The 144,179-nt window shown below is 43.9% G+C and overlaps 4 protein-coding genes and 1 pseudogene across 4 annotated transcripts; 2 read left to right on the forward strand and 3 right to left on the reverse strand.

The window, feature by feature from the left end:
- The first annotated feature begins 5,371 nt into the window (after positions 1–5,371).
- C7H1orf210 (chromosome 7 C1orf210 homolog) lies at positions 5,372–5,833 on the forward strand. The gene is made up of 2 exons (XM_076860294.1): positions 5,372–5,390; positions 5,511–5,833. The coding sequence occupies exons 1-2, from the start codon at positions 5,372–5,374 to the stop codon at positions 5,831–5,833; spliced, it is 342 nt and encodes a 113-aa protein (XP_076716409.1).
- Positions 5,834–14,966: 9,133 nt separating this feature from the next.
- Tmem125 (transmembrane protein 125) lies at positions 14,967–15,623 on the reverse strand. The gene has a single exon (XM_076860754.2). It carries the CDS (start codon positions 15,621–15,623, stop codon positions 14,967–14,969), a length of 657 nt encoding a protein of 218 aa, XP_076716869.1.
- Positions 15,624–25,457: 9,834 nt separating this feature from the next.
- Positions 25,458–95,317, reverse strand: Cfap57 (cilia and flagella associated protein 57). Its single transcript, XM_076862863.2, has 22 exons — positions 95,161–95,317; positions 89,607–89,923; positions 87,194–87,480; positions 85,081–85,288; positions 82,012–82,164; positions 75,802–75,941; positions 74,895–75,060; positions 74,011–74,124; positions 68,408–68,620; positions 66,662–66,835; positions 63,335–63,496; positions 58,833–58,988; positions 57,630–57,723; positions 56,612–56,802; positions 55,872–56,045; positions 54,719–54,877; positions 52,860–53,003; positions 47,503–47,619; positions 46,064–46,198; positions 45,833–45,976; positions 38,023–38,155; positions 25,458–25,666 (listed from the first exon to the last, which is right to left on the reverse strand). Exons 1-22 carry the CDS (start codon positions 95,315–95,317, stop codon positions 25,458–25,460), a joined length of 3,747 nt encoding a protein of 1,248 aa, XP_076718978.1.
- On the reverse strand, positions 34,786–35,319 carry LOC143403444 (translationally-controlled tumor protein-like; annotated as a pseudogene).
- A 379-nt stretch (positions 95,318–95,696) lies between the features above and the next one.
- Positions 95,697–102,532, forward strand: Ebna1bp2 (EBNA1 binding protein 2). Its single transcript, XM_076862873.1, has 9 exons — positions 95,697–95,941; positions 96,024–96,107; positions 96,330–96,499; positions 97,141–97,264; positions 98,292–98,381; positions 99,906–99,981; positions 100,231–100,324; positions 102,011–102,173; positions 102,312–102,532. The coding sequence occupies exons 1-9, from the start codon at positions 95,876–95,878 to the stop codon at positions 102,360–102,362; spliced, it is 918 nt and encodes a 305-aa protein (XP_076718988.1). The 5' UTR covers positions 95,697–95,875; the 3' UTR covers positions 102,363–102,532.
- The last annotated feature ends 41,647 nt before the right edge of the window (positions 102,533–144,179 follow it).

A 144,179-nucleotide genomic window follows, 5' to 3' on the forward strand; every position in this document is an offset into this window, starting at 1 on the left:
TTCTCTCTGCCCGGAATGCTCTTTCTCCAGACTTTGGTGTAGTTGCTATCTTACTCTTATCTAGATCCCGGTTCAAAGGTTCCCTCTTAAATGAGTCCCCTCTTTAGATGATCTTAAGTGAGATCATCTAAAGTAGCAATCTCTTCTCATGTTCACATGAAGCTATTTTCTTCATAACACTCACCACCATCTGAAATAGTCTTATTTGTTTCTTTAATTGTGTACTGTCCATCTTCTCCATTAGAATAAAAGCTTTACAATGACACTAACTCTAATCCTAGTAGCTTGCTCAGAGCGGACCACATGGTTGCCAGGGCTGTCATGGAAGCTGCTCACTGCATCAGAGCTCCTGGCTGAAGAGCCAGCAGAAGTTGATATCCAGCCTTCTCTCTGTTCTCCAGGTTACGGGGGCATCCAGCAGATTGCCTTCTGCTGTTTTACAATGTGAGCAGGATGGACAGGATGTGGATCTCTCATGGGCATTCAAGAAATTTTCTTTCACTTATGGATTGACAGGTGGATGTGTGGACCTTTTGCTTATTTTCTTCTTCTCCAGGACTTCAGGCCAATTGCCTTCTCACAGCCTCATTTTCTGCACCTGTTAAAGGGATAATTAACATCTATCTCATAGCCTGGTTATGAGGATCGATGAGACAGTCCATTAAATAGTCACAATGTGATTGCATCGATGTGTCATATCCAGAATGGGCAAATCCATAGAGACTGACAGCAGATTAGTAGTTGCTAGAAGCTGGAGGAGGGGGAAGGGGATGCTTTTGGTGTGAAGAGAGTGCTTTAGAGATAGAGCTATGGTTGCCCAGTGCCACCAACATACTGCTATAAATGTTATGTTTTACAAAGTGTGAATTTTATAGTATGTGAATTAGGGCATGTTATATCTCTTTTTTGAACAATGCAATGGCAGGGGCATGCAGGTGTTCTGTGGATATCTGTTGAATCCTATGATTTCTTTTTTTCCAGTACTGAACCCAGGGTCACTTTATTACTGGAGCTACACTCCCAGACCTTTTTATTTTTCATTTTGAGACAGGGTCTTGCTGGTTCCCCAGGCTTGTCTTGAACTTGAGACCCTCCTTTCTCAGCCTCCAGAGTTGTAAGGATTATATGTGGGTGCCACCAGGCCCTTCTGAATCCTATGATTTCTTTGTTTCAAAAATAAAGTAAACCCCCACCTTTCTTGGCGCCTCTTGCCCCATTTGGGTTAATATTGACTTTCCTCTCATTCATTTCATAAGTATTTATTGTTGCCATTTTGGAGTTGGTGATATGATGAGAATTAAGATAGACACAGACCCCACATCCAAAGATCGCAGGCTTGTGGGAGAAAGTAAAAAGAAAATCACCACACTAGGTGGTTGGTGGTCAGGGTTGTAAGGAGAAGGGCTGAGGTCTGCTGGCATGGGGCATGGCATGGGGCACGGAGGAGGGTCACCCAGACAAGGGAATGTCTGGGAAGTCTTCTAGATAAATGAGGCTTGGTAGCTGGAACCAGCAAGGTAAGGAGGCCTGCTCAGGATAATTTAGCAGTTAGAAGATGCAGATGTTGGGGAGGGGTCGGAGGTGCCATTGGAGTAGGGAGGGGCCCAGGAAAAGAGCAGAACACACAAATCCAGGGAGGGGAAGGTGGGAAGGCATTGCAGGTGTAAGCCAGATCAGGGAGAAGATGGAAGGGGCTCCTGGCAGTGAGTTGAGACTCCATCCGGAGACATTCCAGGCCTCTGCTCTCCAGCACGGTTGTCCCTGTTGAACATGACTCACAAGACTGTGAGATCTTGGTGAGGAAAGGTGAGCCATTACCAGGCTTGCCAGAATGGACTTGTCTTGGGACAAGCTGATGCAGCCCCCACCAGCAAGGACCAGTAGTGGTTGGGAAAATGCCAGAGTACTTTATTATGAAAATCTAAGGAAGGCAGCCTGGTTGTTCACACCAGACCCATACTGGCTAAGATGAGAGGGCTGGGATCACACCCCATGGCCAGACAAGGCTTCGGGACAGGGAGGCTGTCATGATGGAGAAGCAACCTGTAAGTAGGATACGGCGGCACTCAAGGGTTTAACAGAGCTCAAGAAGGTAAAAACACACTTTGGTTCTTGTGGCCTGTAGCTCATTTCTGATCTAATTTCCCCATCTGGCCTCCCTTTCATCCCCAGCCCTGTGTAGTTAAAGTGAGGGCATCTCAGAGTTTTTTTCTTAACGCGGCCTTTGCAACCATCCTCCGCAGTCCTTGCTCCAGCTGTGTCCTGCTCCTGTCTGACCCAGTGGATCCTGGCCCATTGTGCCTGAGCCCAGGTAATCCATCTTCCCCAAGAGCCTGCCCCATCCCAGGCCCTGTGCTGGGTGTTGGGAACCTAGGGACTCCCCAGAGACTGCCTCCCACCCTGGGAGAGCTCCCATGCCAATCGGGAAGCAGCACAAAGAGAAGTACAAGCTGGTGGGAGAAATGCTGTGATACAGAGGGTGCTCCGGGCACGCCACAGGCGGCCTTACTAGGCTCAAGGGCTCAGGGAAGGTGACTCCTGAACTGGATCTTGAAGGACAAGGAGGCACCAGGCCCAGGGATGAGGTGCAAGGCAAGAAGGAGCACCCCTGGAGAGGCCCAGAATTGGTTGGTGGGGTCACAGGGAACCTTGAGATCCAGATGAAGGCCCAAGTCGGGTAAACACACACACACACACACACACACACACACACACACACACTTGCAGGAAATTTTAGAGTGTCTGGTCCATCTCGCTTTGCCTGGAAAGGTCACTCTCCCCCTCGCACTGCAGTTCCCGCCCACCTCCTTCTCAGACCTGCAAAGCTCCCTTCAATTCTGGACTTTGTACCCATCACAGGAAATTTACTTGTTTATCAGGGCCACGAGTCTGAGTAGCTGCCTGCTGAGGTCTGCTTCTATTAGGGCCTTCTGGACCCTCCTCCGGATTCCAGCTGTACACCCACCTCCCAATATTGGGGATGAGGGTGAGCCTGCCCCCCTGAAAACTTGGGAAGATGTAGGATGAGTCTACCCTGCGGGAGGCACTGCTAACCGCCCTGCTCTGCCCTGGCCTCCCCTACCCTCCCCTTCCTTCTCCTGCTGCTTCCGCCCCACCCACCGCCTCCCCAGGTGAGTCAAGTGGTAACTCTGTCCCGCCCACCTGTCCAAGTTCTGCCGGCCTAGCCGGAAGCCACCTCCACGGACTGTGCCCAGTTCCTGAAGGTGGGAGCAGGGCGGGGGGACATTGGGGGGCATGGGCGAGGGTGCACAGACTCTCTGTAGATTCCCAGGGGCTCCTGAGAGCAACAAGGAAACTACAGATCAGGGTGGGGGTGTGTCTGTGCAGATCAGAGGGGTGTGTGATTATCTGACCTGAGGGGGCAGGGCGTGTGTGTGTGTGTGTGTGTGTGTGTGTGTGTGTGTGTGTCTGTGTCTGTCTGTCTGTTCGTCCGTCCGTCCTTGGGAAGGATTCATAGAAACAGGCAGAGAGGAGAGGAATTGGAGTAAAATCTTAGGAAAGTCAAATTGAATTCAAATCATTTCACTATAACAAACTCTTATCTGGGGGGACTTAGTGCCTGGGGAGAGATACGCAGCAGGCAGCCAAGAAATGCTTGCTAATGAATGAATGAACTGTGTACCTCGCCTTTCTGATGCATCCTTCCCCCCTCCCCCATAAGTTCACTCTCTCTTTCCTTCCCTGCCCCCAGCCCCTATTCCCCATTCATTTCATTAACTTGCTGAGCCGCCAAAGGCCAGCTCTGCCCGCATGCACCTTGACGCTGATCAGCCAGCCAAGTCCTTGTTCCCAGAGAGCTGCTTGGCTGGAAATAGCCGGTTCTAACTTGTGACTGCCTGAGCAGGACTTTACTGGGGCCACTTTGGGGGAATCCTTGGAAAACCTCAGGGGCAGGATGTTCTGATTTGGCCTTGAGGGATGGAGATTCAAAAAACTGTGGAGAGGGTGGCTAGAGGTAGAGGGTGGGTGGGTGAGTGAGTAGGGGTGGGTGTGTGTCTGAGTGTGGATAGGGACCTGTGGCAAAGAGGTAGGAGAGTTTGTTTGCCCTGAGGGCCCCACGCTGGATTGATTGTGAGGCCTGGGAATAGGTGCTGGCCATCAGCCGGCAGCCCTAAGAGGCTTGGAAAGCTTTTGAAGGGCTTTTAAGTAGGTGATAGGGTCAGTGTTGGCTCTGTGGAGTGGACTAGAGGCAGGGAAAGATCATTTAGGAGGTCGTGGCGGAAAGATCATGGCAAAGGTGCAAGGAAAAGGTGGCTTGGGTACAGCAGTGGCTGTCAGGGGAGGGCAGGAACAGGTCACCCGAGACATTTAGAGGAAGAACTGATGGGGCTTGATGGCAGTTTGGATGTGAGGGGTGAGGGTGTCACTAGGTTATCTGTATTAAAGAATAGGACAGAATACTTCCCTACACCAAGTGCTTCCTTATAGGTACTTCCCTAGCCTGGCTACTCTGTCCAGGGACTCCTCTGATTCAGGTGCTCCACCTGCAGATGCTGCCCAGCCCAGGTACTTCCTGGGCTGTCTCTCCCCAGGTACTTCCCAACTTTGGAGTTCTTCCTCGAGCTCTGCTGCAGGTCCAGGTGTGCCTCCCCACATGCCTTTGATTCAGGTGCTCCTCCAGCTATTCCCCTCACCTGGGTGCTCCTCTGGCAGGTTCCCTGCCCAGGTGGCCCTCATCTGTAATCTTTCCTGACTCAGGAGGTCCTTGCTGGAGTAGTCTCTGGCATAATCCTCCTTCTGGGGGCAGTGTGGGCCTTCTGTGGGTGGAGATGAGTACCAGGGTTTGCCGGAAAGCTTGAGGGCAGAGATGTGGCAGCAGTGGTTCGGGGAGCAGAGGTTCAGGGCTGCCCTGGCTGTGTCTGGAGCCCCTAACCTGGGTAGGGTAAGGGGGCATTGGCCTTTTCATGTGGTCTGCCTTGTGTCCAGGTAGCTCCAAACAACTGCTCTTGTCCAACCTTTGGGAGCCATGAACAGCTTCTGCCTCCATGTTCCATCCTTAGCCAAACAGCATAGCAGACTGGGCTGTGGTGTCAGAGATCTGGGTTCAAATTCTAGGACTTTGATTGAGTTAGTTTTTGGACCTCGGCATCCTCTTCTGTAAGATGGAGATGATGTTCATACCCTTAGGAACGTACAGCCAGTTTCTGCATACTCGGCTTGTTTCTTCTGTGGACAGTGATGTGGTGAGTTGTCCAGGCCCCAGCATTTGTGCCATGCCCTAACACGACTGTGTGACCTGGAATATATGCTCTCTGTCTATCCTTGACACCCACACCTCTTTGTATTTTCCAGGACAGAGGCATAGGCCTCTGGCAGAGGTTGAGGCTCACTGATGTCATCAGGCCCTTCCATGAATGGGACAAACCAAAGTGAGTGACAGTGCACGGTGGATGAGGAGAGGGTGGGTTCTCTTAGCTGCTGAGATTGGGGGAGGACCCTGCCCACCCTCCTTTCAGTTTCCCACCCATAATGCTTCTCTTTCTCTGCAGCCCATGTGGAGCCCTCGAAGCTCCCCGCAGTAATATCCACGACCCCTGGACTGGGCACTGGGGGCCGGGCGTGGCCTGTGCTGGTAGGGGTTGTTCTGGGGGCTGTGGTCTTCTCTGTGCTCCTTGCACTTGCTGCCAAATTCCATGTCTGCCGCCGCTACTATGCCAGCTACCGACACCGCCCACTGCCCAGAACAGGAAATGGGAACCGCCCAGAGGTGGGTGAAGATGATGATGATGATGGTTTCATTGAGGACAATTACATTCAGCCTGGGGCCGGTGAGCTGGAGACGGAGGGGAGCAGGGACCGCTTCTCCCTCTGAGCCCTGATCTTTGGATCCTCTCTTCCCTCCATGCCTGGCAGTTTTAAGGACAGCCGATGCTAAATAGGAGCCTCAAGCCTCAGGGACAGAGGGGACAATGACTTACATGTTGACCAAGAGTAGCGCAATTCTCTCCTTCCTGACACTAGCCACCAAGTGACAATGACCTTCTCTTGCTCAATAACTCTAAATGACTCCCTGCTGTACCTGGAAAAAACCTAACAACCCTATGAGTATGGAGAAAGGGCCCTCTGTGACCGGCCTCCGTGGACCTCTTGTTTCCTCTTTTGCCTTCCCCTATTTTACTCCCTTCTTAATTAGATGAAATTTTTGCTCAGTTTGTTCCTCAGCCTGGGCTGCCATACCCTTCTCTAAGTCCCCTCTGATAGTGCTGAAAATTCTAGCCCACAGGCCCTCTGTGGCCTGCTTGCCTACCTGCCAGCATTTCGGATGTGCCCAGATGGTGCATTTGAGCAGGTGAAATCAGTGCCAAGTTTCCTAATGAATATATTTCTTATCAATAAAGTGGGTGATCTGGTTGTAATATATTGTTTTTCACAGGAATTAATAAATCTATTTTCATTTTGGATAAACATAAAAAGTCATCATTCATTTATATTTTACCTGAAAGATACATATCATTCACAGCTGGAAGACACTGCTTCGAGGTCCCCTGCACCAGGATACCCTCCATGAGCACCTCCCTCAATCACACCCTGAGAATTTCTCCATGTTGCCCCGGCCATGTTTTATTTTAATCTCTATGACAACTGATATCACCCTTCACCATGCCTTTCCCCACAGCTAGACTGTGAGTTCTCTGTCTGCAGGTTGTATCTTATTCTCTAGTCTTGTTACTGGAGTCCTAGGCCAGAGACCTAGCTGGGGAGGTCTCAACAAATCAGATCCTGCCACGTACCCCAAAAACCAAATAGAAAGGTAATGGTGAAAAGCAGGAACGTCATCTTAATCAATATAGCCATATTGGGAAGGCAAAGTGAGAACAAGCATCTCAGCTCTGTCTTTGAGGGTCTGACAATGATTTTGAAGTTTTACAAGAAGACAAATGAGGGTAAGGCTTGGACATTTTCATGGCTGGAGGGTTTGCACAGCTGGCAAAGCAGTGATCTTGGTCAGGTGTGGTCTGTTCCATCATATGTCAGGATTAGTCAATTAGAAAAGTTATTACTGCCTGGGGAGGGGGTGGTTTCCTCTATCATAAGATGTTTATCGATAAGATCTGTTGTTTCTGGAATCTAAGGTGCCTCAGAGCAAAGGAGACAGAAGTAAAATGGAGGCAGAGATGCCAAGTTTTTAATCCTGTTTTTAATTAACCATTGGACATTTGCAGGCAAAAGTGAAGCCTCTCAAGTCCTTGTTTCAGTTTTAGATTCTCTCATGACATGGATGCTAACTAGATACCACGGGTTCTGAATCCTTGGATCCAACCAACCATAGGTTGAAACTATTTGGGAAAAAATTGTAGAAATATCCAAAAAGTAAAATGTGGATTTGCCATTTAACAAGTATTATGATGAGTCCATGGGGATGAGCTGATGTGCAGGCATTGTATTAGGTACTGTAGGTAGTCTAGGGATGATTTAAATTATGAAGTAGGATGTGCATAGGTTATATGCAAACATGATGCTGTTTTTTTTAAAATTTTTTTAATATTTATTTTTTAGTCTCGGCGTACACAACATCTTTGTTTGTATGTGGTGCTGAGGATCGAACCCGGGCCGCACGCATGCCAGGCGAGCGCGCTACCGCTTGAGCCACATCCCCAGCCCTGATGCTGTTTTATTTAAAGGACTTGAGCATTTGTGGATTTTGGTGTCTGCTGGAACCAACCCCTTGTAATACTAGATTCCGAGGGAGAGTTGTATTGTTGAATTACTATGGGCTGAGGAGTGAATGGATGAAAGGTGAGGAAGTAGACAGATGTGGAAGATTTTACCAAGAATCTTGGCAAAAGAGGAGAAGGAGAGGGTCATGATTTTGGAGGGGAAATTTAAGAGCAAGGAAGGCAGTTTTAAGATGGGAGAGATCTGAGTTAAGCTTCTCTAATTGCAAACAATAGAAAGGAGTTTGGAGAAGAATTCTGGCTGTTGTGTGGAATCAAAGGGTCAGCTGATAGGAAAAAGGAAAAGAAAGGTGGGGGCGAATCTCATGAAAATCAAAGGGAGATCAGTAGAGGAAAGGGAGGGGTAAACTGCCGGGGTGTGATATTGGCCAAATTATATTGTTATATTGTGCGAAAGTATGAATATATAATAAAAAATAAAAATGTACATCATTATGTACAACAATAATGTGCCAATATAGAATGTGGGAAAGTAAATAAATGGAGAGATAAACAATGTTCATGGAAGATAGTAAGAAAATAAAAGAATGACTTGAATATAGGTGGTCTTAGTGGTTGGAACTCAGGCATTGTAATCTGTACTCGTCACTTAGGGGCATTGATGGGACTCTCTCTGCTTAGGACTTTCAAATTCTTGAATCCAAATTTCAAGTTCTTGAGCAAGAGAACCTGGCCATTTGGGTCAAGTATTCACTGCTGGGCCAATTTGCTATGACTAGGAAGCAGGGTCCTATAGCATTCACATGATTTGAGTGGTCCACGTCTTTTTTTCCAGATCATTCCCAGACAAGGGGCAGTTCTCACAAGCCAGGTGGCCACCTTTCCATGTGTCCACCAGGATGCAGTGTCAGTATTTGAGGGAAAGAAGAAAAATGTTGGTGTGTTTTACACAGGGAGGGGCTTGAGACAGGCAGAAGGTTAAGGAGGACTTGAGTCTAGTGTCCGGGGGTGCCCGTGGCAGCCATGAAGCTTGTGAGGATTCGTTAGAGCTTTGGAAGCTGAGATGCAAAGCTCACAGTTCAGCCTGAGAGCAACTGAGGCTCACCTGTGACTTCGTGTGTATGTGTGTGTGTGTGTGTGTGTGTTATATAATCATGATAGAAAAGTCATCTTGTTGTGCAGAGACAGAAATTCAAAGACCAGCTAAGGTGTGGCTAGGGGAACACAGAGACTCCAGAGACGAGGAGGCAGAGTTGACGGAACTTGTTGATTTGGGATATGGGGAACAGAAGGTATCAATACAGTTGCCCTGTTTTCTGGCTCAGTAACTGGGTGCAATGAAGAAGAGTAGGTTGGGGGATTGGTGGTTGGTTCAATGTCGAATGCAGGATTTCCAGGGGGAGATGCCAGGGACAACTGGGCTCATGGGGAGAAAAGTCCAGTCTCTGGACATGGGTTTGTGGATAATCAGCACTGTGGTCATTGAAAGCAGGAACAGTTGAGATGGCCAGGGAGGGCCAGAGTACGAGGAGGTTCTGGAATAGAGTGGGGACCTTATCTCAGGGATTGTCAGCAGAGGAAGGCCTGGAAGGGAAGGCTAGAAGGAAGCAGCAAGCTCATGCAGCCCACCTAGCAATTGCTGCTGAGTCCAGAGGTTTGACCCTCAAAGGCTTGGGAGAAGTAGAGGCTGCTACAGCCTGAGACTCACAGGGAAGGTCCCGAACAGTTGGCCTAAGAGACGGAGGGCTCCTTGCCTCTGAGGGAGGTGTTGCTGCAAATGCAGTTGAGCCTGTCCCATGCATTTGAGTTTCTTTGATTCCCACCACAGAGGAGCTGCCCTACATGCAGTTCTGTAACAGAATAACTCTGCTGTTCCTATTTTCACATACTTTTTGACATCTGGGTCAGTACCTCTAGGGGTCCAGGAGAAGGTAAGATCTCTATTCCAGATTAGCAGTTGCTTTTCCTGAGCCCCAAACCTACAAGGTTCCACTAGCCAGGATTCCTCTTAGAACCTGCCAAACTGGGCTGAACAGGATCCTGGAGTTACAGGAATCTTGAATCCTGTTTATCTAGGCCTCAATGGATTCCTTGGAAGACTCTGTTCCCATTGCTTTTCACATGCCTGGCCCCAGGCACAGAGGGTGCTTGAACTGGATCTGCAGGCTCAGAGGGCCAGAGCTGCTAGAACTGTTGGGAGGCTTGGCACTCACCAGGGCCTCTCTGACTGGTCTGGCATCAGATCCTGGTCCTCACCTGCCTGTGTCCCTAGCCCTGTACATTGTCTTTCACTCCTCAGCACCTGCCGCTACCTGTTAGGCCCCGGGAACCTCAGCATGACTTTGGAGGACAACCCAGCTTCCTGGCTGCTTCCAAAGGCAAGACCACACATCCTTTATCTTGTGTGGTGGTCAAAGACAGTGGGGGTAGGGGAAAGAGGAAGGTGTCACAAAGCCACAGCCACGAAGTGTAAGAAACTCCAGCTGCATTCTAGCTCAGTAGCAAAGTGATTTGGGAGCACAGGTTGCCTGGATTCAAATCCCAGATCTGCCATTTACATGCTGTTTGATCTTGGCAAATTACTCAAACCCTGAGTTCCCTAACTTCATCTCAGTAAAGTGGGGATCATAAGTATTTGCTTCACATGGCTGTTAGCTGGACTAAAAGAATTCTAAACATAAAGTAGAACAAGTGCTCTAGCTATATCCTGACCCGTACCCCCAGGGCACTGACTCCTCACAAAGGTAGCCAGCCTTAATCCCAAGAGTGGGGAGTTTGCCACTCTCCTCATTCACTTCCTGCTGGAGACTTGAATTTTTCTGTTTCCCAGGATAGGAAAGATCTGTTCAGAACAACAAAGGATTTAGATTAAAACCTCCGACACTGTAAAAATAATATTAACACGAAGAACAATGACCATATTGATGTTGTACCTGTACTTATCTTATAATAGCTCTGCTGGGCAGGCAACCTTGCTTTCTAGACTGAATGTTGAAGCTAAATCATTTTCACATGCCTGGCCCCCAGGCTTTCACCACCTTACCCAACTCATCAGCATCTTCTTTTCACCCAGTGCCAGCTTAAATTTTGAGGTTTGTTATGCCACTGTCTCTTGCCTGTATCCCCAACTTACCTGTCCATCAGCATTGCATACTCTTGGTGACACTCTCACCTGGGGTCAGCTGCTCCCTGTGCCTGCAACTTGGCCTCTGGTGATGCCTGGTCCCCAGCCTCATGAAGGCTCTCAAAACTTCCACAAATCTTGCTGTTTTCTTGGTCAGATCCTTCCCCTTTCTCCATAGCAGTTCTTTAACACTGCTTTCGCCTTGCAGTGAATAGCTATTGGTCAAGGCCTCTCTCGATTTTCTGTTTTCAAAATCCATATCCTTTCTTCTTTCCTATTAAAATGGAGCTGCAAGTCCAATTCTCCATCTTGTGGCTCCACCCACCTTCCCCTGCTCAGAGACTTTGTTCTAAGACTGACTTCCCTACCATGTATCTTCACCCTTTTTATCAACATTTAACTCATCGTATCTCTCCCATCTCAAAAAAGCTTTACTAGCTAGTCACAAAGACTTGTCAGTCCCACCTTCTGAACATCCATTGAATCTGTTCTCCTTGAACTCTATCCCAGCAGCTACTCCCCAGTCTAAGCCCCACTACCACCCACCTGCATTAATTCCCTAACTGGTTTCCTTGCCTCCATTTTGGCCCCTTCCCATTAATTTTCTACACTGTGGGCAGAGTGATCATACACAATTCTAACTGGGCCATTTCTCTGCCTGACACTCTCCACTGGTTTCCTCTTGTCTCTGAAAACTAGCCCGCCTGCTAAGGGGATTCTGAAGCCCTGGGACTGGCCCATAGCACTCTCTGGCCCCACCCCTTGCCTCTTCCAGCATGGCCAACCCTCCCTGGTGCCTCCAAGGAGCCAAGGTCCTCTGGCCTCTAGGCCCTTCTTCTTGCTATTCCTTCTTTCTAGGATTCTCTCCTCAACCTCTATTGCTTGGTCAGTTGCTTCTCCTCCCTCAGGGCCAGCAGAGACAGTACTTCTCTGGGCTGTTTGGCCATTTCTTCTTTTCTTCCCAAGGCCAAGCCCCAGTGCCATACAGCAGCCAGCACAGTCTAAATCCTATCCTGGCCACACTACTCCCTGATTACAATCCCTTTATGCTTCTCCGTGCCCTGAGGACAAAGTTCAAATACCTCTATTGGCCTGACAAAGCCATTCCTCTGACCAGCAGGAGTAGGAGAGGAGGGCTCCCATCACATACTCTCCTATTCCGATGGATTGGGAGGCGGAGTCGCCTGTGAAGAACTTTGGGGGCCACAGAATCTTAACCAAAGGACAAGGGAGGTGCAGACAGCAAGTGGGGGTGGGGTGTGTAGGGGGGCCCCCGCTCGCAAGCGAGCAGAGAGGCTATTAGACAGCTGGTGGCAGAGTGGACTGGGCAGGAGTTCAGCTAAGTGATTCGAACCCTGCAGCTGAAGGGTTCAGCTGCAGGGGTGGTGGCAGGCCTGTGTTATTGATCAAGGGACCTTGGTACAGTTTTCACCATCTTTTGTCTGGTGTTAAGTTTGGATGGAGAGGTGCTGACTTCCACTATCCCGTGGAGTAGGCCCTCTGGGGGCACAGGCCAGAGTCTCCATCTGGTGTCCTTTCAGAGAAACCTGACATTGGCCTTGCTGATGCTCAGTCAGATATTTAAACTGTGTGGCCCCGCCCTCTCCCCATTTTCTAAGCCTCTTTGTTTCTCCTTTCCTTTCCTTTCCTTTCCCTTTCTTTCTTTCTTTCTCTCTCTCTCTCTTTCTTTTCTTCTCATTTTTTGGAACTGGAGGTCGAACCTAGGGCTTTGTGAATGCAAGGCAGAGGCTTTGCCACAGAGCTATATCCCAGTCCTCCTTTAGTTTCTTAAAAGGAATATTGGGAGGGTCTAACTTTTCTCAGATGAAAGGAAAAGGTACTTTTCCTCGTATTATGGGACAGGAGCATTCTGTGGTCCTCCCACAGTCCAGGAATTGGCATAGGGGTAGATCCCTCTTGAGAAGTTAGGAAGAGTGAGGAAGGATTCAAGGTCAAGTGCCCGGTGACCTAACTTCCCTATCCTTCCCAGCTAAAGGTGGGTCTCCCTGCCCCTTGCATACACATTGTCATCTGCCCAAGCCACAGTCCTTCATCCATCCCACAAAGCCACTACCATGTGTCAGGCCCATGCTGGGAACTAGGGATACACAGGTGAGCGAGACCCAGGAGGAGCTCATCACCTAGTTGAGGTGACAAGTACACAAAGAAAGAATTGCAGCTACTGTCCGCATTTGAGGGTCTTCAAGCCAGGGTCTTGAAGAACAAGAAGACAAAGAAAATAGAACATATAAAGACCTGGACAAGTGGATTCATTTTGTGGAAATAGTTTGATGTGGCTGGTTTTGGGGGGTCTTTGAGGGGAGAATGAGATCAAATGATGTTAGGAAGGGTGTGAGAGGTGGGGAGCCACGGAAAGATTTTAAGGTAGGTTCCCATCTTAGTTTCAGGATGATCACTCTGACTTAAGTGTATACAGGAGCATGTGGCAGGGGGAGGTGGATTTAAGAGGCAAAAAGAGAAGAGGTTGGGAACACGCAGTAAGGAGGCAGTTGTTCAATTCGGGCAAAGACAAAGGGAGTTCCTGCTAGGTAGGGTACAGATGTGGATTAGCAGGCAAATGTCTATGAGGGGACTCAGAGCAGTGGGTGATTCATTGACGGAGGGAGGAGACTGTGAAGGTACCAGCATTTAAGCACCACTCTGAGATCTCTGACCTGAATGCTAGGTGACTGGTGGCACTTCCAGGTGAGACCGAGCAGCTCCTTCAAGGCAGCATGACGAGGTATTCCTGGACATCCCTGGCTTTTCCTCTGGGCTGCCCGTGTTGCCCCACCCCTGTAGCCCTCTTCTCCTCGACCATCAGCCCTGAGTTTTTCCAGAACTCAGGCCTGCGCTTGCTTGCGGAAAGCAATTTTCTCGCATGAGCGCTTCTAGTGTAATGTTTCTTAGGAGACAATTCTCTTTCCCTGACTCTCTGGCCCCTTCCATCTGCACCCTGCACAGCAGGATGTGAAGCAGCAGTAAGCCGCCCCGCTATGGGCTGATTCCAGTGGAGCTGTCTTGCTACCACTTGTCAGCACACCTCAGAAGGGCAGGTTCCTTCCAGGGCAGGAAGTGACTCTTAGCACCCCAGAATTCCAAACCCCTCTCCTATGCCCAGGAACCCACAAGCAGGCCAGCTGGTGTAGTGACTAAATGGATGCAGGCTGTTCTGGTTTCCAAGGTGGGGTAGGGAGATTCAGCCTCCCAGTCACCCTCAGGGAGTCAGCTGAAGGGAGACAGTGTAAAGGAGGTGCAGTCTCCAGAGAAACCAGCTGAGAACACCCCAAGGCTTCCGGCCTCCCCTTGAATCAGCAAGTGAACAAACGTGAAGGACTCTTCAGGTTCTCCACCCTTTTTCTGGAACCACAAACTCATTATCTTCCCAAACCTGAACGGCCATTCAACACTCTTCCCCTCCTTCCCCTTATTACCTGAGAGGAGAAATCCCAGGCCAGGCCCAGGCCACCTTCAAGGCTCCCTTTATGAACTGACATGGCAGGGAAGAGCTAGCCTTGGGAGGAGTGGTGTGTGCCCTAGGGAGAAGGAGGATCTCCCAGGTGAGATGGTGAGGTGAAGATGACAATGAAAACAGCAGCCACCACTTTATTGCACATCTCTCCCGAGCCCAGTCCTTCCATTCATGACAACATTTAATTCTCACAAACAGTGACAACCTGACCTCTAGAAAAGGCCAGAGAGACTAAGTTGCTTGCTGAATCTCCCAGCTATCAGGTGCCTGGGGTGGGGGTTGGAAGGATTTCAATCCAGGCTTGTCTCATTCTGGAGCCCCTGTTCCTTCTGCTTTGCCACCAGTCATTCTTCTTGATGAGTGGTCACTGGTGCAGTCTCTGGGGTGGACAACAGTCACCCTGTGGAAACCCTTGACGGGTATTGCCGGGCAAGGCTAGAGTTGAGGGGTGTTGGAAATAGGGATCCCAGATGTTTCTCTCTCTATAGAACTCAGACCCAAATAGGTAGAGTGACAGTCATCGGACACAAACATGCAGTTCCAAGGAGGCACACGCTAACCTATGATGTGGAATGTGAGTACATGTGGGCTCCTATTCGCATATCACACACCCAGTGAAGGGCTGATGTGGCCCTGAGACATACACACATTCACACACAAGCACACACATGCACGTCCTGGCACAGTTTTGGAGACGCTGAGACAGGTCCTGGGAAGGAGGGTTCTGGCTCTATCAGATGAGACTGGCGATGCTGGAGGTGGTCTCATGACGCTGGCCAGAAGACAACTGTCCTGAGATGCTGAAGATGCTGCTATTGCCACCGTGGCCACTATGGGTTGAGGGGGCAGCAGCACGGGTAGCAGGGCAGTGTCCACTCACGCCCACCTGATATAACAGCAAGCCCAGCAGCAAGAGCGAGCCCAAGGCAGCCAGGGCAATCCCCACAGACAGCATGGCGGCCAGTGGCCGAGCAGGAGCCGGGGCGGCAGCCAGTCCAGCCAGGGTTAGGCCGGTGACCAGCAGCACTAGACCACTGAGCAGCACCACCAGGGCATCGGCCCCTCCACCGCTGCGCAGCAGGGCCACGTGGTGGGCCTGGCGTATACAGTTCATGTCCTGCACAGCTGAGCTCATCAGCTGCTTCACCAGAACCAGCAGGGCCAGTAGGCAGAGCACAGTGCCTGTTGCTAGGCGCCACTCACCAGAGCGGCTGCTGGTGGAGGATAGCAGGGCCACGCCACCTGCCCCGCAGCCTGCCACAAGGCCCACAGCGACGCTGAAGCACAGCAAGGAGCGTCTTGGCTGCTGGGACCACCACAGTTCCACCTGCTCTGCCAGCATGTCAGGGGGCAGCCCCCGGTCCAAAGGGGCTTGAGCTTGTTCAGACATGGCTTAGTCAGGCAGGTCAGGGCAGAAGGTCAGCGTCAGGGATCAGAGGGTACAGATCATGGCCTGGTGCCCCTACCACCTGCTTGGCAGTCGCAGGCCCAGAGTCTTGTTCCTCTCTCAGCCCAGGCTATGGTCATCATTACCTGCAGGGGCAGGATCTCAAAGTTACCTCCCATCCACCCAGCTCTCATGGTCTCACCTGGGAGCCTTGGGGACGATCCCTGAGTATCCTCCCCTGTGTCCTCTGGAATCCCCTTTGGGAAAGCCCCCTCCCCAGCACTGCCCCTTGGGGAAGCCTCTACAGTGACCCCAGGAGAGTTCCCCCTCCTCCCAGGATACCCCCACACCCTTCCAGGAAATCCCCTTGCCCAGCCCCTGACCTCTCTGGCTCTGGCTCTCTCAGTCGCCTGTCCCATCCTGGCTGGCCGAGGGAGCTGGTGCCACAGTGGACGATGGGACGAACAGCTAGAGATAAAGCCTCATTCAGGATCCAGACTCACATGGCCTCAGCTGTCACCGCTGGTTCCTGGGGGGGGAGTTGTGGGAGGGGGGCTGATGACTTAACTCTTCTGGAACCAGCGGCCTGACTCTGTAACTTCTCTCTTAGAGATGAGTCTCCTCCTTCTCTGTGGGTCAGAATCTGGCCCCTAATACTCTCCTTCCAGGCCCATCTCATCTCACGGCCTGACTGGCAGGAAAAGACTTTGGTTCCCAAATTTCCATCTCCAACCAGGATCTTCCTCCCAAGTCAACAGTCATCGTGATGTTCCACTGTCATCTCTGATGCAACAGGTCCCAACCCAAACTGGTCATCTTACCCCAAACCTGCTTCTCTTCTGTGTTCCCAACTTCAGGATTGCATCACACCTCTCAGCCAGGGGGGCTGGACTCCCTCTGTCACACCCAGTCCACCAGTCAGGTTGCCTATCTATTCTGTTCCTACAGTAGCCCCCGCTGTGCCTGCCTCTTCAGCCCTGACCCCCAATGAGCTTTCTGCTGCCCCACTCCTCCACTTTCACCCACACCCCACCCATGTCATCCTCCTCCATGGTTTCTTTAAAGTGCTGAGGAAAAAGAAAGGCTCTGGACTTGAACCCCAGTCCAGCCCTCCTCACCATGGAAACATGGGGAGGGACCTAACAGTGGTTACTCATTTAACCTGTCCTCTAGAGGACAGCCAGCATGACTCACACAGGGCAAAAATAAAGCAGGTGCAGTCCCTGCCCTCAAGGAGCCCAGTTTGCCACAAACATCAGAAATAAGCAGGTCCTGTTGGCATGCTAGGCGTTGGGTATGCTTGGTCAGACAGGGCCCTCTGCACCCAGGAGAGGAGATGGGGAGAGTCAGGGGGACCCAGGAGCTCAGCTCTTAGAGCTTCAGTCTCCTTATCTAAAAAGCAAGGACAGTGACATTTGTCTTAAGGGATGGAAGGGAGTCATTTGACATCTTCCTTTCAGAATTCCAATGGGGCCTGGAGTCTGCATAGAGGCTGAAGCATGCTTTTTGGATAAGTGAACCCGATGTTACCCCTGATTCCAGATAGGACGGAGCATAGGTCCTGGATCGTTCCAGATAATGATAACATGACTGTGCAGGGGTACACCCTGAGGAAGTATGCATGCTCCACGACCCCTCCGCTGGGGCTACCAGGCACGGGGAAGTGGGCGGGGCAGATACTAATGCCCCCAAGGGAGGTGGGGGAGGGGCCGTGGGCGGGGCATGGACTCTGTCCCAGCATTCCCTGGGGTTGTGACTCGCTGGTCTGAAAGTACAGGCACAGGTGTATGGGGTCAGCGGGCGCCAGGCTGGGGGTGGGGTGGAGAATCTCAGGGCGAGAGCTAGTGGGAGAAGGTGGGGGCGGAGCGGGTGGGGAGGCTGTGGGGCACTCACGAGAAACCTGGACGTGCTGGATCCGATTTGAGCAGGCAGGGCCGGGCAGGTGGGGCGCTCTAGCTCCGTTTCCGGGGAGGCACTTCACCTGCCTAACCTGCACTCAGGTGAGCCTGGAGGGAGGGGGGATTAACAGGTGTTGTTTACAGGGCAGGGCCTAAGCCGATTGGCTGACGTGGCAGCGCTCCTTCGGCTGGGCAGAGGCATTCCTGGGAAGGGAGGGGATCTTGTCGGGTGCTGTTGGGGCTCCGAACACAATTCGCTGCGGGAGGAATGTTGTCTTTCTGCCCCAGAGCCTGGGCCGCAACCCAACCCCCACTTCAGATTTACCTCGGAACCTACCTCCAACTCCAGCTGCACTTGCAAACCCTACCTAGAACCCCCCACCCCCAGCCGCAGCTCCTTTTCTACACCCAACTGCTCATCTGGCCTGAAACTAACTCCTAATTTCAACCCAGATTCTGAACTTAGATCCGAGACCCCAACCCTACCCTCAGCCCCAACCTTGACTCCTGTTCCTGAGTCTAGCTCCCTAAAACTCAACTCCAACCTCAAATCCCAGAACCAGGATCCCCTAACCCAGCCCAGGACCTCCGTCCCTTGACCCTCCCAGGCTGGACCCCCACAAACCCTTTGCTTATTCTCCTCTAGACTCAAATGCCAGGCAGAAGCAGGCCTGCTGCACCCAGTCTTTCCTGCTGGGGAGGCCTAGAGGAGGAGTAAAAGCCTTTCAAGTGGGAAAGGGAGATCCCAGAATAAACATTTGACAATAAATGCCATACCGCCTTCCAGTCAGGATGAGTGTCAGTCAGTTCTGCAGGCTCTGCCCTCCACCCTGCCCTTTGCATTTTGAACTCAGAGTTCCTTCCACCTGGAATATTTACCACTCTCCAGGCTCAGTCTGGTTTACTCAGATTCTTTAGCTGAGATGTCACCTCCTCCAAGGAGCCCTCCCCAACCTAAGGCTGGCTTAGGTGCATATATGGCCTCTGTGCTTCCCCACAACTCTCTTACTGCAGTGGGCCTAATGCTCTTTATTTACTTTCCTCTTAACCCCCCCACCACTAGATATGTGGCCCCTAGGGAGTACAGGGATGGTGCCTGTCTTGCTAACCGTTGTGCCCTAGTAGCCAGCGCTCAGCCTGCACATGGGAAGCAGTCAATATTTGTTGAATGATTGAATAAATAAAGTGTGAACTGACCAGTGTAGAGTTTTTGAGCAGGGAGCATGTGAGAGGAAACTGGAAGGACAAGTTTGGCTCAGGCTTGGTTTGGGACCAGGTCTTTAATGCCAAGGGAGGCATTTGGCCTGGGCAGGGTGCCCATGGAGGGTCTGGAGGGTGACAGGGAGTTGATATTCTTTTTCTCCTTCTTTGAGTTAAATACAGGGGTACTCTATCACTGAACTATACCTCCAGCCCTTTTTATTTTTTGAGACAGGATCTCACTAAGTTGGTAAGGCTGGCCTCAAACTTGTGATCCTCTTGCCTCAGTCTCTCAAGTCAGGAGGATGACAGGCATGTGCCACCACACCTGGCAGGGTTCTGCTTCTAATCAGCTAATCTGGCACCATACACACCGTGCTCTGGAGTGGCAAATGGGCGACTGGTTGGGGGAGGGGTGCAGGCTGTTACTCATCTTTGGAACTAGACCTTTTAAGGCCCCTTCTCTTTCTTTCTGATGTAAATGGAATAGAAAGAAAAACAAAGTCAAAATGATCTTTTCATTATCAGTTTGCAAAATAATTGCGCCTGAGCTGTTTGTATTTCTCTTTGCTTTGCTCTGTGGAGATGTCTGGAGGCTGTCATAACTCCAGGAGGACACATCTGTAGATGCATACCTTGAGCACCTAAGTAATTAACATGCTCCTAATAGCAAGTTTCAAAAGAAACAGGTGTAATTCACACATTAAAATGAATATATTTTAATTCCAAAATATATTTTAATATACAAGTTACAAATGAGCTATTTGAGAATCTTTTATTTTGTACAAAGTCTTGAAAATTTTACACACACAGTGCATCAGTTCAGATTGGCCACATTTCAAATGCCCAATTGCCACATTTGGCTTTGGGCTATGTCTTCACTGGGGGCCACAGCTCTAGATGTTTGTCTTCTGAAGAAAAGCTTGGGGCAGGCTGAGCACTGTGGGGCAGGCTGGATGTGAGGGCGATGATGTTTTAGGTGTTCATTTTGCCACTTTGCAAAACATTGTAAAAGTGTCCCTTTAGAATAAAGGGGTTCTGGGAGCAGAGGGCCTGGCAGGATTCGCCAGCTGTGGATTCCTCTTTTTTTTGTATGGTGCTGGGAATTGAACCCAGGGCCTTGTCCATGTGAGGCAAGCACTCTACCAGCTGAGCTATACCCCCAGCCCTGTGCCCTCCTCTTACACACATCAGACATTTATTTATCATCTGGGTCCCAAGGAGGGTACAGTCCCAGGCAGACCCATTGTCTAGCAGCTCCAGGCAGAGCTGGGGTGGTAGACTCATAAGATTTAACCTCCCTTTCTTCTGGGAGTTTGATGTTGGGGAGCGTAAAAGCTTCCTCAGTTAAACATTGACCAGGCACATCTTTGTTCTAGTCCTGGGTCTTGTCAAATGACTTGCAGTTAAAGAGGACAGGCAGGCTCTGCACAGGGATGTTGCCCTCTGTCCTCAAAGTGGAGGTTGTGGGGACAGCTCAGATGGGCAGTAATGAAGATCAGGAGGAGGAGGTGGTGGCAGTGGGTGTGCTGGGGAAAGTGTGCATTCCATCTGCCCTCAGGAGCATTAGAAGATGAAGGGTGGGAGTGCTGGGAGGGGAAGGGAGAGCTGGGGGCCATTTCCTGCTTCTGCCATGTTCCCACCTCACATTCTGCTCACCCTGGAAGCCAGAATGATCCTATTGTTAGGTAGAGCAGGTAATGTCACTGCAGCTTGAGTCCCTCCCTCTGTCCCTCCAGGTTCTTAAGGCCCTCTCTGACCTAGTTCCTGTTATCTCAGAGCCTCTGCACCAGCTGTTCCCTCTGCCTGGAATGCCTTTCTCCCATGTGGCTCCCTCCCTCAACTTCAGGCCCCACTAAAATTCCAGTCTCCCCCAATATTTCCGATTCCTCCCACCTTGATTTCTTTGTTTCCCCCTTAGCATTCTTTTGTACACACACACACACACACACACACACACACACACACATATATATATATATTTTTTTTTGTCTATCTGGAGCATTTTCTGCCTCACTGGGGGCCACCGCAATCTAAATGTCATGAAAAAAAGGATTTTTCTTCATTGGCTACTATATTCTCAGGAATAGGAATAGGAATAGGCCTGGTATATCTTGCATGTGCTATAAATGTTTATTGAATGAATAACTGAGTAGTGGAAAGTATACTGGTTTTGGAGCTAGATCGATCTTGAAGATTCCAGTCCCAGCTCTAGATGTTTAACATTAGTAAAATTGCTTATCCTTTGTGGGTCTCAGTGTCTTCATTTGTAAAATGGGGTCATTAGTGTTTAATCTAATCCTAAGGAGGATTAAATACTATAATTCATCCACTGAGCAAACATTTACTGTACCTCTTCTCCGGACTAGGTATAGTGCAGGTGTAGGAGACACAGGAATGGGCTAATAAGGCTAGGAGAATAAGGGACATATAGCACAGGGAAGCCATGTGGCTCACGTAACTGGCCCCGGGTAACAGGGGCTTCAGTGGCTCTAGGTAACTGGCCCCAAACTTTGCAGGTTGATGGTTCCCTGTTATAGACATCTTTTGAGGTATCAGTCCTACTCACAATAATCGTTCTCTTTGCAGGAAAGAACCCTGGCAACCAGGATTATATTTTGTGACTCAGTCCTCTGACTACAGGTGATTAGGTAGAGGTAAGCTCCCAACTCAAGCTAGGTCCCAAAGATTCCCTTGTGGAAATTTAAAGTTGGACTGGGGATTTTGTTTCAGCCTGGGGACTTCTTATCCATTCATCTATTATTCTTCTGTTCTCATTCATCTATTAATGAGAGATGCTAAAATACTCTTCTGCCAGCTGAATTGGCAATGGAAAGCTGGTTTGGACAGAGAGGCAAGGACAAGAAAGGGAGAGGGGTTCTACCAATGTTCCAGGTCCTGGCTCAGGTTCTTCTTGAGATTTAGGTGCTACATTGCCAAGAGAGTCCATGACACACACCAAGAGCCAAATCATAAATTCTCCTTTTGTGCTTAAGTTAGCTAGTTTGTTTCTGTTACTTTTGGTAAAAGAAGGGCACCCATAGCTCCTCTGTTCATTCAGAACTAGAATCTTCTAGTCCTAATTTTAATAATACGTACTACACCCAGTATGTGCCTAGAAAGTTGCAGTTTATCCTCACTGCCCCTGCCAAATCCCATCATGTGACACATACTACCTGAGCAATAAATATAAATTCCTGTATACTACTGGCCATAGTATGTGATCAGCAACTGCTGCTGCCCAGCAGGATTATTTCTAAGTCTGTTCTCCTGCTCAGCTCAGCTCAGGGGAGTTAGATTGCCTCTCAGATTTATGTTCATGTTCAAACATAAGCAGGCCTTGGGACTCCTGATAGTCCTGGGGCGCTATCCCAATAGAGCTCAGGGAAAAGTGAACCCCACTCCTGGTCCTGAAATGCCATTTCTCTCATTCCAGGTTTAGAACAGTGATTTTTCAGAGGGTCCCACTTGGGTGTACAGATATTCCCAGGCCCTTCATTACTCCTAAGTCACCTCCTGGAAACAGCTGGCCAAGCTTTGGGTAAGAAGCAGTGGGGAAAGTAGATGTTGATATTTGGCCCTCCCATAGGGTGGGGTCTTTGGTTCTGAGAGAACAGGACTGCACAGAGGCTCATCTGGGCAGCTCACACTGTCTGGCCATACCTCTGGAGGAGGGGGAGGGGGAGTCAAGTGGATATCTGAGGGGGGTGGGTAGAGAGAGAAATTCTGGAGGTTTCTGGAGAGAGCTCAAGAATCAACTGCAACCAGATGAGCATGAGTTGAGTCCATGTGCTAATGTCTAGTCACTTAGGTGACCAGTGGGGCCTGGATGGCTGCTGCAGGAGGGGGTGACTTCTAGATCAACTCCATCAATGAGGGGCTGAAAAGAAGTTGGCCCCAGTGGAGGGGGGAGTGCTTCCAGCCTCCCCATGAAGTCAGGATAGACAAAGTGGAAGGAGGTCTGAGATGCAATATCCAGAAAACCAGGGCCAGTAAGTCAGCTTAGGAAAACTGCCGACAGAATGTAGAAAGCAAAACAAAATTGCACCTCTGGCCCCAGATTCACTAGCAAGACACTGCGTTCATCAGTATGCAGCAAAGAATTCGCCCTGCTGACCTGCTGGCCAAGGTGCCAGGTTCTTCTGGGGTGGGACTCTTCCTTGGCCTGGACTTCCTCCTCCTCCTCCTCCTCCTCCTCTCCAGCTGGAGAGCAGCCAGGTTTAAGTTAGGCTCAGCTTGGTCTTCAGCTCCTTTTCCTTCTGGTTCAGCCTCTCTGGGAGTCACATTCACATCACCTTCACCACCTACTCTGTGGTGTATTTCTTGGGTGCTTCTCCAGAGCACTGTGTAAGAGCACAAAGCCCTGGAGTCACGAAGCCCTGGAGTCCTCGGGGCAGGTGGGACCACCATCCTGGCTCTGCACGTCTGATCATGTGTAGTAAATTTACTCTTTCTTGGTTTTGATTTCCTCATTTGTGAACTGAGGTCCATCTTGTGAGTAAAAGGTGGAATGTCTTTTTACTCTAAGATGTTTTTCAGTTGAAGCATCCATCACTTGAATATCAACACATCCTAGCCATGGTGGATTTCCTCTGCATTTTCCTTCTTCCCAGGTCATGCTTCTTCCCCCTCAGCTTGGCCAACTCCCCCGATTCCTTATGTTAGAAGAGTTCTCTCTTCTGTTTCCCCTCTGCCATCATCTTGGTCCAAGCCACGGGACACCCACAACTTCCTTCTAACCGCCCCCCACCTCCTCTATTGGGTTCTCTTAATCAACCCCACCCAGACACCCAAGTGAATTTTAGATGCAGGCATAGCTCTTGCTCTGGTGGAACTTTCCTAGCAGGACAGTTTAAATACTAAATGGACAGGGTATTGTGAGGGTCATGAAGGAAAACAATATGATGGGTGTAATTTATATAGGAGGGGTCAAGGACTGACTTTTCTTTCTTCTTCTTTGGTACTAGGGATTAAAGCCAGGGGCTTAACCACTGAGTCATATCCCTAGCCCTTTTTTTGAGACAGGGTCTCACCAAGATGCTTAGGGTCTTGCTAAGTTGCTGAGGCTGGCCTCACACTTGCAGTCCTCCTACCTCAACCTCCTAAGTCACTGAGATTACAGGTGTGCACCACCATTGCCTAGCAGGGACTGACTTCTAAGGAAATGACATTTAAGCTAAGATCTGAAGGAGGTATGGGGGCAAGAGCATTTCAGGCAGAGAAACAGTATGTACAAAGATAAAAAGGCATGAAGACCTTGGCTAGTTCGAGGAACTGAAAAAAGGCCAGTGTAGCAAAACCCTGGAAAGCAAGAGGCCAAGCAGCAGCCAAGCACTGGCCTCTGGCCTCTAGTCCATATCTTTTATGTGCTTTTGAGGACCTGAAAGTTCTGGCTCCACTGACCCACTTCATCTCTCATTTCAAGACAGTTTTCTTCTATAAAGATAAAGCCAAGATGTTTCTTTGGAATAGAGAAGTCTGAGTCCCGGAAGAGCCCAGCTACCTGGTATGATAATGTAATGGGCCATCATCTTTGTGGCTGAACTTTTCTCGGGAGTGTATGCATTTTTCCCTGCTCTTGGGATCTGTTCTCCCAGGCAGTGGATGGCATGCTAGTGGGCACACTGATATGGAGGAGATGAGCTGGCTGTTGTGAGAGGGGGCAGGGGAGGGTGAGGAGGAGGTCACTAAAGTACTTTGCTTCTTGGCCTCTGTCATGTCCCTTCTGTCTGCTGCCCCCACCACCTTCAGGAGAGCCTTGCTAAACAGGACAGCTAAGTCTCAGCTCTAGCCTTGAAAACTAACCCAAGAGCAGTGCCAAGAGTCAGTAAAGCAGACTGAGAAGGTGGTAAGCCTTGGAGACAACAGGCAGCAGGGGTCAGGAGGGCCTGTGGGCTTAGGTAAGTTATCTGGGCATTAGAGGGGCGTCTGGCCTCTGCAGGAAGAAGCAGGGGCTCTTGGGTTATATTCCTTTACTCTTTAGGATAGAAAGAAGTATCTTTCCTGGTACCTGTGTGTGGCTGAGTCTCCCAGGATGGGGCCCAGAAGCATTGCTAGAGGAAGAAGTACCTCTCAGAAATGGAGGTGCTGGGAAGGGCACTGCAGAAGATTAGTCTAGAGCGACGTGGAGATCAGAAAAAGGAGGGTGGAGCTCTGCTTGTGGTCCTAAGAACAAGGTGTGCGAGTCGTACAAGATGGGGGTCCCTATAAATTTGCATGTTTGTTCTTTTACTCTCATCTTTTCCGTCACCTTTACACATACAAAAATCACCAGAAAGCCTCATGACATTGCATCATGGAGAAGAAAACGTAGGAGGTGTTATCTGGTCCTGACTTTACTGGCAAAGAAAGGAGGGAAGCAACAAGCAGAGTCGCCTACGAAAGAAACAGGCAGCCCTGTCCTCAGGCCTCAGGTGGCAGGAAGCCAGTCCCAAGCGCATTGCAATGTCCATGGTGCCAGGCAGCCCTGTGCCTGAAGACACAAGCAGCAGTGGCTTTGGACAGCCCCCCAGTCCTTGACCCCTCTCCTTCCCTCACCTGCCCTGGCCCCTTAGCTAAGCAGAAGTTGGACAAAGTTGTAAGCAAACACCTTTATTCTGACTGTATCCCCAGTTCCCAGGGCAAGAGAAATGAGGGGTGGGTCAGTGTTGCAGGGACTGCCCGGACCCCGGCGTGAATCTGGCCTGGGGCCAGACATGTGGTACTTGTGGCTCTAACTGGAGCTGGCTCATGCGAAGAATCACTTGCTCATCATATTGACATCTGAATCAGGCATGGAAGGAAGCCGAATTCCAGCAATAGTGTGGAACCCTGGGACCTGTTCTTGTTCTTGAATCTGGTCTCTGAGCCGCCGGATTTCTAGGCGTTGCATTTCAATGATTCTGTTAGTTTCTTCTTGCTCCTTCAGCCTCCTGATGGGAGAGACGCGGGGCAAGTCCCTGCTGGGGACTGTAAAGAACAGGGAAGGGCAAATGTGGCCTGTTGTTGGACTACTGTGGCCTCTGCCCTCCCTTCATCCCTCCTCAAACATTCACTGGGTACCTGTTGTGGGGATGCCACTCAGTCCCAGGGGCATGGAGAAAAATAAGCCCTTTCATTGTCTGGCAGAGAGACATACTTCCAAATGATAAGGTGAATACCAGTGACCCCAGCCCAGTCTCTCCCCTGGGCCCCCCATGCACCTGTACTGAGATCCTGGCCAGTGAGGCTGCTCTTTGTCCCATTCCCCATGCCTCAGGCAGGATGGCACTCTCCTCTGGACTAGCTGGCTTCCATGCCACCAGCCCTCCTCCTCACGTAAACCCCTGCTCCCTCCTGTGTGGTCATGCACTCACAGTCCCTGAGGGCTTTCCTCACCCCCACTCGAAGTCTTCCTCCTTGTTTCAGGTTCTGCCATTTGTCTTGGGCAACTTTAGTGTTCACAAGAGTCCATGACTCATCCCATTCCCATGTCAGCACCCCCTTCTGTGGCTTCCCCTCTCTCCTCACCACCCAGGATTCTAAATTTCACCCCAGTGTGCTGTTCTCTGGCCACAACCTCTCTTCCTGCTGCTCAAGACTCAGGCTCTTTGATTCCACTTTTTTAATCACCACTTGGGCTCCTTTGATACGAGCACTCCCTTCCGTGGCTAGTTAGACCCATCGAGTTTCTTCTCCTCTTTCCTCGACAGCAGTCTCAGTATTCTAGTTCAGTCTCAGTATTCCTTCTGTTTCAGTGCCCTGCCTGGAGTGGTGCCCCCTTTCTCCACAGAAAAGTCTTAACTGGCTTTCTCCAGAAATCTTCACCATGGCTGATTTTAGGACTGTCAGCAAAAGAGTTCAATGTAGATAAACTTCCAATTTTCGTGTTGCTCTGTTTTACTTGGCCATTGGCCGGGAAGAAATTAGCACTCCAGGTGCTGGACACCCCCACTAGTTTTTCACAAACATGTATCTAGTATAGTATTTTGTAGAAATGTGTAAACAAGGCCTTTGGCCTTGAGCTGAGCTTCACAGAGATGTCTACATTTCTAAGATAAGAGAAGTTACCAATTGGGCTCCATGGTAACAGCTGGCAGGGGGAGGAAAGGGGAGAAAAATCTCTCCCCTTCTCAGGTGTTGTCCTTGAAGGGTTAACCTGCCCAGAACAGTGGAAGAAAAAGCTGCTTTTATGTGAACTTCTGCAGACTGTGAACTTCTGAGCCCCTCCCCTTATATGCTGGGTATAAAACTCTGAAATTACGTGAACTCAGGGTTCAGGGGATTGATTGATTACAGCAAAAGCTGTTCCTCTAAACCTGGCTGCAGCCAAATAAAACTGTTTCCTGCTATCTTCGGTGCCTTGCTTCATCTGTCCCCACAACATGCCCAGTCCAAATCTGAGGTGACCAACCTTTCAGCGTCTCCATGTCTACATCTGGCCTGCTGTGTGTTACTGGAACAAGTAGCATGTAAGACTGAAATGCTTGGTCTCCAAACACTGAGGGGCTTCATAGCAAACTCTCCATTCCCCACAGCCGCATGTCTGACCTTTGAGTCCCACTTCTCCCTCACTCTTAATAAATGACATTGCTACCTGTCTCCAGTTCCCTGAAACTGTCTGCAACTCCTTGACCCTAGTCAAATATCTCTCAGTGGAAAAGGGGTCTCTCCTTTCCACTACCCACCCTTCCCTGTACATCTGGAGGAAAACTAGAAAAGAACAGATATTGGAGGCAAAGGAAGAGAGAATTTCAAAGAGGAAGTGGGTTGCAGCGGCCAGTGGCCACACTTGCCTTGGGCCTCTAATTGGTCTAATGGGGACAACATTCAAACAGCACCTAGCTTACCCCATCCCTCTTCCAGAAGTTTGGGCCATTCTCTCTCTGCCTTTGTTCCTTGAACACTCTTCTGCAATCTCTTTGTCCTCCTCACCCTCCATATTTTTTACCATGCATGATATTATACATAATGGTGGGATTTGTTGTTTTGTATTTGTTTATGATATAACAATATAATTGGCCAGTATCTTTTCCTAGTACTTCCCCTTTCCCTCCCCTCTTTCCTCCCTCTGGTCCCTTTCCTTTACTATACTGATCTCCCTTGGATTTTTATGAACCCTTCACCCATCAACCTTTCTTTTTCCTTCTTCCTCTCTACCTTCCACATATGAGAGAAAACATACAACCATTGGCCTTCTGAGTTTGGATTATTTTGCTTAACATGTTTTCAAGTTCCATCCATTTTCCTGCAGATGACATAATTTCACATAATTTCATTCTTTATGGCTGAATAAAACTCCATTGTGTATATATGCTGTATTTGCTTTTGCTTTTTCTATTTTTTTTTTTTTTTTTTGGTACCAGGGTTTGAACTCAGGAGCACTTGATCACTAAACCACATCCCTAGCCCTATTTTGTATTTTATTTAGAGACAAGGTCTCACTGAGGTGCTTAGCGCCTTACTTTTACTGAGGCTGGCTTTGAACTCTCGATCTGCCTTCCTCAGCCTCCCCAGCCACTGGGATTTCAGGCATGCGCCATTGCACCTAGCCTTTCATCCATTTATGAATACCAATCTCTAGATTCTTAATCTTTTAATATTCCTTCCCCCCACCCCCCGCCTAGATTTTGGCTTTACATTTTACCTCTGCTACTGGTTGCTCCTGGAACCATCCCCTCAGCCAAGTGGTGCCTAGGCCTGGGGCCCTGGGAGAGCAGAGCTCCTGGGGAAGGTACAACCTGCACAGGCCTATAAGTCCATCCACAGGCTCAGGTCTGCATTGGTCAGCTGTGCCTTGTTTCTGCTTAGCTCTCACCTGTTCCTTCAGCTACTAACATAGTCTGTGCCCTCTACCATCAGCCAATACCCAGCTATTTACCTCGTCATCATCTGGTTTCCTAGGGGGATCTGACCTGTTTATGAAGTCACAGTCCTAGAGGTACTCAGTGGAATGAGTTTGGAAATGTCCCAGCACTTGGAATTCTCTCTGCCCTGCCAGGAGCAGCACTGATTACACCAGCATCTCTTTGCCCATATATGCTTCTGCAGGTGGCACAAGTAGCATTAGGGCTCTTCTGGCTGCCCCCAACTGTGAGTGGATGGACCTCAGAGACTGGGCAGTGGTATGCCCCGTACTGGCAGGCTCCTCCCACACACGAGGGGAGGGGGACAGATACAACTGCAGGGCAGCTCAGGGCTGCGTGGAGCTGCAGGCTGGAGGCTCACCTCCAGGAGCTGTCATTTTGGAACATGACCCACAAATGTTCCCGGAAGTGTAGCTCACTTCCTGGGGGACCAGCTCACGTGGAAGATGGCCCAGTGGACCCAATGTAGTGCTTCTGCTTTGTTTCCTGGTCTATCTCCCCTCTGATCTGTGTCTCAAGGGCACAGGTTTGTTTTTCCTGTTCTTTCTTTCACTCCCACCATTCTCTTCCCTTTGACATTGACCAACCTGCTCACATACCGTGTTTCAGTCTTACAGGGGGCCCTTTGATGGTTCTTCCAGGAGCTGTGCCAGCATAAGCCTCCTGGCCCCCATGGCTGTGTGAGGTCAGTTCTCTCCATGTGACCCACTCTCCTGTCTCTCCTCAGATCCCAGTCTCCTCGTCCCTTGCCCAGAACCTGTCATCTTCCAGACCTGGTCAGTCTTCTTCTCTGCATCCTTCCCACATGCTTCCTTGGACAGATTCAAGTCTGATTTTAATTAATTCATTTAAACATTTTTTATAGTATTGGGTATCAAACCTAGGACCTTATATACATGCTAGTCAAACACTGTACTACTGAACTACATTCCTAGCCCAGATTCGGATAATTTTAAGTAATGGAAAATAAGAATGTGATTGCTAATACATCGGGGTTCAGTTTTACCTTTTTTTTCCCACTTTGTATCATGTTTTCTTTCTTCCTTGTTAAAATGCTGTTTTCAAATTTAATATTTTTCCCTTTATTGGTTTGTAAGGTTTTCCCTACTTCCTTTTCTTGCTTCTTCCAGTTTTTATCCTAGTTACTCTAAAAAGTTTAACATGCATTTTTAACATGAGTCCAAAGTAGATCAATATCATTAACCTCTTGTAAAATAACAAAGACTTAGAATGATTTAGCTCTGAGCCCTACTGGTTTTTATGCCAATACCCAGTGTTTTAGATGATGATGATGATGATGATGATGATTATCATTATTACTGTTGGCACCAGGGATTAAATCTGGGGGTGCTTAACCACTGAGCCACATCTCCAGGCTTTTTAAAAAATAGTTTTTAGTTATACATGGATATATAATATCTTTATTTTATTCATTTTTATGTGATGCTGAGGATCAAACCCAGTGCCTCACATGTGGCTAGGCAAGTGCTCTCTGCTACTGAGCCACAACCCCAGCCCCATCATCCCTAGCCTTTTTTTGTATTTAATTAGATACAGGGTCTCACTGAGTTGCTTAGGGTCTCACTAAATTGCTGAGACTGGCTTTGAACTTGAAATCCTCCTGCCTCAGCCTCCCAAATCGCTGGGATTACAGGTGTGCATCACTGGGTTCCGTTAGTTCTATATTAATATTTTAAGACACAATTTAGACATTGCTTTTAGTACTTTTGTAAAGTTAAATTTTTTTATTCTATATATTTGCCTTCTTTATTGTTTCTTCTTATATTCAGACTTTCTTCAGGAATAGTTTTTCTTCCTAATACATATTCTTTAGAAATTCCTTTAAAGAGGTTTTGTTGTGACAAATTCTGTTTTTGTCAGAAAAAAATCTTTTCTTTTGGCCTCTTTTTCTATTTTGTGGTGCTAGGGATTGAATCCAGGGTCTCACACATGTTGGGTAAATCATGTACCAATGAGCTACATCCCAGCCCTTCTTTTGGCACCATTTTTAACAATTGGACAATTGTTACCCTTCTACACCTTGAAGATACTGTGTCACTAGTTCTGGGTTTTACTGTTGCTATTAGGATGTCAAGTGCCAATTGAGTTGTCCTTCTTTTGTGTGCAGTCTATCTCTTCTCTCTGGCTGCTTTTAACATCTCGTTTCTAGTGTTCTGCAGTTTAGATGTAGTTTTCTTTTTAATTATCCTGCTTGGGCTCCACTGGGATTCCTGGATCTTCTGACTGGCATCTTTCATCCGTTCTGAAAGACTCTCAGCTCTTCCTTATGGTAATGTTGCCTTTCTTTCTTTTACTTCAATTAGACATAAATTAAATCATTCTGATCTATTTTTTTTTTTGTCTTTTACTATATCTTTGTCTCTCTGGGCTATAATTCCGGCAACTTTTTTTCTTTCTTTTAATTTACAAATTATCTCTTTAGAAATGTCTAATCTATTGTTCAATCTGTTCACTGACTTTCTAGTTACAATTATTACAGCTTTCATTTCTGGAAGTATTATTTGTGTTTTTAAAAATATGCCTATACACATTTGGGAGACTCTTGCTTTTTTACCTTTTCAAATTCCTCTTTTATTTCTTTATACATATTAAACATTACTATTTTATAATTCTACCATTCACGGGTCTTAGTTGGTTTTATTGTGTAGTTTGACATTTTTGTGGCTTTTCATGTATTTAGTGATTTGGAGTTGTGAGCTCCTGTTCCTTGGAATGTTTTCTATGGGAATTCATAGTTTGGATTTAAAATGTACTCTTCCAGAAAGAATTTGTATTGGCTTCTGCTTGGGATTTGGGACCTGCCATCATGGAATCTTTTAAATGAAAATTTCAGCTACAGTTGCTTTGAACCAGAAATTGAGTGTTAAGTTCTGGACTTAAACCTGAGTGAGCATGGGCTTTTGGTTAGATATTCTCAGGAAAATACTTTTTTTTTTTCCTCAGTTTTTTTTTCTTTTATTCATCCAGAGCCAAGGCTGACAGATGCTTATTTTACTCATTTCCCTATGCAAGGCAGCTTTTCCCCTCTAGTTTCCTAATTCATTCTATATCATTTATACTCCCCCCCCCTTTTCTCTCTCTCCCCCTTTAGAACTGGGGATTTACCCAGAGGCCTTCTAACAGTGAACCACACTCCTGTCCTTTTAATTTTATTTGGAGACAGGGTCTCACCAAGTTGTCCAGGCTAACCTCTAATTTAGGATCTTCCCACCTCAGCCTCCCAAGCTGCTGGGATTATAGGTGTGGAGCTACCACTTCTTGCTGTCTTTAATTTTTAAAAAGATGTGTCTTCAGGGTGCTGGGAGTGTAGCTCAGTGGTAGAGTGCTTGCCTAGCATGTATGAGGCCCTGGTTTCTATTCCTGATACTGGGGGGGAAAACAAAAAGATATACTTGAAGTAGAAAATTGGAAGGCAAACATGCTTTTCCTAATGACATATTTTCTTAATTTGGTAATTATTATTTTCACAATATATGGCCATAATTTGGAGTGTATTAGCCCTTCATTGGTTATTACAGCAGTATCTCCCATAATATGCTTCTCCATTCCTCAAACTTCAGAGCAAGTGTTTCAATTACTTTAGTTGATTCTTTTGGTTTCTACCTTTTACATTCTGCTTTGATAAATATGCTTATATTGCTTCTTTGATTTATTATTTTCAGGTATTATCTATTTGTCTTCCCACTAGGAGACAAGAGAATTTCTCTTTTCTTCAGCACCCTCCCCTATTCCAGGCATGCTTGTTATTCTCCCATACCCCCAATTTTGAGTGAATTAATAGAATTTATGTTACCATGATTTATGTAACTGCTGGTCGCAGCTGAGCCATGTAGTATACAATGATTCATTTTCCTTTTCAATATAATAATTTGCTTTCCCTGGATTTAATTATTTTGTTTTTATTTTCATTTGCTTGATCTTATAGGTACATGCTGCTAATTCAGTCTCAACTCTCTAGCTGTTGTGTAAATGTCCTCTCACTAGGTATTTAGACATTCTATCAACTTCATCAGGTGCCTTCTTACCTGCCCAGTCTTGACTGAGTGCTTGCCAGTTCTGTGGTAGAGCTACTACATGGGGCTCTTTGTCCACCATCATTTTTTTTTTTTTTTTTTTTGCCTCTTTCAAATTCAGATGTCCTGATTCTTGAATCCTATGTCTTTCTTGTTTTACTCCCCCCACTTTTTTGTGTTTCCAGAAATTATTGAAATGTGGGACAGCAAACTAAGGAGGGCAGACCAACCCCAAATATGGACTGTACAGCCAATGGGACAGGAGGGCAGAGAAAAAGGGAAATCAACTTGGACACAGGCACCATTTTCTTTCTCTCGGAGGGCGCTTGGACTGACAAGTAACTCGCCAGGGCATTCCCAGGCCTCAGGTCCTAGACTGGGGCTGCATCATTGGTCCATCTTCTGAGGCTCTAGCTTCTTGGACTGAACAGCTACTGGCTTATCCAGTTCTTTAGTGTGTAGACAGCCATTATGGAACTCCATGGTTTCTGATCGTGTAAGCCAATCTAATAAATCCCCTTTTATAAGTCAGTCAATCTATCTATCTATCTATCTATCTATCTATCTATCTATCTATCTATCTAATCTCCTGTTGTTTCTGTTCCTCTGAAGAACCTGACTAATACAACTGGGTATAGAATTCTGCACTGGAAATCATTTTCCTTTGGAAGATTAAAAGCCCTGGTCCAAAAAACTAGCTTCTAACTTCTAGCTATTGCTGAGAAGTCCAATGCAATTGAGATTTGTTATTATTGTTTGATAGTTTTAGATCCTCTAATACCAAAGGCTAAATGAGGAAGCCATTTTTTCCACTGTGATACAGGGAAGATTGAAAAATTTTAAAAATTATATGCTGTATAATTTTCATATATGCTCAAGTTTGGATCAGGAATGTCCCTCAAAGGCTCCTGGGTTGAAGTTTTGGTCTTCAGCCTGTGGTGCTATTGGGAGGTGGTGGAACCATTGGGAGAAGGGCCCTTGTGGGAGAAAGGTAGGTTATTGGGGGCATGTTTGTAAAGGAGAAAATGGGACCTTGGCACCTTCCTCTCCTTCTGCTTCCTAGCTGCCATGGGGGTAAACAGGCCTCTGCTACCATGTACGCCCACTCATGGCATACTGTGTCACCACAGGTCCAAAGCAACAGAGCCAAGTGACCATAGGCTGAAACCTGTGGAACTATGAACCAAAAGAAACCTTTTCTCCTTTAAGTTAATTATCTCAGGTATTTTGTCATAGTGGTAGAAAGCTGACCAACATAAGATACGTAACAAAAAATTTACCATCTTAAGTATACAGTTCTGTAGCTTTCAGTACATCACACTGTTGTACAATTCCCATCCAAATCTCCATCCATCTTCATATAAGCCAACTAAAACTTTGTACACATTAAACCCTAACTCCCCATTATTCTTTATTCCCCAGTCCCTAGAAACCATCATTCTACTTTTCTTTTTTTTTTTGGTTCTGGGGGTTGAACTCAGGGGCACTTAACCACTGGGCCACACCCCCAGCCAGCCCTATTTTGTATTTTATGTAGAGACAGGGTTCTCACTGAGTTGCTTAGGGCCTCACTAAGTTGCTAAGGCTGGCTCTGAACTCATGATCCTCCTGCCTCAGTCTCCCGAGCTGCTGGGATTACAGATCTACACCACTGTGCCTGGCTTCATTCTACTTTTATGTCTATAAATTTGACTATTCCAGGAACATAATTTAAATGGAATTATGTATGCACTGTTTGTCCTTCTGTGACTTGATTATTTCACTTAGCAGAATGTCTTCAAGGTTTATCCAGGTTGTAACATGTGTCAAAATAAATGTGCTTGCCAGGCACAGTGGTGCACGCCTGTAATCCCTGCAGTTCATGAGGCTGAGACAGGAGGATTGTGAGTTCAAAGCAGATGCTAAGCAACTCAGTGAGACTCTGTCTCTAAATAAAACATAAAATAGAGCTGGGGATGTGGCTCAGGGGTTGAGTGCCCCTGAGTTCAATCCCCAGTACCAAATTATCATCATCATTACCATCATCATCATCATCAATCATCATCATCCCTGGTACCAAAAATAAATGAATAAATGAATGAATAAATGAATAAATAAATAAATAAAATGTGCTCAAGATGACATCAGTTCCATTTGTCTTAAGTCCTGGTGTTGTGTGTATGACAAGCAGCAGCCAGTTATGATGACAGATGAGAGAGCCAAATAACTGTCAAATTTGTTGATATTTTTCCATTTATAAACCATCCTTAAAGAAAATCATATACGGGTCACACCATTCTCACAGTAGTCCAGGAGACCGACCATGCCACCTAGATTCATGTTTTCACCAATTGAAGAACTGGTAGTTTTAAAAATTAGTAAGGATGTGCTTGATTTGTTCTGTAACCCCTGTCAGAAAAGGTTTTACTCTCTCTGGCGATCTCTGTTCTATAAGTTTGCCTTTGACTGATTTCATGTAATCTTTGATGTACTTCTTGTATGTATGTTTCTTTTGTGAAGCTGGTTTCCTGCAAATGATGGTTCATGACAATATCAACACCAGTGATTACCATGCTTTCCATACCTTTGCCCTTGGGTCTTTCAGCTGAGGCATTTCCACCAATCAGCGAGTCATCAATGTTACCCTCTGTTCTACTGCCATCTTGCCCTCCAGCTCCAGGAACAGCCTGTCCATGATCTCCTGGATCTTGTAAATGTCGGAGAACATCTCATAATGGCTGATGAGGTCCGGGTAGATAATCATGATGGGTCTATTTAATCAGTTCCCAGCTCTCAAAATTTTGAGAGGGCGGCACTAGCTTAGCAGGAGCCTGGAGATCAGAGTTGAGGGCCGGGGGTGGTGGGGGTGGTGGGGGTGGAGGGGTGGGGTGGGGGCGCGCAGGGGGAAGAGCTGGCGGAAAAAGTGGATTTTTCTGTTTCTGCAAAAAAAGTCATTGAAATTTTGATAGGGATGGCCTTGAGTCTGTAGATCACTTTGGGTAGTATTGACATCTTTAACAACATTAAGTCTTCCAGTCCATAAACATGGAAAATCTTTTCATTTATTGGTCCCTTCTTTAATTTCTTTCAGCAATGTTTTGTAGTTTTAAGTCTTTTGACTCCTTAAGTTTATTCCTTAGGGTTTTTTGTTTTGTTTTGATACCAGGAATTTAATCCAGAGGTGCTTAACCACTGAGCCATATTCCCAATCCTTTTTATTTTTTGAGACAGGGTCTCACTAAATTGCTTAAGGCCTTGCTAAGTTGCTGAGGCTCGTCTTGAACTTGCTAGCCTCTTTCCTCAGCCTCCCAAGTTGCTAGAATTAAAGGCATGTGCCACCATACCCAGCAATGGAATTGATTCCTTCATTTTCAGCTTGTTCACTATTAGTATATAAAGAATACAATTGCTTTTGTACATTGATTTTGTATTCTATAATTAGGATTTAAATTTTTTTTGTTTGTAGATGGATTCAATACCTTTATTTTATTTATTTACTTTTATGTGGTGCTGAGGCTCAAACCCAGTGCCTCATACATGCTAGGCAAGCACTCTATCACTGAGCCACAACCGCATCCCTGTAATTGGGATTTTTGATTCTTTATATGCAATCTCTCTCTATCCCACCCTTGGAAGTTTGGAGAAGTTTTTTCTTCGTACTTTTGCGATTTGAGATTTCATGATCATAGACTTGATGTGGGTACTTGTAGATATTATATTGGATACTAGATAGATCTAAGAGCTTCTTAGATTTTTTTTCTCCTGTTTTCAGCCCTATCTTCATCTGTACTTCTAGAGATATCTGCTACTGATAATTCCTGAGACTTCTGAGGGTTTTGTGGTTTATATTAGGTTCTCCCTGTCCTCCCCTCCCCCACATTTATCATTTCTGGTTTAGGATTTAGGCTTCTTGGGTCTATTTAATCAGTTCCCAGCTCTCAAAATTTTATCTCTTACTCCTTTTGTGTTCTCCTTTTTTCTTATGGTTTATTTGTGCCATTTTAATTTATTTTAAAGTAGCCATCTTTAGTAACTGAAAAGCAGGTGAGTCTTTTAGATCTGTTAGTTGATTGTCATGTGTATGAAAATGTAATATAAATGTTTAAATTTAATAAAAACTTTTAAATTATATTATTTAATATAATATTATTATATTAAATTACTCAGATAAAGAATTCTTAAATACCAACTGGCCAATTTCCTTCCTTTTTTTTTTCTTTTTTGTAGTTGTAGATGGACATAATGACTTTATTTTATTAATTTATTTTTTCTGTGGTGCTGAGGGTCGAACCCAGTGCCTCATGCATGCTAGGCAAGCGCTCTACCACTACAGCCCCAGCCCCCCAATTTCTTATATAACTTGAGAATGTATATTTTGAGCTGACTTGTCTTGGTGGGCCATTCAAAATCAGAGGTCAGACGTAGGCATTCCATGATCATGGTGCACAATTGATACAAATGAATGCTGCTTGAGTAAAACCTTTCAGCTACTTCCCCCCAGTGATAATATTGGGAATGCCTACCGTATATGAGACAACGGACATTTTCCCTGATCCATAGCCATGGGATGTTTCAATTTATCCAGGTCTCTAAGTTTTATTCCTGAACACAAACCACCACAAATGAAATACTTGAACTATGCTGGATTACTTTTCATAGATAAACCTTATACCTTTGGATATATCCATTGTCCTTATGTAGATACCTAAAGAATGTTTCTTTATTGCCTGAAATGTCTATAGTTTTTCCATCCACTGTTATGCAGCATTCCGTTCAAAAAGATCCATGTGGTAAATTTCTCATAGAATTTGGTGTCAGGCAACGGCTTGTTTCTCCAGGAAAAAAACTTGCTTTTGCCATACAAGGAGAACTATTTAAATAATAATATTTTCTTATTTCCCCTTTTATCTTGGCTATTAGTAATTCAGAGGCACCTGGAGTTATAACCAACTCATCAATTATCTCTTTTGTAATCATTTCTCTCCCCCTTTAATAGTTTCTCATCTTTTGGTCTTCATTTTAATTGTACAGATCCACAATCCCTTGACCACAATTCTAAAATGCAGAAAGATTTAAAAAAGGAATGCTTTTTTAAATTCATGAAGCTTAGGGTGAATATTCATATGTCACTACAGAATACTAAAACTTTTAATTTTTAGGGCACTACCCTGGACCCCTTTAGGGACATTACATAACATGTAGCATGCTCTCTCTAAAGCCTGAAAGATTCTCAATTCCAAATTGTAGCTAACTTGGGATTTCAGACAAGAGATGTGGACATGTGAGTGTTTGAATGTAGGATGATCCTCACATATCTTTTGGAGTGCAAGCATGTGGCATGGAGAAGTTCTCAGAGGGCCCTAGAGGATGTGACCTAATACAAGAGGAAGCTAAAGAGAGACCTGCTTGTGGTTGCCATTGGTCCCTTCATCCCAATGCCCATCTCCCTAGCCACTGATGACATTACCTGTCTCTTGATCTTCTTGTGTTCGGATTTTTTTGGACAGTTTCAGAGCAGCTTCAAGGTCATAAACTTGAGAGCGGGTGAACTTCAGTTCCCTACGGAGTTCATTAATTTCCTTGATTAAGGAAACATTTTCCTTTAGAAAAGAAGGAACAAGAGTGAATATGTATGAATGAGTGACTGTTGGACACAAGGCATGGGATTGAGGGGGTGGGAATGGACAGTGTTGGTCTGGACCCAGGTTAACTCTCTGGATCTCCCTTGGGGTGTGAGTATATTTAGCTTTCTCATTGTTCAGCCTCTCAAGGTAATAGCTCACTTTCAGGTGAGCTCAGCACTATTCCCATCCATCTGAGCTCTTTTGAACAGCATCAATGTTTCCCTAAGTACTTTTTATACAACTTTAATGTATTTAAGCATCATAATAACCCTATGGCTAGATTCTATTACAATCATACTTTTTTTGGGGGGGGTGCAGAGATTGGACCCAGGGTCTCACACACACTAAGCACACTATGTCCAGCCCCTATGATCACAATTTTATAGAAGAGGAACCTCAGGCACAGAGGTTGTGTAACTTAGCAAGAGACTGAGTAAGGATTCTAAGCCTAGTGGTCTGGTTCCAGAGCTCTTAAATACTGAGCTATCCTTTATTCATTTTTTCCCATTCATTTGTTGAACCTACATTTATGGGGCATCTGCTATGTCCCTTGGAATGCAGACTTCAGAAATAAAGCATGATCCCTGTCCTCAACATCATTCTATTTAGTAACACAGAAAAATAATCCAATAATTAACATCAACTGTATCCATTGGAAATTCACGTCTCTTGTTTGTGTGTTTGACAAATATCCATCCATCCCGCCCCCCACATCCACTTATCCATCCATCTCCATCCAAAACCTTATACTGAATACCCATCATGCACCAGTCACTGCAATGATCCTGGCATTTTCAAAGTGAGACCTGGCTTCTGCTCTTGGTTGGGGATATGGGCCCATTTTAGCATGGAGCCACCTTGCTAAGGTGGAGGATAGGTCACAGAGGAAAGGCACTTAGTCAAGCCTGAATGGCGAATGGATTGATAGGAACTGACCCCTGAGCTGAGGCTTAAAGGAGGTTCTCAAGAGAGGGTAAAGGGTGTCCCAGAGAACTGGATTAACAGGAGTCAGGACAGAGAAGTGTGAAACAGTTGACATAGGGGGACGGTAGCAGTTCTGTATCACTATGAGATGGAAGAGGGGAGTAGAAGAGAGCGTGAATGAAATTTACTATAGGCCAGCTGCTGGGGTGCTGTGTGCTGGGACCAGATAGCCTCTTCTCCTTTTCCCACACCTCAAGCTTCTACCTTCCTTTTCATATTTAGCATAGGGGCCCCAGGTGGCACTAAGGAGGAGGCCCCACGGGTCCAGAGTGACTCACTGCTTTGTTCCTAGGGCCCCTGGCCTCAGAATTCAGTTTGCCTATCATAGAGCCCCACCTAGGACTGTGAATAAATCATCTGAGCATCTTGTTAAATGAAGCTGCTGATTTGGTGGGTCTTGGGTGGGGCCTGAGAGTCTGCATTTTTAACCAGCTCCCAAGGGATGTTGCTGTGGCTTGTCTGCAGGCCACACTTTGTCTAGCAAAGTCTTGCAGGTCAAATCTACATGAAATGGGCCTGCTCCAGGAATGAACTTGGGGCACAGTCTTAGAAGTGGGGAGTATGGGTCAGGGCTGGGCAGATCTCAGGCACCCTTCTTACTGAGCTGTGCTAGATAAGCCCTTCTCTGCAAAGGGTATGTGCCCCTCAAGCCAGGAAAGAGCTGGGAGATATCCCAGATTCCTTCCCTCCAGAGACTCTTCCTTTAAAAATAGATCTAGACTTTTAGAGGCTCAATATATCACTTACTTTCAGTTTTTCTCACTAAAAAAAAAAAAGATTCCCTCGCTCTTGGATGAAATGCCCAACCCTCACTGCCAAACCTGTTGTTCCCCAGGCCAGGCTTTGTGTCAATTTTTCTGTGTCAGCAGATTTTCTCCATGCAATGCTTTACCCTTCTAACCAATCCAGGCCTTGGTGATGAATTGCCTACATTTACTTTCCAGATGCTGCCCAGTGAAACTCTCTGATAGTCCCCTCCCCTGGAACTTCATGACTTTCTTGTGGTTCTTTTTAAGACGGGTTCTTCTATTCTAGTCTCCTCTACCTGACCCTTACCCCTTAATTTCTTTATTAGTAAGTATATTCTCTTATTTCAACCTGGTGTGCAGTGCATTCATATTGATTTGCTTATCCATCCCACAAATATTTTTTGAGCACCTCTTACATGCAAGGGCAGGATCCAGGGTTTTAGCAATAAATATATATTAAATCAATCATGACATATGAATGCACTGCACACCAGGTTGAAATAAGAGAATATACTTACTAATAAAGAAATTAAGGGGTAAGGGTCAGGTAGAGGAGACTAGAATAGAAGAACCCGTCTTAAAAAGAACCACAAGAAAGTCATGGGCAAACTTGCTCTCTTGGGAGCTCTCTCTATTCTTGGTTGGTTTTGCTTAGCTTCACTTCTGCTTCATCCAATAAAGTAATAATGGCAATCAGAATGAAGACTAGAAACTCAAAGAACCACTAAAAAAAATTTTTTTTTGTAGTTGTATATGGATAGCATGCCTTTATTTTGTTCATTTTTATGTGGTGCTAAGGGTCGAACCCAGTGCCTCACATGTGCTAGGCGAGCACTCTGCCACAGAGCTGCAGTCCCAGCTCCTCAAGATACCATTTTGAGCCCTCTCAGTTTGAGCCCTCTCAGGTTACATCTTTAGTTATTTTCTTTTCTTGGTCATTTCCTTTTATCACAGAATCCTACTGATTTTGTGCTGGAGCTGCACCTTGTATTCACCTTGCTGTGATTATAATTGGCTCTTGGTCCCTCTCTCCTCTAGGACTGTTGTGCTCCCACGGGAGCCCTTGCCCTAGTTTCTCCCTTCCCCATCTACCACCTACACCCTGTGACTGGGATTTCTGGCTCCTGGTATATTTTGGTATGATGGTTGGTGATCCCACTGCCAGCCTTTGACACTTTCATGATCCTTCCTTGCCTAAATGGGCATCTCCAGGGCATGATTCCATCCTTATTAGAGTGTGATTGAGGCCCATGGTTCAATGAAAACTGATTCTCTTGTTTGTTCGTCCCTTTCTTCCTTCCTTCATCCAAAAACCAAGTCATCTATTAACCAGTTGTTCTTGAAACTTGCTGTGCACTCGTCAATGTGCTGAACAGGGGAGGTTCCTCTAGGCTCTAATGCAGAGAGATGCCATCACAGTTAGAAGCAGGGGCCCAACCCAGTGTGAGGAAGGTTCTCAGGGGAGACTGAGGTTGGAGAAGAGTATTCCAGGCCTGGAGCCAACAGGGAGCAAGCAGAACACAAACACTAAAAGCTTGCTATTAAGAATAAAAACAAGGGCTGGGGATGTGGCTCAAGTGGTAGCACGCTCGCCTGGCATGCGTGCGGCCCGGGTTCGATTCTCAGCACCACGTACAAAGATGTTGTGTCTGCCGATAACTAAAAAATAAATATTAAAAAAAAAAAAAGAATAAAAACAAGAGTAATCATAATTGCAAGGGTCAATTGGATTCTCACAACATATCAAACATTTTACATAATCACCTTATTTCATCCTTACAACCACCTTATAGAGTGGGCATTATAGGACTTGTTTTGGATGTAGAAATAACGCAGAGGATAAATGGTAGCTCCCAAGGGATGTTGCTATGGCTTGTCTGCAGGCCACACTTTTACTAGCAAAGTCTTGCAGGTCAAATCTACATGAAATGGGTTTGAAGATGCCTGTCTGCCTCCAAAGTGCCCTGTTCCTCCATGACTGCTGCCTTCAGACACTACTCTGTCACCACTCATTTACCTCCATTCCAATATCTTGCATAGTATGATGGCCAACGACATCCCCAATGAGTACAGGTTGGGTTCTTTATAAAATGTTTTCAAGGGTGGCCACTGTTCTGAGGAGTCCAAAGATCACTCTCAGGTCAACTGTAAGTACATTTGGTAGCTTTGTGAATTAAAAATTAACACACCAGGCTTCTGAGCCCTGTGTTCTGATTGCTCCCTGGTCAGGATAGTTTTTATAAACTCCTACAGTTCTCCAGGCCCATCTAACTACTCAGCTGCAGGAAAAAATCTGACCTGAGCCTGGGAAATGTGAGAGAGAGATTTGGCTAGAGGATGCTAAGGTCCATATATTTGGAGGTTTCTAAATAAAGGGACTATACCTAGCTAGGGTGACCAGAACTGCCATAGGCCTTTGGAACAGCCTGATGACCCTGGCTGTTCTTTCAGACACCCTTGATGGGCTGGGCAGGGAAAGAAATGTCTATAGCACCACCTTCTGGCAGGCTCAGAGTCAACTATCTTTTGAAAAAAGCAAGCAACAGATGCATTCATTGCTCCAGTAACTTGGAAACCTGGCATCTGGTGGTGTCTTTCTGGAACCCACAGTCGATGGCATCTCCATCTGTCTAATTGCACAAAATGAACCATCTCAGACTCCTTTTCTGCTCTTCTTTTCACCTATATCCTGTGTTTAAGACATTTTTATTTGTCATTTCTGCTCTGAAATGCCTTCTGACATCATAACTTGCCCTTTTCTAAGGGGCAAATGCCCTCTCATTTACCTTTAACGCAATAGCCATCTCCTAATGAGTTTCCCTGCCGCCTGACTGTTTCTCTACCTGACTATGGAGTGCCTCCAGTCTGTCCACCATGCCAAAGGAGTCCATCTTTATGAAACAAAGATAACATCCCTGCCAGCTTAAGAAGTTTTTCAGGTCATGGATGTACTCAGGATGAATCTCATGATCCTGGCATGGTGTGGAAGGCCCTTTTCAACCTGACTGTAGACTACCTACCATTTCAATGGGCCCTTTCTCTCTGCCCCCAACACTTTGCAACAAACTGAGGTCTGTGGACTCATGGGGTCTGCAACCACCTCTGTCCCCCCAAGACCCTCTCCTTTCTTTTTCTCAGGTTATTCTCTCTTCCCCCAGTTGGTCCCTGACTACCCTCTATCTACCCTGAGCTCAGCTCAGATGCCACCTTCCCTCAGAAATCTTCCATGAGTCTCCAAGGCATAATTGCACTCTGTTTCCCCCCATTAGCCCACTGCACTGGGATATACTAAATGGAGAAGAGATGACTTGAACCTGGTCCAAGTTTCCTGGGAGGAGCTTCTTGAGGGTAGGGACACCCTCACATTCATCTTGGAATCTTCCATGGCTGACACAAACCTTGCTGTATATGAGGCTCTCAGATGTGAACTGAATGAATATGTGTCCTAGATGTTTGTATTCCATAGCAACTCTAATTTCCATGTCTGCAAGTATGCTGAGAATGCAGCAGGGAGGCCCCGAGCTCCTATCTGAATATACAAATGAGAAAGTGGCCTCATTTTTTGTTATTTTTCTAATGAGTAGCTCTCAGATGCCATGTCCATTCCAGCTTTCCTCAGTCTTTTGGATTGAGGTGCCAGGGACCCAGCAGCTGCAGACACAGTTTCAGCAGGCTCCTGACAAACTCTTGCCAAAAGAGCAGGAGCACTTGACCACCAGTTGAGGGTCTGGAATCAGTTGTGCTGTCCCTTCACCCACCCCCAGGAGCAGCTACCCTGGCCCTTGTTATGAGGGGTTTCTAGGCTCTCCCACTTGGTTTCTACCTTGGTTCCTATATGCAGTCTTTGTTAAGAAGAAGGGAAGAGAAATGACATTTTTTTTGAACACTGATTCTGTCCCAGGCCAGTGCCTTGTACATTACAAAGGTTATCCTGTTCAGTCCTCATAGTAACCACGGAAGTTAGTGTTTTCCTCTCCATTTTATAGATAAGGAGGGCATCTCCTGGAGGAGTCAAGGAATTTACCCAAGGTCTGCTGGCCAAAGAGTGGCAGAAGCAGCATAACTCAGATCTACACAGTGACAGTGTCCATTTGCCTTCTATATCCTGGCTGGGAACATGATTCCAAGCTGAGGTTTGCTTGTATAAACCCTGCCATCTGGCCTGGCCCTGGCCCAGTCCTCCTTCAATTTTAACATCAAATAAGGAAACAATTTTTAGCATCCAGAACAGCAGTTCGAAAGTTTTGCTTTAAAAAAAAACCTTCCTAACTTTTTGCAAACAGAATCCTACACAGAGCCCCAATGTGATCATCAAGGGGCTCTGTGTTGAGGGGGAATGAACTCTGAGCCTGCCCACAGGGCCCCTTTCTTGCTCCCTGTTGTTATCTGAGTCAATTCTCTGGATCCACAGGACTGCAAAGCACCTAGGCTTACAATGCTGCTTGGGAAGATGCTCTTCTGGGGACTGGGCTTGTGGGAGGGACTGGGCTGGATAGGAGCTCTGCTGTATCTCCTTTTCTCCCCATCCCTACCTTGGCTTGGGGGGAACAGGAAAGGAAAAGAGGACACGATGCCTGCCCTGTCAGTCTCGTATGGACTCCTGCATCCTATGACCAGCCTGTGGTCTTCAGTTCCTTTCTTCTCTCCTTTTAGGACTGACATTTGCTTTGGACATCTTGCTTGGCATAGAGAAAGGGACCCAGACTTCAGAGGACCTCTCCGGCCTGTGTGCCAGTACAGGCAGGGCACTTGAGAGTTCAGCTATGACACCTGCTGACAAATATTCCTCTGTCATTCTGGTCCTACTGCCCAGTTTGCTGCATTCCAGGGCCCAGGAATCTCTCAGTGCTCTGGGCACTTAAGGCCCCTTGCAATGGCTCTGTATGGGGCTGTTGGTGCCAAGGGTCCTGCCTACTGGATCTACTCCCCTTTCTGGGCCTTTGACTGCTTTTGTGGCCCAGAGTTGAGTGATAGTTTGATGGAGGAGGTGAGGCTGGTTGTAAAATGACCTGAGACCAGCCATGCCTGGGTCTGGCCTGAGTTGCAATGTGCTCTGCCTAGCTATGTGTGCACTACTCAACTTAGGCTCTAGTTTCAATCCAACTGCAATCTGTTCCCATTCCAGCATTTTAATTAGGCTATTAAAGAAATGTAAATATAAGAAGGTATGTGTTTTATAAATGTGATTCTGATGTTCTCTTTTGATATTAATTCACCTTAATTGCCTCAGATGATACTGATACCAAACAGAAATCTGGCAGGAGCCTCCTGACCGGCAGTCCTGACAACATGCTTAAGTGAGGTGGCAGTATTGGGGCCAGGCTCTCTGAGCAGCCCTGTGAAGGATCCTGGAGGTTGGGCGTGAAGAATTTATTAAGTCAGAGTGGGGCCAGCTCAGGTGGATGTGGTTTGCTCTGGACCAAGAGATAAGGGTAGAGACCTGCGGCATCAGCAAAGTGAGAAGAGGCAGGTGAGATAGGCGTGTCCTAGCAGGAGTGAGCATCAGAATAAAAAGTAGCAAAACAAAATAAGACAAAACAAGAGTTGGAAATGGAGGAGAGAAGATGGAGAGAGTGAGTTAGGAGAGCTAAAATACTGTGGATGAAGGTCCTGAGGGACAGGATGGTGAGAGGAATGAGTCAGGACACAGGTGTGCTTTGGATAGAAATGGGGCAGGAAGAGGAACAGGGATGCTGGTGAACAAGGGGGCACAGAGATGCCTAGGAAGGCTCCTTGGGTGGGCTCTTGGCCATGGTCACAGCCAGGGCAAGTTCTGAGAGGACAGAGGACAGCAGCCAAAAGAGAGCTGTAGGGAAAGCTAGTGGGTCCTCTGATGCCTGGGGCGCCCTGAGGATGGTGGTCTCGGAGGGACTCATCCCGACAGCTTGGCCTCCTGGGGGGCAAGGGTGTGTGCTGGTACCTGCATGATGCGGACGTAGTCGGTGCGGTGCAGCTCGCTCTCCTTGAGCACCTTCTTCTTGATCGTGGCCAGGTTCCTCTCCAGGTGCTCCCGCTGTCGGGCGTACTCCTGCTGCAGGTCTGTGTTCAGCCCTGCCATCTCCACCTGATGGAGCCCAGGGGGTTCTCAGCAAGGAGGGGAGACTGCCAGCACAGGGCAGGGCAGGGCAGGGCTGCAGGGAAGGCTGCTTACCATGTCTGCCCGCTGCACGTACTTCTCAAACAGACCTCGGACCTTCTCCTTCAGCAGCGGGGGCTCCTGGATATATGCCACACAGTTGTGAAGGTCTGTCTTAAACCATTTGACCACTGCTTCCAAGTCCCGCTCCTGCAATTAAAGACATTTATTTTGGGCACGGTGGGCTACACTCCAGGTAGATGGCAGAGGCTGCAGTTGGAGGCAACAGCACAGAAAGGGACAAGGGACATCTTTTCTGGGACTTACAGCTGACTGCCAGGGGACGCACTAGGCATGGAGACCTACAGGGCCTAGTGGCAGCACTGAAACTTTTGTGCACCTGTCTGAGCCAGGCATCTGAACAGCCTACAAGACCTGGTGCTTGATCCTTGAGAGACCATACACAAGGCTTCTTTTATTGGCTCTGGAATCCTTTCAGGACCATGGGCCTTAAAAGATGAAAGGAGGCTCATGTGTCTACTCACATTCCTCTAGAGCCAAGGTAGATGGTAACATCACTCTCTGGAAGATCCCTGGCCAGGGCTTGCGCAGCTCCCCTTATGAGCTCGTCTAGTGCTTACCCCTCCTGACAGTTAGGAGATGTGGAAGGGTATGGAGATAACCCCACAGAACTGGGCTGCTTCATCGGCCTATTTGGACTAGTTCCCCCTCTTCAATTATGTTTCTCTGATACATGTTTTCCCTGACCCTGACCTAGAAAGGGTCTTTCCTTTCTTTTCACTCTTCTAGCTCTTTATCCATATTCCATAATTTTCTACCTTCCATTACAATAGGCCCATGCTACAAGTCACCCATTAGCCTCTCCAGCCTGTGAAGGGCAGAATCTGAACCAGCTCATATTTGTAGCCCAGCAGCTTCTAGTAAATGTTTGATGTGGAGTAAATGCTTGAGGTGGAGGATGGAAATTCAGTCTGATTCAGCAAATATTACCAGGTGGCTGGTGCTAGGGGTGAAGGTTCAACTATGTCCTGGCCCAGGACCAGAAGACCTTTCTCAGACTGGCTCAGGATGCACTAACGGCTATGGATGCTGGATGAATTTCTTAACCTCTTAATTATTTGGACTGATTGTCCTTATTTATAACATAAAGAGACTGGTGTGGATGATCTCTGAGGTTCTCCTAGCCTCAGCAATCTTTTTGGCATAAAAACCCTTAAATACTGACCACAAATGCCCTCACTGAGAATGTTCTTCTCCAGGCCAAACAAGGCAAAAGCTAAGAATTTTCCTCCAGTACTGTCTTCCTGCCCCTGATCACTGTTTTGTAGTCTCAGATGAATTCTGAAATCAGGCAGCACTGTGGGCAAATAAAGAACTTAAAATGGGAAGAGTGTTTTAGCGATGGGCAGGCTGTCCCTGAGAAGCCAGCTGCCCACTGCAGGCAGGTGCCAGATTCCAAGTGCAATCGTGCCAGACTCTGAAAATCCTCACACCTTCTGTTTCTCTTTGCGCATCTCCTGATCCGTGGCTCTTAGTTTCTGCCACAGCTCTGTGATGTTCAGTTCCAGTTGCGTGTTCTGTTTATGAAAACGCTCCAGCTCGGCTTCCATCTATAGAGAACAAGGGGAAAATGCGCCAAGAAAAAGAAGGTGAGAGCTCGCAAATATATTTGAGAACTGAAGTCTTCCAGTGTATATGTGCCCCAAGATCAGGGTATTATTTTTCAGTTTCCACCTGTATCCTCTGGAACGAAGCCTTTCTTCTTACTCCCCGACATCCTAAAAGCCCCCACCTCCTTGGCTGATGTGGCAATTCAGGGCCATGCATTTCTATGTCATGATGGGAAGTTTCCCACTTGGCCACCTTCTCTTTCCTTAATTGCTGATCCCTTTCTCAAATTCCTTCTAACTCCATGACTCTCAAGTACCAGAGTCTCAACTGTAACATGAGGCAGGTTCTACAGGGAAGCATCATCTTTGCTGCTTGGTTTGGTTGTATGAGTGAACCTCACCCTCAGGGGCCGAAGTCATTCTAAAGCAGAAAGCTTAGTCTAAAGCAGAGTTTGAGGGACCGGCATGGCTCAGAGGTATACCCAACCTAAGGCATAAAACTGGAAAGAGGAGGTTAAGTCAAAACCTATGTCTCATCATTCTATTGAAAAGGTCTTAAAAAGTTTAACCAAGGGGTATCCCATCTTCAAAGGAAGATCAAGAAACCACTAGGGAGCTTCTGAAAGATTTTCTGTTCATTGGTTTATTAACTAAAGATGTGTGAATGAGGGCTGGGTTATGGCTCAGCGGTAAAGCGCTCGTCTAGCATGTGTGAGGCCCTGGGTTCGATCCTCAGCACCACTTAAAAATAAATAAAATAAAGGTATTGTGTCTAACTACACCTAAAAAAATAAATATTAAAAAAAGATGTGTGAATGATAACTGAAACTTCCCATTAGGATGAGATGGGCCGTGTGTGAGCTTGCAATGAACTGAATTCCTGCCAAAGCAAAAGGTGATACTTGATTTGCGCCCGATATTTGGTGGACACTAGGATTCCTGTTACTAGAGACTCTCAGTGGCGGGGAATGCTACAGCTCATTGGATGGTTTTCATGGCTGAGTGGAGTAGCCTCCAAGTCTATCCCATGCCCTTTGCTCAGATTCAAGGCTCTTGTCACTGTGGGCTACCAGAGGCCCCACTGAGTCACATGCATGCTCTGGACATAAAAAGGGATGCTTTTAGAATTATATTTTCTTTGTTACTGGGAACATTGTATTATGACAGAATAGCCCTTTGATACAATAACCTGGCATAAAGGTGGCACTCAATACATACCTGAGTGAATGGATGGCAGTGTGAAGGGCAAAGGGAGCCATGTGGGTGGTGCAAGGAGAGGGTGAAATGACCTGCCTCCGGAAGAGGAGTGATAAGATAAGCAGGGAGTGTTAGCAAAGCTATGTAGAGCCACCTTGCACAGGATGCACAGCAAGGGTTGTTTCAGCACAGCTAGAGAAAGAACGTGCCCATTAGAAAGGTCCGCCCAGCTGCTGTGGGATTAGGGATGTAGAACTGATTAAGAGGGAGTCTTGTCTTCTGGAAGCCTCAGGACCAGAGGGATAGGAGAAATAAGTGGGAAGTGAGGGTGGAATGGGAGAAACAGAGAAGGTGAGCAGATGGCCCCCAGAAAAGGGATGCTTCAGCTGGCTTTCTTAGGAACAGTAAATATTAGAGAACAAAAGGGAAGAGAGAATTGCAGGCAGAGAGCAACCTACACACAGGGGACCAGAGGCGTGGCAGCCTGGTTCCAGGTGGCTGCAGGAGTGGGCAGCAGGAGAAGGGGAGGAGGAAGGAGCTGGGAAGGTCACCTGAGCTGGGTCACGCAGGACCCAAAGGTAGTGGATCAAATGGTGAGAAGTTTGGCTTTTATCTTGAAAGCTCGGGGGGCTGCCAAGGTTTTGCCAAGAGTGGCATGAGCTGCCTGATTTCTTAGAGGCCCTCATGCAGAGGTTCCAGTGAAAAGAAGCAAAACTGGGTCCAGGGAGACCAGCCAGGAGGCTGCTGCTGGGGCCCAGGTGAGAGATGATAGTGTCCTTGACCAGGCAAAATGTAAGAGAGAAAGGGGTTTCTTTAATTTGTAGGGCTCCCAAAAGTCATACCTGAGTGCTTATCGTCAACTGTGCCTCTCTACAATCTTAAGTCAGTAATGACAAGTTGAGTTAGAATGGAAGAGAGATAACAGGACAGCATTTTAAAAATCTCTGCTATTTTTTCCCCTAAGGCAAACCCTCAAATTACTATTTTATAGAAAAAATTATGAAATATGTAAAATTTGAGTATTTGTCTAGACTGCCAGAAGGCTAGCTTAGTAGTTGGAAGAAGCATCCTTTTCCTAGCTCGGCTTCCATCTATAGAGAACAGGACTCCATCTACGTTTCCATGTTATTCATCACACTCAGTAATTCTCAGTGCAATGGGGGAGGGAGAGGGTGCATCCCCTGCTCCTGCTCCCACAGGATATTTGGCAATGTCTGGAGACATTTTGGGTTGTAACACCCTGGGCAGGGGATACAACTACCTCCAGTGGGGAGAGACTAGGGATGCTGCCAAATGCCCTACAATGCAGAGAACAGCCCCCACAACAGGTAATCAATAGGTTGATGTTGAGAAACCCTGTACTAGATGAATAAATTAATAATTGGAAACCCAAACAACAAGGTTCCAGAAACCTTTCCCCTAGGAAGGAGAGAGGGACCCTGGAGTTGACAGTAAAAAGCTGGAAAAGTGTATATGAGGGGTGGTACCTGAACCAAGGAAGGCTATATGTTCATTCAGAGGTCTCAGCTATACACATGAGCCAAGGGTTGAGGCCCCCTTCCTGCAGAAGAGGAACTTCACAGGAGATCTGCAGTGGGTGGGCAGAATAAGTCTGACCCCAGAGGAAAGTTCCAAGATCAGAGGCCCCTGGAAGGAACCAGACCCAGATATCAGCCCTGGTGGCATCTGGCATGGGGTGGAGGTAGGAGGGGCCTTGTTAAAATCATTCTCAAGACACAAGCATATACCCTGCTGAGTATCAGTGCCATGCTTGGCCCCTGTTACTGCTTGGGAAAGTAATAATCCCCCATGTATGTTGGGGTGGAAAGTTAGCTGAGCTTTAGCAAACTGTGATCTTAAATCCAGGTGACAAATATGTCAAACGAGGAGAGAGAATTAGGACAGTGATTTTCAGAGGTCTGTGGCATACTGACCTTCCAGGAGAAAGGGGGCTCTACTCTTTCTCTTATCTTCTTGGGATGCTGCTGTAGTCTGAATGTATGTGTTCTTCCAGAGTTTATATGTTGAAACCTAACCCCCAAGGTACTGGTATTAAGTGATGGGGCCTTGGCAGGTGATTAGGTCACAAGGGTTTTTGATTCTCTTAATGGAATCAGTGCCTTATTGAAGAGGCCTGAGGGAGCCTGTCAGCCATCCCCCTTTGGCCTTCTGCTTGAGGGCACAGAGCAGTTGGAACTATGAGATATAGGCCCTTCCAATATGGAATCTGCTGGCCCCTTGATCTTGAACTTCTCAGCCTTTACAACTGTGAGCAATTAATTTCTGTTGTTTGTAAGTTACCTGGTCCAAAGTGTTTTGTTACTAAAAGGACTAATCAGTTGCCATTTTTGGGCCCTGAAGTCATTCCAGAATGGTAGGAGGCCCTGAGAAGGCAGCTCTGTAGTCAGGTGAGTTCAGAGAGAACAGCCTACAGCTGCTAGGGACAAAGTCACTGCCACAGTCTCTAGATTCCTTTGTGTCCCCATCCCTGGACCAATCCCCTCCTAGTTTCTTTACTGAACCTCCTAGAGAAAAGGAGTCTTTTCTCTGGACTGACCAGCACCCGATTCTAGCAGGGTCATTAGTGGTGACATACTTGTACCTATTATCCTTACTTAGCACAACCAACTAGAAGATGGAGGGGGAAGCAGGATCCTATTTTGTCTAGAGTGGTCAGAGAAGGTTCCCTTGAAGAGGTGACATACAAGCGGAGACCTGAAAGATGCAAAGAAGCCAATCATGTGACAATTTGGGGGAAGAGCCTTCCAGGCAGAGGGAACAGCCCTGCAGAGATCTCAGGATGGAAAAAGCTTGCCTTGTTGTAGGATCTGTCAGAAAGCTGGTGGATGGAATAGGAAACAGAGGCTTGAGATGAGACTGGAGAGCTAGGGAGATGACAGGTGGTGCAAGGCTTGTGGGACTTTGGATGTTATATTCAGGGTGGGATAGGACACCATTCATTAGGGCACTTTTGCTCTGACCACTCTCTGGAGACCAGGCTGAAGCCTGGAGTAGAGACCAGATAAGAAATGGTGGAGGCTTGGGTGAGGATAATAGCAGCAGGGAGGAACAACGGATTTGAAATATCTTTTGGAAATTGATTAGGTAGATGTTAGTGATGGTTTGGATATAGGCTTAAGAGAAGGGATGAATTAAGAAAGACTTCTAAATTTCTACTTTAAGTAACTGGGTAGAGATCACTGTATCATTTTCTTTTCTTTGTGCATGTAAGACAAGCACTCTACCAAGTGTGCTATATCCCCAGCTCCCCCACTGTACCATTTTCTGAGAAAAAAAAGAAACTAGAGAAAGGGTGAGGTTTTAAAATCAAGAATTTGGAGAGGAAAATGGAAGAAAAATAAAGAATTCAATTTTAGATCAACCACAGACCTCACCGTTAGCTACTTTCTGCCCACTGAGGGGAGGCTGTGAGGTAAACACATGTCACAAGGGAATGCAATGTGTAGGGGTCCAAGGGACAAAGGGGAACACTTATACTTCACTGAACTCTCAGAAACCCTTGTCCAACTGATCTTGCTTCTAATTTCTCCTCTCTCTACCTTCATCCTGTTTGCTTTACAGAACATATTCTTAACTGTGTCCTTCTTGGCTCAAGAGTCTTTGAGGACTTCTTATTTCTTATCAGATTAAATCCAAACACCATGCCCTGACCTGGGCCCCACCATTTCCAGTTGAGAAACATTTGAACTGGTGGGTTGTGCTGGGTGGTGAGGCGGTTGGCTGAGTATACACTGCCCTCTGGTGGTCGAAGGCCTGGGGCTGGTGTGCTGAGGTAGGCAGGGCCCCAACCTACCCCAGAGCCCTACAGCAAGCCTAATTCTGAAGCATTTACTTTCACACTATTGAGCCCTCAGTTGCGCCAGGGCTTTCCTTGTGGCATAGTCTGTGGAGTGGAGGCTGCACATACCTAGGGAGCAGAGAGGGACTAGAAAGGAGAGTTTACTTTCATTCCCGAGGCCAACTTGGAGTAGTGAAGGCAGAGAGAAGGTCTGAGAGGCTAGGGTGTCGCAGAGGGCTCTCACCTCCTGAATCTGTTCCTTCATCTCCTTGATCTCATTCTCTCGAGGTTCTATTTGCTTCTTCAGCTCTTTTATTTTGTAGTCAAGCACAAACTTGAACTTCTCTAGTTCTTGATTCTTCTTTTTCAGATCATAAATTCGTTTCTCCTAGGGTAAGATGAGTGAGAAGTGAGAGCTCACAAGGCCCTGGCACGTGGAATCGCTTTAGGGCAAGGAGTATAAATCCTGTGACTCTCCTGATTGAGAAGGCCCAGTCTTCTCTGCTCACTGGGGATACAAAGGCCAACTCTCCCCGACCAGGTCACAGCACTGATTCCTTAGCTTCTGTGCTTGCATATTGGGTTCAAGAGTTCAGAATTTACTTGTGGCCAGGAACCTCACTCACTCACTCACTCACTCACTCGTATATAGGTTTCGGGCAGCTGCATCTCCTTCCCACACTGCAGCTCTTCTACAGTGTGACCTTGATGTTCTGTAGCAGCAGGCACAATCAAAGTTCCTCCCCTTGCATCTGGCTATACTTAAGACTTACTTGTCATTTAGCAAATATACCTGAAGGGAGGCTGTGTGTCTTTCAAGACTCAGAAAAGTCACATGGCTTCTACATGAGTCTACCCATTTTATCAAACATTTACTGAATGAACATCTTTTGCCAAGAATTGGAATGCCAAATATGGGTGTGGCATAATCTGTCCCTCAGGAGAAAACAAGAGCTAGGAAGGCAGATGTGGAAACAAACACAACCTCAAGCTGTGATAAGTGCTGTCAAGGAGGGGTGGTCTGTATTGAGGGTGCTCAGCATACCCTGCTGGAGTGTCTGGTGGTGGCTCACAGGGGAAGTGAGAAGTGGGGGCTGGGGGGATAGGGAGGAAGGCAAGGAGTTCAAGAGTTCAAAATTTACCTTGTAGTCCAGGGTTGGCAAACTCAGCCAGGGCTAAATTTGGCCTGTTGCCTAATTTTGTCAGGTCTTACAGAACACTGCCAAGTCCATTCATTGGTATTTTCTTTATGGGTGTTTTCACACATGATCTTTGGCCTCTTTCTTGTCTGAGAATCTGAAGAGAGCTTTGAGGCTCCCACCCGAAAGCCCAGACCCATACACAAACATTTATACAGAGAAATGGTTTGCAGGTACTATCTCATTCAATCCTTATTAGACCCCTTGATAGGGGTCTAAGAAATGAAGACTTGGAGAAGTTGCCCAAGGTGCAATGCTGGGCCTGACACTGAAGCCCATGTTCGCCCACAGGACAATTTCTGGCTAAGACAATAGATGCAGAGTGTGTGGAGAGGAGTGCATGGAGTCTGGATTTGCTCAGAAGGATGATATTAAATTTTGCATGCTGAGATGGTATGCCCCTTAGAATGTGTGTCTGTGTTCTGAGTGCTTTGTGAGAAAGGCATCCCTAAAAGTGGTACCAGCTTCCTGGGGTACCCAGGAGGTACAGGTTCAACCTCAGGGGAATCCCTCTCTGACCAGGGGCACCATATGGGCAATATATTCACAGATGGATACCTGGATCTGGGAGGGCAGGGGCCTTGGAGTCAGCTGACTGGGTTCCTGTCCCAAGTCCATCCTGTGTACACTGTGTGACCTTGAATACTCAATCTCTTGGAACTCAGCAGCCATTAACACTGCATTGCTCATACCCTGGGGTTGTTGGCAGAACTGAGTGTGCCATGTTGACAGTAATTAGCACAGAGCCAAGTACACCACAGGCACCTTGCTGACCTCTTATTCCCAGAGATCAAGTTAAATACATGTGTTCCAAGAAGCCAGGGGCCCTCTCTTTTCCAAGCCTTGCCCTCATGGCTTGGGTCCCTCCGGACTGTGGCTGGGTAGGACAGGAGATAGTCTTCACCTTGTCTTGAATTGTCTCATCTCTCTCCTGGATCTCTCGTTTGAGGCCTTGAATGTCTTTCTCCAGGGACCTGATGACTCCCTGCAGCTTCTCCTGCTCTCCCTTCAGGATCTCAATGTCGTTGGTTCGCTCTTCGATCTCCTTCTGCAGGCTACTGAACTGCAGATGCAAATAGCAACAGCAAAGACCCCTGAAATCTTGGAGCTCATCTCCACTCCTTCCAAACCATGAAAAAAGCTCCCCATCGCTGACCAACTGTGAGCTGGACCGCCTCTCTTCTGTCAACTGAAAACACTGAGTATACAACATTTCTAAACTTTGGGGGCAGTGAGTTTTGCAGAATTTAAAATGGCTCAGAAATTTCCTAGGCCAAATAGATGATGGAATAATCTGTCTAATAATATCCAGGTCCATCCCCTGTATGTGAGGATGGCCTCTCTCTGCACAAGAGGCTCCTGATCCCTGCATGGACTCTGGGTCTTCCATGATCACATTGACCTTAAAAAGTTTGAATCAGTGGCCCACCAAGTTCACAGATGCTGGCCCTACCCAATGAGCCATCTTAGTCATGTCCAAGACTGTCCTCTAGACTTCCTAGCAGTATGATTTCTAATACGAAGAAATAGGAGCTCACTCTGAACTTGGCTTCTGTAAGGCTAAAGGTTTTGGTGAAACTGTGACAATTCCACAAGGAACTGTGAATTGAATAGCCCTTCACTCAATCACCAGTGAATTAAAAATACTTGTTCTACCTTGTAAACAGCTCTTCTACCTGTCTCCTTCTCCCACCTGTGGAGCTTGAACGGGAGCCACCAGAGCCCAGGACACTTCCAGACTGAGAAGACCTTATTTCCATTTCTAATTGATCTTACTTGGAAGTGAAAGCCCAAACAGAGTCTATCAGCCACAGGGGAGCTCGACATCACTGCCAAAAGGAGAGAGGCCAGATGGCTGCCTTTTCAGAGGATGTGGCAAGGTCTGTCTGCCCCCGCAGGAGCACCTGCCAGTGCTCCTTTCCTAACCTGCTCACGGAGGTGCGGACGTTCAGGTGAGAACTCTGCACAGCACCCAGGGCTTTCTATTCACCTGGCCCAGCTTTTTCTGCAATCCGGCCCTTGCCCATTCCCAAGTCTCTCAGAGAACAGCCTGATACCTTTTTCCTCATAATGCCTGTTTCTCCCTTGAGCCGCAGGTTGGATTCCTTCTCTTCCCGAAGTTTTTTCTCGTACTTGATTTTGATATCTTGGATTTCTCGGTCTTCATCTTCTTCAATCTGCTTCTTGGTCTCTTCAAATTCCCGCAGCTGCTGCCTGACATCCTCCTGGGCCTGGCTCAGAGAGAGAGAGAGGGAGAGAGTGCAATCATGGGAGAAGGGGCTCACGGATGCCTCTGTGCTAAGAATGTCTGGGATGAGACTAGTCGCAGAGCCCTGTCATGGTGAATAGGAGATGAGTATTATTACAGAAATGGAAACTGAGGCCATTTGTCTCCTGACATGTCCACTTTCTTCATGTCTCCCATATTTCCATCCAGGTCAGGCCTCGGGCTCCATCACTTCAACCATACATTTAGCAACATCCCCATATCCTGTTTTGCCTCTGGTCTTGACACCAGCACCCAGGCGTCCTGTTTTTCCTTCACAGAACTGTGACAGCTGTAATTTTATATTTTTTACTAAATTACTTATTTTCTCTTCCATTAGATGTAAGTTCCTTGAGGGTAGAAACCTTTTCTCTCATGCCCACCACTGAATTCCCAGTGCATAGCATATATGGGCACACAGTAGCTACTCAATAAATAGTTGTGAAACTACAACTGCTCTCCTTAAGCCAACCCATCCTGCTTTTTCTCTATGAAAGGGAGGCACAGTGAGATCTTAGTTCCTGAGAGTACCTCTTCCAGAAGGGTGGTTTTCTCTTGCAGCTTGGCCTCATAAAATTCAGTCAGCTCCTCCAGGGCTTGGCTCTTGGTCTCATCATTATCTCGGAGCTGTTTTTCATACTCTTCCTGCATTCTTTGGGACTTGAGTTGTAACTCCTGGTATTTCTCATATTCTAGAAGCAACTTTTGGTTGTTGCAACATTCTGGAGAGAATCAAGAGGGAAGTATTTAAGGTGGGTGAGAAGACCAGCCTCAGGGGCTTGCAGCAACCCTGGGTGCTTTCCTACCCCTTCCATGTAGCCAGAGTAGCACCTCTGGAACCAAAATCCCATGCCTTCAGCCAACTCCATCCCCTCCTGCCCTAGGCAGAAATGTTTCTAGGAAGGTGCAGAGGGATATTTGAAGGTTCAAGGCCAAGAAGACTAGCCTGAGTATGCAAAATAAGTATTAGTGTCCTATTTTTACAGAACAGTAAGCTGAGGTTCAGTCAGGTTAGGTGACTCCCTAGAGCACCCAGCAAGTGAGTAGTGAGTCTGGGACCCAGGCAAGTCTATATCTCCTACTGGCAATGCAGTAGGTGTTTTTGTGTTTTGTTTTGCTTTTCTGGGGGGGGGGGTACTGGGGATTGAACTCAGGGGCACTAGACCACTGAGCCACATCCCCAGATCTATTTTGTATTTTATTTACAGGCAGGGTTCTCATTGAAGTGCTTAGGGCCTCGCTAAGTTGCTGAGGCTGGCTTTGAACTTGCAATCCTCCTGTCTCAGCCTCCTGAGCTGCTGGGATTATAGGCATGCACCACCGTGCTCACCTGATAGTAGGTGTTTAACATGGTTTTACGGAAGAAGTAAATACACAGGAGTGAAAACCACCGTGAATTCTGGAGGATGAATGCAGCCTGACCATAGACAGGGCCACAATCCCTGGTACTTTTGCTGTGTCTGGGGGACTCCTAGCATTTACTCAACCTGTGTCCTTCCAATGCCAAGCAGCCACCCTCAGCCCTCATGGCTTCTGCTTGAGGGCTCACCCAGGTCTTGCAGCTCCCGGTTCTGTTTGTCTAGGAGGTCTTCTATGCGCTCACGGTGACTTATATCCTGCTTCTCTTTTTCTGTTCTTAAAACCTAAACCATAAAGTGACATTTTCTGATTTCTAAACATCTGCTGAAGGCACCACAAGGATGAGAAATAATTTTACAAGTGACACCCTCCTTCGCTCACAAACACACACATTTCTCAAGCCCTTATTGTGCACCATCGTTCTATGGAATGACACATGCGCTATCACTTCCTCCTTATTTACATTATATTCTGCTCTGAAAGTTCTATACTTTCCCTGTCTATATCCTTGTTAATAAATGGGTTTGTGAGTGATGAGTTTAGTTTCAGATATGTGTCAAGTGAATTTTGGGGTGAAAAAATAGGGATTCATTCAAATCCCCTGTTGCCTGCACCTTACTCTCAATGAACTTCTTGGGGTTAACTGTGAGCTTCTAAGAAGTGTCTTCTCTACTGGAGCAGGACAGATCCTCGCAGACTGAGACACTGCCATCCCAGGACTTAACTTTGTGCTTGGCTTATGTGGGGCACCAAAGAAAAATGTTTGTTGACTAACTGAATGGAATTACAAATGAGTGAATGAATAAAATCAACAGCCATGTTTTTTTCAGACAAACTCTCTGACTCCCAGAAATAACATAAGAGAACAAATTTTCTTGAGCAAAAGATTGGGGGCTTTGGATGAGAAGGTCAGACAAATTTTTGTAGAACAAAAACAAAACTATGTAACTAAGTAACCTAGAACTATGTAACTTTCTGACAATCTAAAAATCAATATTCTGCTAGTTCTTTCTTTCTGTATTTTTCTTGCTATCTTTTCATTTTGTTTTAAAGTAAGTTTTTTTCTGATTACAAAAGTAATGAATTATCTATCACTTCAGAGAATTTGGAAACTATGGAAAGGTATAAAGAACAAAATATAAAGTATCTATCATCCAAACATCCAGAGATAGTTACACTATTATCTATTTTATTTTACCTATTACCATGAGTGATAGAGATTTTATATTCTTTTTTTTCTACTTAGTGCCTTACTGTACTCTGATGATTTCTGACATTATCAACAGTGCTTTATGTTCTTTGAGCATAACTAGGGCAATACATGCCAGCCCCATGTTGAGCTGAGTAGAAATTTCTCTGGCTTGTGGCTGTTGGTTCCGTCTCTTAAACAGACCTGGTTTTTGGTTTTCAAGGACTCCATTTCCTGGAGGAATTTGTCTGTAAGCTCCTTAATCTTCTCAGAGTAGTTCATATCCTTTAGTCGAAGTTGATACTCATTCTCCATTTTTAATTCTTCCACACGAGTCTTTAGCTCCAACATAATCTGAGCCTTTGGGAGAAGAGCAGAGAATCAAGAGCTTTCATAGTGGGGTGAATCAGAATATTTAAACCTGTGGCCTTGACCTGAGATCTGCAGCTCTGTCTAGTTTCAAACTCAACACGTCTTAGGTAGAGCTTATCATCTTTCCCCACAAGATTCATTCCTCTGTCCCCACAATATGTACTCATGGGCTCCACTGTGTGCTAACAACTCTCACATCTCCTTCATTCAAATTGGCTCACATGTCACCTGCTCCATAAGGCCCACTTGAACCCCACTATTTAATCCTGCCACCCCCTTCCTACTCCCACCACTTCCTTCATGACCTCCCGTCCTGCCCTCTTACTGTGCTCTACTTTGGGTTACTTCCTTAGATCTTGGCACTTTCTAATCTACTATATAATTTACTTATTATTTTGTTTTCTCCCCCATTAAAGCTTAAGCTCCAAGAAGGCTGGGATCTTTGTTGGTTTTATTTGCTGATGTTATGGTTTGGAAGTGAGGTGTCCCCCAGTATCTCACATGTGAGACAATACAAGAAGGTTTGGAGGAGAAATGGTTGGGCTATAGCCTTAACCTAAGCAAATAGAGGCAGGTGGGGTGTGGCTGGAGGAAATGGTGGAAACTATAGAAAGGTATAAAGAACAAAATATAAAGTATTTATCATCCAAACATCCAGAGATGGTTACACTATTATCTATTTTATTTGACCTATTACCATTAATGATAGAGATTTTATATTCTTTTTTCTACTTAGTGTACTCTGATGATTTCTGACATTAGTAACAGTGCTAGGGGAGTGACTATAGGGTATATATTTTATCTGGTGAGTGGAGTGTCTCTCTCTCTCTCTCTCTCTCTCTCTCTCTTTTTCCTGATTATCATGTGAGCTGGTTCCCTCTACCATGCTCTTTTATCATGATGTTCAGCCTCACCTGGAGCCCCAACGAATGGAGTCAGCCTTCTATGGACTGAGACCTCTGAAACTGTGAGCCCTCAAATAGACTTTCCTCATCTATAATTGTTCTGGTTGGGTCATTTAGTCACAGCAGTGAAATTGCTGACTAAAAACAGCTGATGTACCCCAAGTACCCAGAACAATGCCTAACACATAGTAGGTACTTAAAAGATATTTGTTTAATCACAATCCTTGTCCCATGGAACTTACAGTCCAAATAAAAATATAATTAAAATGGATTAAGTGCCCAGAGCTGGGAAGTTCTCAGTACTGTTAGTTGTCCTTCCATACCCATGCTGGCCTCAGTGCTATTACTTTAACATAGGTCCTAATTCTTCTGCCTGGACAACTCCTATCTCCACTGTCCTCCCTGATGCCACAGTTTTCTAAAACTACTCTTAACACATACACCTCTCACTTCCTATGAAGTCAATGTTGATGACACAGTGGGTGAGGACACAGGTGTTTTGTTCTCCCTCACCTTGATGACACCCCATGCGTTCCTATCAATCATCTTTACTTGTCTTTCCCCTACTGCCTGGGAGTGACTAGACCACAAGGAATGTGTTATGCTTGGCTCTGCACATGGCTAGCATGCTAATGTGAACCTGGCATGTAGGAAATACTGAGATGAAGTATGAACAAAAGTTGCATGTACAAAGTCAGGGAGGTAGGAGCGAGGATGTACAGTTAGGGCCCTCATATGACTTGGTGACAATAGGAGGCAGCAGGAAAGGAGGCTGAGATTGGGCAAGTTTATCAAGATCCCGGTAGGCCATGTAGGAAATTTATACTAGAGGGCTTCCAAGGGTCCTCAACTAGCTCGATTAAGCTGACTTTGATGTTACAAAGGCCTCTCCAAAGACAGTGTGCAGCATGGACCACTTTAGAGATGGAATGAAGCAAGGTGATTAGTTGGGGGACAACAGATAGCATGGTCCAGGTGAGAGATGGTTAAGGGCTTGCACAGTTGTGGACGAGGGGAGCAGAGAGGCATGGGAAGACTGGAAAGAGATATTTTGGAGAAATGGTGCTGACTGGGTGGGGGGTGGAGGTGAGAAGATTGTGCATGAAAACTTTTTCCCCAGGTAGAGTCTCCAGGACTTGACGGTTAGGCTTGGTCTGTCTTGCTTCACTGCTTTCTCCCCAGAGCTCAGCATAGAACCTGCAATGCTGTCAGCACTGATAAATATTCATCAGATGAACAGACGTCTGTCTTGGACTAATGGGATACATTTATAAGTGGGAAATATTCAGTTTTGATTTGTGATATTTGAGGTAACTGCTCATTCCATGTTGCTGTAATCTCTCCAAAGTGTGAAACTTGTCAAGATGCTCCCTAACTTATCAGTAGTGGGGCCTTATGAACAGTTTCAAGTCTAAAATGTGGCTTAAGGGCTGGGGATGTGGCTCAAGCGGTAGCGCGCTCGCCTGGCATGTGTGCGGCCCGGGTTCGATCCTCAGCACCACATATAAACAAAGATGTTGTGTCCACCAAAAAACTAAAAAATAAATATTGAAATTTCTAAAAATAAATAAATAAATTTAAAAAAGTGGTGTAAAAGTCCCTCATGATCCCTGATTCTCTCACCACCCTTTCTCTCTGACACACCCTCTATTCTCCAGCCACAGCCACCGGTGGCGTCTCTCCTAGAGCACCTGACCCTCATCCTCAGCACATACTCATTCCTCTGCGTGGAACACCCTTTCCCATTTGTTCTGGAAGGTTGTATGGGGCTCATTTCCTTTGGGTAAGGGTCCTTCCCCTGTGTTCCCACAGCATCTTTCTTTCATAACATCCACACTCACTGACTTCCCTACTTTATTTTACCCAGCCCTCCTCTCAGGATATAAGCTGAAGGACTTGCCATGTCTTTTTCTCTGTGTCTTATATCTCTGTCAATATCGCATGGAGAATGAATAAATGAAAAATGTAAAGAGAGGGTAAATCCTGGGTTGACAGAGAGTTACAAAGAATGTCACAGAATATAAAGGAAAAAAAGAAAGAGCTGGCAATTCTGGAGAATGTGACTTTTAAGAGACAGGTGGACGAGGGGCCAGTAAGGAAGTCAGGGAGGAGGAATCAGAGAGGTTGACCGGTCATAAGCAGAGTGTGGTCATACAGATGTTGAAAGAGAAGGGAGCCAGGAAGGGAGTCTCCCATTTTCAGCCTAGCAATAGTGCTGGCAAGCATAGCTGGGGGTCAGCCATCAGCCCAGACATCTTCAGGCCTTGGGTTCAGCCTGGTGTCTCCTACTTGGTCTCTTTTCTACACCATGGTTAGAAAACAGAGAGAAGGAAGAGAAAGAGACAGTTGCTTGCCATAAGGAGGCCAGGCTGCCCCTCTCCCTTTCTTCCCCCTTTGTCTTTCTGCAGAAGGTTTGAGGGAGCTCTAGCGGGCATCTCCAGGAAACACCAGAGGCCCATCATCCGGCTCTGTGGCTGCCTTTGCATTGCTGTTCTTACAGTTGTTCTTGTCTCCCGCCCCTATCTGGCTGTGAGCTTCCTGACCACAGGGCCCAGGCCTGTCTTTTCACATGTGCACCCCCAGTGCTTAGCTAATGGCAGATATTCAATAGTACTCTTAGATTCTTGATGAGCAGCAATAAATACATAATTCTCAGATTCTCCATGAACCATCCAGTCAGCTTCTCTTAGGGAGTGCAGCACAGAGCTATGCAATCAAATCTCCAAAACCACATCTTTATGGAATGCTTACTGCATTCACAGGAGGGATGTCCCTTGGGCATAGTGATGAGGAGTGGGCTCTGGATGAAATCTGGATTAGAAAACTGGTCTACACCTTGCCAGCACAGTCACTTTGGACACAGCACTCAACCCTCCAAACCTGTTTCTTGAAATATGGGATCAATAACAGTACCTTTTTCTGAGATGTATTGGGAGATATAAACAAGAAATACTTATAAAGTAGTCAGCACAGTGCCTGCTTTTGCAAATGCTGGTTATTTTTATACTTATGGTTTTATTGTTTAGAAGTCTGGTTAAGAGTTTTAGGAATGTTTCCTACATCCTTCATTTCTTTTATTTTTTTAAAGGAGGTTCTCAATACTAGCAATGACCATGTTTCACAGAAACAACTGGTATATTTGGTTTGTCAGTATATTTATTGTCTTCCACATGCCTAGAAAGAACTAGAAACTATTGGTCATACAGGAGAATTGGATGCCATGGTTCTGCTCTCAAACAGTAGCAAAAGAAAGCAGGATCAGTGGATCAAGGTGAAGATGACCACGTGGAGGAAGACAGGCAGTGTGGGGGTATAAAAAGAATCAAGTGCCAGTGAGAGGGACAGTCACAGGAGGACCTGAGATGCTGCTCTGAGGAGCTGGAATGCAGTCTGGTAAGGATTTTCCTCTTCATTGGGCCCAATTCTTACCTTCTCTTCCATGTCTGTTTTAGTCACGAGCACCTCTTCAGCAAAGCCCACCTCCCTTTCCCGCTTGATTCCGCGGCCATCCTTATCAAAGACCTTCCAGGTGAACAGGCAGCCATCCTCAGCAGTAGTCAGCAGGTACTGATCATCAAAGGTGAGCAACATCTGCAGGGTAAAAGATCATGGGAAGCTTTTTAGGGCCATAGATGACCAGGGTGACTGTGCAAGGCCTCCATCCATATAACCTGGGAATAGCCTCATAGCAAGGCAGACCTGGTTCTGGGTAAGAATGAGGCAGGAGCCCTCACAGACTTCTTTCTGTGATTGAATGAAAAGAAGCAAGGCTATAGCTACATTCCCTGTGGATTTGAACTCTTGAGTGAAATATGACCTAGAATGTATAAAGAATTCTTAAGACTCAATCGTAAAACAACCTGGCAACCCAAAGTGGGCAAAAGATTTGAGGACACTTCGGGGAAGAGGATATATAGATGGCCATGTATGCACATAAAAAGATGTTCAACATTATTAGTCATTAGAGAAATGCAAATTAAGACCACGATGAGATATCACTACACACCTATTAGAACAGCTAGAATAAAAATTGTGACAATCCCATGTGCTGGCAGTGATGTAGAAAACCTGAAACATTGCTGATGGGAATGTAAAATGGTACAGTGAATCTGGATAAGCTTGGCTGCTGCTTAAAAAATTAAATACCCACTTCCCATCAGATTCAGCAATCATACTCCTGGGCATTTATCCCAGAAAAGTGAAAATGAAAGCCCACACAAAAACCTGCACAAGATTGTTCATAGCAGCTTTATTTGTAAAAGTCAAAATGGAAAAAAAAAATCAAAATATCCTACAAAGGATGAATGATTTAACAAAATTGTGCTTACTGTGGAATATAACTCAGCAATAAAGTGAATTAACTATGAGTACACAAAACACCTTGTTAGATCTGAAGAGCACTATGCTGAGTGAAAAACCCACCCTCAGAAGGTCATATAATGTATGATCCATTTATATACAATTCTCAAAACAACAAAATTATAGAAACAGAAAAAAAGAATGGTTGGTAGGGATTAGGGATGGTAGGGAGGGGTAGGCATGACTACAAAAGGGTGGCAAGAAGTGGGTCTAGGTGGTGAAGGAGCAATTCTGCATCTTGACTGTGGTAGGTTATATAAATGACCCATGTGATGAAATGACCAGGCCCACACTCAGGCAGTGGACCAGCACCAGTTTTGTGGTTTGATATTATACTAGAGTTACATAAGATGATCACTGGGGTAAACTGGGTGAAGGCTACACAGGACCTCTGTGCTATCTTTAAAATTTCCTGTGACCCTATAATTAATACCTAGTAAAAAATTAAGACAAAAGAGTTAACTATAAAAAATGCCTTCTCATAATTAGCAATGTGCAGAACTTTAAAAATAGTAATACTCTTTTACTTAGGAGTTCTATCTCTGTCTAGGAATTGAGCCTTAAAAAATTGTCAGAGATGCACATATAAATTTGCAGACTAGGATGTTCATTATATTCATAATGTAAATGCCTAGTTGAAAGAGAAGAGGTAATAACTTATGGTCCATCATATAATAGGATATACAAACACACCACACACACACACACACACACACACACACACACACACACACACATATATTCTACCATGATGTATATATATGGACTTTTATTTCTAAAATAGACATGCATTGCTTCTATAATAGAAATTATTTTATTCATAAATAGTATATCTTAAAAGAAGAAGGGGAATATATTACAATAAGTTACTTTGGATCTAAGGCCTAGGCTTAGCACAGGGATATTTCATTTTATAATAAAAATACTTTCTTAATAAGAACAATGCCTACAGGTAAGCCAATATCGAGTTTGGAACATATTAAAAACCTCAGGTATTCATGTCATTCAATCTGAAATGAGAGAGAAGGGAAGGGAGATGATACACATTTTTCCCAGGTCCTATTTTTAGTAAACTACTTTTTTTTCTATGAATAACCTTTAATTTGCTTTTGGATATGACTTCTTTTTCTTTCTTTCTTTTTTTTTTTTTTTGTGGTTCTGGGGATTGAACCCAGGACCTTGTGCATGAGAGGCAATTACTCCCCTACCAACTGAGCTATATCCCCAGCCCATATTGGGTATGATTTCTTGGAAATCATCTTTCATGTCAGAGAATTATTTTTTATTCACATTTTTACTGTGGCAAAATACGTATAACATAAAATTTTACCATCTTAACCATTTTTAGGATTTCAGTTCCCTGTTAATACAAACATTTCTTTGTAACAGTTGCATTAACATTTGTAGTTGCTATGCAGCTATCACCATCACCCAACTCTCTTTTGTCTTGTAAAACCAAAACTCTATACCCATTAAACAAGAATTCCCCACTCCTCCCTCCCCCAGCCCACCGCATTCTCTTGATGATTTTGACAGCTCTAAGAATCTTACAAAGGTGGAATCACACCATATTTGCCCTTTTGGGATTGATTTACTTCATTTAGCACAGTGTCCTCAAGCTTCCTCCCCATTGTAGCATACTGAAGAATTCCCCTCCTTTTTTTCTCTTTAATATTTTTTTAGTTGTTGATGGACCATTATTTTATTTATTCCTTTATATACTGTGCTGAGAATAGAACCCAATGCCTCACACATGCTAGGCAAATGCTCTATCACTCAGTCACAACCCCAGCCCTTCCCCTCCTTTTTAAGACTGAATACTATTCCATTGTATGTCTATGCCACATTTGGCTTATCCACTCATTGGCTAATGGAAACTTGGGTTGTTTTCACATTTTAGTTATTGAACATAGACACTACTTCATGAGAAGAAATGGAAGGACAATTTACAAATGTGTGCTCATATTGTGTCCCCAGCGCTAGCCTTTTGCATCCTTGGGGAGTGGTAGTAACTAGTCTCCTGGTCTATGATTCCTTTTAGTCCAGGGCAATCTCTGGAGGAGGGAATATCTGAGAGTCCTTAGCAGTCAACACTCACAGAGCTTGGGAGACGTGATGGTGACTGGGGGCAGTCATCAAATGGCCATTACTGTGCATAATATTATGGTGAACAACCTTGTACATAAATCTTTAGGTGTAGCTCTGATTATTTCCTAGGATAAATTCCTAGAAGTATTTAAACACAAAGTCAATAGATGCTTACTGAATGGTTGGAAGGTGAATTAACAAGGAGGAAGAAAGAATAAGGAGAGAGAAAAGACAATGGAGGCTGAAGGGAGGAAGAAGGTATGTTGGGTAGGGTCTGGAGCTGGACCCCTGAGGAAGGGTCCCTCTCACCTTGGTGATAGGACCAGCATGAGCCTGATACTCATTGAATTCTTTCTGCAAAGGCAGGGGGTACTTCATGGCGCGGATGGTTCCCACTGAGGTGCCCACAAACATCATGCGCCCGGAATGGGAGATGACAATTGCCGTGTAGATGACGTCAAATGCTGACATCTCTCGCAGGACCTGGAACACAGACAGCTCTGTTCAACTGAGAGGCTGAGCTATGTTTCCTGTGTCCTGATACCATTCTCTTCCTTCCCTCTAATAGCACTCTTGGAGTCTATATTAAAAGAATGTGTTGTTTTTTTTCCTATTCCTTATCACATCTTGCATGGTGCCTAGCTCGTAAAAGGCACAATAGGTATTTCTCAGTTGCTTGGCTGATGAATAACCAATGGTAGAAGTTAGGACAATGACCAGAATCTTTGTACAGCACTTCCTCTGTGCCAAGTGCTATTCTACACCCTTTCCATGTTGTAACTCGTCCAGCCTTCACCAGAACCTGGAGGGAGCGACCATTAGGCCTATTTTAAAGATGATGAAAAGATGAGTCAAGAGATGAAAAATAACTTGCCTCAACTCATAAACCAGTCTGACTGTTCTTTCTTCTTTTTTTCCTTCTTCTTCTTCTCTATTTTTTTGGTACTGGGATTGAACCTAGGGATATTTTACTGCTGAGCTAAATCCCCAATCTTTTAGTTTTAATTTTTTAATTTTGAGAAGGGGTCTTTATAAGTTGTTTAGGTCCTTGCTAAGTTGTTGAGGCTAGCTTCAAACTTGCCATCCTCCTGTCTCAGCCTCCTGAGTTGCTGGGATTACAGGTGTGTGCCACTGACCAGTCTCTCTCTGCTCTTGATGGCCATGCTGTCATGCACCTCAGAGTGAGAACAGGAGGCTGATCATAAATTTATTCAGAAAACATTTACTAAATCTCACTATATGAACATAACTCCATCTCCAGGAACTCATTCATTTCTTCACTCATTAATGCACTCATTCCCCCACCCATTTATTGAATGTCTATTGCAGGCCATGCAGTGCACTAGCTAGTAGGAATATCAAGAGGAGTGAAAATAAAGCTCCTACCCTGAAGGAGCTTTATTTTAGTGCAGTGCTCTAGAAGCTGCCACAGAACTAGGACCAGGTTACCTAGGGTACAAAGGAGTCACCATTCACTGAACTATGTTCCAACTGTGGGGAACCTGCCTTAGGTCGGTTTGTTGCTGCAGTAGTTATGTGCAAACCACCCCCCCCAGAGCCTGCCCTATAAGAAGAGCTGCGGAAAAGCCAGAGAAGCCAGTGATAATCAGCTATTGCTGGGCTCCTGGAGGAGCACCCAACCACTTTGTGTTAAGTCTCTTTCCAGAGCCAAATGTAGTAATGATAACATCTGAGAGATGGGGGATTTCAAAAGAATACAGAGGCAAGTCCAGGTGACAGCAGCTAACTATACTTGTGCTTTTACCCCAGCTAAGTGCCGACCAAGGGCCAGAGTGCGGTTTAGAGACATTGCTGACCTCCATGCCTGGAGGGCAGAGGGGCAGTTACAGACAGCAAGCAAAATGGAAATGGAAAAGGGGCCTACAGTTTAACCGCCAGGAAAGGCACTGAGCAAGAAATTCAGGAAGTGACAGTACTGAGCTGACCCAACAGGAAGAACAGCCAGGGGCTGTCCCATGAGGAAGGGCCCTCTTCGCCAGCACACTGTCTGCTGTAAGCATGGGTGGCCCAGCATTAGGGCAGGGGCAGACTCACTGAAGAATCTGCAATCTCCTTGAGGGTCTGGTCTGATCCAACAGCAAAAATAATTCTGCCGTCAGGGGAGACAGTAACACAGTTGTAGCTGCAGGACTTGAGCACACACTCTGTCTCTCTCTTTCCTGAAGACAGATTCCATTCATATATAGCACCATCTGTGCCACCAGAAATCAGTTTGCTGTCATCTGCGTTCCAGACAATTGAGCGAATCTGCAGATGATGAAGACACACCCAGGTAAGAGTGTTTGCACACACACCGCAACATGGCCATGGGACGAACTCCTCAGGTGCTCCACTAGACTGAGGCAGGATGGCTCTTCCTGGTAGAGGAAATCACAAAGCATAGCTTGGAAATGTTAACATTCTGTTTTCTAGATGCTTGCAAAATACTGCAGGTAAAACATTCACATTTCTTTTATACTTTATGAATGCAAAGAATGACTCACAATGGTTTCTTAATGCTACAGCCAATTAATTATTGCTACATTTTAAAAACTTTGAAATTTTGAAATTGTGTGTGTGTGTATGTGTGTGTGTGTTTTCTCACAGGAAGTTGCAAAAATAGCACAAAGAGAGTGGATTTCCAGCATGGCAGAATGAGGATCTCAGCTGATCTCCCCAGTGAAATGAGTTAACTGGTCAAAAATGATTGAAACAGTGAAATAATCTTTTAAAGTCTCTGGAAATTCTCCTAAGGGCAGGCGGCAACGGAGAAACATTCATTCAAGAGAATCTACCTGATCTTGGTAAGAACAATCTGTGGTATCTGAGTCATGACTGGCTCCATTCCCAGCCTCAGCTCCAGAAACGCCACCATTGTGCACTCTGAGCAGGAGCTGCCAAGATGCCGGGACTCCCTTTCCTGACAGCTCCCGATCTTGGGCTATGGTTTCATCCTGGGAAGGTCAGACTGCTGGCGTTTCTTATCCCCACCCTAGCCCCATGTTAACAAAAGCTCTGTCTCAGGCAGGTATGGCCAAGAAGACCTGGTTTCCCCACCACCAGTTAGTTAGTCCCTACTCATTGGCAGAAGAACTATTCCAATTACAGCAAGCCAAGAATACTGGTGCCCAGTTGCTCGTGCCTGTTTGCTCACAGGTGGAGGCTCCTCACCATGAGGAGCAAGCTGAAAAGATCAGGGGTTCCATTTACCTTGTGTACATACCACAAGTTCTACTCACAGAGTGGGGGTGTCATTCCAGGAAAAGCAGGTCCCTGCCCTGGCACTGGTGTGGTAGAACCAGGATTTTGCCCAGGGAAAAGTCAGGCCTTAAGACAAAAAATTCTATAGCTCTATTTGAGGAGACCGATTTTATTTGGGACAGAACCCAGTGAAGTCTTTGCCTATGGGCATGTTTAAAACAATGGAGACCTTGGTGGAGAGTGATTAAGAGGAGGCTGGTAATCATGATATAAGGAAAATCATAGCGCAACCAAGTTTCAATAGAACAAGGGAAAGAGTCGAGAAGAGCACTCTGCGGGCTGGAAGGCTGTGGGCATGTGCTAGGCTGCATACCCTCGGCAGCCACTGGAGCAGAGATGGGGAAATGTGAGCACACCCCTGCACTGCTGGAAGACCTGCTAGCCCCTGGAGGAGCCCCACCACGCACTGGACAATAAGCTCTGACTCTGGGCATCTCATAGGAAGCAAGTCTTAAAAATAAAGCCACGTGCATCCCTCGCAGCCTGGAAACTGCATACATGATCATGCCATACCTTTTCAGGGACAATCAGAGTGGGCACATCACACCAATCTCTGCTGAACATGTAGCAAAACCCATAAACTCCCTGAAACTGTGATAGTAGCTCCCAAGTCTCACACAAATCCAATAGTAAAAGGTAAAAATAGTAAAAGGTAAAAAAAAAAAAATGGTTAAGAGGGTTCATACACAATCCATGATTTATAAGCAGCTTACACCACCTGGAGGCAAACCCTAGGCAGCCAGGTTAAAAACGATAAAAAGAAAAAAAAAATCTAAGCAGGGATATTAGAGGCTTTACACTACAGGGGAAAAAGACTTCATAGAATTAGTTCAGCCAAGTCACTAAATAAACAATCAACGGCCACCAACAATTTCCTATGGGGAATAAGAATCCATATCTAATTATTAGATATCTAGTATCTAATAACTAAGATAACACGTTATCTAAAATAAAGTCCATAAAAATTATGAAACATACAAAAACCCCCAAATCCCCAACAGATAGTCTGACCAAAAAGAAAAAACAAAAGTAAGCAGGCAAAAGAAACTGCCTTTGAAGGGACCCAGAGAGTACACTTGAGACAGTCAGAGACCCCTGTAGACACAAAGGATAAATGCACTCCTGAATTTTTTAAAATTTAATTTAATTTATTCTAATTTGGTATACATGACAGCAGAATGCAATTCAATTCATATTACCCAAATAGACCACAATTTTTCATATCTCCGGTTGTACACAAAGTAGAGTCATACCATTCTCGTTCGTACAGGTACTTAGGGTAATGATGTCCGTCTCGTTCTGTCATCTTTCCTAGCCCCATGCCCACTCCGTGCCCCTCCTTCCCCTTTGCCCTATCTAAAGTTCATCTGTAAGCCAATCTCAAAAAACCAAATGTCTGATATAAGGATGTACTCCTAGATTTTAACTCATAGCTTGTTAGCTATTGAAAGCATGGGATGCGCTCCCTGCTCTCCCACTTTCACTCAGGGCTTGTTAGCTGCTAAGAGCATGATCTGTACCTTCCCACCCCCCACTAACTCTCAGTCTTATCAGCCTCCAAGACCAGGTGTATCATTAAAGCCAGGACAGCCTTGCTATGACTCTCTGAGCACCAACAACATAAAGGATAAAACTGTTGAGGAGTTTTATCCTTTATGGTGAAACAACATTGAAACCAGGGCCCTTGTTACCTGCCTTGATTTGTCTCCTTTTTCACTCCTACCCATGTGTTCTCTTAACAGTCACACAGCAGCTCATCCTCATCACAAGACAGAGAGGTTCATACAGGATGTCACATCGATTTGCAAGATGTAATGTCTGGTGCCAGGATGATGGGCTAAGGTCCCCTCCCCCTCAAGGTTAAGAGCTTTCCCAGGAAAAGAAAAACACCTTTAAATATGTACCTGAAGCCAATTAATATTCCCATCCTCACATGAATAAACTAGCTCTCTCCCTCTGTCCTGGGAACAGGACACTCTGAGCTGGACACTCTTTGGTCAGTGCTGTGTCTCCCTTCTGCTTGAGCAAGAAGTCCCAACAAAGTGTCCTATCCCTGTTAAGTTAGTGTTCCTTTATCTGATCTTTCTGATGGAGACCACAAGACCCCACCTAGCTGGTAACAGACCTAGCAGACAAAGACTTCAAAGCAGCTAATAAAAATATGTTCAGTGAATTAAAGGAAACCATGCTTAAGTAAATTAAAGGAAGGTATGATGACAAGTCTGATCAAATAGGCAATATTAATAAGAAGCCAGAAATTATTTTAAAATTTAAACAAATTCTGGAGTTGAAAAGTATAATGATGAAATGAAAAATTCACCCAAGGGACTTAAGAATAGATTTGTTTTGTTTTAGTTTCAAGATTCTCACTATGTTGCCCAAGCTGGCCTTAAACTCTCCAACCTTCTGCCTCAGCCTCCCAAATAGCTGGGGTCATAGGTGTGTGCCACCACACCTGGCTTCAATAGTAGATTTGAGCTGGTAAACTTGAAGATAGGTCAATGGAGATTAGATAATCTGAAGAACACAGTAAAAAATTTCAAAAAATTTAAAGAGCCTCAGGGAAATGTGGGTGCCAATTAAATGTACTAGCATGTATAACAGGAGTACCAAGAGGAGAGAAAGAAAAAGAGGCAGAAGATATATATACATAAATATTTAAGGCTGAAAACATCCCAAATGTATTGAAAAACATTAACCTACACCTCCAAGAAGTGTAATAATCTCCAAGTAAAATAAGTGCAAAGAAATCTACATTCAGACACACTATAGTTAAAATACCAAAAGCCAAAGATAAAAAAAAATCTTAGAAGCTATAAGAGAAAAACAATTTATCACAAATAAGCGAACCCCAATAAGATTGACATTGGACTTCTTATTAGAAACAAATGAGTACAGAAGACAGTGGGAGACATTTTCAAAGTACTGCCAGTAAAAATCAACCAACCAACCAACCAAACAACACGCCCTTACATCTAGCAAATATATTTTCTATATTTGAAACATGAAAGGCAAATAAGGATGTTCCCAGATTAAATAAACTGATAAAATTAATTGCTAATAAGTCTGTCTTTCAAGAAATACTAAAGGAAGTTCTTTAGACTGAAAGCAGGCCACCTAACACAGCAATCTAAATCCATGCCAAACAAAACAAAACAAGCAATTTCAAAAGTAATCAAGACACTGTGTAATTACATATTATATTTTCTTTATTCTCTAAGCTCACTGAAAGAGCAATTGCAATGAGAAAGTTCATAAAATATTCACAAATTTACACTTGCTCTCATTTTTCTCTCAGCTTCTTTAAAAGGCAAAAAATCAGGTAATGTAAAGTAATAAATAAACACTGTATTGTTGAATTTGTAAAAGGAAGATGTAGTGTGTCTAACAATGATAGAACAATGAGGGCCGTACTGAATGGACCTTTGTAAGAGCAAAGCTTCTATTTTTACTGGAAATAAGTTAGATAGTGTTTGAAGTGGTTTTTTTTTTTTTTTTGAAGCTGGTTTTCCATCTTTAGCCTGTTAATATGGGGGATTACATTGACTGATTTCTTACACTGAGCTTGGCTCGCAGTCCTAGGAGAAACCCCACTTGGTTTTCCAAATTCATTTTCTTACTCTCTTGATCTTTGGCCTCTTCCTCTTCGGGTCTCACATTTAATCTCCTCAAGGACCTTTTGATTTTATTTTCTAAATAGCTTTTGAATCCACCCATTTCTTCCTAACATAGCTACCACCACCAGGATGCAAGACACTAACATTTATCATGGAACTAATCAGAACAGCCTCCTTACTGTTTCCATCTCTATCTCCTTCAATATATTGTTCATTCTGCAGCCCAGGTAAACTTTTAAAATGCAAGTTTGGCCATATCATTCCCTGTCTTGAAAGTCTTCAATGATTTTAAGGAACAAAGAGGATAAATAAGAAAAAAATCCTTATAAAACCTACATGATTCCACACATTGGGGCTCCTGTAAACCTCTCTAGTCTTAGCTTACCTATGATACTAATGTTCCATCCCACAGACACTTCAACTCCTCTGGTATTCCCTGCAATCTGCTGTCTCCGGGTCTTTGGATCTTTAACTGCAGTGGAGAGTCCCATCAGTTGTCTGATTAATTCCTTCCCACTCCTCTATGACTGAGCCTTTGCAAGCCCCTCAACCACATTATACCCATCTCTTCATCATTTCCTCTCATAACAACCCCAATGTTTATTTTCATTAACTGCAATTCGTCTGTGTATTTTTTTTTTTTTAATCATTTCTCTCCTCAAGTAGACAGCGAACACCACAGGGAAAGGAACCACTCCTCCTTGGTTTACCTGTATCCCATTGACTAGCACAGTGCTCGGCCCTGTGCACTATTTTCCCAGATGCCGTGCATTCACTCACCTTCCCCGTGTGTCCTTTCAGGTTTGTGATGTTCTCTAGGCTTGTGGTGGTAAAAATGTGAATCACATTTCCATTGATTGCAGCAAACAGGTGGCCTCCATTGCTAAAGGCACACTACAGGGAAACAGCAAAAGAGCAAGCAAGAGGTGAGCAGTCAACCGCACGCTGCCACCAAGAGCTGCTTCTCTGGAAGAGTTCAGGTGGGAACTATGTGTGGGATGGTGGGGGGAAGGTGCAGTAGGTCCGAGACTTGGCTGATATCTTCAGATACTGTCACTATTCTGTAGCTGGCACCAGCCAAGATTCACCACTGTCTTGTTTCAAGTCATCCTGGGGGATCCTGATGGGCTGGGCACTGCCTCTTACTGTTGATGATGACTCTCTGAGATTACTTTTCTTTTTCACGATTTGTTAAGGTTCCATGATCACAGAGCAGACTTAACACAGGTGGGATCCTACAATGTTTTAGGTTCAATGAAATATTTTGGCCAGATGTGGTGGCGCACGCCTGTAATCTCAGCAGCTCAGGAGGCAGGAGGATTGTGAGTTCAAAGCTAGCCTCAGCAAAAGTGAGGCACTAAGCAACTCAATGAGACCCTGCCTCTTTAAATAAAGTACAAAATAGGGCTGGGGATATGACTCAGTGGTCGAGTGCCGGTGGGTTCAATTCCCAGTACCTCCCCGCACCCCCCAGAAAAAAGAAAAAGAAATGTTTTGGTGAGCATAAGAAAAGGGGGATAAACCCATACGCTCACTTTTATGAGCTTGGTGGGAGAAGCATTGGGTTTTTTTAAGCTTTGGTCTCACCTCCCCAGAATGTTAGTTCATGATTTTTCAACCCTGGATTTCCAAGAAACCAGACCTTCATCTCCAGCAGGTTTTACCTCTCTGCATCCTCTGATAGAATACTCTTTGAAAGAACGTATATCATCAATGAGTAGATTCATAAGGCGTAGTTTATCAGCAAACCCTACTACAACGAAGTGTCCAGATGGGTGAAGGCTGATTGTGTATGCTTCTTCTTGATATTCCTTAAAAAGTTCCAGAGTGCTGTGAAAAAGATCCATTATTGAATTTAAGCCAAATTCCTAAGTTCCCCAAGTCCTCCATTGATGTGACATATATTATTATCACAGTATTAAAGATATTTTATTGTTTGCAATTATTGTTTCCTCGACTTTGGTTACTTATGGCACCTAGTATAGGCCATTGGGGGAACTGGTCAAGGTGTTGCCTAGTGATGTCAAAAACACACCTCTGTTGGGATTCCAAGAACCATGAGTACTGTGCAACTATTCTTTTTGTTTCTAGTAGTCCCAACAGCTGCATACCAGAACAAAGAAAACACTACAGGTGTAGTCTAGGGTGGGAAGTTCTTGGGAAGTTGCATCAGAAACCTACAATTGCTAGGAACTTGGGGGTGACTGGGGCCGTGATGAGGAGAGAGGAGTAAAGGGTGTGGACGCTCCAAAGAGTGAACAGCAGACCCAGGGAGAACTGGGGAGACAGTAGAGTTTATGTTAGAAGGTGAGACATTGGTGTGTTATATTTATATCCCAAGTGTACAGCACAGTGTCTAGCATGGAAAGCATCTAATAAACTACAAGTAATTTTCTAGTCCATTCAAGAGTGAAAAATAGGTAGGTTGACTGACTTTGATTTTTAAAAAGGGCTTCTCCAACTGAAAGCTTCTACGTAATTAAATTGTAAAACTCTGTAATTAAAATTTTCACATATGTAAATTTAATAGGAATTCTGCAAACTACAGCAACAAAGCCTTTCACTTCTTACTTTGATTCATAATTCCAGATGTGAACAGATCGATCCAGTGAACAGGTAGCAATGAGGGGTTTGCGGATGCAGGTAGATAGACCGGTGATGGATGCTGAGTGTAATGGGTACATCAGGTACTCGAAATGAGCAGGCTCCCCCTGGAAACCATACAGAATGAGATCCAGAAGGGTGAGCAAAAAATTTGATTATGTATTTCAGCTCTAATTAGTTCCGAGAAACATTAATTAGCCTATATGCACAGAAATCAGGCCACAGAAAATTATTTTAATGTTATGCATATTTTTGTATGCTACATTATTTTAAAATATTATTTTTTAATGGAAATAAACATTTTATTCTATGAGTACCCCAAATTTAATTTAACCATTCCTTTATTGTGGGGACATTTAAGTGGTTTCCAATTTTTATTAATTAGGAAAAAACATTAGTTTAAATATCCTTACATGTAAGTTTTTGAGTATCTCTCTGCTGTTTCCTTAGAATACATTTGTAGAAATGTGGTATGGATGATTTTAAGTATCTTAATAAGTAACACCAAGTTTCTTTCCAAAGAAACTGCACCAGCAACAAATGAGAGTAAATGAGTAAGTGATTTCAAATTGAAATGCATCCTATTGCATTGGTCATGAAGGTGTTTCTATGTCCGTGGACCAGAGGCATCATCCCAGGGACTTCTGCATGAGGAATGAAGCTGGGAAAGTTAAAGAGGTGCACATGTTTTACATCTGTCCACAAGTCAAGACAAACGCAGAGATGGAAACTCCCTCGAATTTTGGGCTTTCTTCTATGCACTCACCCCTTCCTTCTCTACCGTCTCAGGGAAAGAGGTGCCATGCTGGGTGGTGGGGGTGGCACGAAGTACTTCTATTCATCTCCAACTGTTACCCCCCTTCCTACTCCACCCACAGTATCTTGAAGATCCCTGTCTCCACTTGCACATTCCCATTAGCTTTTTTTTAAAAAAAATATTTTTTAGTTGCCAGTGGATCTTTATTTTATTTATTTATATATGGTGCTGAGAATTGAACCCAGTGCCTCACACATGCTAGGCAAGCACTCTACTCTACTGAGCCACAACCCCAGCCCCTTCCATTAGCTTTTAAATACACTCAAATATTTCTTGCCTTAAAAATAAAAGCAGCCCTTTCCTTTCCCCGGTTTTTTGCACCTATGCCTGCAATAGTTGTTTGTCAGGTGAGAAGTCAGACAAATGGGTGTACTGGTTTCCCTTAGAATTCATGACTACAAACCTGTAGGGGTCATTTAATACTGCTTGGCAATGTTTTCCAAATATGTTTATTTTCAGAATCTCCAACATGACTATTTCATACTATTTATTCTCTCTTTTCAAACTTTCTAAACTTTTTCATCCATGTCCATCTCTCTTCTGAGGACCTCACCTCATATTTCTTTGATATTTTTGTTTTATTTTCTATCTCAAAAGCATAATTAAAACTCATATAACATAAATTTTACTTTATGTTTATTTAATCTCCTCCATCGCCTTCAATTTCCTATTTCTTCCTTATCATGGATGGATTTTACTGATCTTCTTGACTATAGGTACATTTTGTATTTCTATAAATGCATGGTGCTTTAGATCTTATCCTGTATTTTTACTTTTTCCTCTCAACACTATATTTTTAAGGAATCACCTATGTTGTGGCATGTATAATTTATTGCTTCTAATAATGTTTGTATTCTCTAATTTTCATCTAGTTACTTTATTTCTCCATTACCACTAGGGATGAATACTAGGAGTGTCTTAACTGTCCATTGCTACAAATACAAAGATGAACATGTTGTACATGTTTAGCCTGTGGGTTGGAATTTCTGGTATGTATTCAGTGGCAGACTATTGGCTACCAAGACACATACATTCTCTATTTAGTTTTCTAGAAAGAACTATCAGATTGCTCTCTAGAATGGTTGTACCTATTTACACGCCTATCAAGGCACAACAGGATTCCCATTCCTTTTTATCCTCAGAAATCTCTGGTTTTTGATAATATAATGAAGAAAATCCTTGTAAAGAAGGATCTTAATGTTGTTTTAATTCACATTTTTCTGCTCATAGGCAACAGAAACTGGGAGAACAAGGTGTTTGCTTTAATAGACAGTGGTTTCAAGGTAGCAATTATAAATATGTACCAAGAAATAAAAGAAATCATGATTTAAAAAGTAAAGAAAAAAGTGATGACAATGTTTATTAAATATAGAACATCAGTAGAGGAATAGATGGTATAAAAATAGAAATTCTGGAGTTAAAAAGTATAATAATTGAAATAAAAATTCACTATTCACTAGAGGGGCTCAAGAGTGAACTGGAACTGGTAGGAGAAATAATAAACATAAATCACTAAAGATAATGCAATTTGAAGAACACAGAAAAAGAATAAAGAAAATCAAGAGAACTTCAGATAAGTGTGGGACATCATATTAAGCACACCAACATATATATAATATGAGTATTAGAAGAGAAGAGAGAAAGAGCCAAAAAATATTTGAATACTGGCTGGAAATTCTTAGAAAAATGCAAACTGAAACTGACTCAAGAAGGACCAGATAATCTAAATAGATACATAATAGGCAAAGAGACTGAATTAGAAATTAAAAAAAAAAAACATCTCACAAAGAAAAGCCCAGGCCTAATGGTTTCACTGGTGACATTTATTTAAGGAAGAATCAAGGCTAATTCTTCACAAACTCTTCATAAAGTAAGTGAGGCTGGAATATTTCCTAGTTACTTCTAGGAGGCTCTGATACTAAAAACAAAGACATCAGAAGAAAACTAGAGATTATGAATATCAATTCAAAAATCCTCAATAAAATATTATGGTTTGAATCTAACAACATATAAAAAGGATTATATACTATGACCAAATGGATTTTATCCTAGGAATACAAGGAAGATTTAACATCTGAAAATCAATTAATATAATATACTATATTAATAGAATAAAAAACAAACCACATGGTCTTCTCAATATACACTCAAAAAAAGTATTTGATAAAATCCAACATCCTTTCAGAGAAAAACACTCAACTAGGAAGTGGGCAGGGAAATTTTGTAGCCTGATATATGATATCTTCCAAAACACTTTGGATAATATCCCACTTAATGGTAAAAAATAGGATACTTTCATCTTAAGATCAGGAACAAGATAAGGGTATCTGTATTCATAACATCTATATAACAGGGTTCTAGAGGTTCTAGCCATGGCAATTAGACAAGAAAAATAAATAAAAGGCATTCAGATTGGAAAAGAATCTCTATTGCAAATGACATGATCTTGTGTATGAAAAATTCTTAGGAATCCAGCTAAAAACTATTGAAACAAATAAATGAGTTTGATAAGGTTGTAGGATATGAATCAGTATGCAAAAATTAATTGAATTTTTATATTCTTGGAACTAATAATTTAAAAACGCAGCACAACTCTATTTACAATAGCATAAAAAAAAATATTAGCTGGGCATGGTTGTACACGTCTGTAGTCCCAGCTACTTGGGAGGATTAGGTGGAGGACCTTTGAGCCCATGAATTCAAGATCAGTCTGTGCAATTTAGTGAGAAACCCCCATCTAAAAATATATTTAGAAATAAATTTAACTAAAGAAGTGCAAAAGTTACATTCTGAAAGTTATAGAATATTATCAAGATAAATTAAAGATCTAAACAAATGGGTAGAAAAATCCCATGTTTATGGATTGGTAGGCCTAATATTGGTAAAATAACAATAAGTGCATTAGAGCTGGGGATGTAGCTCAGTGGGAGAGCACTTGCCTAGCATGCATGAGGTCCTGAGCTCAGTCCCCACTATCCCCACCCCCCTACAAACATATAAATGTAATAAGTCCCAAATTGCTCTACAAATTAAATGCTAATCCTATAAGGATCCTACATCACTTCTTTGTAGAAATTAGCAAACTGATTCTAGAATTTATGTGGAATTGCATGGGACTTGGAATACCTATAACAATCTTGAAAAAGAACAAAGTTGGAAAACTCATGCTTTCTGACTCCAAAACTTACTAATAGGCAACAATAATCAAGACAATCTGAAGCAGGGCAAAAAGTAACACAGTGTGGTACAGACAGAAAGACAGATGATTAATGGAACAGAGAATAGATAACCTAGAAATAACCTGTGTATCAACTGATTTTTAACAAGGGAACTAAGACCATTCAATGGAGAAAGAATAATTTTTCAAAAAGTGATGCTGGAACAATTAGACCCCTACTCCATGCCTCTTACATAAATGAAGTCAAAATGGATCAGAGACTAAATGAAGACCTATTTCTGTAATACTCTTAAAAGAAATATAGGGGTAAATCTTTATGACCTCAGCTATGACAAAGGATTCTTGAAAATAACATCAAAAGGACAACCAACAAAATAAAAAATAAATTCAGCCAGGCAGGGTAGCTCATGCTTGTAATCCCAGCAACTTAGGAGGCTGAGGCAGGAAGATTTTAAGTTTGAGGCCAGCCTTACAACTTAGCAAGACCCTGTCTCAAAAAGGACTGGGGATGCAGCTCAGTGGTAGAGCACCTCTGGGTTCAATCCCCGGAATGAGTGAATGAATGAATGAATGAATAGACTTCATCAAAACTGAAAACTTTCATGCATCAAAGAATACTATCAAGAAAGTAAAAGGACAACATACAGAATGGGAGAAAATACCTTCAATTTACACAACTGATAAGAGACTTGTATGTATAATATATAAAGAACTCTTACAACTCAATAAATAAAGGACAACAGAATTTAAAAAGTGGGCAAAAGATCTGAATAGACATTTTTCAAAGAAGACATACAAATGGCAAAAAGCACATGAAAAGATATTTACTATCATAGTGATCAGAAAAATGCCAACCAAAACCATGATGAGACTCCACATATTGTGGGATGGCTATAACCAAAAAGCCAGATAATAACAAGTGTTGACAAGGATAAAGAGAAATCAGAACCCTCATATGCTGCTTATCGGTATATAAAATGGTGTAGCCCCTTTGGAAAACATTCTAGAACAGCTCCTCAAATGGTTATACACAGAGTTACCATGCCACACAATTCTATTCTTAGGAAGAGAAATGAAACCATATACCCACACAAAAACTAGTTCAGGCATGTTCATAACTGTAGTATTCATAAATATCCCAAAGATGGAGAAACCTTAATATCTAAAACTGATGCATAAACAAAACATGGTGTATTCATACCATGGAATACTATTTAGCTATAAAAAGGAATGAAGTAGTGATACATGCTACATCCTCGATGAACCTTAAAAGCACTATGCTAAATCAAAGAAGCCAGTCATAAAGGTCCACATATTGTATGATTCCATTTATATGATATGTCTGGAATAGGCAAATCTATAAAGCCATGAAGTAGATTAGTGGTTGCTTAGGGTTGGGGAGGGTAGGGTAGGAGGATGGAGGGATAATAGCTAAAGAGGGCTTTTCTTTGGAGGTGGTGAATATGTTCTAAAATGAACTCTGGCATTGGTGTACAACTCTGTTAATACTCTAAAATCTGTTGTATGATATACATTGAATAGGTAAACTCTATAATGAATTAATTCAATAAAGCTCTTATTAAAATCCATTACTTAGAAATGTATGTTAAAATCTCCTACCACAATTGTAGGTGGTCTATTTTCCTTGTTGTTTTGTCAACTTTCACTTTATATATTTTGAATCCATGGTGCTAGGTGCATACAGATTTAAAATTATGATATCTTATTAAGTGAACTTTTTACAAGTACAATGGGAGCTTCATCTTTAATGGTACTTTTAATTGTAATGTCTACAGTGTATTTATACTAGTTTTCTTTGTCATTCTAAAATGAAGCAAAAATCCAACAAAAACATTTTTATATAAATACTCTTGTGCCCATAAACAAGTATAGCAAATTAATTCCTTGAAGAGCAATTGCTGGTAAAAGGTAGATAGATAGGATTTACATGTGACAATGCCAATGTGTCCTCCGAAGAGGATACAGCAACAATCACAATCCCACCCCGTGTATCAGATGCTTCTAAGCTGACATCTTAAGGTTAGTGTTTCTTTTACTCAGTTATGAAGACGGGGTGGGGTGAATGATCCGGTCTCAACTTGTGAAGAATCTGTCCACACGGTGGCCAGTTCCCCCACCACCGCAGGCCCATCTGGAAGGAGGCCTTGCTGGGAAGACTCACTTTGCTGATCTCTGTCAGGGACATGGTGATGCTGTAGATCTGGTTCTTACTGGTGCTGGCAACCAGGGTTTCCTCCGAGGGACTGAAGCACATGCACAGAATGTCCTGTTTGTCAGACTGACTTGGGTCGTTGCTCTGTGGGTCCACAGGAATCTGCTCAAGACACAAGACGGCTGTTAGTAATGGCCCCACACGTCAGCATGTCCTCAGGCCTGGAGATTTCTCTCAGATCCGTTTAGACCAGGATGCTTCCCAGGCTCCTCTTCAGGTGTGGAGAGGGCAGGGCCTGAGCACCTCTGCTTCTGTGGGGGCTTCAACCCTGCTATCCATTCACCTTTAAGTGATGAGTGGCTGAATAACAAAAAGCACTCTGAAAATTGTCAATCCATCATCTCCACTTGAGATTCCCCTTTCAATAGCATTTATCTAAACCTCACTCCTGCCCACCTGTTGGAAGTCCAGGGCATGTGCTACCTGGCACCAGGCATAACAGTGTGCATTTCAGGGCAGCAGAGGGCTGTGGCAGCCCTTCCACCATGTGTGGTAGTGACAGGGTAGAGAAAAAAGAAGAGTCACACAGTTTCTGCCAGTAGTCTCTGACAGGGTCTACGGTTCTCAGCTAGACAATAAAATCAGATTTCCTTTCCCTGGCTGTTCATCTTCTTCTATTGGCAATCAAACTTATTGAAGGGCTGGCCTACACACCTATTTTTATTTTTATTTATTCCCTTTCACTATGTATGGCACTGTGTCAGCTTAGAACCAACTTCCTTAACAAGACTCCTAAAGTGCAAGAAGTAAAATAAAAAAATCAATATATGGGATGGTATCAAGCAAAAAAACTCCTGCACAGCTATTTCTGCTTCCTTACCACAAACTCAATTTTTAATTCCTTAGCATTGACTTCCACTGCATCATTCTATCCTCAGGAAGATCAGAGATCTCCTTATCAGAAATCTCCCTGCTCAGTCCTCATTATCTTGGCTTTTCCTGATCTGTGGAGCTGAGGGCAGGACCCACCTCCCTAGGGGGCAGGACACTGGGCTCTCATGCTTAGGCCCCTCTGCTTGGAGTGCCATCTTTTTTTTTTTTTTTTTTGAGAGAATTTTAATATTTTTTTTTTTTTTAGTTTTCGGCGGACACAACATCTTTGTTTGTATGTGGTGCTGAGGATCGAACCTGGGCCGCACGCATGCCAGGTGAGCGCGCTACCGCTTGAGCCACATCCCCAGCCCTTGGAGTGCCATCTTTCCATGCAGTCCAATTCTTCTTCATGCAGTCAATTCCCTTGCTTTGGCAGGACAGAGCTGGCTCTAGGAAACCTTCCCTGGCCCGCCCTGGCTGGGTGTGCACTGATATTCCCTTATGTGCCCACAGTCCCTGGGAGTTCCCTCTTGTCACATTTATCACACTGTGAAAAGTACAATGGGTGCCCTCGTACTGGAGACCTTGTCCCACCACTGCATCCCAGTGCTCACAGCAATGCCTGGCATGTAGGAGGTGTTCAACAAATGGATGGCAGCAGCTTTCTTGTTCTCTTCCAGAGACGGTGAGTTCCTGCCCCTGTGGCTTCCTGCCCTCTTCCTGGCTTATCTTCTTCACTGAGTTGATCCCCATCTGACACCCTGATTGCATTTGTTTCTTTGCCTGTCCATTGAGGTCTAACATCATGCTCCTCATGTGATGGCTTCTCCACTGTATTTCCAGCCCCTGACACAGAGTCTGGCACATGGTAAATACTCCAGTATTCATTAAATAAATAAATCAAGAAACATAAGAGTGGGTTGCTTTATAGGCAAAGTAAGCTCACACCACTCCTGCTTTCTCCCCCTCAGCCCACACCCTCCTCACTCTGACCCACGATTTTCCTCTTTGGCACAAAACCCTAAGCATTCATCTTCAAAGCCTGGCATCACCTCTGAGGGCTCCTTGCCTCTCTGACCTCCCACCTCCATTCACACTTAACCTTCAGGAAGGTGCTCTCTTTCCCCCCTTCCCTGGTACCTATTACCATCATCTTAGACCTCACTATCTTTTGGCTGCCATAACAAACACCTCTCAACGGATTCCTAATCATAGCTAAACAACTACTACTATTCTTGGAGCACCACACCCCAAGCACTGCACACACTGATTTTCAGAGACTGTCATTTCATTCTTTCGACAACCATCCTTCTTGGTGTAAGTGTGCTACTTTTTTCAATAAAGAAACTTGGATTTTGGTAGATCTAGCAACTCATCTCGAGTCACTCAGTCAATAAATGGCAGATCTAAATCAGAATTCATTCTTTGTATTTTTAGCAGCTTTCAATCCAATGCCTCTAGACTCACCCCTACTATGTATTACGGGCAGATCAGTGTTTTAATAAGCATGACCTTTCCCACTAGACAGCCTTACAGGGTGCTGCTGAGTTATGCAAATCACACCCCCAGGCTGGTGTTGGAGATCTTTGACCAACCTCAGCTCCCCTCTTACCCTTTCCAGTGCCTTCAATCCCTCTTGGCTGTGGAACAGGTCTTCCCCACATACCCCTGCTTGTCCCAGGATGCCTCTGCTAAAGCTGTCCTCTTTATCTGGAGTACCTAGTTTGTTTCTTCCTGTCAAATGCTATCCATCTCCTAAGACCCTGCCTCAAAGATTACCGTTAAGCACCAAGGAGCCTTCTAGATTCTTCCCCAACTCAATATATAATATCTCTCTTTACAATACCTTGTATCATTTATTCCATAAACATTGCTGGCTGCTTACTAAGTGGCAAGTAATATGTTTGGTCTTAAACATTAAAACTGATCTAATAATTACTATGAGAACACTAAGATTCCAAGAAGAAATGTAATTTACTCTACAGTTCTTTCCCAGGATTCAAAACTAGACCTTCCTGCTCCTAAACCCCAATTTTGTCTGCTTTATCCTGAAACCTCCCTCAAGACAGATTCCATCTCAAGTCACCATTTCTGTTCAGCCCTCCAACCCCATCCCTCTCCATCAAGTGCCCTGTCAGAGCTCTGCTCTTGGACAACAAATGCCAGTGGGACCCTGGTTTGCTTCTTCCTTCCTCTCTTTCTTACCCGGATTTCCCTGCTCTCTCGGTAAAAGTCCTTTTCTTCTATCTTTTCAAACAGCAGAACTCTTCCGGGTCCAGCAGAGCAGGCAAACCCCTTTGAATAGGCAGCAATGGCGAACACTCGGGGCATGACCAGTTGGTTGTGGCTACTGGTCGTCACAATCTGTTCAAAGGAAGGGACTGGGGAACTGACTGGTGGAAATTCGACCAGGCTGGAAAAGGAAAACAGCACATAACGGGGTCAGACAATCCCACGAGATGAATTCTGCCCAGAAGAAGAAAGGGGGCTGTCCTTGGATGTGGTAGAAGCCACTCAATGATCTCCTTTCCTATTGCCAAACTGCTGTCCTTTGGCCTGGGAATGCCACAAACTCCAAAGACAGAAGACTGGAAAGCTACACATTTATTTGGTAGTTTCACAACCCTCATGGTCATAATAATGATATGATGATTCCCATTTTGTTTAGATAAAAGTGTCTCAGAAGGGTTGAGTTTTCTAAGTTCACACAACTGTTGCTGAGATTGGATCCAGGTTTCCATTTTTATACCCTTATTAATCCATTTGTATAATACATATTTATATTTGCTTATAAATATTTATCTGAAGTTATACTGTGTTAATGGCTTTGTGAAATGATGGTAAGAAGGACTGACATAGTCCCTGCTCTCAGAAGCTTACAGTCTAGAGGGATATATACCAAGGACTGTTAGGGACAGCTGAGTACAATGACAGAGGAGCTCATCAGCAGATAACAAGGGCTTTCTGAGGACAGGCACAGAGGAGGTGCACTTATCTGAGGGGAGCAGAGGTAGAGAACTCCCAGCTGAGACCTGCAGCACAAACAGGAGCAAGTCAGGTGTGTGCATGTCTGGGGTATGGGGTGAAGTCGGGGGTGGAGGGAATTGCATATGGCCCAGTCCACAAGCAAGGGAGTGCCTTGGGCATGTGAAGCAGATCCAGGCAGGAATTGAAGCTCCATGTCAGAAAGGGTAAGAATGTCAAGGATGTGTGGGCTGAACAATGTGGTCTGGGCTTTGTGCTAGGAGTCCGGACCCACTGAAAGACAGTGCACACAGCTCACTGGAGAGGGCACAGGGACTTATTAGGAGACTTCCACATAATCATAACAAAAAGGAGATATCACTGTCATGGGAAGATGTTGAAAATGGGTGGACTGAAAGTCACTGAGGAAGAAGAATCCACAGGATGCCCTGTGGTTGAGGGCCTGGGCTTTGGGGTTGGACAGATCTCAGTCTGAATCCTGATCCTGCCATTTAGAGTATGGTGATCTTGCGAGAGTCATTTAACAACTTTAAGCCTATTTCCTGCTCTATAAAATGGCCATGATAATCATATATACCACACAGGTAGGACTCAAATGGGAATATACAGAATGTGATTAAAACAGTGTCTGACACATTCAATGACACTTTCCAGTATGTGTGAACTCCTCTTTGCCCATACCTCTTTCAGATTTAGGGACGACATTCCCTAGCACTTCTGTTATCTGTCACCTCCCACTCAATTTTGAGCTCCTAGAGGACCTGCATCCTCAGTACCTAAAAAGATGCCTTGCACATTGCAAGCGCCAAGTGGGCATGTATATAATAGTTCAGTAAACCAGGCAGCCAGCCAATAGAACAAATATTTTTGAAAAAACGATAATTTTGAAGACTAGTTATGATAAAGTGTGTATAGAATTATAGAATACTTTCTTTTTCTCCCCTTTATTTTGTGGTATTGGGGGTTGAACCCAGAGGCTCTCTATCACTGAGTCATACATACTCCCAGGCCTTTAAAAAATTTTGTTTTGAGACAGGGTCTTGCTAAGTTGCTGAGGCTGGCCTCAAACTTGGGATCCTCCTGTCTCAGCCTCCTGAGTCCCTTACAGGCTTCACCAGCTTAAAATGTGTATAAAAGAAATTAGGTATCATAATAAAAAAATTATATCTAGAAACGGTTATAATTGGCAGATTGGTGCTTGAATACAGGAAGAAGGAAAATGAACATAGTTTTTAAGGTAGAGGGGTTATGAGTGAATTTTGAAGAGTGCCCTCTCTGATTAATGTTCTCAGTACAGTGAGCATGTGGGTATCAGCCCATGGGGCACCGTTACCTCTCTGACTCGTGGATAACCTCCAGGTTCTTTAAGGTATCGGTGGGCTCCTTGACCATTATGTTGGTTTCCCAGCGCTGGTCTCCAGATTCAAAGAGAAAAAGCTTTCCTGTATCAGTGCCAACAATGACCTTGTCTTCAGCCACCCAGGCATGGGCTAGATAGTTTTGGATTTCTCCTCTCTGAAAATTGGTTTGCTTTAGGGTTCCCTCAGCAAAACGCAGAAGCTTAAACATTCCATTTCCAGTGACACAAACCTGAGTATTATCCTGGGGATTAATGCTCACCTGTAAAAAGTAAGAGAATAAAAGCAAAAGATATATATAAAAACTAACCTTAATGGAATTATTTCCAACTTTTCAAATTAATACTCATTTCAGGTAGTTCAGAAACTCCCTTACACATCACTAAGTCAAGGAATTTTATACCATGTTTGATGAGGGCACACATGTGTATCCATGTAGATGTAGGGCCCATGAGTTCCACAAAGAAAATCTATAAAGGTGAAATGCAGAATGAGCATGTTCCAACAATAATCAAACTCTGTGCCAACAAAATGGAATGAAGCTCAGTGTGAAGAGTGGTCTCAGTGATTGGGAGACCCGTGCCTGAGATTGGGATCCCTGATAACTTCATGGTTGTGGCATGCTTGGTGCCTGGGAAAGTTTCTGTGCAAAGGTGCAGGATGCTGGGTTGCTGTGGTAATGCCCTCCATGGGGAGTCTCTATGCTAGAGCTTATCAGCTTCAACCTTGCTCTAAGGCCCACAGCTCCTGGGAATAGAGGAATTCTCTTGCTAAGACAACCACAATGTTTTACCAGCTCTGCTGCTCCTGAACCTGCCGCATAATAGTAACTTTAAACAATGAATTTTCTTGAGAGCTACACAATGCTCCTATAATTGTAGAATGTAACTGAGGAATAAGCTGCATAATGTTGCTAACTCTGTAACTTTCATGAATACAAAGAATAATGCTTGCATAGTCTTTAATCTGATTAATGATGTGTGTGTGTGTATGTGTGTGTGTGTGTGTGTGTGTGTGTGTGTGTGTATATATATATATATATATATATATATATAAAATAAAGATTGCTGGTATAATTCTTTAGACCTGCTTCTCCATCAGAGAGTAATGCTCCACCCAATCCCAGGTGTTAATTTCACAATCTGAGTTTGTGAGTCTTATTTCTTCCAATCTCCCATCACCCCTCACTGGAACCTGCTATTTTGGCTGCACTGGCCGTGGCAGCTCAGCTAGAAATGGAGAAATGAGGGATGGTCAGGTGTGTGCACATGTCTAGGGGCATGGGGTGGAGTGGGGGGATGGAGGGAATTGCCCTGTTCATGGAAGAAAGAAATCACCTATCAGGAGAATCTGCATGGTCTCCCACCAACTGAGTTTCCTTCCCTAGAGGCTCTATCCTAACATACTCTAATGGGCAGGCAACCTGCTCTCCTCACTAGGCATGGAGCAACTTGCAGGGCTGTGTGTGGCTTCTTCATCTCTGTATTCCCAGCTGGGTTCATAGTGGGCATCCAATAAATGTTCAGTGGATCTACTTGAGAGGAGATGCTCTCTGCACGGAGCAGGGATGCCTCCTCAGGCCTCACTATGGCCTGCCTTTGGCTTGATTCTAAGATCACCAAGCAAACATCTGATTACTAATTGTGCCTCTAACCTTCTCTGTATTAGGAATGAAATACACTGGATAAATGATGTGAGTTTTCTGGTTGTGATGTCAATCTCCTGTGAGATGCTAATTGATTAGCTAGTATCTCTGGACATAAACAGAACTGAGATCTTGATTTCTAAAACTGAGTATAGGATCCTAGACTGAACCAAGATAAAACCTTTGAACTCCCTGCCTAAGAGGCAACGAGCTTCCTAATGAGTCTTCTTTATTTTTCTCTCAAAATACAATCAAGAATTGTTACTCAAATAACCACAATTTCACTGAAAGCTTCCTAAAATGTACCATTTTGCACTGCATTCTTGAAATCTTCCTGCTGCCTAGCAAAACTGCTGGAAATGACCAAAGGGCTCGGGAGAGCATGCAAGTGAGCCTGTTTTAAAAATTCACCTCTGGGCCTAACCTGTAACCAGAAAGCAGTTCTAGGTAGAGGAAAGAAGGCAGGAGCTGGAGTCAGGGAAAATCACCTGTGTGATTTTGGATGAATTATTTAATCTCTTGGAGCCTCAGCTCCCTCATCTGTAAAATGGGAATAATAATTTTGCATTCCTTATATAAAATTATATCTATCTATCTATCTATCTATCTATCTATCTTCCTTGTGAGACCAAAATTTTAAAATGCATGTAAGAAATATATACTATGGTACAAAACAAGGATTCAAGAAAAGACTGCTCTTACTATTCTATGAGCTACATGATACCTGTTATACTAGGGGGTACCTGGTAGATAGGGTTGTTCTGAGTGTCAGTTCTAATAATGGCCATTACTTTCTGCTTTTCCCACAGCCAATAGACAAGGTTTGATTCTGGAGGTGATGTCTGAGTCAACAGATATTTGGAGTCTGGAGAAAAGGCCATGCTGATAAATTTCTGAACTGGAAAGTCAAAAGTATTAAGGACTTTGCGCTTCCGGCACGGGATGGATGACAGCTCATAAATGGTGATGACAGGTTTCTCCTGCACAATCTCGGAGATGGCGAGGTACCGCCGATTGGGGCTGATGGACAAGGCCAACATGCCCTGACTCTTGTCTGAGCCTGCAAACAGAGGGAAAAGGGGACAGTGAGGGTAAGTTGTGCTTTCACCAAGACTCAAGCAGGCTCAGCAGGGACACTGCTGACAGAGGAGAAAGGTGCACGAACACCTAGTTATCAGTTCCTGGCCATCCCTCCGTACAACTACACCTGGGGTGTTATGAAAATGATCAGATGGGCACCTCACTGAGGATGAGGTGGGAGAAGTCAAGGTACCCTTCGTGGAGGAAGAGGAGTTGGGATGGAGGATGGGATCTGTGGTGGCAAAAGTTGGAGCAATGTTGTGGAGGTGACAAAGAGTAGAGTGCTGTGGGGGAATTGGTAGCAGCAGGTATTGCTGGAGAAATGTATGTGAGTCAGGATGACCAAAGATGGATCCGGAAGAGAGGAACAGGTCCAATCATAGAAGCTTTAGCGCTCTGAGTGGCCAGCACTCAATACTTTTAAAGGCCGGGATATTAACTCAGCCTCTCTTATATTTAGGTGATCTGTGTGACATTTTAGTTATGAGATGGATGCAGAAGTCTGCTGAAGTGGTTTTATGATAAAGCTTTATGTTTTCTTGAAGATCAAGGGCAGATGCATTCTATCCCCCTTCTCCTGGAATATAGAGGTAATGTCTCAAGATATAGCAGTTTTCTTCCATTCATGAAGTAATGAGCATGAAAATGAAAGCTGTGGTCCTCTAGAAAGCAGAGCCTGAGGCAAAGATTAAAATGTAAATCTTTTTTTCAGGAAATTCAATGAGGGCCACATTGCAATTTTCATGGGCCCTAGACACTTTTGTTTACATATGTCTCTTCCTCCATAAAATAGTACAAATATATTTATTTTTCTACACTATTTAAAAAAATACATGCAATCACACATTTGATGACTGCATTAATATAAAGATGAATATGATTCGGGCTGGATTCACTCTTATATATTCATTATTGTTATATTTACTTTTTCTTATTTTAAAACAAATTTAAAATCATGGGCCCCTAAAGGTATTGTGAGCCCTAGGCACTGTGCATAGTGGAAAAGTCTTCTGTGGGTATGGGGACCTGGGCAGGGAGGATGTGTGAAGCAGGGGAAGATGCGCTAGGAAGCGATGGGCTAGGTCCCCGTCTGATGGACTCCATGCTGGAAGGGTCATAGCAAGTTGCCCAGCACATGGAACTTTTCTGGAAGAGCTGCAGGCAATAAGGGAAGCTCAGGGAAGAACCAGGTTTCGGGGTCATTGAGAACTTTGCAGATGATTTTGGACTCCACCTGGGAAGCAATGAAAACCACTGAAAACTTTTAGGAAAGGTCAGACAGGTGTATAGAAAGAGCCTCTGGCAGCCAGATGGAAGGCAGCCCTGGAGGGGATGAGAGTAGCCAGCAGGTTATTTGCAGAAGCGAGAGGTTAGGGTGGCAATACACTATAAGGTGGCAGTAGGGGTGAAAGTAATGGGAGGAGGGGAGATTAGAGAAATGCCAATAGGTAGAACCAGTAGGATTTAGTGACTGCTGGAGTGAGGGAGAGAAATGAGAATGAATTCAGGTGACGGGGACGAATGGGACCCCTGGATAGAATTTAGACTGAGGGGTGAGTTAGGGGTGACGGTGAAGACTATGCCCCATGACTCGCTTACACAGCCCATTCACATACTTAATATTTATGTGTATTTGCTCCCAGCTTTTTACAATTTTTTTAAGCTTAAACCTTTAATTCATCTTGGACCCATGATGATAAAAAAAATGAAGTGAGGATATAAAGTGGTTCCCATTTCTCAAATACCTAGTCAGTTGTCCCAGCACTAATAAATAATGAACGAATATTAAACTTATATTTTTACATATATAGCATTGGATTTCTAGAATATATCTATGCTAGGACAACATGACTTTTGTAGTCATATCTTTATCATGAGTTTGAATATCTGGCAGTTTGATCTTTAGGAAATAGCAGGAGAAAAGAAGAAATGAGAATTGGATTTTTTGATACAGTGCACAAGGTATATTGTGGGGCATGTGGGTAAAGAGGCCTAGCAGTTAGATATGATTCTAAAGTTCAGGGCAGAGGGTGGGACTAAAAACTCAGATTTGAAGTAAAAGGCCTGGTGAGAAGCTAAAGCTGAGAGCATAAGATTGCCTAGAGAAGATGAAGGAAAACTCACTCCTCCTGGGTTCCCTATTTTAGGTGGTCTTCTAGCTATAGCCCTTACCAGGGGATCAAATCCAGGGGCCACCTGGCATTTGCATTGCATTTTCTATATCACATTCCAGGTACCCAGGACTCTGGAATTCCCTGCCTAAATGGTCCTGAGTCTACCGACAAGACCAGCATTGGCTCTTTCCTAGGTCAGTCTCTACCATCAGAGAAGGCCTAAAGATGTTCAAAGGGTGACTGTTTACAGGATATATGGGCAGCATTTAAGTGTACAGCTGAGAGGACCCACATATATGAAGGAGGTCCTGCTGATATAAAATGGAATTCAGAGCAGAAGAGATGTGGTATAGAGGAAGTATGAGAATATGAGTATAATAACTGAAATGATAATCTCAACGGATATACTAAATTGTAGGCTAGATATGGCTGAAAAGAGATTCAATGAAGCCAAGAGATAAATACAAAGAAAAAAGAGTTTAAAAACATGGAGGGTTAGAGTTGAGATGGTCTGGAGTTCTTGGAGATAACAGAATGAATGAAAAAGGTACTGTATTCCAAAGTGACAATTGTTAAAAACTCTCTAGAATCACTGCGAGATGCCTAGCCTTGGATCCAAGAATCCCTAGGAAGATTAGAAAGGGAAAATAAAACCTACAATATAATAAAAACAGACACAGAAAACTTCTTAAAAGCATCCAGAAGAACAGACTGATCATCTATAGATAGAAGACCCAATGGCTAATGGCTTAACCACAACAAGAAAACAGAAGTAAAAAACAATGCAGCAAAAACTGCAATGTGCTGACAAAAATTCTATACCTGGCCAAATTCTCTTTCAAATATGAGGATGAAATTAAAGTAATTTTAAATTAACAAAATCTGGGAGCATCTACCATTAACACTTCATCACTAACTGTAGAAGGAAAATGATTGCAACTGGAATATCTGATTTCTAAAGAGTCATGGTGGGGGAAAAAAAAGAATCATGGTGGACAGAATTCAGTAAACTTGAGAGCAAATATAAACAAATGTCTATATAAAACAATGACTGATTTAATATTAGAAATCCATATAATCTTATGGAAATATAGAAAGTGCATGCAATAAAATTCAATATGTGTTCATTGGGGGGAAAAGCATAGCAATCTAGAAAATTAAAGGATTTTCCTTAACTTGATAAAAGGCATTGACAACTGCCTGCAGTAAACATCCTTCTGTGTAACAAATATTGAAATAATTCCTTTTAAAAGTAGAAGCATGACAAGGATGTTCTTTCATTGTCCCTATTCAACTTTGTCTGGAGGTGCTTGCCAGTACAGTAACACAAGAAAAAGAAATAAAACCATCATTTTTTGTAGATAATATGACACTCTACGTAGAAAACCCCAAAGAATCTACAGATTTGTTATTATAATTAACAATAGTTGAGCAAATATGTTAGACATAAAAAAGCCAACTATATTTAATACAGTTTATTCTAACAGAATATTACCTGACTTCACTAAAACTAAGAATTTCTGTCCATCAAAAGATAACACGGGGGAGAAAATTCAAGCTCCATATAGGAATGATTAGTACATAGACAATACAAAGTGTGTCATTAAGTCAATAAGGAAGTTACTAAAACAAAACAAAACAAAAAAACCCCAAGCCCCATGAAGAACAATAGAAAAATGGATTAAAAAGCTTGAATGAGACATATAACACAAGGCTAAGTAGGAGTAGTCTGTAAATATGTGAAAAGATACTAATTTGCATTAATAATAGAGAAAGGCAAACTAAAAATCACAATAAGATACCTCTTCTCAAGCATTAGACTAGCAAAAAATGAGAGGTTGAACATGACAAAGGGTTGGTAAAGTTGTGGAAGAATGAGGACCCTTATGCATTGCTGGCACTAAGGGTCCTCATTAATTTTATTCCTGGATGTGAACCCTAGAGAATCTTTGCAAAGTGCAGGAACATGTATGAATGCAAGAATATTTATAGTGGTAACATTTCTAATAGCAAATAGCTGTTATTTCCCCGAATGCCCCTCAAGCCTAGGATGGGTATATAAATATATATATTTGAGACATTATATTCAGAGATTGGAATACTATGCTACAATAAAATGAACTCAGTTATATGTATCAAGATGCATGAATCTCAAAAGCATGATGTTGAACAAAAGAATCAAGTTACAGGCTACATACATTATGATTCCATTTAAATAAAATTGGAAAATAGCAAAAATAAAAATATATTTTGCATAAAGTCACACATATATGTAATAAAAGCTGTATGGAAAATAATTACAAAATTCAAAATGGGGGTGTGTGAGGATGGGAGAGAAGTACTGGAACTGGCAATGTTCTATATATTATCTTGGATGGTTCATAGATTTTCATGTAATAGTAATTCTTTATTACATATATTGAGTATATTCTTTTATATGCACATACCATAATAAAGCGTTTAACACAATACAGAGTGGGGAAAAAGAGTGGATTGAATTGTCATAAATATCACTGACAGGATGAATGAGAACAAAAAATGTAATGTCATACAAATATTTTTTTGTGTGTGACTAAGGGTAAAATTTTCTGTGTCTTCATTGTACCAGGATTTAAAAGGTGTACTGAAGATGGTGTATTTTGGAAAACTTGTGTTTACAACTCCAAAAGGGGGTCTGGTGAGGACAAAGCCAATGACACTGAAGATGCATAAAAAGAGATCTAAAAAATATTGTTTTCCTGAAATTACAATGCAAAAATACTTTAAAATTAATATTAATTTTGTTAAATTTAATTTTTTTTTTGCTTCTTGGTTTTTTTCTTTTTCTTTTCATTGTTCTTCTTCTTTTTTGTGCTGCTGAGGATTGAATCCAGGCCTTGTGCATGTGAGGGAAGCACTCTACCAAATGAACTATATCCCCAGCCCAACCGTATCTTTGATTGTTCTATAATAAATAATGCAAGTTGACTTTTATTTCTTCTAACTTTATAAAACTGTAATATTCCAGTTGTCATAAACTGTCTTTCCAAACGTGATTTTGAGATTACAGGGTTCTATTTGGCACGAGCCGTTAATGTATACGTCAGGATGTTAAGGATTTTACCTGGAATGAATTTTTGCCACTTCTGATCCACATTGTACTTCACACAATGATTTCCTGAAGGATATATAATAATCTGTTCATCGAAGAAAAAGATATTGTTGGCCACGTGGGCTCGAAGACCAAAAACATGCAGCCACTGAGCTACGACGGTAGACATGATCCCTTGCCAGAGTTCTGCTAAAGACCAAGCAGCGGGTCAGAGCAGAGTAAGTGCATCGCCCCGCCCCACCCAGGACACGCCCCTGGCCCCGCCCCCGAGCCCTCCTCCTCACCTCGGGGCGCCCCCCCCAATCTGTCCGGTCCTCTAGGGCTCTTTCTCCCCTTTCCTTTTCTCCCTTGCACGTTCAGCTCCTCCTGACGACCTCAGGGACCTCTCCCACCTTTCGCTTCTTCACTCAGGCTCAGCAGACCACGCACGTATCCAGAGGTGCTACCCCTAGGGATTCCAAGCAGCCCGGGCACTTCCAAACGTCGCAGCGGTTCCTATGGCAACCACAAACCGGAAGTGTGGCTTGTAGCCGGAAGCGGAAGTCCCGATCGAGGAGCTGAGCACGGTCGGTGAGTTGTTGGTGCTGGCGTGGCTTGGACGCACGTGGAACTGCGAGTGTGAGTGGGTGCTGAGCGCAGCATCCGCGGCGACGGTCTTCCCTGCCAGTCCCGCGGGCCTCGGGCTACCCTGCGCTTCCCGGTAGGCGCGGGTCGGGCGTGCGACGAGATGGACACTCCCCCGCTGTCGGGCTCGGACTCGGATTCTGATGATTCTCTTGTCACGGACAGAGAGGTATGTCAGCAGAGCTCGCCGGTCGGGGCGCGGAAAGAGGGGCTCTTACTCCTCTGATACTGACCGCCACTGTATCTTGCAGTTGCAGGATGCGTTTTCCCGCGGACTCCTGAAGCCAGGCCTCAATGTCGTGCTAGAGGGGCCAAAGAGGACTGTGAATGACGTGGTAAGCGCGGGCGCCGGGCAACTGGTACTCGGAAATGGGATGCGCACAAGGCAGTGTTGTGTTTGGAGACTAATTCTTGTCCCAGGAAGATGCAACCTGCCCAAAGCCTAGAGGGTCGATTTTCTGTCTGGGTATTTGGGTGTAGCACTTTTCTTATTGGGTTTGTGCGTGAGAGAGACAAACTCTTGCTTTTCTTATGAGCTCAGTGTCTGAATTTCCTAGAATGGTCTGAAACAGTGTTTGGCTGAATTCAAGCGGGACCTGGAGTGGGTTGAAAGGCTCGATGTGACCCTGGGTCCGGTGCCAGAAATTAGTGACCCTCAGCCTACACCTCAGAACAAAGACCAGAAAGCTGTTAATCCAGAAGATGATTTCCAGCGGGAAATGAGTTTGTATGTTTATTTTCCACTATGGGAGAAGTTGGGGGTCCTTGTGCTAGAGAATAAGGGAGAGAGGGAAGTAGTGAAACTGCACTCTCTGGATCCCCAGGGAGTTAGCACATGTTTGGGAATGGGAAGACTCTTCCCTGGAGGAGGAAGAGCTAAGTGATTCTCCTTGGTTGAGAGAAGAGCTCCCTGGTCCACTAGTCCTGATTTTAAGTCCAGTTTATAGACTATTTTGAAATATTCACTTGTAAAGCTTGTGTGTGTGCACATGCAGTTAGTTATTAGAACAAACTTTGTTTATGGGAGGGGGGGCTTCCTGACTGTATTTTGTTTAGTAATTATATAAAAATTCATAATTGACATTAATTTGTGTGTTAATTGGCACTTTTAGAGTGGTCATTCTTTTAAACTGCTAACTTATATTTAGCAAAATTTCTCTCCTTTAAAATAATGGTGTACAGTGAAATTTTTCTAAGATGCCAAATTAATAAGGTTTCATTCCCACTTTTGTGTGTTTATTCATTTGTTCTTGTTAGTGAAGGTCAGATGTTGAGTGCTTCTCAGCTTGAAAAACTCATGAGAGGCAGTGAGAAGAAATGAAAGCCTTTCTCCCTCATCTCATTTCACGTTTTGCCCTGTAATCTCAGCTACCGCCAGGCCCAGGCTGCTGTGCTTGCAGTATTACCCCGCCTCCATCAGCTCAAAGTCCCTACCAAGCGGCCAACCGATTATTTTGCAGAAATGGCTAAGTCCGATCAACAGATGCAAAAGGTAAGAAAAGTTTTTGTCTGGAAAGCCAAGGCTTTGTACTGAAGTATATTCAGCTGGCCTATCTCCCATAGTGTTTTAGAAAGAACTATAAACCCAATATTGGGGAGCTCGTTGTCAAAGACATTTATTATCTCTTTCAGAGATTTTCTACTTTAGATTTATGGTTGTTACCACCCATTAGATAAATATAAGAATGCTTTTTTCCTAACTTAAATAACTAAGGAGAAAGGAAGTAGTATAAAAATGGTCCTAAAGTTAAGATGGCTTTCATATTCCTAGTTGCCATGACACAGTGTACAGAGAACACAAAACAGTTGTTCTGGTGCTTCTATTGCCAGGAAGCAATGCTATCACTTGTAAATACATTTTCTTCTTGGGTCCTCACTTTTCTGTAAAATGACAGGTTAATATGTGTCTCAGATACAATATAATTTAGAGTTAGGTGGCACTTGGTCTTAACTTTGAGGGGGAGAGAATTGCCAATGCTGAAGCAAGGTTATATTTAAATGGATCCCCTGGGTATCAAGTTAGATGTTAGGGAACTATTGGTGGTATCCAGAGAAGCTAATCTAGAGAACAGCACATACATGTCTCTTGTTTATTTGTAGTGATATCTTATCCTTCAACTGAAATGTGTATGTTTGATGGAAGAGGGTAGGTATTAGATATCTGCTGGAGTTTTTTTTTTTTTTTTTGTCTGTGTGGCCTGTTAGAGAAGGGCACTGAGGCTGCATGCAGGCTTAACCTTTGTACAGACAGTGGGCATGGGGAGAAATTGGTCTTCTTTCACGGATGACAACTTTTGTGTAATGGAACAAACAGCACACTGAGAGTAGGAAGTCACTTTTAAGCTCTGGCCCCACCATTGATACTTTTGTGATCTTGGGCAAAGTGCTCAGCCTTTGGGCTTCCTTGTCTTCATATGTGAAACACCGGGGTCAGAATAGATGATTTATAGGTTCCATGGTATGCGCTGTTCTCTGTTCTTGTGCACCCTAAGTAGATCTGACAACCTTTTGCATTTTAGATTCGACAGAAGCTGCAGACTAAACAGGCCGCAATGGAGAAGTCTGAAAAAGCTAAACAATTGCGAGCACTTAGGAAATATGGAAAGAAGGTGAGAAAGAAAATGTATAAGGAATAGAACAAGGCCATATTGTATGTGAAATCAGATTGCCAGGGTCTGATTTGGTTCCAGGCCTTGAGGGTGTTTGATCATGTGTTATCTCACAGTGGATTGTGTGCAGTGCCAGGACTAGGGTGGTAAGGGCAGGTGACCTGACAACTTCTCTGGGCTTTAATCTTCACATCTGTACAGTAATGGGTTAAGTCCAAATCGGTGGTTTCCATACCTGATCTCTCAGCAAAATTACTAGGTAAAAATTTTTGAAACGTTTCCATGCTTCAGAGTTTCTGGGAATCTATATACTTTCCCCCATGGCCCCCAAAAGCTTCTCAGGTGCTTTTGATATGCATCTTGGATGGAACTCACTGGCCTTGATTTTCCCGGTCTGAGGGAAAAAAATGGCACACATGTTTTTGACTATGATTATCTGAGTTCTGTTGTAAAACAAGATTAGGCTTTCTATGAAACTGTTCTCTATTTCCTTTTTATTGTATAGTCATGTAAGAAAGATGACAGGTATTATAGTTAAGGTCCTGGGAAGGAATGATTGAAGAGGATTCACATGGGAGTTAAGGCTTTGTCACAGTGTTTTGGACATAAACCTTGTGATCTGGGCATGGAGCCACTTGGTGTAATTTTCTGATAAATCCTCAGCAGAGGAAGAGGAGAGTAACATCCTGTCCTCTGCTAAAGATCAGCTGTGGATTTAGTGTTTCTTTGATCTGGAGGTGGGTGGTTAACATCTCAAACATACTGGCAATGGCTTTATTGAAAGCAAAGCTCAGCTCATCTCACTTTCTAATTTGAGGATACCAGTGCACAGTGGTTCCCATTGTGAGGTGATTTTGCTTCCAGGGAACATCTGAACATTTTTTGTTTGTCATATCTTGGAGTGAAGGGTGCTGCTGACATCCAGTGGGTAAAGGGCAGGGATGTTGTTAAATTTCTACGATTCACAGGACAGTCCCTGTGCCAAACAAAGAGTTACCCTGTCTAGAATGTCAGTAGTATTGAGATATAGAAGCCTTGCCTTAAAGTATATTGTCTCCTTTTGTCTTTAAAGCTTTTTTCTTTCTTGTTTTCTGGGGAGTTTTTTTTTTCTTCCCCTTTTTCTTTTAGTGCTTTCATGTCTAGTAACAGTGGGTTGGATGTTTAATCTTTCCAAGTGTAACCAATGAGAAAAATTGACTGTAGATCTGAACATGATCTGCAGGATTGTGTGAAGAGGTAAGAGTACAGACGGTGGAGTCAGGCTGCTGGGTCGTGCATCTCTGCTCTGCACATTCTTGCTATGTGACTTGAACAAGTACACCTTCTGTGTTTCAGTTTGATAATAAGAATTTGAAGGTGAACTGAGAATATATAGAGAGCCCTTAGCACATAGATGTAAATGTTAAATGGTTGTGATATTAATCATAGCATGTGGTTGTGTGTTTTCTTATCACGTTGAGAGAATGTGGACACTTGCAGTAATGATTTGAAATGGGTTTAACTGTCCTTGTGTCCATATCACAGGTGCAAACGGAAGTTCTTCAGAAGAGGCAGCAGGAGAAAAAGCATATGATGAATGCCATTAAGAAATATCAGAAAGGTCAGTCAAATATCTCTCTGCTAAGGATGTAGGAGAATGGGGATAGAGCATACCTTAGAGGTAATTTGAACATGGGGTGCTTTGAGTCTTCTTGATTGATGGGTAACTGTTGGACCTAAGTTCTGGGAATGGTATGGAGAGCAAGGGGATATGCTTCTTAAAATCAGTTTCGCAAATAACACCCTTATTTGAGTTTTAAACCTTTCTTAAAATATAATGGTGCTGATCAAAGTACTTCTTCACTCATAGGTTTCTCTGATAAACTGGATTTCCTTGAGGGAGATCAGAAATCCGTCCCACAGGGCACAAAGGCAGCAGCTAAAGCCCAGCAGATGAAGAAAGGGTAAGAGGTTTTTGGTTTGGTTCTGTGATGTGTAGTGGATGGGAGGAACCTTCACAGAAATGGCCTCTGAGTTGAGAGAATGCAGCTGCAGATTAGACCCAACAATTATAGCACCATGTGATGGGTTTTTTTAGCTATATCAGCCTTTGAAGATGAAAATAAGGTACTTGGCTTATTTTAAGTGAACGCTGAAGCACCGTGTGGTTTCCCCATCACACAATGTGTTAGTTAAAAGCACACACCTAGGGGTCAGATCTGGATTCTGCTGCTCATTAGGAGGGTAGTTTTGAGCAAGTCGCTTGTTAATTGCCCCATTTACTATAATGGGGAAACGGTTTGTACCTTATAGTACTATGAATGTTAAAGGGGAGAATGTTGGCTATTATTCTTTTTAGTCCAGCTTTCTGCATACCTGCATACCAGGCCTGATGGGGGAATGTAATTTCCATACAGTACAACAAAAACTATGATAAAGACATTTAGGGAATAGTTTGGAAGCACATTTTAGAAGTCTCTTACATAGCCTGGGCGTGGCTGCCTGGAGAAGGATCCCATCTTAGCCTAGTGTGAGGAGTGAGTAAGAATTGACCAGGAGAGTGGGAGAGAGTAGGAGAAGGAGAAGGAACTCCAGTAAACAGAGGCATAGAGTCATGAAATAACAGGTTGTGGATGAGGAACAGCCAGCATCTGGCCCCACTGGAATGCAGTGGGAGGTGAGGCGGGCTGGGCTGGACTGGGCTGTTTTTCACTGTGGAGGAGCTTGGGCTTCATCCAGGAGGCAGTGGGGAGACGAGGCTTTACTGAGAATGATGAGCAGATCATACTCATGTTTGAAAAGATTACAGTTGCATTTGGGTCAGTGATGGACTTGAGGGAAGTGGAGACTTGATTAGGTGTCTATTTCAAAAGTCCCAACTGCACAGTTAATAATGCTGTACACATGCAAGAAAACATGTTGAAGAAGCATCTAAGAAGTCACATCAGCATGACTTAATAACTGAAGTGGGTGATTAGAGTGAGTGTAGAGCTGGGCACGGTGGCACACGCCTGTAATCCCAGTGGCTTGGGAGGCTGACACAGGGGGATTGTGAGTTCAAAGCCAGCCTCAGCAAAAACAAGGCACTAAGCAACTCAGTGAGACCCTGTCTCTAAATAAAGTACAAAATAGGTCTGAGGGTGTGGCTCAGTGGTTGAGTTCAATCCCTGATACCCTAAAAAAAAAAAAAAGAGTGAGTGTCCACTCCCTGGGTGCCTGGGCAGATGGTAAGAGCTCTGGCCCCAAGGTGGAGCATTTACATAAGGAAGTCTAGGAAGGGAGATGACATATGATTTTGGATAGGATGAATTTGATAAGTTTAAAATTTATTACATTTGGATGTTGACTGCATCTTATATCCTTGAAAGGAATAGCAACAACTGAGGGTGGTTTAGCAAGACTAACTTAAAATAAAAAAGCTTTCCAAAGACACATGTCACATACAGATTCTATCCTTTTTGGTTTTCTTTATCTGGAGGTTAAAACCATAAATGGATGAGATAATTTATAAAAATGCAGGGCCAAGGATGGAATTGTGGTGACAGTAGTGTCTGCAGAGCTGTACAGAAAGGAACTGGAGGGTATCATTGGGCCATAAGGTCATCAGGGGTTACAGTGCTGCAGTGACCTGTAGGGCCCCCTTTCTCCAGGCCCAGTGCCAAGCGACGATACAAAAACCAGAAGTTTGGTTTTGGTGGAAAGAAGAAAGGCTCCAAGTGGAACACTCGTGAGAGCCATGACGATGTATCCAGCTTCCGGGCCAAGACAGCCCATGCCAAGGGCCCCAAGAGGCCTGGAAAGAAAGGAGCAAATGTAAGTGGTGGGGGTACGCAAATCAGGGCAGGCTCCATCTCCTCTCCCCCCTAACCCACTCTCCTCATCTGCCTCTTCTCACCCTGGGGCAGAAGATCAAGTGCTGTGTGACCAGATGTGATTCTTTTTTTTGTGTAGAAGAGACCTGGAAAACGAACGAGAGAGAAGATGAAGAGCAGAACCCGCTGAACAGCCTCTTTTTATACAAAGAACAAAGCAAAAGGCATGAAGCCTTGGAATTTCAAAGTACATTGGTTTCTTTTTGTTTAAAAAAAATATATCAATGAAATGTATACTCTTGGACTTGGAAGATATGGAAGTGACTTTGCATATTAAATAATATTCCTATTTATTAATAATTTAGACTTTGAGCCTTTTTATTACTATAGGTGAAGATTTAAACTCTGCCTCCCTCATTTTCTCTTTCCAGTCCTTCCAAATAATCATATCACTGGTTGTAAAGGGAGATGCATTGTGATCACATTCCTGTTTTGGTTGTTCCTTGGTTAATGATCACCTAGACATTTTTCTCCGGCCTAATTTTCCTTCTTTGTCCTTAGTTCTGTCCAGATGGTTTGCCATTTTATCCACCTTCTGCTGCAGCTTAGGTCTGTCACCTTGTCTCTTGTAGATCTAAGTTGGCTCCACTGCTTCTCAGATCCCACAGTTTCTTAGCTTACACCTCTTTTCATTGGGTATCATTTTCTAGTATCTTCCTAAGAAAAGGAATATGAGAGGTAAACTTTTTATCTTCCCATGTTTCTGAATTACTTCTAATTTAGTTGGTAAGACTTTTCCCTTAAACTGTTGAAGGTCCTCTGTGGAATCTGGTGTCTCTCATTCTCATTCTTCCCTCTGGAAGGTTTTCTTCTCCCTGAAAATCTGAAACTTTATGGTAATATGCCTTGAGGTGGACATATTTTTGTTCTTTGATTAGAGTGTTTAGAACAATTCAAGTTTTTCCATTCTGTGAAATCCTACTAGGTAACTTCTCTTCTCAAGTAGATGGCCATTTTTCTTTGTTCTGATTCTGGAATTTGTTAGTCAAATGTTGAACCTCTTCTAATTATTTGTAGGTTTGCATTTTGGGTCTAATTTGAAATATTTCTTTCTTTTTGTCTCATCATTTTATTGAATATTTATTTTAGCTTTCCTTTTGCCCCTGAAGGGTTATTCTCCAATTGATTCTTTTTTATATCATTTTACATTTCTATAGTTGGAGTACCTTATCATGTCATAAATTATAGGTCAAGTTTTTTTTTTTTAAATTTTTTTGTAGTTGTAGATGGATGGGATGTCTTTGTTTATTTTTATATGGTGCTGAGGATCAAATCCAGTGCCTCACACATGCTAGGCCAGCGCTCTGCCACTGAACTATAGCCCCAACCCTGGTTCAAGTTTTTTATAAAAGTTTTCTTTTGTTCCTTCATTCTATTTCCTTAGCCCCCACTTGTGCATTTTGCTTTTCCTTTTTCTTTTTTAAAAAATTCAATTGTACTTTTATGAGGACCATGGTGTTTCAGTACATGTATACATGGTGTACTGATCAAACCAGAGCAGTTCATGATTTTAATCTCATTATTACATTGTGTATTTGGAGCCTTCAAAGCCCTTCCTAGTTAATCATAAAATAGGTAAGAGGTTATTGTGAACTATAGTCACTACCCAGTGCTGTAGAACACTAGGAATCACTTGTCTCTGCTGTGTTTTGGTACCATTATTTAACTTCCCTCCAATCTTTGCAGCATGTAGTAATCACTGTTTTATATTTATTTTGATTTTTTATTTTGTATTCACATATGCGAGAACATTCTGTATTTATCTTCTCTCTTTTGCATGTTGAGCAATAGTGTATTATAGAAATTAAAAACTTGGACTAATGGGTTTTGTTGCTTATTTCCTATTTGACCTTTGTCATGTTATCTGACAAAATGTACACAATATAGTAACTACCTCTTTGGATTTCTGTCAGGGTTAATATATTTAAAACACCTAGAACATTGTATACCGCATAATTAAGTAATAATCTTGATAATCCACTCCTTCTATGCCCAATAATCCTGTTGTTTCCCTTGTTTAGGGTTATTTTCTTGGTGTGGTTTATTAGTTCATTTTGTTGCTATAGCAAAATAACTGAGGCTGGGTTCTTTATAAAGAATAAAAGTTTTACTCAGTTGGATTTAAAGACTGAAAAGTCGAAGATTGGGCAATGACCTTATCTGTACAACCTATGTGGAGGGCCTCAGCTTGTGGAATCATGGTGAGAACGTGTATGGAAGCGATCACATAATGACACATAGCCTCAGAAATTCAGGTACTATTTTGCTCTTTTATAACAACTTACTTCTGAGAACTCCTTGAAACCAGTATAAATCCCATCTGAGGGAAATACTCTACTGAATCCCCTTGCACTGGGTCCCACTTCAAAGGGATCACCACCTTTTTATACTGCCAGAATGGGTACCACCCTCTAGCACATAATCATTTGGGGGACAAATCACAACCAAATTAGAGCCGGTAGCTTTCCTTGCTGTCTGATGAGCCTTTGGTTGTCTGGATTTGCATGTTACAGTTGATACTTCTTCTGGATTTTTGATGGGCTCCCTTCATGCCGGAGAAAAAACTAAAGATGATATAGCTCATTGCTTACAAATTTTGCCACTGTGGGCGTTCCAAAACAGTTAAAAACAGATAATGCCCCTGGTTATACTTCTACCCCTTTTAAACAATTTTGCTCATCATTTGGCATTATTCATATAACAGGAATCCCATATAATCCATAGGGACAAGGCATAGTTGAAAGAGCTCATCAAACTATTAAAATGTACTTATTAAAGCAAAAAGAAGGAATTGGGAAGGGGTATATATTCCCCAAAGATAAACTTAAAATAACCCTTTTTACTCTAAACTTTTTAAATTTGGATTCATCAGGGCTTAGTGCTGCGGAAAGGCATATGTGTCCAAAAAATGTACATAAACCCAAGGTACTTTGGAAGGATATTCTAACAGGACAATGGAAAGGTCCTGACCCAGTAATTGTCTGGAGTCGGGGGTCTGTTTGTGTGTTTCCACAGGGAGAACAGCAGCTGATTTGGATTCCAGAGAGATTAACTAAGGTCCTGACCCAGTGATTGCCTGGAATCGGGGGTCTGTTTATATGTTTCCACAGGGAGAACAGCAGCTGATTTGGATTCCAGACAGATTAACTAAAGCGATTTCTACAGACCAAAAAGAAGATGTGATATCCAGAACTCCAGTTTGGTTATTCTTACATCTGGGACAGAACCAGAATGCTTTTTTCAATATCTATTTTATTATTGCCCTTTCCCATATTTTGTTTTTTTGAGTTCATACAGACCTAGGTTAATGTTTTGCTGATCAGTTCTATTTTTGACTATAGAGTTTTTAAACATTGCAGTGGAGATTTCACCTGTAAGAAGTTATAAGGCCTTTACTATTATGTTATGTGTCATATGTATTATGTGTGCACACTTGTGTTTTGTGTTTGAATGTACGTATGTCCATATGTCATATATGATGAGCGCTCATGAAAAAATGGATCCAAATAATTTTTTTTTATTCACGTGTTTTAAAATGTGAACAAAAAAGGAGGTTAACAGATCTGTTTGTTTACTTTCACCTTTTCATTATATTTAATAATTCTCTTAAAGATAATGTAAATTGTTAAGAAAATTGTTTTCTTTTAATGCCTTCTGGAACGTTACATAATTTTTTCTTTAGCCATTATTGCCAAAATTCCTATCTTCATCCCAGTGCCGGTGAAGACAATGTAAATTGTTAAGAAAATTGTTTTCTTTTAGTGCCTTCTGGAATGTTACATAATTTTTTCTTTAGCCATTATTGCCAAAATTCCTATCTTCATCCCAGTTCCGGTGAAGACAATGTAAATTGTTAAGAAAATTGTTTTCTTTTAGTGCCTTCTGGAATGTTACATAATTTTTTCTTTAGCCATTATTGCCAGAATTCCTATCTTCAGTGAAGACAATGTAAATTGTTAAGAAAATTGTTTTCTTTTAGTGCCTTCTGGAATGTTATATAATTTTTCTTTAGCCATTATTGCCAGAATTCCTATCTTCATCCCAGTGCATGAAGACAAAGATAAAACCAATCTACAGCTTCTGCAATAGCCATCACTGAACTGCTTGCAGAACTTGCCTGGACTATGTATCACTTATATGCATTGTGAACTCACTTGTATGCATTGTGAACTATCTGTTGGTGCAGCAACTTCTGGTAGTGTTGGGGTATTTATGCTGATGGTGTCATTGGTGGTACAATTTTTCCAAAAGGAGCCGTCAGCTGGCTTGGTGTATCTTCCTCCCTTCTGTTTATCATGATCGTTCAGCTAAAATTTGGGGGCCAACAGAGGTGAGGCAAAGAACCTCACCCCCCCCCCCGCTGGTACGAAGACCTCTACACAGGTGTGGCTGTATACTGGACTGGTAGTCAGTGACGGGTAAGATCCAATTACTATGGTACCAACCTAAGACAGGAGGCTGACGCCTTGAGGTCAGCTCATCTGATAACGGGTAAGGACCATATGTACTATTGGACAACCTAAGGCAGGCACGGTCCCTAAGCCACATGCTTGTTGTTTAAACAGAGAGGGGGAGATGTTGAGAGCCACAGCCAAAGGGGCCCCAGCAAACTTTCAGACTGCCAGCTGATGAGCTGAAGGGGCCCCAGCAAACTTTCAGACTGCCAGCTGATGATTGGCTCACAGCGGCCTCAGCAACATCTAGCTGATTGGCTCCTCTGCGGTGATGCTCATTGGGCTGTTTCGGAGCTGCTCATTGGGAGACTTTTTTGGCTCCGCCCATGCGACCCAGCCAATTGGCCTCAAGAGCAGGAGGATTGTGGGAGGAGGAGGCTGGGTTGGGGTGTGTGGCTTGTGGGAAGCCGGTGGTGGCAGTTGGGCTCTGAGGGTTTTTTCCTGAGGAGCTGTTTTGTTTATCTTGCGTGGTTCTAAAAATAAAGTTAGTTTCTTTTGACAAGTGGCTCCTGAATTGTGCCCAGCCAGACTGCGGCATTTGGTTATGGTCCAATGTTGACTGGAAGCTATGCAGAGACTGTATGTAGGTGGGCAGGCCAATTATGTGTTGGCCTTACTTTGGGTGGTAAGCTCCTTTACCTGTCTTCCCTGTCTATACCTGTTAAGAAGTCATACTTTATTTTAATGGAAACTAGAAATATCTGAGAAGTATATTCTTGAGTAGATTTTTAAAATATTTTGTGATACCATCACTGGTACAAAGAATAGTTCTATTTTCTTACAATATTGAGTTTCTAGAGCAAAATTAATTTAGTTTTTATAAGCTAATTTCAGCTAACAAAATTCTGATCACACAGCTCAAGTTTTCAGAAGACAAAAGGGAAAAGGGTTAATGTAGAGTAAATTCAAATAGGGAGCCTAAGCACTTTGAATTATGTGTGGACCCTGTTAAGAGTCTAAAGAAAGGACACAGTATGCACTGGTAAGACCAAAAGTAAGTTATTAGTACTAAGTACTTTTAAAGGGTTTGAAAACTATTTCCCTGCCTTTGTCTTTCCTTCCTTTTTTTTCTTTTTTTGCCTTTTTAATTTTACAAATGGAATCCCTTGCATTAGTCTCAGAACTGTCCTCTGGAACTCATTGGCACCAGTTCTATATCTTTCCTGCCCTCAGAGTAAAGCATGATCCGGATGCAGGCAATATTATCACTTTGTATTTCTTACTTTAAAATACAGTCCCATGCATTGAGAGATAGCAGTCCCTAATACAGAGTACAGGCAGTTCTTTTCATGATTTAATATCCTTGGATTGCAGTTATCCAGGTGCTGTTTAATAACAGCAGTGTCTCAACAAGACTACTTTTAATTTACCAAAGTGTATCAACTGAGTAGTGAGTGGCCTAAGGTGGAGACAATCTCTGCTGGCTCTTCAGTCTACAAATCACTATATAAATAACTGATGCACAATTATCAGTGGTTATTCATCATTTTGTTCAAAGTCCATCTGTGATTGGTCACTATGCATCTGTTATTCATTTCATAGACATATGAGAACAATGTGTATAATTGTGTTTTCTCCTTGTCTCAGCAGTGAACCCACACATATTTTAAAGGAGCAGATGATGGAAAGAGAAGGTGCAGTTGGGCTGGGTTTGTGGCTCAGAGGTAGAGCTCCCCCTAGCATGTGTGAGGTGCTGGGTTTGATCCTCAGCAACACATAAAGTAAAATAAAGACATTGTGTCCACTTATGACTAAAAAATAAATAATAAATAAAAATGTTAAAAAAAGATGAATGTATAGTCAAGAAATAAAAAATGATCAGGCTTGAAGTGAAATTTGAAAAGAACACCACTGCAGTTACCGAAGCAGCAGCTGATACACCAGTGTTGTTACTGCTGCTGTTCTAGAGACTAGATATGCAGCTTGAGAAACTTAGGGAAAGCAATCTACTGATATAAATGGGGAACGATGAAAATGGGGAAGGTGTTCCCCAAGAGGTGACACTGGCAAAGCAACTTTTTTTGGAGGGGGTACTGTGGATGGAATTCAGGGGCACTTGACCAAGTGAGCCACATCCCCAGCCCTATTTTGCATTTTATTTAGAGACAGAGTCACTGAGTTGCTTAGCAACTTGCTTTTTGCCGAGGCTGGCCCAGCCTCTCAAGCTGCTGGGATTACAGGTGTGCTCCACTGCGCCTGGCCAAAAGCAACTCTAGGAGACAACATTTCATTCCATGGAAAGCACAAGTGATAAGATATTGGAACTTATTTGCCAAGGCCTAGAAAACATGCTTGGCTGAGGGGTGAAGTTCAGAACTAGAGCTCAAGTTTAGTATGTGTGAGGCTCTGGGTTCAGTTCCTCGCAGAGTTCCAGGGAAAAAAGATGCTGGGTCTGTATCTACATTGACTCATAAGGAAAAAAAGACAAGGCTCCTCTCTCCTTTTTAAAAAATTCACCGTGTTTCTATTTTAAATTAAAGCTTATTAGATATATATCCCTGTTACTATTTTTTCTTATATTTAATAGTAAGAGTATTTAAACTTTGAAAAATCTTTTAAAGGCCACAGAACAATTTAATTTTTTTTCTCCAATGCAGAGAGCCCCATTTTGGGGATTCGTCAAGCCTTTTTGAACCTCAAACACCACTCTGAAGCTCCAGCTGCATAGCCTCTTGTAGTTCCACAACATCTGGATCCAATTGAATTTTGGGGGACATATTCTTTTTTTTTTTTTTAAATATTTTTTAGTTGTAGATGGACACAATAACTTTATTTACTTATCTTTATGTCATGCTGAAGGTTGAACCCAGTGCCTCACCTGTATTAGGCAAGTGCTCTACCACTGAGCCACAACCCCAGCTCCTGGTGGGGTGTGTGTGAGTGCATTTTCTTACTATGCCACTAGCCCCATATGATGGCATTATTCTTAAGTTCAGAGTGATGACAAGGTGTGCAGGCTCCTTGTAAGTAGGAAAAAATCAGCCTAGTCTGCAAGGCCCACAAGAAGCTAAGGAAGGCGGCCTGCTTCACTTGTCCTGAAGCACACTGAGTTGCCAGGAGGTGTCCTCCGAGGTCAGTGAAGCAACATTTCCACATGCACTTTGCACCCATGGGAGCCAGGCCTCTTTTTAAAGAAAAGAGAAGTGTTAAGTAACATGTGCTCTCTAATTTATTTTCAAGTTGCCCCATTATCTAATGTGGCAATTCCTTTGTTCCCACAGCCTTCCTTTTTCACATCCCTCCTTCCTTGACAAAGATTCTGTCATTTACCAAATTCTGACTAGCCTGTCCTGAGCTCCTTTCAACCAGACCTGACTGTATTCATCTGTGCATCATCCAGTTTTAGCAAAAATCTTGCTAAGTCAGTTTAACTAGAACTCCCCACCCTTGGGATATCTGATCACCCTTGGCATTTAAGTTCCTTGTTCTCCACCATCTCATAGATGATGTCTGATTTCTCAGGCTGCCTTCATCAAGAATCCTGTTAGGTTAGTTTAGCCACATTCCCTCTGTACCCGTGATGTTTCCTCTATTTAGTAATTTTCCATCTATTGGCCTCACACCTTGATTCTCGGCTTCAAATTCCAACTTTTCCATGCTGTACTCAGAGTCGAATCCAATCTCCCTTATAGCAGAATTCCATTCCGGTGCCTATTCCTATGGCAATAGCAGCCTCCCTTGAAGAAAGTCTTCCTTCTGGTCTTCAAAAGTCACTGAACAATTGGTTCAGTGGGGCTCCCACAGAAACCTTCTGCCTGAATCCTGCAGTTTCCTGTCTCAGAGGCGACGCCCCACGTCTGAAGAGGAGCTGGTGCAAATGAGCAGCTCTATTACTGCTCTGCTCAGTGGTTCAACCTGGACTAAAAGAGTTTTGAATTCAAATCTCCATGAAGCAGCCTGTTGCAGAGCCACGTACCCGAGGCTAGAGGTGAGTAAGGGAAACAAGGCCAGGCCCCTGGAGTGGGAGCTGGAGAAGTGCAGGGTACAGAGAGCTCCTGGGAAGGAAGCACACCCCGGAATCACTCAGTGGATAAAGAGACCTGGGGTGAAGCCAAGGAGACAGGAGCAGCATCGGCTGGGTCTGAGGTTGGCCTCTTACCCTCCTTTCTGTTCTTCCTGGTTTGCATCAGAGTAGCCTGCCCATATGTATTGGGCATGGATGGACCAGGCCTGGTTCTGGGCCCACCAAAACCACCACCTCCTTTGTTACTTATATAACCAATAAGAGAGGTGCTGTAATGTCTCCGTTTCATGACTGGGGAACTAGGTTTAAAAATGACCTATAACTTACCTGGAGTCACACACCTGTGAAGCAGAACCCAGGCCACCTAGCTCCCTACTCTGCCCTCTTAGCTACCGCCTCTATTGCCTTGGTGCTTCCTAGTGTTTATCAAGTGCGGGAGCCACACTCATCAACGCCTCTGCGTCCCCTCCATTTCTTGACTTTCACCCCCTCTCTCTGGGTGTTTCTTCCTTGGTCCTGGAGCAGCATGAAGAGTGAGATTCAGAAACCTGGCAGGGATGCAGCCCGAGTTAGGCAGGAGTCAGGATTTGACCACCAGCACTTGTGCCTGTGCTTGTCCTTGGAAGCGCCTGTGTTCTATGCTGCTGTCACACCAGCCCCATCCCCTGTTCACTTGTCTATGTCCTCGCAAGTCTGCTTGTTTGTCTCTCATGTAGCTGTGAGGTCCCCATACCCAGCCCCATCATGGTGACTACCACATGGTAAGAATGCCAACAGTAGTCACAGCTACCATTCCAGGAGCCCAAGCACCAGATCCTGTCCTGAGCACTTGCATTATTTTACTTAACCCTCCTAGCAACCCTAAGGAGTAGGCTGAGAGAGGGTAAATCCCTGAACAAGGTCACCCAATGAATGAGTGGCAGAAACAGAGTGTGCACTCAGTATGACCCCAACTCTCTGCTTGTGCCATCTAAATGTCTGATGAGTGAATGAATGCAATGTTAAGGTCATTAGGAACATTTTTGTTGCTGGACAGATAAAAAAATGGCACCATGGTTGAAAGTATATCTTGTCATCTTGGTTGGTATGAATTTTCATCCTCAAAGCAGAGGACTGGGAGGCCTAGCCCAAGTTGACAGTACCATAAGAGTCTCTGAGCCGTACCCTCTGTGTGCTGTATGTCATGGTTTTCTCATGCCCCAGGATGTACATCTGTAAGTTCCTCCATGTTACAGTGCCAAGACATGGGCTTTCTGGTGCCTGTGTGAACCAGAGACAAACAGCATCATGGTTCACATTAGAACACAACTCTGCTACCTGCAGGGCTCTGATGAGAACAAAAGGGACCTTCTTCCCTTCTTGCCCATTATTCAAGAGCAGAAAATGCCTAGTGTGTTGTAGAGTCCTAGGATGAGGGAAAATGGAGTCTAAGAGGAGCCAGACTTAAACAACTATAGAAATTATCTCTGAATGCATAGTCTTTATGAAAAGCCAGACTTAAACAAAACAGAACATGCCTTGAGTCTTCATCTATCTGTACAGGGCCTTAGGTCCTGCCTGAGAGCCCTTGCATCTGTCTTTCTTGCCCTCAACTTTACATTAGGGCACATCACAGGTCTTAAGTTCATAGAGCCCCTTCCTCACACCCTGCCCTCACTGGGCCTGCAGTTTGCTCTGTGCTTATAGCCCTAGTTCCACAGAGAAGCCAGGGACAAATACAGAGCCTCCTGCAGGGGGGCAGAGTAGACAGGGGAGGGAGAGGAAGTGGGTTTCTGGGAAAAGGAAATTGTTAACAGTCTCTGGCATCCCAAGAGGGTTACCATGATAGTAAGATAACCAGGGTGTGGACACGGGAAAGGGTCTTGGAACTCACCAGAGAGATGCTCCAGGCTGAAGCTTGGCTTGCCCTCGCCCTGCCTTCCTTGGGTTCCCCAGGTCAGGCTGCTGGGAATCCAGATCCTGGCCATTCTGAACTGCATGGGGAGTAGGGATGCCATCCCCAGAATGCGAGTCATCAATGGCTCAGTCTGGTTTGGGATGACTGGATTGTGAGCGGGACAAGAGAACAGAGAACTAGAAGGCGGGGCTGGGAGGAGGAGTAGGGGCCATGATGGAGGAGTAGCAGGAAAGGGGAGCAAGATGAACAGGCTGGCGAGTGGGTGGTCCAGAAGGAAGGGAGGAGGAGCTGGGCATGGAGATATTTAAGGTGGGGTAGTAGGAACTGGCACCACTAGCTAAAGGAGGGAAACAGGTAGGGCAGAAGACAGAGAGGGAGGCATTACACTGGGTAGACTGAGGGATGAAAGACTGAGTAGTCAGGGGAGGAGGCGGGTTGGAGGAGGAGAGGTTGGAGGAGGAGAGGTTGGAGGAACGGAGGAGGAGGCTGGAGATGAGGGTGCTTCCTTGTCACGTTTCAAACACTGCTAGCTTCTCAGTTTGCCAGAGTCAATCAAGGTGAGCAACTGAGCTTATGCCAGAACTTCTCCAGCAATTATGCCACACATGAGGGCCCACATCATCCAGGACTGTATCCCCATTGTGATGCTGCAACCCTGCCCTTTGGCCAGTGGGTGGATCTCACCAAGAGGCAGCTGTCCCAGTGCCTTGGCCTAAGAGTGATTTTGGGACATAGGACCAATTCTGGTGAGATGACTGTCCACTCCTGACTTCCTGATGACTAGGTTTGAACTCTCTTGCTCCTTCCCAAAGATACCTAACTCCATGTGGATGTTTAAGAAGCCTACTGCATCTTTCTTCCTTTTGTCCGAAAGCTCCCTCTCATCTTAATAGTCCTAATTTCTCTGATCATCATGCAAATTCTGAGCCCCCTTGGACCCTCTTCTCTCTTGGACTCTTATCACTATAATCTGATTTTTCTCAATTCACACTACTTTTCTCCTGTACATCACAAAACATTTCATTGTACTCTTTGCAAGTCCAGCTCTATGATTACTATCTTCTCTATTTCCTTTGCTTCTTCATTGACTGTTCCCTGCAAATCTTGGCTTTAATTTTAACCTTTGATTTCTCATGAGGAGTACATGCTTCCCTTCTATCTCAAGTAGAGACTGCTCCTCCTCTCAAACTCTAGAGGGTGGTCTTTAAGGGTGGAGATTTGGTGTGTAGATTCTCCTTGCTCCTTCCAATTACTTTCAAACAGGTATTCCTCCATTTCTATTAGAAATCTCTTGTTCCTTAAAGTTTCTGCTACCTACCACCATTTCCGTGACTTGCTTACCTTCCTATGGCCCCCCCCCCCGCCTCTCTTTAAAAATTTACCTTTTAAAATTTGTTTTGTTATGTGGTGCTGAGGATCGAACCAAATGCCTTACCCATGCTAGGCAAGTGTTCCACCACTGAGCTATAGCCACAGCCCCTATCTCTTTTTCTATGAGAACTTTAACATGTCTTGAAGTCTTATTCTTGAGTCCATCATCCTGAGAAAGTTCAATGTCAATGCAGATAACCTGATTTGAGACTCTGGTTTCTCTTTTCCTTGATTTTTTTTTAATCTCCAAAGCCTACCACCTACTTCAGCCTCCTATGTTCCTGTCTGATACTTTTCATGACCTAGGAATTACCTCATTTCTGAAGTCCCATTCTCTAACTGCTACCTCCTGTCCTTAACTGTGTATTGACTCAGTTGTTTCCACCTGACTGGGACCTTTGGATTTTGGTGGCTATCTAGATGAAGCTAAAAGACTACCCAATTTAATGGGTGTACCTTAGTGGTAGTGTGCTCACCTAGCTTGTGTGAGGCCCTGGGTTTGATTCCCAGACTGCTAACCAAAACTCTACCCATTATCACAGAGAAATGACAAAGTGTCTGATTAGAATATGGGTTTTAAAAAAATTTCACTCGCGAAATTGAAAACCCTGACCTATCTCCTGTCTAGTTTTGAGTTAAAATTTCAACTGCAGGGTGTTGAAGCCCAGAGTTAACAAAATTGGTTCCAGGTTACTGCTACTTCTGATGTGTCAGGAAAATGTAAATTTACTATTCTGTATAAACACTATCATAACCCAGGCTCTGGACTTGCCACAGGAAAGCCCAACTGAAGATGAACGACAAATCAAAACTTTAAAGCAAATGAGCAAATAACCATGTGAGGGATTGTCAACAGATACAAGAAAAGCAGACTTACATACACCCCACCAAGAATGCATTATAATTAAAGGCACAAAATAAGAACTTGGAAACCTAGAATCAAAACAAAAGAACAGGAAAAATAATTCTAGAATATAAAATATGGAGACTGAATTAGACTCATTGGAGAAGACAGACTTCAGATTAGACACACTTTCTAATATCAGAAAGAAAAATGTGGTCACTGAAAAAATTGTGCGAAAAGGATAAGCTTGACAGTAGAGACTTTGAAGAGAGAAAGATGGTTGGACGTGGTAGTGCACACCTGTAATCCACAGCAAATTGGGAGGATGAGGCAGGAGGGTGGCAAGTTTTGAGGCCAGCCTCCACAATTTAGTGAGATCCTGTTTCAAAAATAAAATTTAAAAGGGCTGGGAATGTAACTTATAGTATAGCAGAACTGGGTTCAATCTCCAGTACCTAAAGAGAGAGAAAAAATGGGGAAAGATGGATCCATCTGATGGAGTTATAGAGAGATAGCACATAGAGATAAAAAGGAGGAAATTATGAAAGAAAGGTTGAAAGGTATATATGTAGAATAGAATTTTATGATCCAACATATGTGTTACTGAACAAGCCTGTTTTGCATGCTTGTAATTTGTTAATTGCCAAAATTTTGCAAAAGAGAATTTACTTATGTGGCAGCCAAGTATGTAGAGATTGGAAAGCAAGTCTCAAATCTGACTATCTGAGGTTAAGAATTTAGAAGTATTCTTGGGATAAAGAAGCAGAATGGTATAGGACCTGAGGGAAAGTGATTGGAAAGATGAAGAAGCAAATCAATTGGTGGTCTGCGCATGTGCCATCCTACTTCACGGGTCTTCATGGGACACATGTTCAGAAAGTGACAGTGTGGGCATCATCTTTTGGTGATAATATCAATAGGTCATCCATCAGACGCTTGTGCAGTCCGGATTGAAGGGGTCAATGGTTTCAATGAGTTTCTGCTAGATAAATCTTCCTCTAAATTCCTGAAAATCAACCTAAGCACTGTTACCACTGTGACCCTATCTGAGGTGTTATTCATAGCAAATCTACTGGAGGGTCTACTACTTTATTGTTCAGCTATGTGACTTAAAATCAGTCATGAAAGCAAGTAACTAGAAACCAGTAAAACCAGACAGTTTATCCAGGCTTCCTCTTTATTTCAGTCCCCCTTGCTTAGTTTATTTCTCATTCTTGAAGGTTCCGGAGCAACAGCTGATCTGCATACTTCCTGCTGATCCGTGGTGTAGATCTGGGTTAGGGGAACAGAAATGTACAGCACTCATTGGAAAATATCTGTGAGTTCCCTGCCCAGAGTAAAATAATATTATAAGACAAGGGGGTACCCAGAAGGAGACAAGTTGGATTTTAAACAGTGATTGAAGCATGTAGGTATCACCTGAAGAAGGAGTCAGATGCTGAAGCTTAATGAGGCAGGAGGATGGCAAGTTTTGAGGCCAGCCTCCACAATTTAGTGAGATCCTGTTTCAAAAATAAAATTTAAAAGGGCTGGGAATGTAGCTTATAGTATAGCAGAACTGGGTGCAATCCCCAGTACCTAAACCATTATAAACCACATCTAGATCATGGCTTTCCTTATTGTCTGATGAGCTTTGGTTGTTCATGCTTGAGAGGTGGTAAAATGCCAGTGCGAGTTCAAATGGAACTGAGGCCCAAATGTAGCCAACCAAAAATATCTGAAAATGGTAAATGAGACCAGCTTAATGGGCCAGGGGATGGGACCCCTTCAAGAGGTTTAGCCAACCTTAACATTTTAGATCTCTCTCTCTCTTTTTAATTTCAGTTGTAGATGGACACAACACCTTTATGTTTATTTAATTATTTTTATGTGGTGCTGATGATCAAACCCAGTGCCTCACATGTGCTAGGCAAGTGTGCTACCACTGAGCCCCAGCCCCAGCCCTAGATGTCTCTTGACTCCACCTGATTGGCAGTGTTCATCCAATCACAACATGAGATATTTACTATGGCATCTGCTCCACCCTGTAGCTAGGAGATAATCCATGGCAATTAAATTGTCCAGCATGATCCAGGCTAAGGATTCTACTCTGTTGAGCCCTATGGCCCTAGAGGAGAAGTGGCAATCCTACCAACTATATAGGAAGTTCCTGATCATATGCTCATCCTACCCAGAGCTGATTGATAACAGGATCCTAATATTCTTCCAAGTCTGCCCCCACCATGGGATCAGTGCCTCCTGTGAATCACATCCTTGACGAGGTCCACAGTTATCACCTTTATAGACAAGGAGTTGTCATTAGGATAGGTGTTCATGATAGAAAGAGCCTTTTAAAAAGAGACTGATGTTGAAGAGAACCTTGTATCCTCTGTTGGAAGATAGTAAAGGGGTAGTTAGGTATCCCAAAAGGCCCACGAAATTCAGGGACCAGCCCTTGCTCTTTTAAAACAACTTGCTTTTGTGATAGTCACCTCAGTGAAACCAGCATGAATACCTTCCCAGGGCAATGTCCCCGTGGCCTAATGAACCTTGCACTAGGCACCACTTCTTATAGGGGTCACCACGTCTTTATACCACTACCTCTTGCACATGAACGTTTAGGAGACAAACCACATCCAGATCATGGCTTTTCTTATTGTCTGATGAGCCTTGGGTTGTTCATGCTTGAGAAGTGGTAAAATGCTAACGCAAAGCTACACAGAGGCTGTACATGTGGTGGGGGTGGAGCTACTTTAGATGTTGGGCGTTTCTCTGTTGGAAAGGTGGTAAGCCCCTTTGCCTGTGTTCTCTCTTGCCATACCTGTTCAGAAAACATACTTTATTTTTAAGGAAGTTAGAAATGTCTGAGAAGTATATTCTTGAGCAGAAAAAAATTTATTTCCATCTTTTCTGATACCATCACTGGTGTAAAGAACAGTTCTGATTTAATATAATACTGAGTTTCTAGAACAAAATGAATTTAGTTTTCATAAGATAATTTCAGCCAACAAAATTCCAATCACACAGGTCATGTTTTCAGAAGACCACAATATTTTACCCTGACCTCTTTTTTTGGGGCTCTATGCAATATTAGTTAATGGGGGATAATGTAGAGTAATTCAAGTAAGTAGCCTTAGGTGCAGTAGAGACTTTGAATTATGTGTGGAATGTATTGAGAGTTTTAAGAAAGGACACAAGTTTGCAGTAGTAAGGCCAAAAGTAAGTTATTAATGATAAGAACTTCTAAAGAACTTGAATACTGTTATCTTTCTCCTCTTCTTCCTTCTTACCTTTCTTCCCTCTTACCTTTCTTTTTTATTTTGGATTTTTGGTTTCCAGATGGAATCCCTTTCATTAGTCTAGGAGCTGTACTTCAGAACTCATTTGCATCACTTCCTTTACCATTCTGGCCCTCAGAATAAAGCATAATTAGGACACAGGCAGTATTATCTCTCTCTATTGCTTTAAAATACAGTCTCATGCATTGAAAGACAGGTTAGAACCTAGCAGTTCCTGATACAGAGTACAGGCAGTTCTTGGCACTGAGCAATTCCAACATGCATGGATTTCAGTTATCAAGTGCAGTTTTATAACAGCAGTTTTTCAACAAGACTTTGCTTTTCACTTACCAAAGTGTTATTGTTTTAGTCAGCTTTATGTTGCTATGACCAAACTACCCAACAAGAACAATTTAGAGGAGGAATATTTTATTTGGGGCTCATGGTTTCAGAGGTTCAGTCCTTGGTTGGCTACCTCCATCACTCTTAATCAGCCTAACCCTCCTGGTTCCAGGGGCTTCTATTCTTGTCTTTTACTCCTGCACATGGGGACTCCTGGCAGTGTGCATGCCCCCTAACAATTTCTGGTGGGAGGCTTCCTACTTACCAGGGTTAGCTCTTGGTTCCCTGCTCTACAACCTTGCCTCTTGCATTTCCTTCCCCCTGGATCAAGTTTCTTCTTCTCATCCTTGTTTTATTGCTTTAATGATAGCTTACTGGTGGTGAATTCTCTTTGTTTAAAATTGGTCTTTAATGTTGAGCATGTCTTTAAGAATTTTGTAATTTAAAATTTTATTTTTAAAATTGTTTTGCTTTTAATTGACATAATAATTGTCCACATTTATGGGGTACAATATGATAATTCAATACATATATACAATGTGTTATGATCAAACCAGGGTAATTAGCATTTACATCTCCATATACACTTATCATTACTTTGTTCTGAGAACCTTCAAAATTCTCTCTTCTAGTTCTTTATAAATTATATAATAAGTTGTTACAAATCATGGACAACCTACATTGCTGTAGAATGCTAGAACTTAACTGTATCATTCAATTTTGAATGATTATTTGGCTGAGTATGAAATTCTAAATTAATAGTTATTTCCTCTCAGTGTTTACAAGATACCATTATTATTAGTCAGGGAAATGCAGATCAGTACTACATTGAGATTCCATCTCATTCCAATCAGAAGAGCAATCATCAAGAATACAAATAATAATTAATCATCAAGAATACTACTACTAATAAATCATCAATAATTCAAATAATAAGGATGTGGTGGAAAGGGAACACTTATACACTATTGGTGGGATTGTAAATTGTAAGTGTACAATCACTATGGCAATTAATATGGAGGTTCCTCAAAAGACTAGGAATGGAACCACCATATAACCTAGCTATATCACTCCTTGGTATTTGTCCATAAGGATTAAAGTTAGCATACTCTACCAATGTTTATAGTAATACAATTCACAGTAGCTTAGTTATGGGACCAATCTAGGTATCCATCAACAGATAAAAGGATACAGAAAAAAAAATATATATATATACACAGTGGAGTTTTACTTAGCCATAAAGAAGAATAAAATTATGTTATTTGCAGGAAAATGAATGGAACTAGAGAATAACAACTGAAATAAGCCTGATTCAGAAAGTCAAGTGTTGTTTATTTTCTCTCATATGTGGAAGCTAGAGAGAAAAGGGGGGAAAAGAGGATCTCACGAAAACAGAAGGGAGACCAGTGGAGAAGTGGAAAGTAATCAGAAGGGAGGGAGATTGAGAGGAAAAGAGGAAGTAGTACTGCAGAAGGAAATTGATCAAATTATGTTATATGCCTGTATGTCCTGGAGCAAAAAGAACTGGATGCTATTTATTTTCCATGACATCAGAAATCAGATTGACAGATTGCTCAATAAATCACGCAAATCAGGCTATGAAATAGAAACACATAGAACAACAAACAATAATACTGAATCTTGAAGTTTATTTAACAAAATATCAACTGAGGTATTTTCCTGACAACTTAAAAAGGGCCAAAGAATAGGAATTTGAATATATCCCTAGCCACTCTCAGGATGTCGAGTATAGATATACCAAGGATCAATGGATTTATTATAGGGCAAGGTAAAGTCTTGTCCCTGAACATTTAATAGAAGCTCATATATACCAGAGTACCCATGGGGATGGGTATCCACACTCTAATGGATAAAAGAAATTCAATATATGAACTCACATACAAAGAACTTACCCAAAGGTGACTCAAAGATGCTTGGTGAATGCTGAAAATGGCCCCCCAATAGGTCCCCCACCCATAATAAAAGGACTTTAATCCAGAAGCACTGGAACCAGGAATCACTGGAAAGTACCTTTGGCTGGAGGCTACTTGGGACAGATAAGATTGATGCAATCTGGCACTGGACCAGTGCTGTTCTCTGCTGTGCAACTGGGTCTTGGGAATCTCCCCAAGAATCATACTAGGAGAGTGGGGCAACCAACTACTGGGTGGAGGGGCACAGTAGGTCTCGAGTACTCTACCACCCACAATGATGGGCTTCACACAAATCTGGTCAAATACCTGACCCCAGCCAGCTCGTTGTCCATGTCACCAGTCAAAGGGAATGTGAGCTGCACTCCCTCCTACATTGCTGATCTGAATCTCACTGCATATGATCTTCTCTGGGCCTGCTTCAGTGGGTCCATGGCCTTTGTTGTCAAAACTGATGATTAAAACAAAAATCAAGATCCAAAGACAAAATATGCCTAATTCTATATGAATAATGAGCAATGTTTTTTTTTCTGGTAAGATGCTACCCCCCTCTCCTCACTCTGGAATAAGAGATCTTCAACAGTGTCTTTATCCAACCACGTCAAAGGAAAAGCCACATTGATGAGCATGTTTCACAATTTAGAAATTAACTTCCCATATTTTCTGGTTTAAAAAAAATGGTAAAATGCTCATTTTCTAGTTTAAATTTACAATACCCAATAAGTAGAAAAACATCTAGAAATTCCAATAATGTATCACTCTAAAATGTTTCTAATGCATTAAGTCAGAGGAGTAGAGATAATCATCAAAGTTTCCTAGATTATTTTTTCCAATGAGGACAGTTACTTTGTTTTAACTCTTGTGATGCACAATATCTGATTTGGACATTTATTTTTCCTAGAGAAAGGTGACTATTTTTCAAAAGAGAGTTATGCTTGCCATCCAAATTTGGCCAGTGATTTCTTGATAAGATCCATAGCCTTTAGGTTCATCTGAGAATTTTGCATGTCTACGAGAGACTGAGCACAGACCGCAGTTCAGCATTATTTCTAGGTCCTGAACTGCTGTGAGAACTTCGTTCTTTAGAATTATACTGAGCTGAGACGTTTCTGCTAATACAGGCAATACCTCCCCCTCCCTGGTTACCCATAGTCCTCAAGGAAAACCAGCCAGGGCTGCTCCCCATCTGCCTTCCTATCCCCTTGGCCCTCTCTGGTGACTCCCAAGGACTTGCCACTCTGGCTTTTCCTTAAGCTGCTCTTCCTCACTTTGTGCTCCTCCTTTCCACAGTGATCTGCAGTCTTCTCAGCCTGCGGCTGAGCTTCTCTCTTCTTCTCACTGGTATCCTCCTCAGGGTGCAGTCACAGACTAGCTGCATGGTGTGCACTCTGTGAGGCTGAGCTGGATCTAGGGCTCTAGTGCACCCTTGGATGGCAGCATTGGCGGCTACAGATGTACAAAGACGACTCTCTTGGTGCACACAGTGACCAACTAAGGGTCTACTTGATGGTAGCTGGGAACAAGTCATTAACTTCCTGGATCTCATGCCTATCATTTGGTGATTCAGTGGCACCAAGCTTATTTCATTTGCCTGTTCTGTTATCTCCTTAGTTACCTCTGCAGTTTCATTTCTCCTTTTGAGCCTGTGTCTGCTCATGACATCTTCATGATTGATTCCCAGGTCATTGGTTCTTGTGTCTGTAAGGACTCCTCTGACTTGTCCCCTAGTTGGCTCCCCACTGCTCACTGGCATTTTCTCCAAGCTCTAGAGAGGCAGTTGGGACTGCATCCCTCATGCCTCCCAGTCTCTCCTCAGGGACATGCAACATCCAGAGGTGCAGAGGCCAGATTCTGGCTCACACAGCCTCACCTTTGCTCACCCTGCAGAGGTGTGTGGCACAGGTGGCAGTGCAGGAGGTAGTGCTGGCTGCAAAGACTGCCCAGATGCTGAGCTGGCAGCAGCCTGAGCCAGGGTTGGCTCAGCAGAATGAGGTTCAGTCGCAATGGTTGGTGGTGTGATGGGGAAATGATGTGTCCACTCTTCCTTAGAGGACCTTCAAATGGTCCTCTGTGGGAGTCTTTTCCTGACATGTGTTTCATTTTGCAAAGGTGAACCTCCAGCTTCAAACTTAGGGTAAAAATGGAGCATATGTGTGGGCAGCATGTGGGTGAGAGACTCAAACTTCACTTTTTAGATTCTCCTTGATAGTTTTCACCCCACACCTCACTCCTGTGTTTTAGGGTCCCTGAGCCCTGCGATTCTCCCATTTTTCCAAGAATACTCCTCCAGTGTGGAAGAGAAGCTATAAACCTGACTGAACTTGTGTGTGGAGGGGATAACCTGCAGACCCTGTGTCAGTGCCCACCTGCAGCTCTCTGGACCACACCCTGCTGTCTGGGTCCTGAGTCTCTTTCCTGAGTCTGTCTTAGGGTAGCCCAGCTCCATGCTTGGGCATCCCATTTGAACAGCATTTGTGGTTGCTTCCTCCTCCACCAGCTTTCCAGGCTCTAAATAGGTCTTTAATTTTCTTGACTCCTAGTATTCCCCCATTCTCTCTGTTGTGGGGCTTCATACCTAACCTTGGGATCCCTTTATTATTGGTGATTGGTAAGGCAGAGGAACTCATTATATGCACTTAGTCTTCAGTCTTTGCCTGGAATTCACACATTGGTGTTTATGATAAAGGTTTGACCAGTGGACTTGGGCAGAAATGAGAAAAAGTGTGATTCAGGAAAGGAAAAATCAGGCTTGGGCTTAAACATGTTAAATTTGGTCTAAAGTTAACCTCATACATTTTATGTTTGGTGTAAAGGTTTCTCCAGATGCAGAGAGCTGGATTTAACCTGATGTGCAAACACTGCAATCTTCTTTGTAAAAAGTAGCTAAGACTCAGCCAATCAGAAAAGGCCAACTGTTCAAACCAGAATCAATCAAGTGCTAACCAACTGGGCTTTCTCTGTCCTCCAGTTCCCTTTTCTGTATTTACCTCCTTTTCCCTGGCTATAAAACACCCAGGTGATGGAGCAGAGCATTTTGGACTATTTTTTGGTCTGAATGGGTGCCCTATTTAAGAATTGTCAATAAAGTCACCATTACCTATAAAATAAATTTTGCTGAAATTTTACTTTTTAACAAAAAGAAATATTTATTTTCTAGACAGTATACATTCTAGACAGTATACAGTATTCAATACAGCACAAGGCCCCACCACTGGAATCCTGCTGTGATCATCTCCCAGGTTCCACATCGTCACCTTGGAGAAAGAAAGGTCACTGTAGTCCCTGGAGTGGTTCAGCCTGTGGTCATGGCATTCTGGGTGGACCTAGAGGGGAGGCTGCTGGATCTGAAAGACCCCTGTGGGGATGCAAGAGGTCCTGGGATTGAGGCAGGTGCATCTGGTCTGAAATCAGGCCCTTCTTTTCTCGTGTGTGGCCACAGGTGATTTTCCTTGCTCAACCTGCTGTGGAATGGAGACATCAACATTAGTAGCCTGAGTCATGAGGTTGAAGGAGAACAATCTGTGCAAGGCTGAAGCCTACACTGGAGCATTGTCTGTGGATGCTCCCCTCCACTAGAAAGCCAGCCCAGAGTGGGACATGCAGGATCTATTTTAGGGTAGGCCAGCTCCTAAGTTAGCATCCAGCACAGGCTAGGTATGCATACACATCTGTTGAATAAAGAATGAGTTTGTCAAAAGAGTCACACAAAGAACTGAGTGAAAGTGAGCCCTCTGATCACAAATCTTAAAAAGGCTGCACTGTGCAATTAATGTAAAGGGTGTAATTTCAACAGCTATTCCCAGGAGACATAAAACTAAGAGGCGCTCATTATATGTGACTTCACTGGTGTCCCAATATGGAGATTCGGGGTAATCTGCTAGACAGGTTATGGTTCTACCATGGACCAGGAAGCCCATGTTGGGGCCAATTGAGTCTCTTCTGCCCTCAAACATGTCACTCTAAAACTCCAGCTGAGGGCTGGGGCTATAGCTTAGTTGGTAGAGTGCTTGTCTCGCAGGCACAGGCCCTGGGTTCAATCCCTAGCACCATAATAAAACAAAACCAAAAACCAAAAAAAAAACTCCATCTAAAAATTTTACCTTGTGGTTCCACAACACCTGGATCTAACATTGTTTGTGGCACACTTTCTTCCTCTGCCACTTAAACTGTCACCACCAATGTCCCAAGTTTATAATGATGAGCAGGCAGGCATGAAGTATTTGGAGATTCCTTGCAACACAGACAAAAGCAGTCTCATCTGCAAGGCCCGGGAGTCAGAGCAGGGTGGCCCTGGCTGGCCATTCTCACTTGTCCTTCATCTCACGCACACTGAGCTTGTCAGAAAGTGTCCTGTAAGGTCATCGATGCAACATTTCCACATGCACTTTGCACCACTGGAGCTAAGCCTTTACTCTAAGACAGAGGAGGGATGTTAAGTAACGTGTGCTCTGAAATGTTATTAAATTGCCCAATTATTCATCTCGTGATTTCTGTTGTCCTCAACCTCCTCTCATTTGAAAAAGATTCTTTCATTGACCCACGTCTGCTCAGCCAGCCCTCAGCTTATCCTGTACTCTTTTCAACTAGACCTGATTAGACTCCCATATTCATCTCCACATTATCCACTTTTACAAAAATACTACTAAGTCAATTTAACAGAAAGTCCCACCCTCGATATCTGATCACCCTTGGCATTTGGTTCCTTGTTTTCCACCACCACACTGGTGGTGTGCGATCTCCCTGGCTGCCTTCAACCAGAGTCCTGTTAGGTGATTCAGCCATATTCCCCCTGGGCCCCTGATGCTTCCTCTTAGTGATTTCTCATCTTTTGACCCCAGAGCTTGAGTCTTAGCCACAAACTCCCACTTGTCCATGCTGTTTTCAGAGTTGAACCCCAAGTTTCTTCTCCTGTGAAAAACCCCATCCTGTGCCCATACCTACAGCAATGGTTCTCCCCACCTTGACTTGTTCTCCTTCCTTATGTTCTTGGACAATCACTGAATAATTGATTCATTATGCATACTCAACAACTATCTCAAAATTTCTTATTCTTTACCTCCTCCTTCTTGTCCCACAATCCCCCTCATCCTTCTTAAGTACTAGGGATTGAACCCTAAACCAGGGATCCCATGTGGGAACAATTAAGTCTCTTCTGTTCCCAAACACCTCACTCTAACACTCCAGCTGTAATTGGAGGGCTTTACCACTGAACTACATCCCCAGCCCTTCTCATTTTTTATTTTGTTGGGACAGGGTCTTGCAAAGTTTCTGAGCCTTAAAATGGAATCCTACTGACTTGGCTTCCTCAGTCTCTGGGATTACCAGCCTGTGACACTATGCCCAGCCCAGAATAATTTCTTCTTGAATTCCTCCCAGATTCACCGAAAGTTAGACCCCCCCACTCTGTTCCTTCTCCTTTGACTGTCCAACTCTTCTCCAGCCTCTAGCTATGTCTTTCCCTTCTATACTCACCCCTTCTTTGTGTAAGTGGTGAGGCTTCACAGGAACCTTCTGCCTGAATCCTGCAGTTTCCTGTCTCAGAGGCGATCCCCATGTCTGAAGAGGAGCTGGTGCAAATGAGCAGCTCCATTACTGCTCTGCTCAGTGGTTCAAACTGGACTAAAGGAGTTTTGAATTCAAATCTCCATGAAGCAGCCTGTTGCAGAGCCACGTGCCTGAGGCTAGAGGTGAGTAAGGGAAACAAGGCCAGGCCCCTGGATTGGGAGCTGGAGAAGTGCAGGGTGCAGAGAGCTCCTGGGAAGGAAGCACACCCCGGAATCACTCAGTGGATAAAGAGACCTGGGTTGAAGCCAAGGAGACAGGAGCAGCATCGGCTGGGTCTGAGGTTGGCCTCTTACCCTCCTTTCTGTTCTTCCTGGTTTGCATCAGAGTAGCCTGCCCATGTGTATTGGGCATGGATGGACCAGGCCTGGTTCTGGGCCCACCAAAACCACCACCTCCTTTGCTACTTATATAACCAATAAGAGAGGTGCTATAATGTCTCTGTTCCATGACTGGGGAACTAGGTTTAAAAATGATGTGGTAACATCATATCTGAGGTCATACACCTGTGAAGCAGAACCCAGGCCACCTGGCTCCCTACTCTGCCCTCTTAGCTACCACCTCTATTGCCTTGGTGCTTCCTAGTGTTTATCAAGTGCAGGAGCCACACTCATCAACACCTCTGCGTCCCCTCCATTCTTGACTTTCACCCCCTCTCTCTGGGTGTTTCTTCCTTGGTCCTGGAGCAGCATGAAGAGTGAGATTCAGAAACCTGGCAGGGATGCAGCCCGAGTTAGGCAGGAGTCAGGATTTGGCACCAGCACTTGTGCCTGTGCTTGTCCTTGGAAGCGCCTGTGTTCTATGCTGCTGTCACACCAGCCCCATCCCCTGTTCACTTGTCTATGTCCTCGCAAGTCTGTTTGTTTGTCTCTCATGTAGCTGTGAGGTCCCCATACCCAGCCCCATCATGGTGACTACCACATGGTAAGAATGCCAACAGTAGTCACAGCTACCATTTCAGGAGCCCATGCACCAGATCCTGTCCTGAGCACTTGAAGTATTTTATTTAACCCTCCTAGCAACCCTAGGAGTAGACTGAGAGAGGGTAAATCCCTGAACAAGGTCACCCAATGAATGAGTGGCAGAACCAGAGTGTGCATTCAATATGACCCCAGATTCTCTGCTTGTGCCATCTAAATGTCTGATGAGCGAATGAATGCAATGTCAGGGCCACTGGGAACACTTTGGTTGGCTTGACAATTAATACGATGACATGTGGTTGAGAGTTTCAGTCTCTGAGCTGGGTGAGTTGGAGTCCAGTTTCCAGCCACATACAGGACTGGGATGCCTGGCCCAGGTTGAAAGTACCCTGAGAGGTCTCCAGCCATATCTTGTCTGTGCCTTGTGTCATGGCATTCTCAAGAACTTACCATCTGTAGGCTCCTCTATGTTAGAGTGCCAAGACTTTCTGTTGCCTGTGTGAGCTGGAGACAAAGAGCGTCACAGTTCATGTTAAAATGTAATTCTCTGCCCACTTAAGACTCACTGTAAACCAGGCACCCAAGCCCTTACCAAGCGTCTGGCACATGTCTGGAGCAATGCTGGGTGCTAGGGAACACAACTGAATGTGATCCTCAAGGACTTCACAGACCCCAGTGACACTGTCAGGTATGTCCACCAGCCCCATGTGGCAACCTGAATTAAATAACTAAAATTAGACTCCCATCTCCACATTCTTATTTTTCCTTTATTCTTGATATACACTCTGGACTTATTTCAGCCTAGCTCATGCCAGCCCAGTGACACTATAGGGCTGCTTTCTGACTGCTGGGTCTATCCAGGACACTAGGAGTGCCTTTAATATCTATTATTACTTAAGGAAGAAAGAATGTGCTCATGCTTAGAGGCTATCTATTGAGGAATAGTGGGGAGTGGAGAAGCATACTGGCTCTAGCCTCTACCTTCTTACCCAGAGCTCTTAGAGGATGAGTTTCTCTTGAAATCTCTGGGATCCTTCTCAGTTGGGATCAGATGCAGAGACCCAGCTAAGAGGGAAATCAACTTGTAGATCTAATATGAAAGAAGATACCATTTGCCTTAGCAACAAGCTGTATTATCGGGAATTAGCCTCAGAATGAATGCACATGTCCACATATGTGTAAGTCTGTTTCTGGACTCATTTCTAAGCCAATTGTCTGTTTACCCACCAGTACTACTGCTCAATCATCATAGTGATTAAGTTATCAAGTGTGCATCATGTCCTGATATCTGGTAGGGAGGATGTCTTGGCTGTTCTTAGTCCTCTGCACTTCTGTACTGGTTATAATGTTTCTCAATTTTCCCCAACACATTGGTTGGGATTTTGATTAAAATTGTATTGGATTTGTTTATGACACTAAGGAGCACCAGGGGTCATTTCACATAGTGGTATCATTTCACCCAATGTCATCACGTGGGCAGGATCAGGATCAGTCTTGCCTTGTAGACTCTTCCAACTCTGTCAATGGAGGGAAGAGTCGCTGACTGAGAGTCTTAATTTGTAGGGTTGTGACGAGAATACATGGGCATCTCCCCCCCCATGCCCCTCCCTCTTGCAGGAGACATTTCCCAAGAGAAAAAGTCCCTGGCGTGTCATGTTGTGGAGTCACAGCGGGAGGAAAATGGAATCTGGGAGGAAATAGAATTAGATCAGAACAAGCCTTGAGTCCCCAAGTACCTGTTGCAGGGGCCTCATGCCCTGCCTGAGAGCCCTCACAATTGTCTTCTTGTCCTCATTTTACTTTAGGGCACATCACGGGGCTTAGGCTCCTAGAGCCCCCTGCTCGCTCCCTTCTATGCTCTGTAGTTCAGCCCTAGTTCCACAGAGAAGCCAGACAAAAATGCAGAGCCTCCTGCAGGGGGCAGAGGAGACAGGGAGGGAGAGGAAGTGTGTCTCTGGGAAAAGGAAATTGTTAACAGTCTCTCTGGCATCCCAAGAGGGTTACCATGATAGTAAGATAACCAGGGTCTGGACACAGGAAAGGGTCTTGGGACTCACCAGAGAGATGCTCCAGGCTGAAGCTTGGCTTGCCCTGGCCCTGCCTTCCTTGGGTTCCCCAGGTCAGGCTGCTGGGAATCCAGATCCTGGCCATTCTGAACTGCATGGGGAGTAGGGATGCCATCCCCAGAATGCGAGTCATCAATGGCTCAGTCTGGTTTTGGATGACTGGATTGTGAGCGGGACAAGAGAACAGGGAACTAGAAGGCGGGGCTGGGAGGAGGAGTAGGGGCCATGACAGAGGAGTAGCAGGAAAGGGGAGCAAGATGAACAGGCTGGCGAGTGGGTGGTCCAGAAGGAAGGGAGGAGGAGCTGGGCATGGAGATATTTAAGGTGGGGTAGTAGGAACTGGCACCACTAGCTAGAGGAGGGAACCAGGTAGGGCAGAAGACAGAGAGGGAGGCGTTGCGCTGGACAGTAGATGGAGGGAAGAAAAATGGAGTAGTCAGGGGAGGAAGGCGGGTTGGAGGAGGAGCTGTTGGAGGAACAGAGGGAGGAGGAGGCTGGGGTCGAGGTGGGGAAATTTGAGGGCGCTTCCTTGTCATCATTTCAAACACTGCTGGCTTCTCAGCTTGCCACAGTCATGGTGAGCAAGTGATCTCATGCCAGAGCTGCTCCAGCAGTTATGCCACACATGACGGCCCACATCACTCCAGGACTGCATGCCCATTATGATGCTACCAACCCTGCATTTTGGCTAGTGAGTGGGTCTCACCAAGAGGCAGTGGTCCCAGTGAGCATGGGAAACAGTGAAGAGAAGAGATGGAGCTGTGATATTAGTCCCTGTTCTTGAGATAATGTGTAGTTTTGACCCTTTGATGTTCAAATATCAATGAAAGTGTAGGACAGAGCTAAGAGCTTGGGGCCTGGCAGAACAGTCCTGAAGCAGGAATTGGGAAAGTAGAAGAAGCCAGTGGCCCATAACCTGCCACATTTCCAAAGCCCTTTCACATCATTTATTTATATCACTTCAGAGAAGAGATGTTGTTTTCACTTTACTAATGAGGAGGACACTGAGGACCATGTGCAGGCAGTAGGTGACAAAGAAGTGGGGACTAGAATATGTACCCAAAGGAGGGTCCTGCAGAAGGAAGCGTATGATGGCACAGAACACTGAGGCAGCATGACACCTCAGTATTTTGGAACAGGATGCTGAAGCAGGTGCTTCAGAAAGAAACTTACTAGTTGTAGCTTATCTCTTGGACCCTGTGTTACCTCCCAACTCTTAACAGGAATCATTAACATAGAGCTGAAGTCAGCGGGATGACTGTCCACTCCTGATTGCCTAATGCTGACTCCCTGAGATTCCCAAATCTGTCTACATGACTAAGGAGGCTTCTACACACTTCCATCTCTTTTGCCTGATATAGCAACCATTTCTTAACACTTATGGTTTCTTTGATGATCATAAGACCCTTTTGTCCTGTTTTTGAAATCTTATCACAATAATATTCTGCTTTTTTCTCCCTTGAATAAACACTGTTTTCCTTCTACTCTTTGCAAAACTTTCAGTTTTGCTCTTTAGAAGTCCAGTTATGTGATAGCAAATTTCCCTATTTCATATTCATAATATGAAACCTAAATATATGTGTGTGTGCGTGTGTATATGTGTGTGTGTGTGTGTGTGTGTGTGTGTGTGTGTGTGTGTATGTTCCCTGTTCTCTTGTCCCTGCTCACAATCCAGTCATCCAAAACCAGACTGAGCCATTTGATGACTCTCATTCTGGGGATGGCATCCCTACTCCCCATGCAGTTCAGAATGGCCAGGATCTGGATTCCCAGCAGCCTGACCTGGGGAACCTAAGGTTTTTATTTTTATATATATATTTGTAAAAGAGAAAGAGTTTACTCATGAGGCAGTCAAGCACATGGAAGACAGGAGAGCAAGTCTCAAATCTGACTACCTGAGGTTAAGAGTTTGGGAGTATACATGGGATAAAGAAGCAGGTGGTCTAAAGCCTGGCTAAAGGCATCTGGTAGTAAGGAGGAGTGAAGTAATTGGTGGCCTGCTCATGTGTAATCCAACTTCGTGAGTCTTCCTAGGACAGATGTTCAGAAAATGGCGGTGTTAACATCATCTGTTGATGGAGTTTTTAACTGTGTGACATCAAATGTCACCCAGTGGACACTTGTGCATATTCAAGTAATGTGGCTGGTGGCTTCAACCAGTTTGAGCTAGAAAAAGCTATACCCCAATTCCTCAAAAACAACTTACTGTTGTGACCACACTTGATAGGTATTATTTATGGCAAAGTTAGTGGGGGTGTGATACTTTATTATTTAGCTACGTGACTGCTAAAGTTAGCGATGAAAGCAAGTAACTAGAAACAACTGAAGCTGGAAGATTTAACCAGGTTTCACTGGGCTTCAGTTACCACTGTGTGAGTCCGGGCAACAACTGATCTGGATGCTTCCTTCTGGACTATGGTGCAGATCCAGGTTAGATGGACAGAAATGTACAGAACTCATTGGAAAATATTTGTAGTTTCCCTGCCCAGGGGTGAACTAATATTAGAATACAAGGGGTACCCAGAAGGAGACAAGTTAGATTTTAAACAATGATTGAAACATGTAAGTATCACCTGAAGAAGGAGCCAGAGGCTGAAGCCTAAAATTAAAAGGATCATTATAAACTGTAGGGCAGAATACAAATGGAACTGAGGCCCACATGTAGCCAACTAAAAATAATCTGAAAATGGCAAATGAGACCAGCTCAATGGGCCAGGGGATGGGACTCCTTCAAGAGGCTTAGCCAACCTTAACGTTTTAGATGTCTCTTAACTCTACCTGACTGGCAGTGTTCATCCAATCGCAACACGAGGTGTTTACTATGGCACCTACCCTACCCTGTAGCTAGGAGATAATCCATGGCAATTAGATTGTCCAGCACGATTTAGGCTAGGGATTCTACTCTGTTGAGCTCCAGTGGTCCAAGAAGTTGAAGGGAGATCCTACTAACCATAGGGGAGATTATTGATCATATGTTCATTCCAGGCAGAGTCAATTCCAGCCAGGATCCTTACATACTTCCAGGTCTGCCTAACCTCCATCATCAACTTCTGTAAATCACATCTTTGAGGATGTTCACAATTACCATCTTCAGACTCTGGGGAGTGTTGCAGGATAGTCATTGATGATAGAAAAAGCCTTTTAAAGAGATGGTGATATCGAAGAGAACCTTGTGTCATGAGTTAGAAGAAACTAAAAGGGATAGTTAGGTATCCTAAAAACATTGTCCTTCCATATGCCATGACCCTAGGTATTCATAAGCCTAGGGATGATTTTTGAATTCACAAACAAAAAGGACCAGAGAAGGCAATAATTTTCTAGTTCTGTTGATGAACTTTAAAGACTCATTGGTTGCAAAAATTTGGTAATGTTCTGAAAGCAGGATCAGTGTTTGGGTTGGACTATAAGGTATTGTTAGTTTCAGAGAATAGGAATATGAACTGTGTGGTCAGTAATCAAAACATAGAGGTTTGAGATATTGGGGATCTGTCTAGTTATAATAGGATTTTTATAAATCATTTGTGGACTTAGGAAGTGAATAAAAGGTGGCATTACCAAAGCAAAATGTTCTAGTCTGTTTGCCAATCTTTCTGAGAAATGTCCATTTGTCCATGAGGAACTGCATCTTGAGTCTGAATAAAGGATAGGAGTTGTCTGGGGGCTGGGGGTCTGGCCAAAAGCATGGTATGTTTTTAGACAAGAGAATGAAGTGGACTTGATAGGCAAAATCTAGGGATGTTTCTTCATAGGTTAAAGGAAAGGGGAGAACCAGGGATTGGTGACAGGTATATCGAGCAGAGCATTATCTCATTAGAAGGAATTCACAAATAAAATATGGCAAATCCAACAGTCAGGTTACAGTAGAGACTGGGATAGCTGAAAAATAGTATCCCATTTCCATTCTTTTTTGGTACTGGGTATTGAACTCAGGGATATTTGGCCACTGAGCCACATCCCCAGCCCTATTTTGTATTTTATTTAGAGACAGGGTCTCACTGAGTTGCTTAGCACCTCACTTTTGCTGAGGCTGGTTTTGAACTTGCAATCCTCCTGCTTCAGTCTCCTGAGCCACTGGGATTACAGACATGTGCTACTGCACCCAGCTCCCTTTCTGTCTATTAAAGGCAAAGCCCTAAAATGGAAAGTATGGAGAAAAAGGTCAAGAAGAGGAAGAACCATCTCATCATAGAACCTACTAGTTACAGTTACAAAGGGAGTGGTTTAGCCCTTCAGGTAGCACACAGTAAACCATGGAAAATAGAAGATTGAGACAGAATAGGAAAATGGTCCAAAAGTAAAATCAGAACCAGGGAGCCATTCAATATTTATGTGTAGGAGATGGTCTTCAAATTGAGGATGGTCCAGGGTTCACTTGCCGTTTGGGAGATTCAGTGTCTGGGATATTAGGGCAGCCAAGGATTGGGTGACTTTGGACACTATGTTCTTACACAGCATATTTTCTGTTTCCCATGCTGTTCACAGGTAGACAGGACACAGAGGACCTGATGACCTTTGCAGAACCAATTTAACTCAAGAGTGAGGGATCCATGGCCTGACTCCTCTGTTTCACTGTAGCACTTCATAAGGTCCAGTCCAGGAAAGATGGAGCTTATCTTCCAGATGCTTATTTTCAAGCAAGATCTCAGTAGGACCCAGTCTCCAGGACACAGAGGCAGAGAATATCTGTAGGAAACATCAGTTGGCAAGAAGCAAACTTATGTATGGCAGGTGGAGTAGCTCCCAATCATTGTCCATACATGAAGATGTCTCATTTTAATCTGAGTTCCCTATAGGTTTCTATATTCATCTCTAAAACACAGGAAGGTTCTCCCATGGAACATATCATAGGGGCTTAATTGGAGTTTGTGTCTAGTGGCCACACTCGCCTGAAGCTGTTCAACAGGCTGGATTATTTTACTGAGAAATTTTAGCAAAGGTCTTTTTAAGTATATAATTCATCTTTTGTTTTGCCAATAGATTGAAGTCTCCATGAAGAATGTAGTTTCCATTGAATTCCTAAGGCCCCAGACAATTCTTGAGGTATTTTTGTCATGAAGGATCCTCTGTTATTATTCTGAATGAACATGGGTAGCATGAACTAGGAATTATTATTTTTTTTGAAATGTTTCAAGAATGTCAGAGGTCTTATCAGAATAACAATGAAAAAAGTTATATTCAATTAGTAACATTGTCCTCAAATACTAATAAGTACTTGAAATTTCTAGTGACTCTCAGCATCATAGTAAAGTCAATTTGTTAATCACCCCTGGCTCTGGGGCCTCTGGATGGAATTTCTTTTTATGGGTAGCAGACCTGTTCTGGGGTTATTTGTGGATACTCACTATGCATATTTAAATTACCTTTGGAACCATCCTTGGCATGTGAGTGTCTATATGAATTTGTTTATTCATTGGAGGATGGCATCCCTCCCCAAATGGATACTATAGTGCATGTATGACTTATTACGTCCTCCACAGGATGCTCGGAATGAGGATTTTACCTTGTGTGTTATAAATCCAACCATCCTTGGTGTATGTATAATTGACATCCTGGGAGTGGTCAGAACCATATTTAAATTCCTATATGTAAGCATATGGCATGCAAATGATAGAGGCGGGAGATGGGAAGCAAACCTCGGGTCAGCAAGCTTTCCTTTATTCTGCAGCGAAGTCAATCAGTCCAGCACAGAAGGACTCATTTTCTGGGTATGGAAATGGTCCCCAGGTTACAGAAGGTTTACAATGAATTAATCATTGGAGATTGCAGACATGCTGTTCGGACAGTCAGGGACCTAGTTGTGCAGGTTAAAATTTTAACTCAGGAAAGCAGTTGTAAAAAGTTTGAAAAAGCTCAGAATTCGGTATTCACTGCTTATTTTCCTTCCTCTGGAACCCATTGTTACCCAGAGCTTCACTATTTGTTTTTCTCCCTCCAGAACTCATCTGCAATGGGAAAGGGTAAAAGTTCAGGATTTCAGTATTTGCCTCCTCCCTTCAAGACCCATTGTGATTGGGAAGGGCTAAATGTTTGTTTTTGGTGGAGATGCTAAGGATGAACCCAGGAAGGGATGGGGCTTTTCCTCTCAGGCCCATTATTACTGGGAAAGGATGTACTGGGAGAGGTTTAATGTTTGGCTAATTTCTCTCCCTCCTCTAGAGTCACATTCCCTCCATTTTTCCCAGCGGGCTGTCTTGTAGGAATATTATTTTCCATAAACCTTCACTATACATTGACTCTAAGTCATCAGAGGAATGCTTGAAGGTGTCGCACCCACAAAAATCTACATCAGGATTCAGGGTCATTAAAGGGGATCTAGATGTTTTTGTCCACCTTTGCAGCCTGATCTGCTCAAATACTTCCTTAAGCAGTCCATCTGATTTTTGATTTCTGATACCCTGGAAAATAGGTGATGATTAATTCTTTTGACTCCAGGACAGCTTCTGATAAATGCAAAACTTCTTTAGCATGTTGAATTTCTTTCTTTACAAGCAGTTAGCAGTTCCTTCTTTTTCCAAATAGCTCCATGGGCATGGATCACCAAAAAAAGAAGCATATTTGGTGTCAGTGAAAATAGTTACTCTCTTGTTCTTACCTAAATGAAGGACCCTTTTCGGAGCTATAAGCTCTGGCAAAGGGTTTCTGCTTCCAGTGTCTTGATGGGTTATCAATGCATGCATACCCAGCTTTGTGTTGTCCTTGGTCCATACAACCAATCCCATGTGTGAACATCTCAAGGTATGGATTCTCCAATGCAGGTGTGTTAGATCAGAATGGCTGTAATAAACCCTTTCAATTATCTGGGTATGATCATGAACCACTTCTTTAGTATTAGTGGGAAGCAGAGTGGCTGAGTTTAAAGTCATTACTATGTTCAGGGTAACATTAGAATTGTCTAGGAGTATAACTTGATATTTGCCTACTATCCCAGACGTGAGCCAATACCCATCTTTCATTCCACAAAGTGACAATTGTCAATAGAGGTGGACTGGCCCAAGATAAATTTATCCACTATTGTAGGAAGTGTCCAGTGGTGTTGATACCCTCAGACACAAGAGCCATTAGTCATTATTTCCACTTGTTTTCAAAATATGCAACAGATCTTCTCATGTCATTTAGAGTTTTGGGTTGAGATCCCAGTGCTGACTCCTTATCTTTCATGTACAAAGAGATCAAAGGACTTTTTAATGCTTAGTAGACCTAGATCACCAGCAGTCACTAGCTTGTCCTTAGTGACTTCGAAGGCCTTATAGAATTTATTAGTTCAGTTGAAGAGTTGATTTTATTCTCCTTTTAGAGCATCAACAAGGGCTTTGGCTATTCATCCAAAGTTGGGCCTCCAGAAGTGTAATAGATCCTTGCCATATCCAGGAATCACTGTGATTGTTTCCTGGTAGTAGGCTCCCAAGGTAAATTTCTTTGCTCCCAAGACAGCTCAAAACTCAGATATTTACCAAATGGTTGAGAGATATAGGCCTTTTTCATGCAGACCTGGTAACCTTGCTCTGCTAAGAAATTTAAACATAAGTGTGTTCTGACTTTATCTTTGCTCTTACTAGCAATTAGGATGTCATCTACATATTGAAGAAGAGCTTCCTCTATCACTTGAGAAAAATCTATGTCTAAATTTTTGCTAAAAAGAGTGGGGGTATTTTTTTTTTTTTGAGAGAGAGACAGAGAGAGAGAGAGAGAGAGAGAGAGAGAGAGAGAATCTTTTAATATTTATTTTTTAGTTTTTTGGCAGACACAACATCTTTATTTGTATGTGGTGCTGAGGATGGAACCCGGGCCGCACACATGCCAGGCGAGCACACTACCGCTTGAGCCACATCCCCAGCCCCAAGTGGGGGTATTTTTAAAGTCCTGATGAAGGATAATATCATTGTTTGAGATTTGGGACTAAAAAATGTATCTTAGAGATGAAGAAGGACAGGAACAGAGAGACAATAAATATAGAATAGAAAAAAGAAAAGAGAGTAGCAAAGTCTTTGGCATCAGACTGCTGTTGGGTTAAACACTAATCAGAGCCTGGGAAAGTTTGCAGTGAGAAAGGATTCTGAAGAATGTGGTAACAAAGGATATGGAGAGGGGAAACCAGCCACTTCCCCCATCTCCGATCCTTAGGTGAGAATGAAAGCAGAGTGAGCTAGGCTGTTCAGAAAAGGAATGTACTGATAAAACACCCGAGGAAATCCACATGTGCAGTGGGCATGCAGCCTATCTGACACATTGCAGTGTAGCCCTCCATTGTATCCTGGCCTGCTGTCACTGAGGAGTGAGTAATAAAATATCCAAAACCTCTTCATTGAACCCTCTAAGTTCTTCCTTTTGGGGTCAGTAAACAGTACACTGGAGCATTTATAGCCCTGGGACTGAACAATTGGCATAGTTGGAAGAATCCCTAAGAGAAATATGTTGAGTTGACTCTGGAATTGGAAAAGGACATGGAATATACAGGAAAAATTCTGAGTTGGCCCCAAGCATCCATGTGGCTTTAGGTTACGCTATGGTTTAGATATGAGTTGTCCCACAAAGGCTCATGAAGAGACAATGCAAGAATTTTTAGAGGAGAAATTATTAGGATATGAAAGGTGTAACCTAATCAGTGGATTAATCCACTAATATAGATTAATTTGGTGGTAACCATAAGCAGGTAAGGTACAGCTGGAAGAAGTAGGTCACTGGGGGTATGTCTTTGGGATTTATATTCTGTCCCTGGTGAGTGGAGCTCTTTCTCTCTCTGTTTCCTGGTTACCATGTCCTGAGCTGCTTTCCTCTGCCATGCCCTACCACCATGATGTTCTGTATCTCCTCAGGCCCAGAATTATGGAGTCAGCTGCCCATAAACTGAACCTCTGAAATGGGGAGCCAAAACAAACTTTTGCTCCTGTATGTAGTTCTTGTCAGGACTTTGGGTCACAGCAACACAATAACTGATTAAAACAGATGGCTTCCCTGTTGGAGGGATGGGGACCACCAGATGAATATAGGGATGCCCTGAAAACACTGAGAGTATCAGAAACCATATCCAAAGTAGTTGTGCGAAGGATAAAGGAAATGAAGCATGCCATGGCAGAGCAATGTGGCCCCTGCTGTGTGCATTGAAGTTAGCCACAGATGTAATCACTCAGGCTCAGCTCCACAGAGTATAGGAAGAGTTAAAACAAGAGAGAGATGTCTGTTGAGCACAGGTAAGACAGAGAGGATGGCTGTTTTGGAATTAAGAATTTGCAGATAAATGTCTGTAGGTCACGGCATACTGTTATACTACACTGAGGAGAGAGACACATCATGGCCCAGAGCACATATTAGGGTATTGATGACTTGTGAATAAGGGGAGCCTCAGACAAAAGGTCGATTCATGGAGTCCACTATTTCTAGTGCCTCAGAAGTTGAGGTGGAAGATGAAGATATAATAGATGCCAGATGGGTAGTGGTCCCAAAGTTAAAGACCCAGCAGATATAGATCTGATCCCCACTCCAGAGAGATATTTACATATTACTGTGAGAACACAGACCCATGCATAGTTGGTGGAATTGGGAGCTAAGTTCAGGTAGAAAACAAAAGAAAGTATACCTGCATGGTTGCTTCGTTTGTGGGACACTGGAGTAGGTAGATTGTCTCAAATGGCATAGAATTGTCTAAAATGGCTTCAGTAGCTCCTCACTCTGCTTTACATCAGCAGCTTTACATCAGTGTCACTGATGAAAGTGAAGTGTCATTGTTAGCTAGGCTGCTTCTTGCAGCTTACAACATGTGGCCAAATTCAGGAGATATTCCTATGCTTAGGGGTACATGGCCCTCTATGGAAGAACTAGAGATAACTGTGGTAACTGGGAATGAATCAAATAGTCTGTTTATGTCCAGACTTTCTCAGGACCAGAGAGTATGATTTTTTACTGCCAGGATGAGGGATGCAGTATTACATGTGGTCCCTCTGTTCACTTATGGTGCCCTTGTTTTTCACCACTGTGACCAAAAGACCTGACAAGAACAATTTTAGAGGAGGAAAAGTTTATTTGGTGCTCATGGTTCAAAGAGCCATAGATGGCTGATCCCATTGCTCTGGGTCTGAGGTGAGGCAGAGCATCATGGTGGAAAGATGTGGAGGAGAAGTGCAGTTCAGAACATGGCAATCAGGAAGGAGGGGAGAGAGAGAGAGAGAGAGAGAGAGAGAGAGAGAGAGAGAGAGAGAGAGAGAGAGAGAGAGAGCATGCACTTACCAGGGACAAAAATATATACCCCAAAGGCATGCCCCGAGTGATCTACCTCCTCCAGCCATACCCTATTGGCCTACAGTTACTGCCAAGTTAATTGTTTAATATGTTGATTAGGTTAAGGCCCTCATAATCCTAAACTTTCTTGCATCTTCTCACATGTGAGGTTTTGGGGGATACTACATATCCAAACTGTAACACTTGGTATTAATTTTTTTCTTTTTTGTTATAGATGGACCCAATATCCTTCCTTCTTTCCTTCTTTCTGTCTTTCTTTCTTTCTGCTGAGGATTGAACCCAGTGCCTCATGCATGCTAGGCAAGTGCTCTACCACTGAGCTACAACCGCAGCCCTGGTATTAGTATTAATCTGGTTAGTATGACAGCCCATCCAACAAGCAGCACAACTGAAAGCAGACAGAAAGATTACAGCAGAAAAAAGGGTCGATAAAACCAGCCCAAACTGGAAGGACCTCTCTGGGTCTCCTGTAGACAGGTGTGGGTGAACTTCTAAGCAGCAGGAATAGATGAAAGGAAAATAGATAAACAACCAATTACTACCCTGGTACAGTTGTGGAAGCAATTGCCAAAAGACAAGAGGTTTTAATCATTACCTTTCAATATAGAAAAGAAAGAGAGGCAATCAGAAAGGTAGAATGAACTCTGGCTCCAGAAACAGGCCAAGACAATCCTCTCCTAATAGGAGATGTAATAAAAGCAGAGCCCAAGGCTTTTCTTCAGGAGTCAGAGCCCTTGGGTATGGGACGAGTAGGGGAGAAGTCAAGGTTCTGGGGTCTAAGCCATGTCTCTGGAGCAGAGGCCACATATAGAAATGGTAGTACTCCATTGTGTATGTATACCACATTTTCTGTATCCATTCATCTGTTGGAGGGCCCCTAAGCTGGTGCCATAGTGTAGCTATTGTGAATTGAGTGGTTATAAACATCGATGTGGCTGTGTCACTGTAGTATATGTCAAAACATATTCTACTGTCATGTGTAATTAATAAGGAAAAAAAAGAAATGGTAGTACATTGGTCTTCAAAAAATATCCAGAAAGTAACAGCATTAGTGAACATAGGAACTGAGAGTACATTGATACATACGCTAATCCTGACAAATTCTCATGGAGGTTAACTGCTATTGATGGATATGGGGGAAAAACAGTGAGAGAGTCTGAGCTACAATGTTGACTCTGTGGCTTGGACACCTGCCACCCAACCAATACCTGGTAGCTCCTATTCCTGAATATATAATAGGTGTTGATATTCTTGTGGGGTAAATGGCTTCAAACACCTAAAGGAGAGTTACATTTGCATTGTTAGGAGATTAAGCTTGTGTCAGCTGTAAAGTCAATATTAAGAAGTCATGCTACACAACCCCTTGTTGTTTGGTCTGCACCTTGCAGAATGTTGATACCCAATAGTATTGGCTCCCTTGTGGCCATCAAGAGATAATAGAGACCATATGTGAACTGGCCAAGGTAAACATAATTTTCCAAACCTGCAAACCTGTGTGACTGGTAAGAAAATAAAAAAAACTTCATACATGACAGTGAGTTGCAGGGAATTAAATTAGGTGATCCGTCCACCTTATGCCAATGTTCCCGAAATAGCCACCATTCTAGAAGAGTTCAGCCCTCTCCTGGGAACATATCATTGTGTACTAGATCTTGCAAATGCTTTCTTTAGCATAGATGTACCCCTGTGATTCAAGAACCATATGTCATCACATGGAAAGGCCAACATGGACATTTGTGATTGTTACCTCAAGGATATCTCCATAGCCCCACTGACTATCATTCATGGTAGGGTAGTGCAAGAGACACGGTCTTGACCTCCGTGGTAAAAATGTTTCATTATGTTGATGGCACTCTTCTCACTTCTGAATCTTTCTCAGCACTCACTGGGGCTCCACTCATGCTTTGGACTCATTTGCAAGAGCAAAGATCAGCCATAAAGCTGACAGAGTGCAGGCCCTGGCTTATCAGAGAAGTTCTTTGGTGTTCTCTACTGTGGGAAGACAAAGGTTATGCCTCAGGCTGTAATAGATAAAGTTCAGGTGTTTCCACTTCCCAACATGGTAAAGCAAATATGAGAATTTGTGGGGCTACTGGGAGGGCTCCCATCCTTCATCTGGCTCAGTTATTACAAGCCCTATATCATTTGTGTAGGAGGGGTACAGTATAGGGCTGGACTGATGGCACACTGAGGCATTTGATCAAGCCAAGTGAACAAACAGGTACAAGCCCTTGAAACACTAGGCTTATTGAAACCTGCTGAGCGTACTGTCCATGTCACTCTGGGTGGCTTTGGATGGGGCTATGGCAGTGGATTAAGGGACATAAGACGCCCTTTGGATTTTGGTCACAGTAGTGGAAGAGGGCAGAAGAACAGTATAGCTTGTTGGAAAAAACAATTGTGTGATACTTAAGCTGCTCTTCTTGCCATGGATACCATCCCCAGGGAAGCTGCACTCAAGGTTGTGACCATGTACCCCATGGGTGGATGGTATAGCAAATGGCCAAGGCCCCATGATTGGGAGCAGCTCAAATGACAATCATTATTAGTTATTTGCCATCCACTGATGACAATGAGGAGTGGAAAACACTTCACTTCTCAAAACTTCAACAGTTCCTGAGATGGGTGACATGCCAGAATTCACGCCTTCATCCCTTCACCCATACAAGAAGGCCAAGCTCCAACACCAGAGTCAGCTTGTTACACTGATGGATTAGCAAAAGGAAACCCCCAAGAGCCGAGGGCTGTGGCTCATCATCCAGTGATGGAGGCCCTGCAGATTGAAGAAGGACAGGACTCAGCAACCAATGGGTCGAACTACAAGTGGGATGGGTGGCTATTGCTCACAAAGTGGGCCGTGCCTGTCTTCACAAGATAGTTGGGCTGTATTCAGAGGACTTCTAATGCACCTGCCTCAATGACAACAGAAACAGGGGATAATGAATGGCAGGTCTCCATGGGGGAGAAAACAGCTATGGGAAAATTTTGGGCCTTGTGTCAAAACCAAAGTTTTCACAATGTTCCATGTGACTGTTCATTGCCCTCTCGAGTTTTCCAGAAAATGATGAGGCTGACCAACTGGCAAAGATACGATGGCTGAAAAATCTCAACATAAGAAATTGCTACTTGGTCACATTGTATTAATAATCATGCAGAACAAAAGACTGTGTGGGCAGCTGTGACACCCTGAGTGACACCCATAAAGATGGCTGATATTGCTGCTGCATGCCAGAACTGTCTTGCCTGCTCTCAGTCCTATTCTTGATGCCTAGATGCCACCAAGGGCCATATCACTGCCTCTTCAGTGATGGCAAATAGACATCATTGGCCATTATCCATTATCAGAAGGGACCAAATATACATTGACTTGTGTGGACACAGTTGTAGCCTTGATGCAAGCCTACCCCAGCCAAAAAGCCAATAAAAAACCCAGCTATTTAAGGAACCAATCTGGCTGAGTGGCATACATGGCACACCACAGGAATTGAGAGTGACCAAGGGACCCATTTCACAGGCCATGACATACAACAGTGGGCTCAAGACTAGGATATTATGGATTTCCCACCTGCCATACAATCTAAGAGGAGCTGGATTGATTGAAAGCAAGAACAGCCTGCAGAAACAGGCCTTAAGGCTGAGAGTAACTCCATGCAGGACTGGGCTACTCATCTGCCTGAGGCACTGACAGCAAGAAATGAGAAACCCAGACATCAGTGCCTATTATCTTGCCCATGGCCACCAGCATTAAGGTTACAGATATAGGAGAACATTTTCTTTCTTTTTTTTTTATATCCTCATTTTTTATGAGTGTATTATTGTTGTATATATTGATGGGATTTGTGTCCCATATTTGCACATGCACATAATATAACAATATAACCTGGCCACTATCATTCCTGAGGATTTCTCCTCTCCCTCCCAGTCTCCTACCCCTTGATCCCTTTCCTCTACTGATCTCCCTTTGATTTAAAAAAAATTTTTAAGTTGTTGATGGACATTTATTTATTTATATGTGGTGCTGAGAATTGAACCCAGGGCCTCACACATGCCAGGCAAGTGTTCCACCACTGACCCATGACCCCAGCCCCTTCCTTTGATTTTTAGGAACTCCACCTGCACCTTTGTTTTCCTTTTTCCTCTCTAGCTTCTGTGTATGAGAGAAAAATGTACCACCCTTAACCTTCTGAGTTTGACTTATTTCGCTTAACATGGTGGTCTCTAGTTCTATCCGTTTAAGGAGAACATTTTCGTAAACCAGCCTGGGGTACAAGTAACAACTTACTGTTGCCTGTTCCTCAAGGGAGATAAGGAGCTTTAGTTGGCCATGGACTACAAGCCCCCAATGGTTTGCCTTACTGACCCCCTTGCCGGGAGGGAGGATGTCTAAATTTACAAGTAAAGCCTACTCTGTTGGGAACCTGGCCTCCACAAGTACAGGTGATGTTACCCTCGGGTGTCATCACGTAAGGAACACTTTGTATCAGTTTATGGCAGTTATATATTCCTGGGGTGTATCATTCCTTCTATACCCACAAAGTGCAAACAGATAGGTTGGTATGCTGAACTTGCCCAAGCAAGCCTACTGGGCAGGCTACTTTACTAACATAAGATTGAAAAGTGGCCTGTATACTGCCTCATGGAGCTGATTTGCCATTATTGGTGCCTATTAAACACTTGTCATATTCCCTGTAGGTTAACAATGAGCAACCTGTTGTTGCTGGACCGGGCAACAGAAGTTGCACATCATACCAACTAGGCAGGTTGTTGATCTGGCTTAGAACTCCCTGTGACCTCAGGGAGTTAGGGTTAGGGTTAGGGTTAGGGCTAGAACTTCCCTGGAGAGCCCAACCTGCAAATTAGACAGAATGGGCTTGTCTGATACAAAACCAGACTGAAAACACTCACCCCTCCGAATATGGTCATCATATCATTACACTAAGCAAAATGTTTTTGCTTTGATTGGAGAACTGTTAAATATCTGTCAAGTACCTGGGTATACTTATATATAGAATGGGCTTTCATGGAAAGCAGCAACTCAGGTTCTAGTTAAAAAGACAGCTTTCCTTTGTGTCATTCAGTATGGTCATGATACAAGATGGTGGGCCT

This window comes from Callospermophilus lateralis, chromosome 7 (genome assembly GCF_048772815.1).
Source record: "Callospermophilus lateralis isolate mCalLat2 chromosome 7, mCalLat2.hap1, whole genome shotgun sequence".
Lineage (NCBI taxonomy): Eukaryota > Metazoa > Chordata > Mammalia > Rodentia > Sciuridae > Callospermophilus > Callospermophilus lateralis.

Bases quoted from the DNA above. Each gene is read 5' to 3' on its own strand.
- Cfap57 (XM_076862863.2), bottom strand. From the start codon at position 95,317: ATGTCTACCGTCGTAGCTCAGTGGCTGCATGTTTTTGGTCTTCGAGCC. The intron at 74,125-74,894 runs GTAAAACCTGCT...GTTTCCCTGTAG, and splicing joins CTATCAGAGGATGCAGAGAG to TGTGCCTTTAGCAATGGAGG. The intron at 63,497-66,661 runs GTGAGAGGGACC...TTTACCCTGCAG, and splicing joins ATGCTGGTCCTATCACCAAG to ATGTTGCTCACCTTTGATGA.
- Ebna1bp2 (XM_076862873.1), top strand. From the start codon at position 95,876: ATGGACACTCCCCCGCTGTCGGGCTCGGACTCGGATTCTGATGATTCT. The intron at 96,108-96,329 runs GTAAGCGCGGGC...TGAATTTCCTAG, and splicing joins AGAGGACTGTGAATGACGTG to AATGGTCTGAAACAGTGTTT. The intron at 99,982-100,230 runs GTCAGTCAAATA...CTTCACTCATAG, and splicing joins CATTAAGAAATATCAGAAAG to GTTTCTCTGATAAACTGGAT.
- Tmem125 (XM_076860754.2), bottom strand. From the start codon at position 15,623: ATGTCTGAACAAGCTCAAGCCCCTTTGGACCGGGGGCTGCCCCCTGAC.